Below are 144,179 nucleotides of genomic sequence, written 5' to 3' on the forward strand. Positions count from 1 at the left end.
GTTGTAGACAGTCTTCAGTTGAATGGTGGTGGGGACGTAGCAATGCTTGAACTTACAGGACAGAATTTCACGCCAAATTTATGAGTGTGGTTTGGGGATGTAGAAGCTGAAACTATGTACAGACGTGGAGAGAGTATACTCTGTGTTGTCCCAGACATTCCTCCATTCCGAGAAGGTTGGAGAGGGGTCTGGCAGCCAGTCCAGGTTCCAGTGACTTTGATCTGTAATGATGAAATCATTTATTCCACCAACACCCCAGAACCAGGGCCCTACACCCCAGAACTGGCACCATAGCCACATTGCAGTGTGGCGGGAGCAATCCTTCGAGCCAACTCCAGCCAAGTGCCCCCTAATGAGTCAAACACAAACAGCAGGGGGAATTGCACAAATGTCAGCACAAATTCGACCAATGTCACATCATCTACAGCAACAGTTGTGTCCTAACTACCGTCTTTTTGCTAGGACGTACACTGACTTGAGTGCGGGAAAATGTTGATATAAAAAAGAAAGAAAAAAATGAACAATCTTTTGTGGTTTCTTGGGAAAACTTTTCATACCCAGTGATACTGTTCAAAAAGCCCATTATCTGCAAGTGCTGTTTTGAAGTGCAGAAGCCACAGTAAAACAAACAAAAAAAACCATCAAAATGTACAAACTTTTGGAAATTGATATTTTTCAGCTGTTTGTTTGTTTGGTTTGTGTTTGGTTTTGTTTAAATGGGCAAGAAATAGAGATGTGGCTGGAGTAAAAGGTAATCAAACTAGAAGATGAAAATCTAACATAGTTTTTATGGACCAAGGAACTTGTATAAGCTTTAGTAAAAGGTACATTTTCACCATACCTTTTTTATATCACAGTATATATAATACACCTTTGTTACCAAATAGGTTGTTCTCCTCCCCACCCCCTTTGAGCGTTTGCTCTTAAGCACATTCAGGTGCCAAGCCTGACAATGATTGTTTAATCTAATTACCATACTCCTCCAGGTCTTTTTGGTCTAAGGCTGGAACTGTTCTTTTTATTTTATTATTTTCTTTACAAGCTGAAGTCTTATGACTTTTCATGAGTGGAAGGTGTTTTGATTTCAGCAAGTCAAATCTTGTAAAGGCCTGCATATTTCTTCTAAGATTATTTGAAGTCTGTGCAAAAGCTTAAAAAAAAAATGCCTCTGCCTTGCCTGCAATACATTGACTTAGTCTCTATTCTCAGACACTGTTGATAGTTATCTCTCTGTGTTCCTTTTTTTAAAAAAATGTATTTATAGTTGTAATCCAAGAGGTTCTAACATTTACCTGGAATTAAATGTGGCCATTTAGTCATTAATTAAAAAAATAGTAAATAGTACAGTAATACACAATCCACAGTTGGTTGAATCCACAGATGGGGAACTTCCAATATGGCAGGCCCTTGGATATGGAGGGCCAGCTATAAGTTATACTCAGATTTTTGACTGAGTGGAGGGTCAGTGCTCCTAACCCCCAAGTTGTTCAAGGGTCAACTGTATATATTGAAAAGCATAAATTGACACCAGTACCTCCAAAGTTAATCCCAAACCACAGGTGCGTTCTGTTTTCTCCCTTCCCAGCAAAGAGCTCCTATGCCGAAAAGAGTTAATAGCAGGTCTGAGACCACTGTCTGTAGAAAAGCCTGTTTCGAGGTCATGAACGACATCTGGGAACTTGGATTTTGGTAGGGTTGCCTCACCATTTCCTGTTAATGGGGATTCACTGTGCCTTGACTGTTTGTACAATAATGTGGCTTATGCTGAACACCTGCTTTCCTTCTGGGCGCCGGGAATTGGAGTTCGTGCTCAGCAGAGCGTGACTACGTGACCAGCCTGCAGTGGGAAACTTGGGCAATGTGTGTCTGATGGGCTTTCCTGGTAGACACACTTCACACGTGTTGTCACAGTTGTTGCTAGGGAATTAACTGTGTCAGACTGGTTTTCTCCAGACTTCACCCCAAGGAACAAAACTTTAGATAAACCAGAGAAAAAAAGAGGGCCTAGGAGGAAAATGCTTAGCTTCCTTGATAGCTTCACAAAATTGTCACAGCGCCCCTCCCTTCAACCCCCCAACTGTAATATTAACCTTGTAAGTGCTGAATTTATTGCTCAGGGGTTTGAGGGGGAAAGAGGGAAACTTTTAAAAGCGTGGGTTTGTATTTTGTGGCTATTACACCTAGATGTGGGATCATCTCAGTCAGGGAAAGCTGCAAAGAAAAAGTTCAGGGGCCACAGCGCCCTGGACTTCTGCTGCCAGTGGGCAGGTTGAAACTTAATCTCTGAGTTTGAAGAACAGAGATGTGTCTTGCCTATAGGAACCTCTGGGGAAAAAAGGAGACAACATGAAAAGGGAGGCAATCTCCAGATGGAGATATACTTTCGGAGATTTCAAAAGCCATTTTCAGTTGCTCCTGGGCTCTTGGGAAGTCAGATGTCTGACCCTGAGAGGCTGATGCTTCTCCAGCCTGGTGTGCATGTTTTCTAGAAGGTCAGTTTGGACTCTAAGAATGATGAAGAGGAAGGGGTTCAGGAAAGCCTTACTTGAACTTAGAACATAGCTGTCTGACCCTACTGAGTCTCGGCTTTGCTGCTGCCAAAGAAAAGCAGCTGGCTTTTTTGCGAATCCTGAAATCACAGATGCTATCTGCCTGGACCTGCCTCTGAGCTGAAACCTGAGACTGTCTACCTAAGTGTTTCAGCCCCAGCACATGCTGTGCTTAATTGAAATGGGGTGGAATTTCTTCACTCAAAAAACTGGCTCAGACTATGCAACTGTGGCAGACTTAGGACACCCCTCTAGGGGGACCCTAAACTGTGACAAAACAGCATGGATGCTCCCACTTCTGGGCATAGATCCAAAGGAAATGAAAACAGGTTACTGAAGAGATATGTGTACTTCCATGTTCACTGCAGCATTATTCACAATAGCCAAGATATGGAAACAACCTAAGTGTCTGTCAGTGAATGAATGGATAAAGATGATGTGGTGTTATGTATACAATGGAATATTATTCAGTCATGAGAAAAAAGGAAATTCTTCCATTTGGGACAACATGGATGGACTTGGGGGGCGTTATGCTAAGCGAGATAAGTCAGACAGAGAAAGACAAATACTGTATGTTGTCATGTATATGTGGACTCTAATAAATAAAACAAAGTAGTGAATATAACAAAAAAGAAACAGACTCACAGATACAGAGGACAAACTAGTGGTTACCAGTGGGGAGAGGGACGGGGGAGAGGGGAGTAGGGTATTAAGAGGTTCAAACGATTATGTATAAAATAAACATGCCACAGGGATATATTGTACAGCATAGGGAGTATAGCCAATATTTTATAATAGCTATAGATGGAGTATAATCTATAAAACTTTTGAATCACTATGTTGTACACCTGAAACTAATATACTATTGTAAATCAACTATACCACAATAAAAAAATTTTTAATTAAATTTAAAAAAGGAAAATGGAAAAAAGAATTGATTAGACAGGTCATTAAAAAGTTCAGATACATTTAAATAAGACCCTGACCCCCCACCTTAAAAAAATTAAAAAACCCTCAAATTATAAAAACAGAGTAAAATGGTGGTTACCACGGGCTGGGGGTGGAGGATATGTGAGACCCATTGTTTAAGAGTACATATAACTAGTAGATAAATAAGTCCTGCAGACCTAATACATGATATAGTGATTATAGACAACAAAACTGTATTATAAACATTAATTGTTCCCACCACTAGAAGAAATTATTCTGTGACGTGATAGAGGTATTAACTAACACCACAAGGGCAATCATTTTGCAATACAAGTGTATCATATCAATCTGTTGTACACCTTAAATCTACACAGTGTTGTAAGTCAAATATATCTCATTTTTTTAAAAAAAGAAAGTGAAAAAAAAATCATGGAAGCTGCTGGACCCACTGGGTCACACAGAAACACCCACAGGAAAGGCTTATTGCCAGATGAGACCATCTGAAACTAAGCTGCTTATCCACACTGTGACAGCATTCATCACTTTTGAGCCCTGCCTGTCAAATCAAAACACAACTGAACCTCAATAAGGACAGACTTTATTCAAAAGGACTTGTATATATGCACTACCAAACGTAAAATAGGTAGCTAGTGGGAAGCAGCTGCATAGCACAGGGAGATCAGCTCGGTGCTTTGTGACCACCTAGAGGGGTGGGATAGGGAGGGTGGGAGGGAGATGCAAGAGGGAAGAGATATGGGGATATATGTATACATAGAGCTGATTCACTTTGTTATACAGCAGAAACTAACACAACAATGTAAAGCAATTATACTGCAATAAAGATGTTAAAAAAAAAAAAAAAAGGACGTGTCGTAGGGAGAACACTCCAATTTCAGAAATCTGCAAGTGTCTCAAATTTAAACAGAAAAGGGCTTTTCTAAGGCGGAGTAAGAAAGGCTGGCAGGAACTTTGTGAGGGAGGAGCCGGTGGCCAAATCAGGGCTTCAACAAGAAATGTTTATTGTCTTCAAAGGCATCCCACAGATGTCCTCAATATGCTTGAGAAGAGTAGATACAGTAAGAAACCCAGAAAATAAAACTGCGGTTCTCCGAATCCTCTGACCAGGGAACCTCAACTCTCACCCGAGCCACAGCTCCCCTGTCCACTTGTGGGGTTCATTCACTGCTCCATTCATTGTGGATTCCACCCTTTTATCTGGGGGACTGGCTGAGTAAGAATTGATCGCTTGAGTAAGAATTGATCTGAGTAAGAATTGATCGCCTCTCAGGCAACCCAGGAAGTTAATTAAGCAAATAGCCCTGGATGGGACTTTCCCTGGAGGTCCAGTGGTTAAGAACCCATGCTTCCACTGCCGGGGACGAGGGTCGGATCCCTGGCTGGGGAACTAAAGATCCCACATGCCTCGGGGCACAGCCCAAAAAATAATAATGATAATAAATTTAAAAATAAATAAATAAAATAAAATATCCCTGGAGGGTGATGGAGGGCTTCCTGAAGGCAACAGCTGAGTAGGTTTTTAAGGGCACATGAAAGTTTTCCAGGAAAATAAAGGGAAAGAGCGTCTTCCAGGTGGAAGCAATGGCCCACAGAAAGCGGTGTGAGGACTTGAGGACTCAGAAAAGGCCAAGTCTGGAAAGTCGGGCCTAGAAAAGGGACCCTGCTGGACGTCATGGACAAAACCGAGCCAGGTGAACCAAACCCTTATTTGGTCCAGTGAGGTTTTCCCACTAAAACCCAAAATTGTCAGATCTGCGTGCAACTTCCCGTTACTGGGAGGAAAGCTTCTGATGATCGTTGAGGCACAGAGAAGAAGCTAGGAGTTGTGAGGGGGTGCTTCTCCCAGTAAGGGGAGACGCTAACGAGAATAGGGAACGTGTCTCAAATGCTCACAGTGTGTGCGGCCCGGTGCTGTGTTTTATGTGTATTCACAGCCTTATGCCTCCTGCTGACCCTGCGAGAAGGTTACGATCTTCCTTTCACACAGATGAGGCACAGAGAGGTAACGAGTCTGTGTTAAATCCTCAACGATGTGGCTCCAGAAACCACGCTCCTCCCTGCGTTATACTATCTGGCAAGCAGATCCTATGTCAGCAGGAGCTTTCCCCCTCTTCCGTGGGTCTGTCCTTCACTCCCTGGGGATGTCTGAGTAGCGGCCCCCACAAAGACACCCACGTCCTGATCCCCAGAACCTATGCATATGTTCCCTTATAGGGCAAGAGGGACTTTGCAGGTGTAATCAATGTCTTGAGATGGGGAGAGTATCTTGGATGATCCAGGTGGACCCAATGTAATCACAAGAGGCTTATAAGAGGAAGGCAGCCTCTCAGAGAGAACATTCCGTGCAGCTGGCTTTGAGGATGGTGGGAGAGGCCCCAAGCTGCCTCTAGAAGCTGGAAGAGGCAAGGAATGGATCCTTCCCTGGAGCCCCCAGAAAGAATCAGCCCTGCCCACACCTTGATTTTAGCCGTACTCACTTTGGATCTCTGACCTCCAGAACTGTAAGAGAATACGTTTGTGTTGTTTGAAGCTAAGTTTGTGTTAATTTTCTACAGCAGCCATAGAAAATGAAACCACTCCTTGACTGTCCTTTCTTGATTCCATGAGAATTCCCCCCTTCTTGTCTTGTATTTGTCTTTAGAGCAGCACGGAGACAGGGTGAAGAGCACAGGCTTTTGAGTCAGAGCTGGATTCAGGCCCAGCCACTGCCTATTGTCAACTCTGTGACCCGGGTGCCTTATTCTAATTGAACCTCAGCCTTCTTATCTATTAAATGGGAGCAAAAGTCATCCTGATCCTCGTTAGTTATTGAGAATTTATCTAATATGCCAGGCACTGAGCCTCACGTAGATAAGCTCACAAAATCTCCAAAACAACTATGGGGGTTGGGTTTTGTCATCACTACTCAAGTACCATTAAATGAAACAGAGACTTGCAATGTTTTTGCTCTAACAGGACAAATTAAGATATGTCAGAGGTCCATTAGTCCATGAACATAGGAGAGGGGTGTGTCATTGAGCTTTTTCTGGCTTCAGGAAGAAAATTCACCAGCAATGATTCTTTTTTTTCTTTGCACCGAGCAGGGGTCGAACCCAGGCCCTCGTCAGTGAAAGCTCAGAGTCCTAACCACTGGACGGCCAGAGAATTCCCACAATGATCCCTTTTTATAAAACAAATGTGAACGTAAAACATTTACTAAGCAACAAATAAGTAAAGCTGCCAGCCAGAATTTCACACTTTTCAAAGATTACAGTCTGATGTTCGGGTGTCTGACAAGCACATTGGCAAAGACGGCTTTACCATGCAGAATAGCATCTGCTTCTATGAAGCTACCAGGAAAGAGGGTCCCCCGAGTAGAGTTAGAACAGCTTTGCACCTGCCCACACTTTAATCCTCACAACTATCCTGAGAGGTAGGCTCTGTTGGAATCCTCAACTCGCAGATGCCTAACATAAACCAGTTACCTGACCAGTGAGTAGCACAGCCATGATTTGAACTCGGGCATTTTGGGGTTTTTTTGGTTTTTTGTTTTGTTTTTGTTTCTTAATTTGCTTTTTTTGAAGATGTGGACTATTTTTAAAGTCCTTATTGAATTTGTTACAATACTGCTTCTGTTTTATGTTTTGGTTTTTTGGCCATGAGGCATGTGGGATATTAGCTCTCTGACCAGGGATCGAACCCACACCCCCTGCACTGGAAGGCGAAGTTTTAACCACGGGACAGCCAGGGAAGTCCCCTGAACGTGGGCATTTTGGCCCCAGCCCCAAAATATATTCTGTTGCTTCCCCTGCCCCACATTTCCTGGGGTAGAACGGCTGGCCTGAGCGCTCTGAGGACCAGCTGTTGGCACTGATGGTGCTTGTCCAAGGTGAACTAGAGGCAGCAGGACCCCAGCCCACACTCTGCTCACCAGGGGTTGTGTCTGCTCAGTGGAAGGGGAACCTTCCTGTAACTTTCACAAAGATGCCAAGCAGGCTAGGGGATTCCTGCCTTTTTCTTATGACTTCATTTCCTTTCTCCAGCTCTGTCTTCTCGTGACTCTGCTCTTCCCCAGAGAAAGGAGAAAACAACCAAGTTCCAGGTGAGTTGCGTTTTCGTATCTTGTTTTGCAGTGAGTGGCCACGTCTTTTCTGATTTCTTGGAGGGTGAAAGACGATACCAAATACTTAGTATTTGTGATGTACCAGGCATTTGCCTTTTATGATGCAATTTCGTTTGTTCATGTTGTTTGTTCTCATTTTTGTTTCCAAAATAATAGTGTAGAAGTGAATTTAAAAATTTCTACATTTACTTCTTGCCTTACAAACCAGTTTTCTGACTTGAATTTTTATTTATTTATTATTGAAGTATAGTTGATATACAATATTGTGTTTCAGGTGTACAGCAAAATGACTCAGTTATACATATGTATATATCTATATTCTTTCAATTCTTTTTCGTTATAGTTTATGGCAAGATATTGAATATAGTTTCCTGTGCTATACAGTAAATCCTTGTTTAGCTATTTTATATATGATAGAGTGCATCTGTTAATCACATACTCCCAATTTATCCCTCTCCCAAACCAGGTGTTTTCAATGCTCTTCTTAAAATAGGCATTCATAACTATATTTGCAATAATAGAAAATGATTTTGAATAGTGCTTTCTTTACTTACTTTTTATAACTGCTTGATTGAGTTACAATTCACCTACTGTATAATATACCCACTTAAAGTGTAAAATTCAAAAGTTTTTAATATAAGCACAGATATGTGCAACTATCACCACAGTTAATCTTAGAACATTTTCATCACCTCAAATTAACACTGTACCTTTTAGCTACTACACCCCCTCCACCACTCGTAAAAATGGAATCATATAATATGTTGTCTTTTTATGACTGGCTATGATTTTTTATGACTATGATTTGGTGTAATGCTTTCAAGGTTTATCCATGTGTGGCGTGTATCACTACTCCATCCCTTTTTATGACTGAATAATATTCCATTTATGGATGTAGCACATTTTGCTTAATTCATTGGTTTGGATTGTTTACACCTTCTGGCTGCTATGTATAATGCTACTGTAAACCTCTGTATACAAGTTTTTGCATGCATGTGTTTTCGTTTGTCTTGGACATGTCTGCTGGGTAGAAGTAGAGTTGCTGTGTCATCTAGTAACTATGCTTATTTATTTGTTTTTGGATTTAGTGAAATGTATTTATGTGGTTTGCAATGACTTTTATATATAGTTAAGTTATTGCCGTTGTCTCAGTGTAGGAATGGTTTGCAGGAACTCTCCCTCTGCAAACTGTTAATGAATGTTGACAATGCAGAGTTTTTAAGGTTTGTCACTGAACGAGAGATCTTCAGATGCCTTGTAATCTTGCACCTCATACATGAAAGAAACTTGGTAGGGGACTTCCTGAATTTGACAACGATCTTAAAAGTTTATATTGACATTACTAAAACAAGTTGTGGAGCCAAAATAAACTTTTCATAAACTAGCAATAGGGAAAAAAAATTGAATAACTAGATTACAGAAAAGAAAAAGTACTTTTTCATTCTCTATATAGAAAATAATATAATAAAACCATTGTCATATGAAAAGGTGATCAAAGATAACCGAAGTTTTAGAAAATAAGAATATGGAAATATGGAGAGATTCATTCCTTTAGCTATTTCATCCACAGATATTTATTATTTGCCTACTTTATTGTCCAGAATGCTGCTAGGGGCTGAGAATAGAACAGCGAATAGACATAAATAGTCCCTGACATTGTAGTAACTATAAATGTTTGAGAAGCTGCCAGACTCTTTTCCAAAGTGGCTGCACCATTTTACAATCCTGCCAGCCATGTTTCCAATTTCTCCACATCTTTGCCAACACTGGTTATTACTTGATTTTTTTTTCATACTAGCTATCCTAGTGGGTGTGAAGTGGTATTTGTGGTTTTGATCTGCCTTTTACTAACAACTAATCTGCTCATTTTAAAATTGAGTTATTTGACTTTGTATTATTGAGTTGTAAGAGTACCTCATATGTTCTAGATACTAGTCCCTTATCAGATACATGATTTGCAAATATTTTCTCCCATTCTGTATGTTGTCTTTCCATTTTCTTCATAATGTCTTTTGCACAAAAATGTTTAATTTTGATGAAATCCAAGGTACCCTTTTTCGTTGTTGCTCATGTTCTAAGAATCCATTCCCAAATCCGAGGTCATGCATATTCACCTGTTTTCTTTGGAAATATTTCTAGCTTTAACTCTCACATGTAGGTCTTAGGTCAGTTTTGAGCTAATTTTGTATAAAATCGGAAATAAGTATCTAGTTTCATTCTTTTACACATGGCTATCTAGTTGGGCAGCACTCTTTGTTGAAAAGATTTTTCTTTCCCCATTGAATGATTGTGGCGCCCTTGTTTGAAAACCAGTTGACTACAGACACAAGGCTTTCTCTCTGGACTCTGAATTCCATCCCATTGATCTATATATCCATCCTTATGCCAGTACCACGTTATCCTGACTGCTGTTGCTTTGAAGTTTTGATCAGAAAGTGTGAGTCTTCTAACCTTCAAACATCTTATGTTGATGCATTTCAAAGTGAGTTGAAGATATTTCCTCCCAGGTATTTCAGTATCCATATCATTAACAAGAGTTCAATATTTGTGGATGAATATTTTTTCTTTTGAGGTAAAACTTACATCAAAATGCACATATCTTAAGTGAACTATTCAGTGAGTTCCAAAATCTGAATATGTGTGCAATTAATTGAGCCCCTAGCAGGATAAAGAATTATCCCAGGGAGTTTGTAATGCCCCTTTCCAGGCTCTTCCCTCATTCTCCTCTCCTGCATAACCGGACTAAACACTGTTCTGATGTATTATTCATCATACAGTAGATTTGCCTATTCTGGTTTTTTGCTGTTGTAGTTAGATGTGATATCTCTTTGATTTCGTTGTTATTTTCTGTCTCTTAGGTCTCCCTTTTTCATTTTACTACAGTTTGCGAACAGTAAAGTTGAAAAATCTGTTGGATTGACCCTTTTGTCACTATAAAATGTCCTTCTCTGTGTCTTGTAACAATTTTTGTCAAAGCCAGTGTTTTCTTTTTTTTTTTAATTAATTAATTTGGCTGCATTGGGTCCTTGCTGTGCACGGGCTTTCTCTAGTTGCGGCAAGCGGGGGCTACCCTTCGTTGAGGTGTGCGGGCTTGTCATTGTGGTGGCTTCTCTTATTGAAGAGCACAGGCTCTAGGCACATGGGCTTCAGTAGTTGTGGCACACGGGCTCAATAGTTGTGGCTCACGGGCTCTAGAGCACAGGCCCAGTAGTTGTGGTGCACGGGCTTAGTTGCTCAGTGGCATGTGGGATCTTCCCGGACCAGGGCTCGAACCCGAGTCCACTGCATTGACAGGCGGATTCTTAACCACTGCACCACGAGGGAAGTCCCCCAACTCAATTTTAATTTTCCTTTCACACTTCAAAAGACACAAGTAGGCTGAAGGTGAAAGGATGGGAAAAGACATTATGCAAACAGTAACTGAGAGCTGGAGTGTTCATTACTAATATCAGAAAACAGTGACTTTGGGACTTCCCTGGTGGTGTAGTGGTTAAGAATCCACCTGCCAATGCAGGGTACACGGGTTTGAGCCCTGGTCCGGGAAGACCCCACATGCCACAGAGCAACTAAGCCCGTGCACCACAACTACTGAGCCTGCGCTCTAGAGCCCGTGAGCCACAACTACTGAAGCCTGTGAGCCTAGAGCTCATGCTCCACAACAAGAGAAGCCACTGCAATGAGAAGCCCATGAACCGCAACAAGGAGTAGCCCCCACTCACCTCAACTAGAGAAAGCCTGCGTACAGCAACGAAGACCCAATGCAGCCAGGAAAAAAAAAAAAAATGAAGTTGGTATTGCTAAGAGCACTCGCTAAAATAGAGCCAGGAGGCCATTGAGGAAGTGACATAAGTCATAAGCACATCTCAGCCTGGTTGGAATCTGACCTTTTGATCTGATGCAGCTATCTAGAACCTCTGCCAGAAATTCATGCCTGTCGACTTACCAATGCTTACACTAAAAAAAAACCCTCATGATTGCTAGGAACAAATATTTTCCGGCTCACGTCAGAATCCACTGCAGTTCTCACCCAGCAACTTTTTTTCTCCATTTTTTTTTAAAACTGAAGTATAGTTGATTTACAAAGTTGTGTTAGTTTCTGCTGTACAGCAAAGTGAATCAGCTATGCATATATATATATACATTCTTTTTCATATTCTTTTCCATTATGGTTTATCATAGGATATTGAAAATAGTTCTCTGTGCTATCCAGTAGGACCTTGTTGCTTATACATTCTGTATATAATCGTTTGCATTTGCTAATCCCAAACTCCCAGTCTTTCCTTCCCTCAACCACGTCCCCCTTGGCAACCACAAGTCTGTTCTCTATGTCTTTGAGTCTGTTTCTGTTTTGTAGATTAGTTCATTTGTGTCATATTTTAGATTCCACATAGAAGTGATATCATATGGTATTTGTCTTTCTCTTTCTGACTTACTTCACTTAGTATGATCATCTCTACTTGCATCCATATTGCTGCAAGTCTCCCAGCAACTTTTAACAACCTTCGTAGCTTTTTGTCTTTATAAGCCCATGACTCTTTCTCTTCCTTGGAACACTCTTTTATGGTTGCCTGAATCTACGTCTCCCTCATTGCAGTTCTTAAAGACCCCAAATAAACTCTTTACTTATTTGCAGATTCCTGCATTATTATTATTATTATTATTTTTGCGAAATGCGGGCCTCTCACTGTTGTGGCCTCTCCCGCTGTGGAGCACAGGCTCCGGACGTGCAGGCTCAGCGGCCATGGCTCACGGGCTCAGTCGCTCCGCGGCATGTGGGATCTTCCTGGGGCACGAACCCACGTCCCCCGCATCAGCAGGCAGACTCTCAACCACTGCGCCACCAGGGAAGCCCCCTGCATTATTTTTTGGTTGACAGGAGCACCTAAGGGACATCTCACTCCTCAGCTTTTCCTTTTAAGCTTTGTGATTGGTTCATTATCTGCCCCAGCTGAACTGCCTCAGACCAGCATGATGTGAAAACATTGCACGGGGTGGGCCTTCCAGGGAATCAATCAATTGACCCAATAATAATTCTTTGGGAAGGAGGCTTTGAAAGAGCCCTAGGTCTACTCTGCTTCCTCCAGTAATGGCAATGCAGCCTCTCAGCTTCCAAGGCTACTGCTGAGCTGGGAAGTGGGAGATGGACCTAAGCTAAGTTAAAACCGCAGACCTTGCTCTTCTTACCGAGATTCGGCTGTTTTTTTCTTGACTAAAGACACCTGCGCTGCTGCAAGCCTTTGGTTAATTTCCAGAGTTCTGGGGAAAAAGTCAATTCTGTATCTGCCAATTTTTTCATTACTTTTACGTAGAGTGAACTTTCAGAGGTCCTTAACTCTAACATGATTGCCGAATGTTTCTGAATAAGTATTTTCGTGGATTTATCTTTTCATTTGTCCTAGGTCAACACCCAGGAGGGTAATCACTGGGCCACGGGAGAGATAGTATATTAAGGTTTTTTAAAAACGGCCAGGGCTTCCCTGGTGGCACAGTGGTGGAGAGTCCACCTGCCGATGCAGGGGACATGGGTTCGAGCCCCGGTCTGGGAAGAAGCGGCTGGGCCCGTGAGCCATGGCCGCTGAGCCTGTGCATCCTGAGCCTGTGCTCTGCAGCGGGAGAGGCCACAAGAGTGAGAGGCCCGAGTACCGGAAAAAAAAAAAAAAACAAAAACGGCCATACCTTTTCCCCCCCGAAGTTGTACCACTTACAATACAAACATTTGAGATTTCCAGATGATTCATATCTTTATAATGTCACATGAACTGAATCATACAATTGAAATGTCATAATTGAATTATACTTTCAAGTATGATTTACTACATTTAACATAAATGATATTCATCAATGTTTTATTAATATTCATTCCTCTTAAAATTCTATTCCATAGTATGGTATGGATTTATCTCAATTTGTTTATTAACCAGCTGATGGAGCTTTCAGTTGGCACTTATGAATAAAGCTGCTATAAACATTGCATACAGATTTTTGGATGTGTGTTTTTATTTCTTTTGGGTAACTACCTAGGAGTGAGATTGCTGGGGTTTAGGGTACTTTTTAGTCAACTTGATAATAAACTGTCCTCCCTCCCTCCCTCCCTCCCTCCCTTCCAATTTGATCCATTCTAACAGGTGTGTAGTAGTGTACTCCTGTGGTTTTAATTTGCATTTCCTTATTGACAAATGATGTTGAGCCCATTCATGTGCTTATTGGCCATTCCTGTGTCTTTTGAAAATGTTCAAATATTTTTTCCATTAAAAAAAATGGATTATTTGTCTTCCTTGAATTGCAAGAGTTCCCTGTATATTCTGGGCACAAGTCCTTCATCAGATTTATGTCTTATAAATATTTTCTCTCATTATGCATCTTAACTGTTAAACTTTGAAACAGTATCTTTCATGAAATAGAATTTATCAAGCTTATTGAGTGTCTTTTGATTTCATCCTTTCTGTGTCCAATATAAGAAATCTGACTAACCCGTGTTCATAAAGGTTTTCTTCTATGTTATAAGCTTTATAGCTCCCATTTTACATGTAGGTCTGTGATACATTCTGAGTAAATTTGTGAATATGGTACAAAGGATCAAGGCTCATATATTTTGACATAAGGTTGTTCAATTATTCCAGTGCCATTTGTTGAAAAACAACTTTCTCCATTGAATTATCTTGGTACTTTTGTCAAAAATTAACTGAGAGTATATGTGATACTAGTTATGGATTTTCTACTCTGTTTCATTGAGCTATATGTCTATTTCCATCCTAATATCAACCTATCTTGATTGCCATAGCTTTAGAGTAAGTCCTGAAATTAAGCAGTGTGTCTTCTAATTTTCTATTAAAAAATTGTTAGATGTTCTAAATCCTATGATTTTTCCATATAAATTTTCATTTATTTTAAAAATATTTTATTTTTATTTATTTTTGGCTGCGTTGGGTATTCGTGGCTGCATGGGGGCTTTTCTCTAGTTGCGGCAAGCGGGGGCTACTCTTTGTTGTGGTGCGCAGACTTCTGATTGCGGTGGCTTCTCTTGTTGCGGCGCACGGGCTCTAGGCGCGCGGGCTTCAGTAGTTGTGGCACACGGGCTCGGTAGTTGTGGCTCACAGGCTCTAGAGCACAGGCTCAATAGTTGTGGCACATGGGCTCAGTTGCTGTGTGGCATGTGGGATTTTCTTGGACCAGGGCTTGAACCCGTGTCCCCTGCATTGGCAGGTGGATTCTTATCCACTGTGCCACCATGGAAGCCCTATTTATTTAGTAAATGATGTGGTCTTTTCTATAAATGGGCCACCCAACATTGCCCCCTACATAGCTTGGGCTTGTGTGTTTATGAATCAACAATCAACGGCCCTTTTTTGCAGGGCCACACCTCACGGCATGTGAGATCTTAGTTCCCTGAACAGGGATGGAACTGGTGCCCCCTGCAGTAGAAGGGCAGGGTCTTAACCACTGGACCACCAGGGAGGTCCCAATTTTTCCATGTAAATTCTAGAATCCACTTGTCAATATCTACAGGAAAGCCTGAGGAGATTTTGAAGGTGACTGTGTCCCAGCTATAGATCAATCTAGGGAGAATTGACATTCTAACAATCTGTCTTATCCAAGAAAAATGACATCTCTCCATTTACGTAGGTCTAGTCTTCTTTAAGTTCTGTTAGTGTATTACATAGGATACAAAGCATAGTCTTCTGTCATATTCCACCTATAGGAGGGGGTGACCTCCCCTATCCTCCATCACCTGCCAGATCCCTTGGCTGCCTTGGGATAAACTGAGTGAACAGCAGTGGGAGATGGCGGACTACGTGAGGGTGCTGCCACCACCCATGTGATGGAGCTCAGGGGAATGCTGCTGCTTTCCATCCCTTAACCAGGAAGTCCCTGATGAAGGATGGGACCCAAGCATCAACTCCCTTGGTCAAACTTCAGGCAGTCTTCTCAGTGCTGGATGCCCTGGCCAACAAATGGAACCATCTTCACATTTATCAAACTGTTGGACCACTGCCTAAAAATTGTTTGCACTAGGGTAAAGGACTCTGTGAATCTCTTGCCTTACAGATGCCCAGGACATAACTAGAATCACACGTGTCTCTACATACAATAAAGCCATGATACAAGGCCTTGCCAGGGTACTCCTTCAGAATTATAAAACTTGCTGATAGTAATGAAGACACATATTTCACTTTCCAAAATACACATTGCTAGCTCTTGGAAAAGGCATTCAATGGAACTCATGTTCCTGATGGGTCCCAGATAGCCCATTTAATTAAAAGACAGAAAGGTCATCTCAGACAACTCCTTTTCAAATTCCAGTTCAGCAAATGGATTCATAAATGGGTCTCTGACTTGTCCCAGACCTTACTTTATCTTAATTCAGAGCTCCTTGGCTGATTCACAGCAACATTAAAAACCTTTCTCAGCGCCCTTTTCCATATTTAAAGTGGGTTATGGGGACTTCCCTGGCAGTCCAGTAGTTAAGACTCTACGCTCCCACTGCAGGGGGCATGGGTTCAATCTGTGGTCTGGGAACTAAGATCCTACATGCCGTGTGGTGTGGCAAAAAAAAAAAAAAGGGGGGGTTATGTCTGACCTCCATGTATATAAAGACTCATTATATATGAGGCCCTTTAATAATATCACCCCTGTCTTTATAAATGTTTTATCTTGTCCCCCCACCCAATAAGGGCTGGAAACCAGCTTGAGGGTGCATACTCTCCTGGGACCCATTTGAGCCTAAAATTCCACCACCCCAAAACTTTGCTAAATGTTCCGGTTATAAGGGGTTGATAATTTGTGTTCTCCCTTTGATCCTCTTCAGGAAGTTAAATTAGTATCCAGGGCCATCCCCACAGACAGAGTGGACTACCAAAAAAGGGAGATAGAAACTCCACTTAGTATATTTTAAAAAAAATCATGTTTGGACATCATTTACTCAACACTGTATTAATTTACTGTGGCTGTCATTAACAAAATACCATAAACCGGGTGGCTTAAACAACAGATTTATCTTACCCCAGTTCTGGGTGCTGGAAGTCCAAGGTCAAGGTATCGGCAGGCCTGTCTTCTTCTGGGATGTCTCCCTCTGCCTTGCAGATGGCCCCTTCTTGCTCTGTCCTCACATGACCTTTTCCTTGTGTGATGCATACCTGGTGTCTCTGTGTGTCTAAATTTCCTCCCCTTATAAGGATACCAGTCATATTGTATTCAGACCCCACCCCCCACCAAAGACCTCATTTAACATAGTCACCTCTTTAAGGACCTTCTCTCCAAAGAGGGTTACATTCTGAGGTACTGGATGTTAGGACTTCAACATACGAATTTGTTGGGAAGAGGGTGAACACAATTACACCCATAACAACACCATATCAGATAATGATGAAGCCAGACAAACATTCCTTGATCGTTATATGTGCCAAGGAAACTCAACATCATACGACAAAGCCTCTCAAGTGCAGCTGCACACCCTACTGTTGACTGTTGGTCTGGTTACTGTGGGTTTCGGGGCTTTCATTGGTATGCAGTCAAGAGACTCAAACCTTCCAAGGAAGCCATTGTTTCAACCACACATGACAAATGCTGAGGCCTGCATGCCATCACGTTTTGGTGATACAGGCCCTATGATCCAAAGACCTTGCCAGCTTGCCTACCACCAACAAACCCTTAGCCTTTGAGGCCAAGGGACCACAGTAACTCGTCAAATTAGAGGACCTGCCTACAGGCTAATGCTGGATACTTCAATTGGCAAATGACCTGACACCCTATTCACATATCTTTGACCAGAGATGTATTATGGCCACAGGCGTTAGTTTCTGCAAAAATCCCCCTGTCAATGATGTGTTAATGACATACACTCAAATCAGGCCATATGGTTTAAAACCTATTTGCAACAGAAATAGTTTGCACACAAACCTCCTCCTCAGTTACACACAAACATCACGAATCTTTACATATACTTTACCAAACTATCAGTTCATCTCCTCCAAGAGCACAACTGTCATACCTACCACCTTGACCCAAGAAACACACCAAGATGTTAATTGTCTATAGTTTTTCAATGGCAATTTTTTCCTGATCTGTTGGCCTTACTGTACTTCAACTTTTCTATTAACATGCTGTATTTTAAAACATGATCATGTCATCTGTAAGTAGTTTTCTTTCTTTCCAATTTGTACACCTATTAGTTTTTGCACTAACTTGGACCTTCAGTCCAATATTGAATACAAGTAGTGAGATTGGACATCGTAAAAGCCTTCATTCTTTCAGTATTAAATAAGATGCTAGCTGTAGCGTTCTTATAGATATCATTTATTTTTTTATGTGTTTATTTTATTTCATTAAAAGAATGTTTTTATTTTTTTAATAAAAAATATATAATGCTATATATTTAAGGTCTACTGCATGATGTTTTTTTTCAGTTTTTTTTTTATTAGTTTCTGCTTTATAACAAAGTGAATCAGTCATACATACACATCCGTTCCCACATCCCCTCTCTCATGCATCTCCCTCCCTCCCACCCTCCCCATCCCACCCCTCCAGGCGGTCACAAAGCACCGAGCTGATCTCCCCGTGCCCCGCGGCCGCCCCCCACTATCCATCTACCCCACGTCCGGTAGTGCATACACGTCCACGCCCCTCCCCCGCCCCGTCACAGCCCACCCCTCCCCCTCCCCATATCCCCAAGTCCATTTATCAGTTTGAGGACGTTGCCTTTCTATTTGTAGTTTATTGAGAGTGTTAATCATGAATGGTTGTTCAGTTTTGTCAAATACTTTTCGTATAGCTATTGAAATGGCCATGTGGTCATTTTTTTAAGTCTCTTATTAACATGGTGAATTACTTTAAACAGAGAAATGGTTACTAAATTTCTTTTTAATTAATTAATTTTATTTCTGGCTGTGTTGGTCTTTGTTGCTGCACACAGGCTTCTCTAGATGCAGCGAGCCGAGACTATTCTTCCTTGTGGTGCATGGGCTTCTCATTGCGGTGGCTTCTCTTGTTGCAGAGCACAGGCTCTAGGTGTGCAGGCTTCAGTAGTTGGAGCGTGTGGCCTCAGTAGTTGTGGCTCGTGAGCTCTAGAGCACAGGCTCAGTAGTTGTGGTGCACGGGCTTAGTTGCTCCACAGCATGTGGGATCTTCCTGGACCAGGGATTGAACCCGTGTCCCCTGCATTGGTAGACAGATTCTTAACCACGGTGCCACCAGGGAAGTCCCTGTATGATCTTTTTAATGTGTTGTTGGGTTCAGTTTGCTAGTATTTTGTTGAGGATTTTTTGTGTCTATGTTCATCAGTGATATTGGTCTGTAATTTTCTTTCTTTGTGATATTTTTGTCTGGTTTTTGTATCAGGGTGATGGTGGCCTCGTAGAATGAGTTTGGGAGTGTTCAACCCTCTACACTTTTTTGCAAGAGTTTGAGAAAGATAGGTGTTAACTCTTCTCTAAATGTTTGATAGAATTCACCTGTGAAGCCATCTGGTCCTGGACTTTTGTTTGTTGGAAGATTTTTAATTACAGTTTCAATTTCATTGGTCTGTTTATATTTTCTAATTCTTCCTGGTTCAGTCTTGGAAAATTGTACCTTTCCAAGAATTTGTCCATTTCTTCCAGGTTGTCCATTGTATTGGCATATAGTTGCTTCTAGTATTCTCTTATGATCCTTTGTATTTCTGCGGTGTCAGTTGTAATTTCTCCTTTGTCATTTCTAATTTTATTGATTTGAGTCTTCTTTTTTTTTTCTTAAGAGTCTGGCTAAAGGTTTATCAATTTTGTTTATCCCCTCAAAGAACCAACTTTTAGTTTTATTGATCTTTGTTATTGTTTTCTTCTTTTCTATTTCATTATTTCTGCTCTGATCTTCATGATTTCTTTCCTTCTACTAATTTTGGGTTTTCTTTGTTCTTTTTCTAGTTGTTTTAGTGTAAGGTTAGATTGAGATTTTTCTTGTTTCTTAGGGTGAGATTGAATTGCTGTAAACTTCCCTCTTAGAACTGCTTTTGCTGTGTCCCATAGGTTTTGGATCATCATGTTTTCATTGTCATTTGTTTCTAGGTATTTTCTTTTAATTTTCTTCTTTGATTTCCTCACTGATCTCTTGGTTATTTAGCAGAGCACTGTTTAGCCTCCATGTGTTTGCGCTTTTTACAGTTTTTTGCTTGTGATTGATTTCTAATCTCATAGTGTTGTGGTTGGAAAAGATGTTAGATATGATTTCAATTTTCTTAAATTTTCCGAGGCTTGATTTGTGACCCAAGATGCGATCTATCCTGGAGGATGTTCCATATGCACTTGAAAAGAAAATGTATTCTTCCACTTTCAGGTGGAATGTCCTATAAATATCAATTAAGTCTCTCTGGTCTATTGTGTCATTTAAAGCTTGTGTTTCCTTATTTATTTTCATTTTGGATGATCTGTCCATTGGTGAAAGTGGGGTGTTAAAGTCCCCTACTATGATTGTGATACTGTCGATTTCCCCTTTATGGCTGTTAGCATTTGCCTTATGTATTGAGGTGCTCCTATGTTGGGTGCATAAATATTTATAATGTTTATGTTTTCTTCTTGGATTGATCCCTTGATCATTATGTAGTTTCCTTCCTTATCTCTTGTAACAGTCTCTATTTTATTTTATTTTTATTATTATTTTTTGCAGTATGTGGGCCTCTCACTGTTGTAGCCTCTCCCGTTGCGGAGCACAGCCTCCGGACGCACAGGCTCAGCGGCCATGGCTCACTGGCCCAGCTGCTCCACGTCATGTGGGATCTTCCCAGACCAGGTCACGAACCCGTGTCCCCTGCATTGACAGGGGGTCTCTCAAACACTGCACCACCAGGGAAGCCCTAACAGTCTTTATTTTTAAGTCCATTTTATCTGATACAAGTATTGCTACTCCAGTTTTCTTGTGACTTTCATTTGCATAGAATATATTTTTCCATCCCCTCACTTTCAGTCTGTATGTGTCCCTAGGTCTGAAGTGGGTCTCTTGTAGACAGCATATATACAGGTCTTGTTTTTGTATCCATTCAGCCATACTGTGTCATTTGGGTGAAGCATTTAATCCATTTACATTCAAGAAGATTATTGATAATGTATGTTCTTGTTACCATTTTCTTAATTGATTTGGGTTTGTTTTTGTGGGTCTTTTTCTTCTCTTGTGTTTCCCACCTAGAGAAGTTCCTTTAGCGTTTGTTGTATAGCTGGTTTGGTGGTGCTGAATTCTCTTAGCTTTTGCTTGTCTGTAAAGCTTTTGATTTCTCTGTCAAATCTGAATGAGATCCTTGCTGGGTAGAGAAATCTTGGTTGTAGGTTTTTCCCTTTCATCACTTTAAGTATATCCTGCCACTCCCTTCTGGCCTGCAGAGTTTCTGCTGAAAAATCAGCTGATAACCTTGTGGGGATTCCCTTGTATGTTATTTGTTGATTTTTCCCTTGCTGCTTTGAATATTTTTTTCTTTGAATTTAATTTTTGTTAGTTTGATTGATATGTGTCTTGGTGTGTTTCTCCTAGGGTTTATCCTGTATGGGACTCTCTGTGCTTCCTGGACTTGGGTGGTTATTTCCTTTCCCATGTTAGGGAAGTTTTTGACTATAATTTCTTCAAATATTTTCTCAGTCCCTTTCTTTTTCTCTTCTTCTGGGACCCCTATAATTCGAATGTTGGTGCATTTATTGTTGTCCCAGATGTCTCTGAGATGGTCCTCAATTCTTTTCATTCTTTTTTTTTTATTCTACTCCTTGGCAGTAATTTCCACCATTCTATCTTTCAGCTCATTTATTTGTTCTTCTGCCTCAGGTATTCTACTATTGATTCCTTCTAGTGTATTTTTCATTTCAATTATTGTGTTGTTTATCACTGTTTCTTTGCTCTTTAGTTCTTCTAGGTCTTTGTTAAACATGTCTTGAGTTTCTCGATCGGTGCCTCCATTCTATTTCCGAGATTTTGGATCATCTTTACTATCATTACTCTGAATTCTTTTTCAGGTAGGTTGCCTATTTCCTCTTCATTTATTTGGTCTTGTAGGTTTTTACCTTGCTCCTTCATCTGTAACATATATATATATTTTTTGATATGTGGGCCTCTCACTGTTTTGGCCTCTCCCATTGTGGAGCACAGGTTCCAGACGTGCAGGCTCAGCGGCCATGGCTCAAGGGCCCAGCCACTCCACGGCATGTGGGATCTTCCCGGACCAGGGCACGAACCCGTGTCCCCTGCATTGGCAGGCAGACTCTCAACCACTGCACCACCAGGGAAGCCCTGTAACATATTTTTTTTGTCTCATTTTTTTGATGGGTGGGGCTGTATTCCTGTCTTACTTGTTGTATGGCCTGAGGCGTCCAGCACTGGAATTTGCAGGCAGTTGTGTAGAGTCAAGTCTTGGTGCCGAGATGAGGACCTCAGGGAGACCTCACTCCAATTAACATTCCCTGGGGTCTGAGGTTCTCTGTTGGTCCAGCGGCTTGGACTTGGTGCTCCCACCACAGGAGCTCAGGCCTGACCCCCCAGCCTGGGAACCAAGATCCTGCCAGCCGTGTGGCACAGCAAAAGAAAAGAAAGAAAAAGGAGCAGTCCAATAACAAAGAATAAGAAATAAAATTAGAAAATTAAAAATGTATTAGGAAAAATAAAAATACAAGTGAAACAACTACAACAAGGTAAAACAGAGCCATAACAGAAAAAAGAAAGAAAAAAACGGGGGGATGGAATGAGCCAAAAGGAGCAGAAAAATAACAAAGTATAAAGAATGAAATAAAATTAGAAAAATAAAAATTTATTAGAAAAAATAAATGAAACAACAACAAGGTAAAACAACCACAACGTAAAAGAAAAAATGGCTGGAAAAGGCCTTGGCTGTGGGGTGGGGTGGAGTTTACACAGGGCTTAGGAGGGGGCGTGGCTTAGGGCAGGGGCGGGGCTTAGGCTCAGGACCTCTGTGGCCAGGAAAGGCAGCACGGCCATGGGGGGCATCAGGAGTGTGGAGTTTAGAGGTAAGGCCCTGGGTGGGGTGTGGGGGCAGGGCTTAGGTTCATCACAGCCAGTGGGAGCCTCAGAGGGCAGAGGATTTGCCTGGGACCTCAGCAGGCTCCCGGGGCCCAAGTGGGCAGGGTAAACACTGGCCATGTTCCCTTCCCATCCTCTGCTCTCCCGAGGGTCTCCCCTGTCCCAGTTGATCCCCTAACCATGGGTGGACCCCTCTAGGCGTGGGAACCCCTCCACTCCCCCAGCCATCCCTCAGGGGCGCCACTCCTGTCCTGCCTCCACTCCTCTCCCTTCCTCCCTGTCATGTCCTACGTGGCTCCTCGGGGGTTCCTCCCATCCCCTTAGGTGTACATGGTCCCCCACCAGTGCCAAGTAGGTGCCCTAGTTGTGCAGGGATGAAAACTCCACGTCCTCCTAGTCTGCCGTCTTGACTCCGTCCCCTCTGTAGACTTTTTAGTGATGGCCGTTCTGACCCATGTGAGGTGGTACCTCATTGTAGTTTTGATTTGCATTTCTCTAATAATTACTGATGTTGAGCATATTTTCATGTGCCTACTGTCCATCTGTATGTCTTCTTTGGAGAAATGTCTATTAAGGTCTTCTGCTCATTTTTCAATTGGGTTGTTTGTTTTTTTTGTTGTTGACTTGTGTGAGCTGTTTATATATTTTGGAGAGTAAGCCCTTGTCAGTCACATCATTTGCAAATATTTTCTCCCATTCCATAGGTAGTCTTTTTTTTTTATGGTTTCCTTTGCTATGTAAAAGCTTGTAAGTTTGATTAGGTCCCATTTGTTTATTTTTGTTTTTATTTCTATTGCCTTGGAAGACTGACCTAAGAAAACATTGGTACAATTTATGTCAGAGAAAGTTTTCCCTACGTTCTCTTCTAGGAATTTTATGGTGTCATGTCTTATGTTTAAGTCCTTATTGCTGCATGTATTTTGAAGCACTCTTATTAGATGTATACAAATTTGCAATTGTCATGTCTTCTTGATAAAGTTACCCCTTTATCATTGTGTAATACCTTTATTTATACCTGTTAATATTTCTTGCTCTAAAGTCTACTCTGATAATAATATGGACACACTAGCTTTTTTGGACTAACATTTGCATGACATGTCTCTTTCTATTCTTTTATTTTTCTTATCTGTATCTTTATATTAAAAAATAGGTTTTTGTATACAACATACAGTTGGGGCTTGCTTTGTTTTTAAATACAGTATTAGAATCTTTGCCTTTTAATTGGGTGTTTAGATCTTTTACACTTAATATGACTATTTACATGTTTGGATTTAAATCTAGCATCTTCCTACCTGCTTTATATTTCATGTGTTCTTCTTTCCTTTTTTCCTGTTTTCTGTTGGCTTGAGTATTTTTATGTTTCCATTTTATCGCTATTATTGACTTATTAGTTATACCCCCCCTTGTTTTGCTTTTATACTTTTTTTTTTACAATACACAGTTTGCAACATTATAATATACCTTAAAGCAATACTGTACTGCTTAAAATACAATGTCAGATCATTACAACTGTACACTTCTAGTTTCTGCCTTGTCTTTTGTGTTATCATTATACATTTTACCCTACATATGTAGTAAATTTCAAAAAATATTATGCTTCAAATAGTCAATTTGTTTCTTCAAAGTTTACTTAAAAATTATCATACAATAAAAATGGTGTTTAATTCTGTGAATTTTAACACATGTATAGATTTGTGTAGCCATCATTGTACTTCAGGATACAAAATGGTTCCTTCACACCAAAAACTTCGTTATGATATCTCCTTATTGCCACTCCTTACCACACTGATAACCCCTCAAAACCAATGATATGCTATCACCAAGGTATTATTTTTTTATTATATTTATTTATTTTTGGATGTGTTGGGTCTTCATTGCTGCGTGCAGGCTTTCTCTAGTTGAGGCAAGTGTGGGCTACTCTTCATTGTGGTGCATGGGCTTCTCATTGCAGTGGCTTCTCTTGTTGTGGAGCAAGGGCTCTAGGCGTGTGGACTTCAGTAGTTGTGGCATATGGGCTCAGCAGTTGTGGCTTGTGGGCTCTAGAGAGCAGGCTCAGTAGTTGTGGCGCACGGGCTTAGTTGGTCTGCGGCATGTGGGATCTTCCCAGACCAGGGCTCGAACCCGTGTCCCGTGCATTGGCAGGTGGATTCTTAGCCACTGCACCACCAGAGAAGCCTGGTATTGCTTTTTAGAGAATGCCATGTAAATGAAATCATATAGTACTTAGCACTATGTGACTGGGTTCTTTCATTTAATATACTGTCTTTAAGATTCATCAGAGTTGTTGTATATATTAATGGTTGGTTCCTTTTTATTGCTGAGTGGTATTCCATTGTGTGGATGTACTGCAGTTTATTAATCCATCCTCCCATTGAAGGGCATTTGGGTTATTTCCACGTATTGAAAATTATGAATAACGCTGGTATAAACATTCATGTACAGGTTTTAGTATGAGCATAAGTTCTCACTTCTCTAGGGAAGACTGCTGAGAAGAGTATTCGAGTATTTTTAATTTTGTTATGAATTTTCAAATTGTTTTCCACCAAAGTGTCTGTACCATTTTGCATTCCCCCGTCACCCACCATCAATATATGAGAGTTCCAGTTGCTCTGGGACCTCATGACAACTTGATATTGTTCCTATTGTTTATTTAAGGTATTCTAATAGGTGTGTAGTAGAATCTAATTGTAGTTTAACTTGTAATTTCCTTAATTGCTAATGATGTTGTATATATTTTCTTGTGCTTATTTGTCATCATTATATCTGCCTTGGAGAAGTGTATGTTGATGTCTTTTTGTTTTTTATTGGAGTGTAATTTCTTTACAATGTTGTTAGTTTCTCCTGTAAAATGAAGTGAATCAGCTATATGTATACCTATATCCCATCCCTCTTAGACCTCCCTTCCTGCTGCCATCCCACACATCTAGGTCATCACAGAGCACTGAGCTGAGCTTCCTGTGCTTTATAGCATGTTCCACTAGCTATCTACTTTACACATGGTAGTGTATATATGTCAATCCTAATCTCCCAATTCGTCCCACCCTCCCTTCCACCCTCCAATTTTCAGTTGGGTTGTTTGTTACTGTTGAGTTTTAAAGTTCTTATTGTTGAGTTTTGAAAGATCTTTATATATTATGGAGAGAAGATTTTTTTTGAATATGTGATTTGCAAATATTCCTGTCTATATCTCATTTTTTAATTCTCTTAATATTGTCTTTTACATAAGTTTTAAAATTGGATAAGGTTGAATTTATTAATGTGTTTTTGTAAGGATTGCACTTTTGGTGTCAAGTCTGAGAACTCTTTGCTTAACCTCAGGTTCCAAAGATTTTCTCTTATGTTTTCTTTTTATACTTCATTAAAAAAAATTTATTGGAGTATAGTTGATTTACAATGTTGTGTTGGTTTCAGCAAAGTGAATCAGTTATACATATATCCTCTTATGTCTTTTTAAATTTTTATAGTTTTGCATTTTGTACTCAGATCTGTAAATAACTGCTAATTTTTGCGTAAGGTGTATGTTTAGGTTAAGGCTCATTTCATTTTGCACACAGAGGGTCAATTGTTCAAACACCACTTGTTGAAAGAATGTCCTTCCTTTTGCATCTTTGTCAAAGTCAATTTGCCATGTTTATATGCATACGTTTCTGGACTTTCTGTTTTCCACTCATCCATGTATCTGTCCCTTCACTATCTTGATTACTGTAGCTTTAGAGTATCTCTCAACATCAAGGATTATGATTCTTCCAGTTTATTCTACTTTTAAAATAAAATTTGTATCTATTTAAGTTCCTTTGCTTTTCCATATAAATTTTAGAATGAGCTAGTCTATATCTACAAAAATGCTGCTAGAACTTTGACTAACATTGCATTAAATCTGTAAATCAATTGGGTTAACTGACACATTTACTGTGTTTCATATTCTAATTCATGAACACTGTATATCTCTTCAATTATTTAGGTGTTCTTTGGTTTCATTCTGTCAGTACTTTGTAATGTTTGACACACAAATTCTATACCTGTTGTTAGATTTATACCTAAGCATTTCATTCTTTAAAGAGATTGTTGTTGTGGTCCGTGGGTGGGTGGGAAGAATTTCCAGACACAAAGTATTTTAGATGAGAGTGAGTTTATTGAGAACAAACAGCAGAGTTAGTGAGGGGCGCTGCAAATACAGTGGGCCCACATCCTGATAGACCAGGGAGAGCCGGCCCCCTTTGTGGGCTGGTAGCCAACTTTTATAGCCTCAAGACAAAACTCCTGCTGGCAGGATGGCATCTGGTGATTGGTCAGGATGCTACATGGTGAATATTGTACCTAATATGGAGTTGGGGGCTGTCCGGTTTAGGTCAGGAGAGCCCATGGCAACGGTTGCTATGGGGGCTCAGTTAATTCCGGAGGTTTTTGTCCTGTGCCCTCGATATAGGGCTCCACACTTGTAAGTGGCATTGTTTTTAAATTTTTACATTGCTAGGGCATAGAAATATTGTACATTACTAGGGTTGTTAAAAATTGTACATTGGTAGGATATTGAAAAATGATTTGTGTGTGTACTGCCTTCATATGGAATGACCTTGATAAACTACTTAAAATTCTAGGTTTTTGTAGATTCCTTAGAATTTTCTTGGGTAGAAAATTATTTCTTCCTTTCCAATCTGTATACCTTTTTTTTTTTTCTTGCTTTGGTGCACTGGCTAAGACTTTTAGTACAATTTTGAATAGAAGTGGTGAGAGTGGACATCCTTGCTTTGTTCCCAGTCACATGGGGAAAGCATTCAGTCTTGTTTTTTTATATTCTTTTAATTTTTTTTAATTTTTTAAATTTTTTTGCCGTACGTGGGCCTCTCACTGCTGTGGCCTCTCCCATTGCAGAGCACAGGCTCCAGACACGCAGGCTCAGCGGCCATGGTGCACGGGCCCCACCGCTCTGCGGCACGTGGGATCTTCCCAGACCAGGGCACTCACCTGTGTCCCCTGCATCGGCAGGCAGTCTCTCAACCACTGCGCCACCAGCATTCAGTCGTTATTAAGCATGATGTCACCTGCTGGTTTTTGCTAGGTGCCTTTTATCAAGTTGAGGAAGTTCTCTTCTTTCCCTAGTTTGCTGAGATATTTTATCATTACTGGATGTTTTATCTTGTCAAATGCCTTTTCTGTGTCAATTGAAATGATATGATAGTGACTTCTCTGGTGGCGCAGTGGTTAAGAATCCACCTGCCAATGCAAGGGACATGGGTTTGAGCCCCGGTCCGGGAAGATCCCACATGCCGCAGAGCAACTAAGCCCATGCACCACAACTATTGAGCCTGTAGTCTAGAGCCCGTGAGCCACAGCTACTGAGCCCGCGTGCCACAAGTATGGAAGCCCACACGCCTAGAGCCCGTGCTCCACAAACAAGAGAAGCCACCGCAATGAAAAGCCTGTGCACCGCAATGAAGAGTAGCCCCCGCTCGACACAACTAGAGAAAGCCCACGCGAGCAGCAAAGACCCAATGCAGCCAAAAATAAAGAAATAAATAAGTAAATTTAGTTTAAAAAAAAAGATAAAGTGTTTTCTTCCTAAGACCAATATTGGAAAACTTTTTCTGTAAAGGATCAGATAGTAAACATTTTAGGCTTTGTGGGCCAAGAGGCAAAATTTAAGATATGTATGCACTTAAAAAACAAAATTCTTGCCCTAACACTATTTGCCTAGGTGGACTTCCCAGGGGGTGGGCACACTTTGTGTCTAGTTGTTGGAGACATTCTTAGGATATAGAGCATCTGGCCTGAGTAGGAGGGCCTGGACAGGCTGAGTCTTTTTGACATAAACAGTTTCACAGAAAATCAACGTCAGACAAGGCCACTTTGTTACCATGATACATCAAGGCAAAAACAAGATCATTCTGCAATCATGTCTCAACAGAGACAATACATGATTATCCAAACAAAAATGACCAACCCTCCCCCTCTCCTGGCTGATCTGAGTGACTGCTGCTTTTTTTTAACCAATAATACCTTTAGCCTTGGTCTTGTTTTCTCTCTTTCTACTGGTACATAAGATTAATTATACCCAAGCATAGACCCACTCAAAGGACATAATTCTATGTACATAGACCCACCCAAAGGACATAATTCTATGTTCAAATCTTTTTCTACATCTAAACTTTCTTCCCTCTTCTTGAAGAGAGAACATTATTAACTTTTTACAGTATAATTGCATAATTGTCTGAAGTTGGATCCCTGTTTTGTTTTGTTTTTTTCCTGTTCCGGTTCCTTTTTATCCACCCCACCCCTTGTGAAACTTTTTAGATTTATTATTTTAAAAATCAGATTTTTTGGGGGGGGTGGTGTGCCACACAGCATGCAGGATCTTAGTTCCCCGACCAGGAATCGAACCCGTGTCCCCTGAAGTGGGAGCACAGAATCCTAACCGTTGGACCCCCAGCGAAGTCCCAAAAATCATTCAGTTGCTATTCACACACTTCAGTCAAGATAAACTGTCAAAATGATTTAAAAGAAAGAAATGTTATTAAACTGCAAGTTATTACATATTTATCAAAAGAATATGATTTGGGTCTTCTTATATGAAGTGACTAAGTTAATTCATGCCCAGATTAATATAGGTTCTTTTTCTGTCACCAGATTATTCTCTTAAACTCTCAGTTAACAGTCAACAGTATTCTGCTGTTCTTGGGTGAAGGGTTCTGTAAATATCAATTAGATCAAGGTGGCTGATATTGTTAATATCTGTCTTCACTGATTTTGTGTAGTTGTACTAACAGTTTCTGGGAGAGAGGCTAAAAATCTTTACCTCTGGTGGGTTTTCCTATTTTTTTCCCTTTAGTTTTATAAGTTTTGCTTCATGTGTTTTAAAACTTTGTGATTTCTCCGATAAACATTTAAAAATTATGTTATCGGGACTTCCCTAGTGGTCCAGTGGTAAAGAGTTCACCTTCCAATGCAGGGGGTGCAGGTTCATTCCCTGGTCAGGGAGCTAAAATCCCACATGCCTCGTGGCCAAAATAACCAAAACATAAAACAGAAGCAATATTGTAACAAATTCAATAAAGACTTAAAAAATGGTCCACATAATTTTTGTTAAGATTTTTTTTTACTGATGTATTGACCTTTTTATCACTGAAAACAATTCCCTGTTTTAGCTCTGTAGGAGTCTTTGTAAAGAAATCTACTTTATCTAATATTAATATAATTGCTCCAGCCTTCTCATCCTTATGGGAAAAGCCATATGGACTCTTCCATCTGTGTACTTTCAACCCATCTGGCTCTTGATGTTTAAGGTACATTTCTCGAAGAGAGCACATAGTTACTTTTTAATCCATTCAATCCTTGCCTTTGTATAGTTAAGATTTAATGTAATTATTTATGTGGTTATACTTAGGGCTACTGTTTTACTATTTACGTTTTACCCTCTTGTTTTTTGTTCCTCTGTCTTCCCCTTCCTTCTCTCTTTGGGACTAATTAAGGATCTTTTCTTTAAAAAATATATTTATTTATTTATTTGTTTGTTTTTGGCTGCATTGGGTCTTCATTGCTGCGTGCAGGCTTTCTCTAGTTGAGGCGAGCGGGGGCTGCTCTTTGTTGCGGTGCATGAGCTTCTCATTGCAGTGGCTTCTCTTGTGGAGCACAGGCTCTAGGCTCACAGGCTTCAGTAGTTGTGGCACATGGGCTCCGTAGTTGTGGCTCGTGGGCTCTAGAGCACAGGCTCAGTAGTTGTGGCACACGGGCTTAGTTGCTCCACAGCATGTGGGATCTTCCCAGACCAGGGCTCGAACCCGTGTCCCCTGCATTGGCAGGCGGATTCTTAACCACTGAGCCACCAGGGAAGTCCTAATTAAGTATCTTTATGTGCTCCATTTTAATTATCTGTTGGCTTTTTGGCTGTACTGCTGCATCATTTAACTAACAGCTGTTTTAGTGATTACATTGTTCTTCATAATTTTTCACAGTTAATAGTGTCATTTCATGTAAAGTGAATAATGTATATGTATTGCATCAACATACATTATATGTTTTGCATCATCGGTCATATGTATATTAGTAAGTGAAGAAGAAGTATATTATGTTTACATATTTACCATTTCTGTCTTTCTCCCTTACTTCCTGGAGATCCATGTTTCCAGTGACATTTCTGATCATACTGAAAAACTCCCTGAGCATTTATTATGGTGCAGTTCTGCTGGCAGTGAATTCTCTGTTTGCCTTTATTTGAAGATATCTTTACTTTGCCTTTATTTTGAAAGAACATTTCCTTTGAAAATAGGATTGGTTTGATTTTTTTTTCTTGCAACACTTTAAAGACTTTGCTCCTCTTTTTCCTGCCCTAGATTTTTTTTCTGGTGAAGCATTTTTTTTTCAAATATCAGCTGTCATTTGAATCATTGTTTCCCTCTGCAATATCATTTTTCTTTAGCTGCTTTCATGCTTTGACTTTTATCCTTGATTTTCATCAGTGTGACTACAGTTGTATATAGGTCTGTTTTTCCTATTTGGAGTACACTGAGCTCTTTTAAAAATTCATTTTATTGAAGTATAGTTGATTTACAATGTTGTGTTCATTTCTGCTATACAGCAAAGTGATTCAGTTATATGTATATATATTATATATATATACATTCTTTTTCATATTCTTTTCCATTATGGTTTATCATAGGATATTGAATATACTTCCCTGTGCTATACAGTTAAGACCTTGTTGTTTATCCATTCTATGTATGAGTTTGTATCTGCTAATCCCAAACTCCCAATCCATCCCTTCCCCCAACCTTTGGTAACCACAAGTCTGTTCTCTGTCTGTTTCTGTTTTATAGATAAGTTCATTTTATACTGAGCTTCTTGAATCTGTAAAGTTACATCTTTCCCCAAATAGGGCAAATTTTTGGTCTTTATGTTTTCAAATTCTTTTCTGCCTCACTCCCCTCACCTCTCCTTCTGGGACTATAAATACACACACATTGGGGCTTCCCTGGTGGCGCAGTGGTTGAGAGTCTGCCTGTCAATGCAGGGGACATGGGTTTGTGCCCTGGTCCGGGAAGATCTCACATGCTACAGAGCAACTAAGCCTGTGCGCCACAACTACTGAGCCTGCACTCTAGAGCCCGTGAGCCACAACTACTGAAGCCTGTGAGCCTAGAGCCCGTGCTGCACAACAAGAGAAGCCACTGCAATGAGAAGCCCATGCACCGCAACAAAGCCCATGCACCGCTTGCCTCAACTAGAGAAAGCCTGCCTACAGCAACGAAGACCCAATGCAGCCAGGAAAAAAAAAATGGAGTTGGTATTGCTAAGAGCACTCGCTAAAATAGAGCCAGGAGGCCATTGAAGAAGTGACATAAGTCATAAGCACGTCTCAGCCTGGTTGGAATCTGACTTTTGATCTGATGCAGCTATCTAGAACCTCTGCCAGAAATTCATGCCTGTCGACTTACCAACGCTTACACTAAAAACAAAAGCCCTCATGATTGCTAAGAACAAATATTTTCTGGCTCACGTCAGAATTCACTGCAGTTCTCACCCAGCAACATTTTTTTCTCCATTTTTTTTAAAACTGAAGTATAGTTGATTTACAAAGTTGCATTAGTTTCTGCTGTACAGCAAGGTGAATCAGCTATACATATATATATATACACATTCTTTTTCATATTCTTTTCCATTATGGTTTATCATAGGATATTGAATATACTTCCCTCTGCTATCCAGTAGGACCTTGTTGCTTATACATTCTGTATATAATCGTTTGCATCTGCTAATCCCAAACTCCCAATCTTTCCTTCCCTCAGCCACGTCCCCCTTGGCAACCACAAGTCTGTTCTCTATGTTACTGCTGAGCTGGGAAGTGGGAGATGGACCTAAGCTAAGTTAAAACCGCAGACCTTGCTCTTCTTACTGAGATTCCGCTGTTTTTTTTTCTTGACTAAAGACACCTAGGCTGCTGCAAGCCTTTGGTTAATTTCCAGAGTTCTGGGAAAAAAGTCAATTCTGTATCTGCCAGTTTTTTCATTACTTTTACGTAGAGTGAACTTTCAGAGGTCCTTAACTCTACCATGTTTGCCGAATGTTTCTGAATAAGTATTTTTGTGGATTTATCTTTTCATTTGTCCTAGGTCAACACCCAGGAGGGTAATCACTGGGCCACGGGAGAGATAGTATATTAAGGTTTTTTAAAAATGGCCAGGGCTTCCCTGGTGGCGCAGTGGTTGAGAGTCCACCTGCCGATGCAGGGGACACGGGTTCGTGCCCTGGTCCGGGAGGATCCCACATACCGCGGAGCGGCTGGGCCCGTGAGCCATGGCCGCTGAGCCTGCACGTCTGGAGCCTGTGCTCCACAACGGGAGAGGCCACAACAGTGAGAGGCCTGAGTACCGAAAAGAAAAAAAAACAAAACGGCCAGACCTTTTCCCTCCGAAGTTGTACCACTTACAATACAAACATATGAGGTTTCCAGATGATTCATATCTTTATAATATCACATGAACTGAATCATGCAACTGAAACCTCGTAATTGAATTATATTTCAAGTATGACTTACTACATTTAACGTAAATGATATTCATCAATATTTCATTAATATTCATTCCTCTTAAAATTCTATTCCATAGTATGGTATGGATTTATCTCAGTTTGTTTATTAACCAGCTGATAGAGCTTTCAGTTCGCACTTATGAATAAAGCTGCTATAAACATTGCATACAGATTTTTGGATGTGTGTTTTCATTTCTTTTGGGTAACTACCTAGGAGTGAGACTGCTGGGGTTTAGGGTACTTTTTAGTCAACTTGATAATAAACTGTCCTCCCTCCCTCCCTCCCTCCCTTCCAATTTGATCCATTCTAATAGGTGTGTAGTAGTATACACCTGTGGTTTTAATTTGCATTTCCTTATTGACAAATGATGTTGAGCCCATTCATGTGCTTATTGGCCATTCCTGTGTCTTTTGAAAATGTTTGAATATTTTTTCCATTAAAAAAATTGGATTATTTGTCTTCCTTGAACTGCAAGAGTTCCCTGTATATTCTGGGCACAAGTCCTTCATTAGCTTTATGTATTATAAATATCTTCTCTCATGCATCTTAACTTTTAAACTTTGAAACAGTATCTTTCATGAAATAGAATTTATCAAGCTTATTGAGTGTCTTTTGATTTCATCCTTTCTGTGTCCAATATAAGAAATCTGACTAACCCATGTTCATAAAGGTTTTCTTCTATGTTATAAGCTTTATAGCTCCTGTTTTACATGTAGGTCTATGATACATTCTGAGTAAATTTGTGAATATGGTACAAAGGATCAAGGCTCATATATTTTGACATAAGGTTGTTCAATTATTCCAGTGACATTTGTTGAAAAACAACTTTCTCCATTGAATTATCTTGGTACTTTTGTCAAAAATTAACTGACAGTATATATGTGATACTAGTTATGGATTGTCTACTGTTTCATTGAGCTATATGTCTATTTCTATCCTAATATCAACCTATCTTGATTGCCATAGCTTTAGAGTAAGTCCTGAAATTAAGCAGTGTGTCTTCTAATTTTCTATTAAAAAATTGTTAGATGTTCTAAATCCTATGATTTTTCCATATAAAATTTTATTTATTTAAAATTTTTTATTTATTTTTGGCTGCGTTGGGTCTTTGTGGCTGCATGGGGGCTTTTCTCTAGTTGCGGCAAACGGGGGCTACTCTTTGTTGTGGTGCACGGGCTTCTCATTGCGGTGGCTTCTCTTGTTGCAGAGCACGGGCTCTAGGCACGCAGGCTTCAGTAATTGTGGCACACGGGCTCGGTAGTTGTGGCTCTCAGGCTCTGGAGCGCAGGCTCAGTAGTTGTGGCACATGGGCTCAGTTGCTCTGCGGCATGTGGGATCTTCCTGGACCAGGGCTTGAACCCGTGTCCCCTGCATTGGCAGGTGGATTCTTATCCACTGTGCCACCATGGAAGCCCTATTTATTTAGTAAATGATGTGGTCTTTTCTATAAATGGGCCACCCAACATTGCCCCCTACATAGCTTGGGCTTGTGTGTTTATGAATCAACAATCAACGGCCCTTTTTTGCAGGGCCACACCTCACGGCATGTGAGATCTTAGTTCCCTGAACAGGGATGGAACTGGTGCCCCCTGCAGTAGAAGGGCAGGGTCTTAACCACTGGACCACCAGGGAGGTCCCAATTTTTCCATGTAAATTCTAGAATCCACTTGTCAATATCTACAGGAAAGCCTGAGGAGATTTTGAAGGTGACTGTGTCCCAGCTATAGATCAATCTAGGGAGAATTGACATTCTAACAATCTGTCTTATCCAAGAAAAATGACATCTCTCCATTTACGTAGGTCTAGTCTTCTTTAAGTTCTGTTAGTGTATTACATAGGATACAAAGCATAGTCTTCTGTCATATTCCACCTATAGGAGGGGGTGACCTCCCCTATCCTCCATCACCTGCCAGATCCCTTGGCTGCCTTGGGATAAACTGAGTGAACAGCAGTGGGAGATGGCGGACTACGTGAGGGTGCTGCCACCACCCATGTGATGGAGCTCAGGGGAATGCTGCTGCTTTCCATCCCTTAACCAGGAAGTCCCTGATGAAGGATGGGACCCAAGCATCAACTCCCTTGGTCAAACTTCAGGCAGTCTTCTCAGTGCTGGATGCCCTGGCCAACAAATGGAACCATCTTCACATTTATCAAACTGTTGGACCACTGCCTAAAAATTGTTTGCACTAGGGTAAAGGACTCTGTGAATCTCTTGCCTTACAGATGCCCAGGACATAACTAGAATCACACGTGTCTCTACATACAATAAAGCCATGATACAAGGCCTTGCCAGGGTACTCCTTCAGAATTATAAAACTTGCTGATAGTAATGAAGACACATATTTCACTTTCCAAAATACACATTGCTAGCTCTTGGAAAAGGCATTCAATGGAACTCATGTTCCTGATGGGTCCCAGATAGCCCATTTAATTAAAAGACAGAAAGGTCATCTCAGACAACTCCTTTTCAAATTCCAGTTCAGCAAATGGATTCATAAATGGGTCTCTGACTTGTCCCAGACCTTACTTTATCTTAATTCAGAGCTCCTTGGCTGATTCACAGCAACATTAAAAACCTTTCTCAGCGCCCTTTTCCATATTTAAAGTGGGTTATGGGGACTTCCCTGGCAGTCCAGTAGTTAAGACTCTACGCTCCCACTGCAGGGGGCATGGGTTCAATCTGTGGTCTGGGAACTAAGATCCTACATGCCGTGTGGTGTGGCAAAAAAAAAAAAAAGGGGGGGTTATGTCTGACCTCCATGTATATAAAGACTCATTATATATGAGGCCCTTTAATAATATCACCCCTGTCTTTATAAATGTTTTATCTTGTCCCCCCACCCAATAAGGGCTGGAAACCAGCTTGAGGGTGCATACTCTCCTGGGACCCATTTGAGCCTAAAATTCCACCACCCCAAAACTTTGCTAAATGTTCCGGTTATAAGGGGTTGATAATTTGTGTTCTCCCTTTGATCCTCTTCAGGAAGTTAAATTAGTATCCAGGGCCATCCCCACAGACAGAGTGGACTACCAAAAAAGGGAGATAGAAACTCCACTTAGTATATTTTAAAAAAAATCATGTTTGGACATCATTTACTCAACACTGTATTAATTTACTGTGGCTGTCATTAACAAAATACCATAAACCGGGTGGCTTAAACAACAGATTTATCTTACCCCAGTTCTGGGTGCTGGAAGTCCAAGGTCAAGGTATCGGCAGGCCTGTCTTCTTCTGGGATGTCTCCCTCTGCCTTGCAGATGGCCCCTTCTTGCTCTGTCCTCACATGACCTTTTCCTTGTGTGATGCATACCTGGTGTCTCTGTGTGTCTAAATTTCCTCCCCTTATAAGGATACCAGTCATATTGTATTCAGACCCCACCCCCCACCAAAGACCTCATTTAACATAGTCACCTCTTTAAGGACCTTCTCTCCAAAGAGGGTTACATTCTGAGGTACTGGATGTTAGGACTTCAACATACGAATTTGTTGGGAAGAGGGTGAACACAATTACACCCATAACAACACCATATCAGATAATGATGAAGCCAGACAAACATTCCTTGATCGTTATATGTGCCAAGGAAACTCAACATCATACGACAAAGCCTCTCAAGTGCAGCTGCACACCCTACTGTTGACTGTTGGTCTGGTTACTGTGGGTTTCGGGGCTTTCATTGGTATGCAGTCAAGAGACTCAAACCTTCCAAGGAAGCCATTGTTTCAACCACACATGACAAATGCTGAGGCCTGCATGCCATCACGTTTTGGTGATACAGGCCCTATGATCCAAAGACCTTGCCAGCTTGCCTACCACCAACAAACCCTTAGCCTTTGAGGCCAAGGGACCACAGTAACTCGTCAAATTAGAGGACCTGCCTACAGGCTAATGCTGGATACTTCAATTGGCAAATGACCTGACACCCTATTCACATATCTTTGACCAGAGATGTATTATGGCCACAGGCGTTAGTTTCTGCAAAAATCCCCCTGTCAATGATGTGTTAATGACATACACTCAAATCAGGCCATATGGTTTAAAACCTATTTGCAACAGAAATAGTTTGCACACAAACCTCCTCCTCAGTTACACACAAACATCACGAATCTTTACATATACTTTACCAAACTATCAGTTCATCTCCTCCAAGAGCACAACTGTCATACCTACCACCTTGACCCAAGAAACACACCAAGATGTTAATTGTCTATAGTTTTTCAATGGCAATTTTTTCCTGATCTGTTGGCCTTACTGTACTTCAACTTTTCTATTAACATGCTGTATTTTAAAACATGATCATGTCATCTGTAAGTAGTTTTCTTTCTTTCCAATTTGTACACCTATTAGTTTTTGCACTAACTTGGACCTTCAGTCCAATATTGAATACAAGTAGTGAGATTGGACATCGTAAAAGCCTTCATTCTTTCAGTATTAAATAAGATGCTAGCTGTAGCGTTCTTATAGATATCATTTATTTTTTTATGTGTTTATTTTATTTCATTAAAAGAATGTTTTTATTTTTTTAATAAAAAATATATAATGCTATATATTTAAGGTCTACTGCATGATGTTTTTTTTCAGTTTTTTTTTTATTAGTTTCTGCTTTATAACAAAGTGAATCAGTCATACATACACATCCGTTCCCACATCCCCTCTCTCATGCATCTCCCTCCCTCCCACCCTCCCCATCCCACCCCTCCAGGCGGTCACAAAGCACCGAGCTGATCTCCCCGTGCCCCGCGGCCGCCCCCCACTATCCATCTACCCCACGTCCGGTAGTGCATACACGTCCACGCCCCTCCCCCGCCCCGTCACAGCCCACCCCTCCCCCTCCCCATATCCCCAAGTCCATTTATCAGTTTGAGGACGTTGCCTTTCTATTTGTAGTTTATTGAGAGTGTTAATCATGAATGGTTGTTCAGTTTTGTCAAATACTTTTCGTATAGCTATTGAAATGGCCATGTGGTCATTTTTTTAAGTCTCTTATTAACATGGTGAATTACTTTAAACAGAGAAATGGTTACTAAATTTCTTTTTAATTAATTAATTTTATTTCTGGCTGTGTTGGTCTTTGTTGCTGCACACAGGCTTCTCTAGATGCAGCGAGCCGAGACTATTCTTCCTTGTGGTGCATGGGCTTCTCATTGCGGTGGCTTCTCTTGTTGCAGAGCACAGGCTCTAGGTGTGCAGGCTTCAGTAGTTGGAGCGTGTGGCCTCAGTAGTTGTGGCTCGTGAGCTCTAGAGCACAGGCTCAGTAGTTGTGGTGCACGGGCTTAGTTGCTCCACAGCATGTGGGATCTTCCTGGACCAGGGATTGAACCCGTGTCCCCTGCATTGGTAGACAGATTCTTAACCACGGTGCCACCAGGGAAGTCCCTGTATGATCTTTTTAATGTGTTGTTGGGTTCAGTTTGCTAGTATTTTGTTGAGGATTTTTTGTGTCTATGTTCATCAGTGATATTGGTCTGTAATTTTCTTTCTTTGTGATATTTTTGTCTGGTTTTTGTATCAGGGTGATGGTGGCCTCGTAGAATGAGTTTGGGAGTGTTCAACCCTCTACACTTTTTTGCAAGAGTTTGAGAAAGATAGGTGTTAACTCTTCTCTAAATGTTTGATAGAATTCACCTGTGAAGCCATCTGGTCCTGGACTTTTGTTTGTTGGAAGATTTTTAATTACAGTTTCAATTTCATTGGTCTGTTTATATTTTCTAATTCTTCCTGGTTCAGTCTTGGAAAATTGTACCTTTCCAAGAATTTGTCCATTTCTTCCAGGTTGTCCATTGTATTGGCATATAGTTGCTTCTAGTATTCTCTTATGATCCTTTGTATTTCTGCGGTGTCAGTTGTAATTTCTCCTTTGTCATTTCTAATTTTATTGATTTGAGTCTTCTTTTTTTTTTCTTAAGAGTCTGGCTAAAGGTTTATCAATTTTGTTTATCCCCTCAAAGAACCAACTTTTAGTTTTATTGATCTTTGTTATTGTTTTCTTCTTTTCTATTTCATTATTTCTGCTCTGATCTTCATGATTTCTTTCCTTCTACTAATTTTGGGTTTTCTTTGTTCTTTTTCTAGTTGTTTTAGTGTAAGGTTAGATTGAGATTTTTCTTGTTTCTTAGGGTGAGATTGAATTGCTGTAAACTTCCCTCTTAGAACTGCTTTTGCTGTGTCCCATAGGTTTTGGATCATCATGTTTTCATTGTCATTTGTTTCTAGGTATTTTCTTTTAATTTTCTTCTTTGATTTCCTCACTGATCTCTTGGTTATTTAGCAGAGCACTGTTTAGCCTCCATGTGTTTGCGCTTTTTACAGTTTTTTGCTTGTGATTGATTTCTAATCTCATAGTGTTGTGGTTGGAAAAGATGTTAGATATGATTTCAATTTTCTTAAATTTTCCGAGGCTTGATTTGTGACCCAAGATGCGATCTATCCTGGAGGATGTTCCATATGCACTTGAAAAGAAAATGTATTCTTCCACTTTCAGGTGGAATGTCCTATAAATATCAATTAAGTCTCTCTGGTCTATTGTGTCATTTAAAGCTTGTGTTTCCTTATTTATTTTCATTTTGGATGATCTGTCCATTGGTGAAAGTGGGGTGTTAAAGTCCCCTACTATGATTGTGATACTGTCGATTTCCCCTTTATGGCTGTTAGCATTTGCCTTATGTATTGAGGTGCTCCTATGTTGGGTGCATAAATATTTATAATGTTTATGTTTTCTTCTTGGATTGATCCCTTGATCATTATGTAGTTTCCTTCCTTATCTCTTGTAACAGTCTCTATTTTATTTTATTTTTATTATTATTTTTTGCAGTATGTGGGCCTCTCACTGTTGTAGCCTCTCCCGTTGCGGAGCACAGCCTCCGGACGCACAGGCTCAGCGGCCATGGCTCACTGGCCCAGCTGCTCCACGTCATGTGGGATCTTCCCAGACCAGGTCACGAACCCGTGTCCCCTGCATTGACAGGGGGTCTCTCAAACACTGCACCACCAGGGAAGCCCTAACAGTCTTTATTTTTAAGTCCATTTTATCTGATACAAGTATTGCTACTCCAGTTTTCTTGTGACTTTCATTTGCATAGAATATATTTTTCCATCCCCTCACTTTCAGTCTGTATGTGTCCCTAGGTCTGAAGTGGGTCTCTTGTAGACAGCATATATACAGGTCTTGTTTTTGTATCCATTCAGCCATACTGTGTCATTTGGGTGAAGCATTTAATCCATTTACATTCAAGAAGATTATTGATAATGTATGTTCTTGTTACCATTTTCTTAATTGATTTGGGTTTGTTTTTGTGGGTCTTTTTCTTCTCTTGTGTTTCCCACCTAGAGAAGTTCCTTTAGCGTTTGTTGTATAGCTGGTTTGGTGGTGCTGAATTCTCTTAGCTTTTGCTTGTCTGTAAAGCTTTTGATTTCTCTGTCAAATCTGAATGAGATCCTTGCTGGGTAGAGAAATCTTGGTTGTAGGTTTTTCCCTTTCATCACTTTAAGTATATCCTGCCACTCCCTTCTGGCCTGCAGAGTTTCTGCTGAAAAATCAGCTGATAACCTTGTGGGGATTCCCTTGTATGTTATTTGTTGATTTTTCCCTTGCTGCTTTGAATATTTTTTTCTTTGAATTTAATTTTTGTTAGTTTGATTGATATGTGTCTTGGTGTGTTTCTCCTAGGGTTTATCCTGTATGGGACTCTCTGTGCTTCCTGGACTTGGGTGGTTATTTCCTTTCCCATGTTAGGGAAGTTTTTGACTATAATTTCTTCAAATATTTTCTCAGTCCCTTTCTTTTTCTCTTCTTCTGGGACCCCTATAATTCGAATGTTGGTGCATTTATTGTTGTCCCAGATGTCTCTGAGATGGTCCTCAATTCTTTTCATTCTTTTTTTTTTATTCTACTCCTTGGCAGTAATTTCCACCATTCTATCTTTCAGCTCATTTATTTGTTCTTCTGCCTCAGGTATTCTACTATTGATTCCTTCTAGTGTATTTTTCATTTCAATTATTGTGTTGTTTATCACTGTTTCTTTGCTCTTTAGTTCTTCTAGGTCTTTGTTAAACATGTCTTGAGTTTCTCGATCGGTGCCTCCATTCTATTTCCGAGATTTTGGATCATCTTTACTATCATTACTCTGAATTCTTTTTCAGGTAGGTTGCCTATTTCCTCTTCATTTATTTGGTCTTGTAGGTTTTTACCTTGCTCCTTCATCTGTAACATATATATATATTTTTTGATATGTGGGCCTCTCACTGTTTTGGCCTCTCCCATTGTGGAGCACAGGTTCCAGACGTGCAGGCTCAGCGGCCATGGCTCAAGGGCCCAGCCACTCCACGGCATGTGGGATCTTCCCGGACCAGGGCACGAACCCGTGTCCCCTGCATTGGCAGGCAGACTCTCAACCACTGCACCACCAGGGAAGCCCTGTAACATATTTTTTTTGTCTCATTTTTTTGATGGGTGGGGCTGTATTCCTGTCTTACTTGTTGTATGGCCTGAGGCGTCCAGCACTGGAATTTGCAGGCAGTTGTGTAGAGTCAAGTCTTGGTGCCGAGATGAGGACCTCAGGGAGACCTCACTCCAATTAACATTCCCTGGGGTCTGAGGTTCTCTGTTGGTCCAGCGGCTTGGACTTGGTGCTCCCACCACAGGAGCTCAGGCCTGACCCCCCAGCCTGGGAACCAAGATCCTGCCAGCCGTGTGGCACAGCAAAAGAAAAGAAAGAAAAAGGAGCAGTCCAATAACAAAGAATAAGAAATAAAATTAGAAAATTAAAAATGTATTAGGAAAAATAAAAATACAAGTGAAACAACTACAACAAGGTAAAACAGAGCCATAACAGAAAAAAGAAAGAAAAAAACGGGGGGATGGAATGAGCCAAAAGGAGCAGAAAAATAACAAAGTATAAAGAATGAAATAAAATTAGAAAAATAAAAATTTATTAGAAAAAATAAATGAAACAACAACAAGGTAAAACAACCACAACGTAAAAGAAAAAATGGCTGGAAAAGGCCTTGGCTGTGGGGTGGGGTGGAGTTTACACAGGGCTTAGGAGGGGGCGTGGCTTAGGGCAGGGGCGGGGCTTAGGCTCAGGACCTCTGTGGCCAGGAAAGGCAGCACGGCCATGGGGGGCATCAGGAGTGTGGAGTTTAGAGGTAAGGCCCTGGGTGGGGTGTGGGGGCAGGGCTTAGGTTCATCACAGCCAGTGGGAGCCTCAGAGGGCAGAGGATTTGCCTGGGACCTCAGCAGGCTCCCGGGGCCCAAGTGGGCAGGGTAAACACTGGCCATGTTCCCTTCCCATCCTCTGCTCTCCCGAGGGTCTCCCCTGTCCCAGTTGATCCCCTAACCATGGGTGGACCCCTCTAGGCGTGGGAACCCCTCCACTCCCCCAGCCATCCCTCAGGGGCGCCACTCCTGTCCTGCCTCCACTCCTCTCCCTTCCTCCCTGTCATGTCCTACGTGGCTCCTCGGGGGTTCCTCCCATCCCCTTAGGTGTACATGGTCCCCCACCAGTGCCAAGTAGGTGCCCTAGTTGTGCAGGGATGAAAACTCCACGTCCTCCTAGTCTGCCGTCTTGACTCCGTCCCCTCTGTAGACTTTTTAGTGATGGCCGTTCTGACCCATGTGAGGTGGTACCTCATTGTAGTTTTGATTTGCATTTCTCTAATAATTACTGATGTTGAGCATATTTTCATGTGCCTACTGTCCATCTGTATGTCTTCTTTGGAGAAATGTCTATTAAGGTCTTCTGCTCATTTTTCAATTGGGTTGTTTGTTTTTTTTGTTGTTGACTTGTGTGAGCTGTTTATATATTTTGGAGAGTAAGCCCTTGTCAGTCACATCATTTGCAAATATTTTCTCCCATTCCATAGGTAGTCTTTTTTTTTTATGGTTTCCTTTGCTATGTAAAAGCTTGTAAGTTTGATTAGGTCCCATTTGTTTATTTTTGTTTTTATTTCTATTGCCTTGGAAGACTGACCTAAGAAAACATTGGTACAATTTATGTCAGAGAAAGTTTTCCCTACGTTCTCTTCTAGGAATTTTATGGTGTCATGTCTTATGTTTAAGTCCTTATTGCTGCATGTATTTTGAAGCACTCTTATTAGATGTATACAAATTTGCAATTGTCATGTCTTCTTGATAAAGTTACCCCTTTATCATTGTGTAATACCTTTATTTATACCTGTTAATATTTCTTGCTCTAAAGTCTACTCTGATAATAATATGGACACACTAGCTTTTTTGGACTAACATTTGCATGACATGTCTCTTTCTATTCTTTTATTTTTCTTATCTGTATCTTTATATTAAAAAATAGGTTTTTGTATACAACATACAGTTGGGGCTTGCTTTGTTTTTAAATACAGTATTAGAATCTTTGCCTTTTAATTGGGTGTTTAGATCTTTTACACTTAATATGACTATTTACATGTTTGGATTTAAATCTAGCATCTTCCTACCTGCTTTATATTTCATGTGTTCTTCTTTCCTTTTTTCCTGTTTTCTGTTGGCTTGAGTATTTTTATGTTTCCATTTTATCGCTATTATTGACTTATTAGTTATACCCCCCCTTGTTTTGCTTTTATACTTTTTTTTTTACAATACACAGTTTGCAACATTATAATATACCTTAAAGCAATACTGTACTGCTTAAAATACAATGTCAGATCATTACAACTGTACACTTCTAGTTTCTGCCTTGTCTTTTGTGTTATCATTATACATTTTACCCTACATATGTAGTAAATTTCAAAAAATATTATGCTTCAAATAGTCAATTTGTTTCTTCAAAGTTTACTTAAAAATTATCATACAATAAAAATGGTGTTTAATTCTGTGAATTTTAACACATGTATAGATTTGTGTAGCCATCATTGTACTTCAGGATACAAAATGGTTCCTTCACACCAAAAACTTCGTTATGATATCTCCTTATTGCCACTCCTTACCACACTGATAACCCCTCAAAACCAATGATATGCTATCACCAAGGTATTATTTTTTTATTATATTTATTTATTTTTGGATGTGTTGGGTCTTCATTGCTGCGTGCAGGCTTTCTCTAGTTGAGGCAAGTGTGGGCTACTCTTCATTGTGGTGCATGGGCTTCTCATTGCAGTGGCTTCTCTTGTTGTGGAGCAAGGGCTCTAGGCGTGTGGACTTCAGTAGTTGTGGCATATGGGCTCAGCAGTTGTGGCTTGTGGGCTCTAGAGAGCAGGCTCAGTAGTTGTGGCGCACGGGCTTAGTTGGTCTGCGGCATGTGGGATCTTCCCAGACCAGGGCTCGAACCCGTGTCCCGTGCATTGGCAGGTGGATTCTTAGCCACTGCACCACCAGAGAAGCCTGGTATTGCTTTTTAGAGAATGCCATGTAAATGAAATCATATAGTACTTAGCACTATGTGACTGGGTTCTTTCATTTAATATACTGTCTTTAAGATTCATCAGAGTTGTTGTATATATTAATGGTTGGTTCCTTTTTATTGCTGAGTGGTATTCCATTGTGTGGATGTACTGCAGTTTATTAATCCATCCTCCCATTGAAGGGCATTTGGGTTATTTCCACGTATTGAAAATTATGAATAACGCTGGTATAAACATTCATGTACAGGTTTTAGTATGAGCATAAGTTCTCACTTCTCTAGGGAAGACTGCTGAGAAGAGTATTCGAGTATTTTTAATTTTGTTATGAATTTTCAAATTGTTTTCCACCAAAGTGTCTGTACCATTTTGCATTCCCCCGTCACCCACCATCAATATATGAGAGTTCCAGTTGCTCTGGGACCTCATGACAACTTGATATTGTTCCTATTGTTTATTTAAGGTATTCTAATAGGTGTGTAGTAGAATCTAATTGTAGTTTAACTTGTAATTTCCTTAATTGCTAATGATGTTGTATATATTTTCTTGTGCTTATTTGTCATCATTATATCTGCCTTGGAGAAGTGTATGTTGATGTCTTTTTGTTTTTTATTGGAGTGTAATTTCTTTACAATGTTGTTAGTTTCTCCTGTAAAATGAAGTGAATCAGCTATATGTATACCTATATCCCATCCCTCTTAGACCTCCCTTCCTGCTGCCATCCCACACATCTAGGTCATCACAGAGCACTGAGCTGAGCTTCCTGTGCTTTATAGCATGTTCCACTAGCTATCTACTTTACACATGGTAGTGTATATATGTCAATCCTAATCTCCCAATTCGTCCCACCCTCCCTTCCACCCTCCAATTTTCAGTTGGGTTGTTTGTTACTGTTGAGTTTTAAAGTTCTTATTGTTGAGTTTTGAAAGATCTTTATATATTATGGAGAGAAGATTTTTTTTGAATATGTGATTTGCAAATATTCCTGTCTATATCTCATTTTTTAATTCTCTTAATATTGTCTTTTACATAAGTTTTAAAATTGGATAAGGTTGAATTTATTAATGTGTTTTTGTAAGGATTGCACTTTTGGTGTCAAGTCTGAGAACTCTTTGCTTAACCTCAGGTTCCAAAGATTTTCTCTTATGTTTTCTTTTTATACTTCATTAAAAAAAATTTATTGGAGTATAGTTGATTTACAATGTTGTGTTGGTTTCAGCAAAGTGAATCAGTTATACATATATCCTCTTATGTCTTTTTAAATTTTTATAGTTTTGCATTTTGTACTCAGATCTGTAAATAACTGCTAATTTTTGCGTAAGGTGTATGTTTAGGTTAAGGCTCATTTCATTTTGCACACAGAGGGTCAATTGTTCAAACACCACTTGTTGAAAGAATGTCCTTCCTTTTGCATCTTTGTCAAAGTCAATTTGCCATGTTTATATGCATACGTTTCTGGACTTTCTGTTTTCCACTCATCCATGTATCTGTCCCTTCACTATCTTGATTACTGTAGCTTTAGAGTATCTCTCAACATCAAGGATTATGATTCTTCCAGTTTATTCTACTTTTAAAATAAAATTTGTATCTATTTAAGTTCCTTTGCTTTTCCATATAAATTTTAGAATGAGCTAGTCTATATCTACAAAAATGCTGCTAGAACTTTGACTAACATTGCATTAAATCTGTAAATCAATTGGGTTAACTGACACATTTACTGTGTTTCATATTCTAATTCATGAACACTGTATATCTCTTCAATTATTTAGGTGTTCTTTGGTTTCATTCTGTCAGTACTTTGTAATGTTTGACACACAAATTCTATACCTGTTGTTAGATTTATACCTAAGCATTTCATTCTTTAAAGAGATTGTTGTTGTGGTCCGTGGGTGGGTGGGAAGAATTTCCAGACACAAAGTATTTTAGATGAGAGTGAGTTTATTGAGAACAAACAGCAGAGTTAGTGAGGGGCGCTGCAAATACAGTGGGCCCACATCCTGATAGACCAGGGAGAGCCGGCCCCCTTTGTGGGCTGGTAGCCAACTTTTATAGCCTCAAGACAAAACTCCTGCTGGCAGGATGGCATCTGGTGATTGGTCAGGATGCTACATGGTGAATATTGTACCTAATATGGAGTTGGGGGCTGTCCGGTTTAGGTCAGGAGAGCCCATGGCAACGGTTGCTATGGGGGCTCAGTTAATTCCGGAGGTTTTTGTCCTGTGCCCTCGATATAGGGCTCCACACTTGTAAGTGGCATTGTTTTTAAATTTTTACATTGCTAGGGCATAGAAATATTGTACATTACTAGGGTTGTTAAAAATTGTACATTGGTAGGATATTGAAAAATGATTTGTGTGTGTACTGCCTTCATATGGAATGACCTTGATAAACTACTTAAAATTCTAGGTTTTTGTAGATTCCTTAGAATTTTCTTGGGTAGAAAATTATTTCTTCCTTTCCAATCTGTATACCTTTTTTTTTTTTCTTGCTTTGGTGCACTGGCTAAGACTTTTAGTACAATTTTGAATAGAAGTGGTGAGAGTGGACATCCTTGCTTTGTTCCCAGTCACATGGGGAAAGCATTCAGTCTTGTTTTTTTATATTCTTTTAATTTTTTTTAATTTTTTAAATTTTTTTGCCGTACGTGGGCCTCTCACTGCTGTGGCCTCTCCCATTGCAGAGCACAGGCTCCAGACACGCAGGCTCAGCGGCCATGGTGCACGGGCCCCACCGCTCTGCGGCACGTGGGATCTTCCCAGACCAGGGCACTCACCTGTGTCCCCTGCATCGGCAGGCAGTCTCTCAACCACTGCGCCACCAGCATTCAGTCGTTATTAAGCATGATGTCACCTGCTGGTTTTTGCTAGGTGCCTTTTATCAAGTTGAGGAAGTTCTCTTCTTTCCCTAGTTTGCTGAGATATTTTATCATTACTGGATGTTTTATCTTGTCAAATGCCTTTTCTGTGTCAATTGAAATGATATGATAGTGACTTCTCTGGTGGCGCAGTGGTTAAGAATCCACCTGCCAATGCAAGGGACATGGGTTTGAGCCCCGGTCCGGGAAGATCCCACATGCCGCAGAGCAACTAAGCCCATGCACCACAACTATTGAGCCTGTAGTCTAGAGCCCGTGAGCCACAGCTACTGAGCCCGCGTGCCACAAGTATGGAAGCCCACACGCCTAGAGCCCGTGCTCCACAAACAAGAGAAGCCACCGCAATGAAAAGCCTGTGCACCGCAATGAAGAGTAGCCCCCGCTCGACACAACTAGAGAAAGCCCACGCGAGCAGCAAAGACCCAATGCAGCCAAAAATAAAGAAATAAATAAGTAAATTTAGTTTAAAAAAAAAGATAAAGTGTTTTCTTCCTAAGACCAATATTGGAAAACTTTTTCTGTAAAGGATCAGATAGTAAACATTTTAGGCTTTGTGGGCCAAGAGGCAAAATTTAAGATATGTATGCACTTAAAAAACAAAATTCTTGCCCTAACACTATTTGCCTAGGTGGACTTCCCAGGGGGTGGGCACACTTTGTGTCTAGTTGTTGGAGACATTCTTAGGATATAGAGCATCTGGCCTGAGTAGGAGGGCCTGGACAGGCTGAGTCTTTTTGACATAAACAGTTTCACAGAAAATCAACGTCAGACAAGGCCACTTTGTTACCATGATACATCAAGGCAAAAACAAGATCATTCTGCAATCATGTCTCAACAGAGACAATACATGATTATCCAAACAAAAATGACCAACCCTCCCCCTCTCCTGGCTGATCTGAGTGACTGCTGCTTTTTTTTAACCAATAATACCTTTAGCCTTGGTCTTGTTTTCTCTCTTTCTACTGGTACATAAGATTAATTATACCCAAGCATAGACCCACTCAAAGGACATAATTCTATGTACATAGACCCACCCAAAGGACATAATTCTATGTTCAAATCTTTTTCTACATCTAAACTTTCTTCCCTCTTCTTGAAGAGAGAACATTATTAACTTTTTACAGTATAATTGCATAATTGTCTGAAGTTGGATCCCTGTTTTGTTTTGTTTTTTTCCTGTTCCGGTTCCTTTTTATCCACCCCACCCCTTGTGAAACTTTTTAGATTTATTATTTTAAAAATCAGATTTTTTGGGGGGGGTGGTGTGCCACACAGCATGCAGGATCTTAGTTCCCCGACCAGGAATCGAACCCGTGTCCCCTGAAGTGGGAGCACAGAATCCTAACCGTTGGACCCCCAGCGAAGTCCCAAAAATCATTCAGTTGCTATTCACACACTTCAGTCAAGATAAACTGTCAAAATGATTTAAAAGAAAGAAATGTTATTAAACTGCAAGTTATTACATATTTATCAAAAGAATATGATTTGGGTCTTCTTATATGAAGTGACTAAGTTAATTCATGCCCAGATTAATATAGGTTCTTTTTCTGTCACCAGATTATTCTCTTAAACTCTCAGTTAACAGTCAACAGTATTCTGCTGTTCTTGGGTGAAGGGTTCTGTAAATATCAATTAGATCAAGGTGGCTGATATTGTTAATATCTGTCTTCACTGATTTTGTGTAGTTGTACTAACAGTTTCTGGGAGAGAGGCTAAAAATCTTTACCTCTGGTGGGTTTTCCTATTTTTTTCCCTTTAGTTTTATAAGTTTTGCTTCATGTGTTTTAAAACTTTGTGATTTCTCCGATAAACATTTAAAAATTATGTTATCGGGACTTCCCTAGTGGTCCAGTGGTAAAGAGTTCACCTTCCAATGCAGGGGGTGCAGGTTCATTCCCTGGTCAGGGAGCTAAAATCCCACATGCCTCGTGGCCAAAATAACCAAAACATAAAACAGAAGCAATATTGTAACAAATTCAATAAAGACTTAAAAAATGGTCCACATAATTTTTGTTAAGATTTTTTTTTACTGATGTATTGACCTTTTTATCACTGAAAACAATTCCCTGTTTTAGCTCTGTAGGAGTCTTTGTAAAGAAATCTACTTTATCTAATATTAATATAATTGCTCCAGCCTTCTCATCCTTATGGGAAAAGCCATATGGACTCTTCCATCTGTGTACTTTCAACCCATCTGGCTCTTGATGTTTAAGGTACATTTCTCGAAGAGAGCACATAGTTACTTTTTAATCCATTCAATCCTTGCCTTTGTATAGTTAAGATTTAATGTAATTATTTATGTGGTTATACTTAGGGCTACTGTTTTACTATTTACGTTTTACCCTCTTGTTTTTTGTTCCTCTGTCTTCCCCTTCCTTCTCTCTTTGGGACTAATTAAGGATCTTTTCTTTAAAAAATATATTTATTTATTTATTTGTTTGTTTTTGGCTGCATTGGGTCTTCATTGCTGCGTGCAGGCTTTCTCTAGTTGAGGCGAGCGGGGGCTGCTCTTTGTTGCGGTGCATGAGCTTCTCATTGCAGTGGCTTCTCTTGTGGAGCACAGGCTCTAGGCTCACAGGCTTCAGTAGTTGTGGCACATGGGCTCCGTAGTTGTGGCTCGTGGGCTCTAGAGCACAGGCTCAGTAGTTGTGGCACACGGGCTTAGTTGCTCCACAGCATGTGGGATCTTCCCAGACCAGGGCTCGAACCCGTGTCCCCTGCATTGGCAGGCGGATTCTTAACCACTGAGCCACCAGGGAAGTCCTAATTAAGTATCTTTATGTGCTCCATTTTAATTATCTGTTGGCTTTTTGGCTGTACTGCTGCATCATTTAACTAACAGCTGTTTTAGTGATTACATTGTTCTTCATAATTTTTCACAGTTAATAGTGTCATTTCATGTAAAGTGAATAATGTATATGTATTGCATCAACATACATTATATGTTTTGCATCATCGGTCATATGTATATTAGTAAGTGAAGAAGAAGTATATTATGTTTACATATTTACCATTTCTGTCTTTCTCCCTTACTTCCTGGAGATCCATGTTTCCAGTGACATTTCTGATCATACTGAAAAACTCCCTGAGCATTTATTATGGTGCAGTTCTGCTGGCAGTGAATTCTCTGTTTGCCTTTATTTGAAGATATCTTTACTTTGCCTTTATTTTGAAAGAACATTTCCTTTGAAAATAGGATTGGTTTGATTTTTTTTTCTTGCAACACTTTAAAGACTTTGCTCCTCTTTTTCCTGCCCTAGATTTTTTTTCTGGTGAAGCATTTTTTTTTCAAATATCAGCTGTCATTTGAATCATTGTTTCCCTCTGCAATATCATTTTTCTTTAGCTGCTTTCATGCTTTGACTTTTATCCTTGATTTTCATCAGTGTGACTACAGTTGTATATAGGTCTGTTTTTCCTATTTGGAGTACACTGAGCTCTTTTAAAAATTCATTTTATTGAAGTATAGTTGATTTACAATGTTGTGTTCATTTCTGCTATACAGCAAAGTGATTCAGTTATATGTATATATATTATATATATATACATTCTTTTTCATATTCTTTTCCATTATGGTTTATCATAGGATATTGAATATACTTCCCTGTGCTATACAGTTAAGACCTTGTTGTTTATCCATTCTATGTATGAGTTTGTATCTGCTAATCCCAAACTCCCAATCCATCCCTTCCCCCAACCTTTGGTAACCACAAGTCTGTTCTCTGTCTGTTTCTGTTTTATAGATAAGTTCATTTTATACTGAGCTTCTTGAATCTGTAAAGTTACATCTTTCCCCAAATAGGGCAAATTTTTGGTCTTTATGTTTTCAAATTCTTTTCTGCCTCACTCCCCTCACCTCTCCTTCTGGGACTATAAATACACACACATTGGGGCTTCCCTGGTGGCGCAGTGGTTGAGAGTCTGCCTGTCAATGCAGGGGACATGGGTTTGTGCCCTGGTCCGGGAAGATCTCACATGCTACAGAGCAACTAAGCCTGTGCGCCACAACTACTGAGCCTGCACTCTAGAGCCCGTGAGCCACAACTACTGAAGCCTGTGAGCCTAGAGCCCGTGCTGCACAACAAGAGAAGCCACTGCAATGAGAAGCCCATGCACCGCAACAAAGCCCATGCACCGCTTGCCTCAACTAGAGAAAGCCTGCCTACAGCAACGAAGACCCAATGCAGCCAGGAAAAAAAAAATGGAGTTGGTATTGCTAAGAGCACTCGCTAAAATAGAGCCAGGAGGCCATTGAAGAAGTGACATAAGTCATAAGCACGTCTCAGCCTGGTTGGAATCTGACTTTTGATCTGATGCAGCTATCTAGAACCTCTGCCAGAAATTCATGCCTGTCGACTTACCAACGCTTACACTAAAAACAAAAGCCCTCATGATTGCTAAGAACAAATATTTTCTGGCTCACGTCAGAATTCACTGCAGTTCTCACCCAGCAACATTTTTTTCTCCATTTTTTTTAAAACTGAAGTATAGTTGATTTACAAAGTTGCATTAGTTTCTGCTGTACAGCAAGGTGAATCAGCTATACATATATATATATACACATTCTTTTTCATATTCTTTTCCATTATGGTTTATCATAGGATATTGAATATACTTCCCTCTGCTATCCAGTAGGACCTTGTTGCTTATACATTCTGTATATAATCGTTTGCATCTGCTAATCCCAAACTCCCAATCTTTCCTTCCCTCAGCCACGTCCCCCTTGGCAACCACAAGTCTGTTCTCTATGTTACTGCTGAGCTGGGAAGTGGGAGATGGACCTAAGCTAAGTTAAAACCGCAGACCTTGCTCTTCTTACTGAGATTCCGCTGTTTTTTTTTCTTGACTAAAGACACCTAGGCTGCTGCAAGCCTTTGGTTAATTTCCAGAGTTCTGGGAAAAAAGTCAATTCTGTATCTGCCAGTTTTTTCATTACTTTTACGTAGAGTGAACTTTCAGAGGTCCTTAACTCTACCATGTTTGCCGAATGTTTCTGAATAAGTATTTTTGTGGATTTATCTTTTCATTTGTCCTAGGTCAACACCCAGGAGGGTAATCACTGGGCCACGGGAGAGATAGTATATTAAGGTTTTTTAAAAATGGCCAGGGCTTCCCTGGTGGCGCAGTGGTTGAGAGTCCACCTGCCGATGCAGGGGACACGGGTTCGTGCCCTGGTCCGGGAGGATCCCACATACCGCGGAGCGGCTGGGCCCGTGAGCCATGGCCGCTGAGCCTGCACGTCTGGAGCCTGTGCTCCACAACGGGAGAGGCCACAACAGTGAGAGGCCTGAGTACCGAAAAGAAAAAAAAACAAAACGGCCAGACCTTTTCCCTCCGAAGTTGTACCACTTACAATACAAACATATGAGGTTTCCAGATGATTCATATCTTTATAATATCACATGAACTGAATCATGCAACTGAAACCTCGTAATTGAATTATATTTCAAGTATGACTTACTACATTTAACGTAAATGATATTCATCAATATTTCATTAATATTCATTCCTCTTAAAATTCTATTCCATAGTATGGTATGGATTTATCTCAGTTTGTTTATTAACCAGCTGATAGAGCTTTCAGTTCGCACTTATGAATAAAGCTGCTATAAACATTGCATACAGATTTTTGGATGTGTGTTTTCATTTCTTTTGGGTAACTACCTAGGAGTGAGACTGCTGGGGTTTAGGGTACTTTTTAGTCAACTTGATAATAAACTGTCCTCCCTCCCTCCCTCCCTCCCTTCCAATTTGATCCATTCTAATAGGTGTGTAGTAGTATACACCTGTGGTTTTAATTTGCATTTCCTTATTGACAAATGATGTTGAGCCCATTCATGTGCTTATTGGCCATTCCTGTGTCTTTTGAAAATGTTTGAATATTTTTTCCATTAAAAAAATTGGATTATTTGTCTTCCTTGAACTGCAAGAGTTCCCTGTATATTCTGGGCACAAGTCCTTCATTAGCTTTATGTATTATAAATATCTTCTCTCATGCATCTTAACTTTTAAACTTTGAAACAGTATCTTTCATGAAATAGAATTTATCAAGCTTATTGAGTGTCTTTTGATTTCATCCTTTCTGTGTCCAATATAAGAAATCTGACTAACCCATGTTCATAAAGGTTTTCTTCTATGTTATAAGCTTTATAGCTCCTGTTTTACATGTAGGTCTATGATACATTCTGAGTAAATTTGTGAATATGGTACAAAGGATCAAGGCTCATATATTTTGACATAAGGTTGTTCAATTATTCCAGTGACATTTGTTGAAAAACAACTTTCTCCATTGAATTATCTTGGTACTTTTGTCAAAAATTAACTGACAGTATATATGTGATACTAGTTATGGATTGTCTACTGTTTCATTGAGCTATATGTCTATTTCTATCCTAATATCAACCTATCTTGATTGCCATAGCTTTAGAGTAAGTCCTGAAATTAAGCAGTGTGTCTTCTAATTTTCTATTAAAAAATTGTTAGATGTTCTAAATCCTATGATTTTTCCATATAAAATTTTATTTATTTAAAATTTTTTATTTATTTTTGGCTGCGTTGGGTCTTTGTGGCTGCATGGGGGCTTTTCTCTAGTTGCGGCAAACGGGGGCTACTCTTTGTTGTGGTGCACGGGCTTCTCATTGCGGTGGCTTCTCTTGTTGCAGAGCACGGGCTCTAGGCACGCAGGCTTCAGTAATTGTGGCACACGGGCTCGGTAGTTGTGGCTCTCAGGCTCTGGAGCGCAGGCTCAGTAGTTGTGGCACATGGGCTCAGTTGCTCTGCGGCATGTGGGATCTTCCTGGACCAGGGCTTGAACCCGTGTCCCCTGCATTGGCAGGTGGATTCTTATCCACTGTGCCACCATGGAAGCCCTATTTATTTAGTAAATGATGTGGTCTTTTCTATAAATGGGCCACCCAACATTGCCCCCTACATAGCTTGGGCTTGTGTGTTTATGAATCAACAATCAACGGCCCTTTTTTGCAGGGCCACACCTCACGGCATGTGAGATCTTAGTTCCCTGAACAGGGATGGAACTGGTGCCCCCTGCAGTAGAAGGGCAGGGTCTTAACCACTGGACCACCAGGGAGGTCCCAATTTTTCCATGTAAATTCTAGAATCCACTTGTCAATATCTACAGGAAAGCCTGAGGAGATTTTGAAGGTGACTGTGTCCCAGCTATAGATCAATCTAGGGAGAATTGACATTCTAACAATCTGTCTTATCCAAGAAAAATGACATCTCTCCATTTACGTAGGTCTAGTCTTCTTTAAGTTCTGTTAGTGTATTACATAGGATACAAAGCATAGTCTTCTGTCATATTCCACCTATAGGAGGGGGTGACCTCCCCTATCCTCCATCACCTGCCAGATCCCTTGGCTGCCTTGGGATAAACTGAGTGAACAGCAGTGGGAGATGGCGGACTACGTGAGGGTGCTGCCACCACCCATGTGATGGAGCTCAGGGGAATGCTGCTGCTTTCCATCCCTTAACCAGGAAGTCCCTGATGAAGGATGGGACCCAAGCATCAACTCCCTTGGTCAAACTTCAGGCAGTCTTCTCAGTGCTGGATGCCCTGGCCAACAAATGGAACCATCTTCACATTTATCAAACTGCTGGACCACTGCCTAAAATTTGTTTGCACTAGGGTTAAGAGAATCTCTTGCCTTACAGATGCCCAGGACATAAATCAAATCACACGTGTCTCTACATACACTAAAGCCACTTTACAAGGCCTTATCTTCAAACTTATAAAACTTACTGATAGTAACCAAGACACATATCTCACTTTCCAAAATACACATTGCTAGCTCTGGAAAAGGTTTTCAATGGAACTCATGTCCCTGATGGGTCCCAGATAGCCCATTTAATTAAAAGACAGAAAGGTCACCTCAGACAACTCCTTTTCAAATTCCAGTTCAGCAAATGGATTCATAAATGGGTCTCTGACTTGTCCCAGACCTTACTTTATCTTAATTCAGAGCTCCTTGGCTGATTCACAGCAACATTAAAACCTTTCTCAGCGCCCTTTCCCATGTTTAAAGTGGGTTATGGGGACTTCCCTGGCAGTCCAGTAGTTTAGACTCTACGCTTCCACTGCAGGGGTCATGGGTTCAAATCTGTGGTCCGGGAACTAAGATCCTACACGCTGTGTGGTGTGGCAAAAAAAACAAAAAACGGGTTATGTCTGACCTCCATGTATATAAAGACTCATTATATATGAGGCCCTTTAATAATATCACCCTCATCTTTATAAATGTTTTATCTTGCCCCCCCACCCAATAAGGGCTGGAAACCAGACTGAGGGTGCATACTCTCTTGGGACCCATTTGAGCCTAAAATTCCACCACCCCAAAACTTTGCTAAATGTTCCGGTTATAAGGGGTTGATAATTTGTGTTCTCCCTCTGATCCTCTTCAGGAAATTAAATTGGTACTCCAGGTCCATCCCCACAGACAGAGTGGACTACCAAAAAAGGGAGATGGAAAACTCCACTTAGTATATTTAAAAAAAAAATCATGGGGCTTCCCTGGTGGCTCAGTGGTTGGGGGTCCGGTGCCGGTGCGGGGGACACGGGTTCGTGCCCCGGTCTGGGGGATCTCGTATGTCACGGAGCGGTTGGGCCCGTGGGCCGTGGCCGCTGAGCCTGTGTGTCCGGGGCCTGTGCTCCGCGGCGGGGGAGGCCACGGCAGTGAGGGGCCCACATGCTGCAGAAAAGAAGAAATCATGTTTGGACATAATTAATTCAACACTGTATTAATTTACTGTGGCTGTCATTAACAAAATAGCATAAACCGGGTGGCTTAAACAACAGATTTATCTTATCCCAGTTCCGGGTGCTGGAAGTCCAAGATCAAGGTATCGGCAGGCCTCTCTTCTTCTGGGATGTCTCCCTCTGCCTTGCAGATGGCCCCTTCTTGCTGTGTCCTCACATGGCTTTTTCCTTGTGTGATGCATACCTGGTGTCTCTGTGTGTGTCTAAATTTCCTCCCCTTATAAGGATACCAGTCATATTGTATTCAGACCCCACCCCCCACCAAAGACCTCATTTAACATAATCACCTCTTTAAAGACTTTCTCTCCAAAGAGGGTTACATTCTGAGGTACTGGATGTTAGGACTTCAACATATGAATTTGTTGGGAAGAGGGTGAACACAATTACACCCATAACAACACCATATCAGATAATGATGAAGCCAGACAAACATTCCTTGATCGTTATATGTGCCAAGGAAACTCAACATCATACGACAAAGCCTCTCAAGTGCAGCTGCACACCCTACTGTTGACTGTTGGTCTGGTTACTGTGGGTTTGGGTGCTTTCATTGGTTTGCAGTCAAGAGACTCAAACCTTCCAAGGAAGCCATTGTTTCAGCCACACATGACAAGTGCTGAGGCCTGCATGCCATCAAGTTTTGTTGATACAGGCCCTATGATCCAAAGACCTTGCCAGCTTGCCTACCACCAACAAATCCTTTGCCCTTGAGGTCAAGGGACAACAGTAACTCGTCAAATTAGAGGACCTGCCTACAGGCTAATGCTGGATACTTCAATTGGCAAATGACCTGACACCCTATTAACACATTTTTGACCAGAGATGTATTATGGCCAAAGGCGTTAGTTTCTGCAAAAATCCCCTGGTCAATAATGTGTTAACGACATACACTCAAATCAGGCCATATGGTTTAAAACCTATTTGCAACAGAAATAGTTTGCACACAAACCTCCTCCTCAGTTACACACAAACATCACGAATCTTTACATATACTTTACCAAACTATCAGTTCATCTCCTCCAAGAGCACAGCTCTTACCTACCACCTTGACCCAAGAAACACACCAAGATGTTAATTGTCTATAGTTTTTCAATGGCAATTTTCTCCTGATCTGTTGGCCTTACTGTACTTCAACTTTTCTATTAACATACTGTATTTTAAAACATGATCATGTCATCTGTAAGTAGTTTTCTTTCTTTCCAATTTGTACACCTATTAGTTTTTGCACTAACTTGGACCTTCAGTCCAACATTGAATAGAAGTAGTGAGATTGGACATCATAAAAACATTCATTCTTTCAATATTAAATAGGATGCTAGCTGTAGCGTTCTTATAGATATCATTTATCAGTTTGAGGATGTCGCCTTTCTATTCGTAGTTTATTGAGAGTGTTAATCATGAATGGTTGTTCAGTTTTGTCAAATACTTTTCGTATAGCTATTGAAATGGCCATATGGTCGTTTTTTTAAGTCTCTTATTAACATGGTGAATTACTTTACACAGAGAAATGGTTACTGAATTTCTTTTTAATTAATTAATTTTATTTTTGGCTGTGTTGGTCTTTGTTGCTGCGCACAGGCTTCTCTAGATGCAGCGAGCTGAGACTATTCTTCCTTGTGGTGTATGGGCTTCGTATTGCGGTGGCTTCTCCTGTTGCAGAGCACAGGCTCTAGGTGTGCAGGCTTCAGTAGTTGGAGCACGTGGGCTCAGTAGTTGTGGCACATGGGCTTAGTTGCTCCACAGCATGTGGGATCTTCCTGGACCAGGGATTGAACCCGTGTCCCCTGCATTGGTAGACAGATTCTTAACCACGGTGCCACCAGGGAAGTCCCTGTATGATCTTTTTAATGTGTTGTTGGGTTCAGTTTGCTAGTATTTTGTTGAGGATTTTTTGTGTCTATGTTCATCAGTGATAATGGTCTGTAATTTTCTTTCTTTGTGATATTTTTGTCTGGTTTTTGTATCAGGGTGACGGTGGCCTCATAGAACGAGTTTGGGAGTGTTCCACCCTCTGCACTTTTTTGCAAGAGTTTGAGAAAGATAGGTGTTAACTCTTCTCTAAATGTTTGATAGAATTCACCTGTGAAGCCATCTGGTCCTGGACTTTTGTTTGTTGGAAGATTTTTAATTACAGTTTCAATTTCATTGGTCTGTTTATATTTTCTAATTCTTCCTGGTTCAGTCTTGGAAAATTGTACCTTTCCAAGAATTTGTCCATTTCTTCCAGGTTGTCCATTGTATTGGCATATAGTTGCTTCTAGTAGTCTCTTATGATCCTTTGTATTTCTGCGGTGTCAGTTGTAATTTCTCCTTTGTCACTTCTAATTTTATTGATTGAGTCTTCTTTTTTTTTTATGAGTCTGGCTAAAGGTTTATCAATTTTGTTTATCTTCTCAAAGAACCAACTTTTAGTTTTATTGATCTTTGTTATTGTTTTCTTCTTTTCTATTTCATTTATTTCTGCTCTGATCTACATGATTTCTTTCCTTCTACTGACTTTGAGTTTTCTTTGTTCTTCTTTTTCTAGTTGTTTTAAGTGTAGGGTTAGAGTGTTTATTTCAGACTTTTCTTGTTTCTTGAGGTGAGATTGAATTGCTATAAACTTCCCTTTTAGAACTGCTTTTGCTGCATCCCATGGGTTTTGGGTCGTCGTGTTTTTGTTGTCATTTGTTTCTATGTATTTTTAAATTTTCTTCCTTGATTTCTTCAGTGAACTCTTGGTTATTTAGTAGTGCACTGTTTAGCCTCCATGTATTGTGTTTTCTACAGTTTATTTTCTTTAATTGATTTCCAATCTCATAATACTGTGATAAGAAAAGATGCTTGATACAATTTCAATTTTCTTAAGTTTTCCGAGACTTGATTTGTGACCCAAGATGTAACCTATCCTGGAGAATATTCCATGTTCACTTGAGAAAAAAGTGTATTTTGCCACTTTTGGGTGGAATGTTCTATAAATATCAATTAGATCTATCTGGTCTATTGTGTCATTTAAGGCTTCTGTTTCCTTATTTATTTTCTGTTTGGATGATCTGTCCATTGGTGTAAGTGGGGGTGTTAAAGTCCCCTACTATTATTGTGTAACTGTTGATTTCTCCTTTCATGGTTGTTAGCATTTGCCTTATGTATTCAGGTGCTCCTATGTTAGGTGCATAAACATTTCCAATTTTTATATCTTCTTCTTGGATTGATCCTTTGATCATTATGTAGTGTCTCTCTTTATCTCTTGTAACAGTCTTTACTTTAAAGTCATTTTATGTGATATAAGTATTGCTACTCCTGCTTTCTTTCTTTCTTTCTTTCTTTTTTTTTTGCGTTACACAGGCCTCTCACTGTTGTGGCCTCTCCCATTGTGGAGCACAGGCTCCGGATGCACAGGGTCATCTTCCATGGCTCATGGGCCCAGTCACTCTGTGGCATGCGGGATCCTCCCGGACCGGGGCATGAACCCGCGTCCCCTGCATCAGCAGGAGGACTCTCAACCACTGTGCCACCAGGGAAGCCCTCCAGCTTTCTTTTGATTTCCGTTTGCATGGAATATTTTTTTTCCATCCCTTCACTTTCAGTTTGTATGTGTCCCTAGGTCTGAAGTGGGTCTCTCATAGACAGCATATATATGGGTCTTGTTTTTGTATCCATTCAACCAGTCTGTGTCTTTTGGTTGGGGCATTTAATCCATTTACGTTCATAATGGTAATGTTCCTATTACCATTTTCTTAATTGTTTTGGGTTTGTTTTTGTGGGTCTTTTTCTTCTCTTGTGTTTCCCACTTAGAGAGGTTTCTTTAGCATTTGTTGTAAAGCTGGTTTGGTGGTGCTGAATTCTCTTAGCTTTTGCTTGTCTGTAAAGCTTTTGACTTCTCCATGGAATCTGAATGAGATCCTTGCTGGGTAGAGTAATCTTGGTTGTAGGTGTTTCTCTTTCATCACTTTAAGTATATCCAGCCACTCCCTTCTGGCCTGCAGAGTTTCTGCTGAAAAATCAGCTGATAACATACAAAGGAATCCCCATAAGGTTATTTTTTGTTTTTCCCTTGCTGCTTTGAATATTTTTTCTTTGCATTTAATTTTTGTTAGTTTGATTAATATGTGTCTTGGTGTGTTTTTCCTAGAGTTTATCCTGTATGGGACTCTCTGTGCTTCCTGGACTTGGGTGACTATTTCCTCTCCCATGTTAGGGAAGTTTTCCACTATATCTCTTCAAATATTTTCTCAGACCCTTTCTTTTTCTTCTCTTCTTCTGAGACCCCTATAATTTGAATGTTGGTGCATTTAGTGCTGTCCCAGAGGTCTCTGAGGTTGTCTTCAATACTTTTCTTTTTTCTTTATTCTGCTTCTTGGCAGTTATTTCCACCATTTTTTCTTCCAGCTCACTTATTCATTCTTCTGCCTCAGTTATTCTGTTATTGATTCCTTCTAGTTTATTTTTCATTTCACTTATTGGGTTGTTCATCTCTGTTTGTTCTTTAGTTCTTCTAGGTCTTTGTTAAACATTTTTTGTATTTTCTCAATCCGTGCTTCCATTCTATTTCTGAGATTCTGGATCATCTTTACTATCATTACTCTGAATTCTTTTTCAGGTAGATTGCCTGTTTCCTCTTCATATATTTGGTCTTGTAGGTTTTTACCTTGCTCCTTCATCTGTGACATATATTTTTTGCCACCTCTCTCTTTCTTTTTTTTTTTTAATGAGTGGGATTGTGTTCCTGTTTCACTGGTTGTTTGGCCTGAGGCTCGCAACACTGGAGTTTGTAGGCTATTGGGTAGAGGAGCTGGGTCTTGGTGCTGAGATGAGGACCTCTGTGAGACCTCACTCCAATGAATATTACCTGGGGTCTGAAGTTCTTTGTTAGTCCAGCGGTCGGACTCGGAGCTCCCACCACAGGAGCTTCCGCCTAACCCCAGGCTCGCAAACCAAGATCCCACAAGCCGAGTGGGGTGGCAAAAAAAAAAAAAGTAAAAAATAATATTAGACTAGGAAACTAACAGACATGTTAGAAAGAATGTAAAAATAAAAATATACATGAATTAACCATAAGAAGGTACATCATCAGTACCACAATAGTAAAGAAAAGGAGGAGGGAAAAGAAAAAAAAGAAAAAACAAAGTGGGGAGGAGGCCTTGGCTGTGGAGGGCGGGGCCTAAGCAAAGGCAAGGTTTGGTGGTGGGTGGGGCCAATGCTTAGTACCCACAGGGCTGGGAAAGGCCCTGAGGGTTGTAGGGGGTGGGGCTTAGGCTCAAGGAACAGAAGGGGCCCAGGCGTGCCCCCCACCCCTGGTCTCAGAGGGCGGGTGACCTCACCTGTGAGCCCAGCAGGCTTCCTGGGCCCGAGTGGGCGGGGCAAATGCCCTCCTCTCCTCTCCTGCTCCTCCAGTCTGGGGTCTGGGAGAGCCCTTCCCACCTGCCTCTCCTGATCACCCTGGCCTCCCTCCTATGCCCCCAGGACCAGTGCGGCTGGGGGCAGGGGGGAGGGTGGCACTTTGGAGGGCAGAGAGCCAGCCTGGGAGCTCAGCAGGCTCCCCATTCCCAAGTGGGCTGGGCGATCACCCTCCGCTCTTCTCCTGCTCCTCCTGGAGGGCTCCTCCCACCTGCCTCTCCTGTCCTCCCCTTGGCCTCCTTCCTATGCCCCTGAGGACCCACGTGACCTGGAGCGGGCCTTGGAAGGCAGGGGATTGGCCTGGGAGCTCAGCAGATTCCGAGTGGGCCAGGAGATTGCCCTCCTCTCCTCTCCTGGTCTTCCTGGAGAGTCCCTCCCACCTGCCTCTCCTGATCTCCCCAGCCTCAGGGGCACCAATCCTGTCTGGCCTTCACTTCTCCTCCCCCCTCGGCCCACCTATGTCCTACCAGTTCACTCTGGGGTTCCTCCTGTCTCCTTGGGCATCAGAGTTCCCCACCAGCGGCTGGCAGACGCCCTAGTTGTGGGGAGATGCTAACTCCGCATCTTCCCACACCGCCATCTTGACTCCGCCTCCCCATATATTTTTGAGAGTTAATCCTAACACTGGGAGGTGTTGAGCCAGGTAGTGAGTTTCTGGATTGACCAGGAGATCCGTGTTTAAAAAGGGCCTCCCATATAGGATTTCATATGGGCTCAGAGGGGTCTTAGACTTTGGGGTTATTTAAGGCTCTCAAGAGGGCGATGGGGAGAAGTGTAACCCATGTTTGAGGGGTCTCCATAGCCAGTTTAGTTAAATACCTTTTGAGGGTTTGATTAGCTCTCTCTACTTTTCTGAACGCTTGGGGTTGCCAGGCTGAATGGAGAAAGTATTTAATCTGTAATGCTTTGCTTTCGCCCTGAGTTAAGCTGGAAATAAAAGTGGGCCCATTATTCGATTGTAGAGACCTTGGGAGTCCGAATCTAGGTATGATATGTCCCACTAAGGCCGTGGTGACTTCTGAGGCTCTTTCTGTCTTAGTCAGGAATGCCTCTCTCCACCCTGTGAAAGTGTCTGCCATAACCAAGAGACATTTGTAACCCTTGCAGGTGTGCATGTGAGTGAAATCTACCTGCCAGTCTTCCCCTGGTTGGTTCCCCCACCTTTGGACTGGCTTGAGCAGCACTGGGGGGTCTTATGGCTCCCTCTGAGTTAACCTGGTAACATACTGGGTGAGCCTGTGATATGGACTGAAGTGCCGAGAGAATTCCTTTTCCAGAGAAGACAGTCTCAGCTAATTTAAAGAGAGATTTGGCCCCTAGGTGGGTGGCCTGGTGGAGAATGGTTTAAGACCCTCCATTGAGATGCTTCTGGTAGAAGGAGCTTATTTTCTGGGCCTTGTAACCATCCTTCAGGAGTTAAGGTGAATCCCTGACTCTTCCCTTCCTTTAGCTCTAGATCAAAATACTGGGGTAGGGAGGCTTTAAATTTGGGATCAAGGGAGCTTGTAATGTTCTTTGAGCGGCTTTCTTTGCTTCCCTGTCTGCTTTCTTGTTACCCTTGGTTATCTCCGAGGAGTCCCTTTGGTGTGCCATTCAATGGGTGATGGTCACTTCCTTAGGGAGTTTTATTGCCTCTAGCAAGTCTAGAATGTCTGGCCCATGTTTAATTGGGGTGTTATTAACAGTCCCCTTTCCCGATGGAGGCATGAGCACGGACTACATGGAAGGCATAAGCTGAGTGTGTGTAAATATCTATTCAGAGCCCCTCTCCTAGTTTTTTTTGTTTGTTTGTTTTGTTTTTTTTGTGGTACCCAGGCCTCTCACTGTTGTGGCCTCTCCCGTTGCGGAGCACAGGCTCCGGACGCGCAGGATCAGCGGTCATGGCTCACTGGCCCAGCCGCTCTGCGGCATGTGGGATCCTCCCGTACCGGGGCACAAACCCGCGTCCCCTGCATCGGCAGGCGGACTCTCAAACACTGCGCCACCAGGGAAGCCCCCTCTCCTAGTTTTAAGGCTCTAATTAAGGCAATGAGTTTCGCTCTTTGGTCAGAAGTGGTGGCCCCATAGAGTGGGCCCGACGCTATGACATTTTCTTGACAGACAGTGGCATAGCCTGAGACCCTGTGTCCCCTCCTTCATGAAACTACTGCCGTCTGTGAACCATTCTGCATCTGGGTTGGGCAAAGGTGCATCCCAGAGATCTGCCCCAGTGCTGTCATTCTGGTCTAGTGTTTCTAGACAAGAGTGTAATAGGAGGGTGTCAGGATTTGGGTTAGGCAGAAAGGTAGCAGGATTTAATATATTACAAGGTTTAATTGATGTCTCAGATCTTTCCAGAAATAAAGCTTGGTATTTTTGAATTCTGTTGTCTGAAACCCAGTGGTAAGCTTTGGAGTTGAGAACACCTAGGACCTGATGTGGAGTACAAACTGTAAGGGGTTGTCCCGTAGTGAGTTGGGAAGCCTCTTCTGTTAGTAATGCTGTGGCGGCCAGTGCCCTAAGACAGGGAGGCCACCCCTGGGATGTCACATCTAATGTTTTAGATAAATATGCCACAGGGCGCTGGGATGGCCCCAGAAATTGAGTTAGTACTCCAAGGGCTATTCCTCTCCTCTTGTGAGTGAAAACAGAAAACGGCTTGGTTAAGTCTGGTAGGCCTAAGGCTGGGACCATAAAAAGAGCCTCCTTCATCTGTCTAAAGGCTGTCTCCATCTCAGTGGTCCACTCAAGAGGGAGATTTTCTGGTCCTTTTAGGGCCTCATAGAGTGGCTTTGCCAACAGGCCGTAGGTGGGGATCCAGATCCGGCCAAAGCCAGCCATACCCAGGAAGGTTCTGAGCTGTTGTTTAGTGGCTGGCAGGGCCATATCTAGGATTAGAGGCCTTCGGCGTGGAGAAATACTTCTCCTCCCGGGGTTAATATTAACCCTAGGAAGGTAACCTGCTGGGAAGTCATCTGAGCTTTGGTTGGGGATACTTGGTATCCCCTTTCTGCTAAATGTTTAAGGACTAAAACAGTGTTGTTGTCTGAGGTTTGTCTGTCGGGGCTACAGATCAAGAGATTATACATTTTGGAGCAGGCAGCCTTCACCTTCCAATCGTAGAGGTAAGAGGTCTTTTGCTAATGCTTGGCCAAATAGGTGGCAGCTGTCTCTGAACCCCTGGGGTAACGCTGTCCATGTGAGTTGTTGAGTATGTTTAGTGTCTGGCTCACTCCATTCGAAGGCAAATAAGAATGGGGAGTCAGAATGGATTGAGATGCAGAATAAGGCATCTTTTAGATCCAGGACTGAATACCATTGGGTCCCCGGTGGAACGTGACTCAGGAGGATGTAAAGGTTTGGGACTATAGGGTGGATGGGGACCACAGCCCGGTTGATTGCCCTTAGATCTTGGACCAAACGGTATGTGCCATCAGATATTTTTTACTGTGAGAATCGGAGTATTGCATGGGGAGTTGCAGGGAATTAAAAGGCCATTTTTGAGAAACTTAGAAATTAGGGGCTGTGGTCCCTTTAAAGCTTCCTCTTTAAGAGGGTATTGTAGGACCCTGGGAAAGGAGTTCAGGTCTTTTATTTTTTTATTTTTATTTATTTATTTTTTTCTGTAGTACGCAGGCCTCTCACTGCTGTGGCCTCTCCCGTTGCGGAGCACAGGCTCCGGACGCGCAGGCTCAGCGGCCATGGCTCACGGGCCCAGCCGCTCTGCGGCATGTGGGATCTTCCTGGACTGGGGCACGAACCCGTGTCCCCTGCATCGGCAGGCGGACTCTCAACCACTGCGCCACCGGGGAAGCCTGAGTTCAGGTCTTTTAATAACTACCGGGGTGGGGGGCGGTAGGAGATCTGCCAGCAGTAGAAGTGTCCCATATTATTGGAGGTACCTGTTGGTAAATACGGGGTGGAATATTGTCCGGAATGGATTCAATGTTTAAAGCCATAGTGGTTGCGGTGAGAGATAGGGTGGCTCTGAGTCTTGCCAGGAGGTCTCTGCCTAGCAGAGGAACAGGGCAGGCCGGAAGAACCAACAAAGAGTGTGAGAGTAGGGTATTTTCAAGGGAACATGGCAGTGGAGGTGTAAATCAGCCAAGGCTAAGGTGTTGTCCATCTATTCCTGTTAGAAGGATTGAGGAACAGAGGGTAGGACCAGAGAAGGAAGTTAGGGCTGAATAAGTGGCCCCAGTGTCAGTCAGAAAGGTTATGGCAGCCCCTGCCACATCCAGAGTTACCTGGGGCTCCTCCAGTCTTACGGGAACCACAGGGGCCTGTATGTTAAGCCCCGGGCACCGTCGATCGTCTGCCTCTAGGATGTCGAGACCCAGGAGACTGCCTGGCTCCTGTTCTTGGTAATCAGTGATCACCAATAATGGCAGTTGGGTCTGAACTTTGCCTGGGGCACTGAGCCCCATCACACCCTTGTTACTGGGAGCCTTGGGTGCTGGCCCACTGGCTTCAGGGCGGGAGGGACAGCTCCTTCTCCAGTGGCCCATCTGCTGGCAAATAGGACAAGGGGAATAAAGCGGTGGGGTGTGACAGTTTCTGACGGTGTGCCCTGGCTGACCGCATTGGTAGCAGGTCATCAGTGGCTTTTGACCGGTAGGAAGAGCTCCCGTTTTACCCTGCCATGAGTGGGACTGGGGGAGAATAAGAGCCACGTACTGAGCATGTTTTCTTAATTTCTCTTTCTCTCTCTGTTCCCTCCTGTTCCTGGAGGCTTCCTCCCTGTTGTTAAAAAACCTTCAAAGCCATATCAAGTAGCACAGGAAATGGGTTTTGGGGCCCCTGGTCTAGTTTTTGGAGCTTTTGCCTAAGGTCTGGGGTTGACTGGCTTACGAAGTGGACTGCAAGTATTGCTCTTCCTTTATTAGTATCCAGATCTAAGTTGGTATATTTTCTCATGGCTTCTGCTAGCTGGGCCTGAAAAAGGGCTGGGTTCTCAGAAGGGTCCTGAGTGTCTTCCCTAAGCTTAATGTAATTGACAGGTTTAATGACTGCTTTCCTCATGCCCTCTAGCAGGCAGGTGATCATGTAGTCTCTCCTGGTTCATCCCCCTGCTGGCCCTTTATCATTTGCCTGGTATCCCCATCTGGGATCAGGTCTCAGGACCCCATCTGCTCCCATTCGATTTTCATGGGGATTTTCGAGCACGTGCCTCGCCTGCCCAAGCTTGGGCTGATGCCCATATCCTGTTTTTCTCTTCATGAGTGCAACAAGGGGTCAGGACTACGTGAATGTCTTGCCAGGTCAGGTCAAAAGCTATGGTGAGGGCCTGAAATTCCTTAATAAAGGTGGTGGGATCCTGACTGAGGGAACCTAACTTGTTTTGAATTCGGGAAATGTCAGACATGGGAGAGGGAACATGGACTCTAATAGTGCCCATGTCTCCATTTGCTACTTCCCTTAAGGGAAGCATATTAGAATCTGTTTCCTGGCGTTGGGCAGTCCTTGATCTTGTGTGGGGAGGGGAGAGGGGACTTTCACCCTGATAAAGGGGGTGGCTGATGGGGAGCTGTGGGTTGAGGCAGGGGCGGGGGCTGAAGCGAAGGGGGTTGATTGGGTGGGGACAGGAAAGGTCGTGTAGAGGGTCGCCTAGGAGATCTGATGGAGAGGGAGACAGAGGGGGCAGGGGGAGAATTGGCAACTGAAAGACACGTGCGGCATGAGTCCCTCAGAGCTGCATTCTGACTAAGGGCCATAAAGGTCTGGACATAAGGGACCTCTGAGTTCTCTCCTTGTTTCCAGCAAAAGAGATCAAGTTGGAGGATCGTGTTATAACTTCGTGTGCCATTAACAGGCCATTGTCCTCGGTCCCCCAGTTTATACTGGGGCCACGCTGTGTTACAAAAGAAAATGAGCCTCTTCTTTTTGAGATTTTCACAGTCAAATGTTTTCCAGTTCCTGAGGATACAGCTGAGGGGTGAGTCTGAGGGAGGCTCCTGAGACATATCAGAACCCATTCTTAGCCTGTGTGGCATAGAAAGGGGGGTACTGAGAGTCAGCGGCTGACAGAAAGGCGTCCCCTTTGTCCCAGTGATCTCTCCATGCGACTAAGGCACAAAATGGGCCGACCATCCAAACAGTCGCATCTGACCATGAGAGGTGACCCCTGAGTGTGAGACTGAGGCACAAACCATGCGAGGAAGGCATCGCGTGGCTCAGGCAGAGAAAGAAAGAAAAGAGAGAGAGATTCCCAGGACCCACCGGGTGACTCCCTGTTTGGCGATTCCCTGAAATGTGAAAAGCACTCCTGGGACGGCTCAGAGGCAACACCGGGGCTCCTGTAAATCAATCTGGCCCGAGAAAAAGGTGAAAGTAACAGAGAAGACAGGCTGAGGAATCGGCCTTGTAGTCCTGCCGGGAAGGCAGCGGCCAAGGGGAGGGGGCTCAGGGTTCTGCTTGAACCAATACATGCCTCACGGTGCACGGAAGTTGTCTTGCTGGGGGCAGATGCTCTAACAGCCTGGTCTGTTCTGTGACCCCCTTTTCCTTTCACGGGAGTCTTCAAGCGGCAGGCGCCCTAATGGCTTTTAAGTGCCTGACCTGTGCCCGCACGATATTAATTGGCCTGGTCCTGAGCCCAAGAGAGAAAGAGGAAAGGAGAGGCCTCACCTGCTTGGGTGGCAGCTACTGGGGCGTAATGGGTTGTGAGGCCTTCAGAACACAGCAGAGGGTGCCTCTCGCCTGTTCACAGAGGGTTCGAAAAAAGAAACGGGAGTGTGGGCGGGGCCCCCGAGCGTTCCCGTGTGGGCGGGGCCCCCGAGCGTTCCCGTGTGGGCGGGGCCCCCGAGCGTTCCCGTGTGGGCCACCAACATACTGTGGTCCATGTGTGGGTTGGAAGAAGAATTTCCAGACACAAAGTGTTTTAGATGAGAGTGAGTTTATTGAGAACAAACAGCAGAGTTAGTGAGGGGCGCTGCAAATACAGCGGGCCCACGTCCTGATAGACCAGGGAGAGCTGACACCCTTTGTGGGCTGGTAGCCAACTTTTATAGCCTCAAGACAAAGAAAACTCCTGCTGGCAGGATGGCACTAGGTGATTGGTCAGGATGCTACATGGTGAATATTGTACCTAATATGGAGTTGGGGGCTGTCCGGTTTAGGTCAGGAGAGCCCATGGCAACGGTTGCTATGGGGGCTCAGTTAATTCCGGAGATTTTTGTCCTGTGCCCTCGATATAGGGCTCCACACTTGTAAATGGCATTGTTTTTAAATTTTCTACATTGCTAGGGCATAGAAATATTATACATTACTAGGGTTATTAAAAATTGTACATTGGTAGGATATTGAAAAATGATTTTTGTGTGTGTACTGCCTTCATATCAAATGACCTTGATAAACTACTTAAAATTCTAGGTTTTTGTAGATTCCTTAGAATTTTCTTGGGTAGAAAATTATTTCTTCCTTTCCCATCTGTATACCTTTTTTTTTTCTCACTTTGGTGCACTGGCTAAGACTTCTAGTACTATTTTGAATAGAAGTGGTGAGAGTGGACATCCTTGCTTTGTTCCCAGTCACATGGGGAAAGCATTCAGTCTTTTTTTTTTTTTTTTTCCATTCTTCTTTTTTTTTTTTTTGCAGTACGTAGGCCTCTCACTGTTGTGGCCTCTCCCATTGCGGAGCACAGGCTCTGGACGCGCAGGCTCAGCGGCCATGGCTCATGGGCCCAGCCGCTCCGCGGTATGTGGGATCCTCCCGGACCGGGGCACAAACCCGTGTCCCCTGCATCGGCAGGTGGACTCTCAACCACTGTGCCACCAGGGAAGCCCCAGCATTCAGTCTTTATTAAGTATGATGTCACCTGCTGGTTTTTTCTATGTGCCTTTTATCAAGTTGAGGAAGTTCTCTTCTTTCCCTAGTTTGCTGAGATATTTTATCATTGCTGGATGTTTTATTTTGTCAAATGCCTTTTCTGTGTCAATTGAAATGATATGATAGGGACTTCCCTGGTGGTGCAGTGGTTAAGAATCCGCCTGCCAGTGCAAGGGACATGGGTTTGAGCCCTGGTCCGGGAAGATCCCACATGCTGCAGAGCAACTAAGCCCATGCACCACAACTATTGAGCCTGCGGTCTAGAGCCCATGAGCCACAGCTACTGAGCCCGTGTGCCACAACTACTGAAGCCTACACGCCTAGAGCCCGTGCTCCGCAAAAAAGAGAAGCCACCGCAATGAGAAGCCTGTGCACCGCAATGAAGAGTAGCCCCTGCTCGACAGAACTAGAGAAAGCCCACGTGAGCAGCAAAGAACGATGCAGCCAAAAATAAATAAATAAATAAGTAAATTTACTTTAAAAAAAAAAAAGATAGTGTTTTCTTCCTGCGACCAATATTGGAAAACTTTTTCTGAAAAGGATCAGATAGTAAACATTTTAGGCTTTGTGGGCCAAGAGGCAAAATTTAAGATATTATGTATGCACTTAAAAAACAAAATTCTTGCCCTAACACTATTTGCCTAGGTGGACTCCCCAGGGGGTGGGCACACTTTGTGTCTAGTTGTTGGAGACATTCTTAGGATATAGAGCATCTGGCCTGAGGAGGAGTGGCTGGATGGGCTGAGTCTTTTTGACATAAACAGTTTCACAGAAAATCAAGGTCAGACAAGGCCACTTTGTTACCATGATACATCAAGGCAAAAACAAGACCATTCTGCAATCACGTCTCAACAGAGACAATATATGATTATCCAAACAAAAATGATCAACCCTCCCCCTCTCCTGACTGATCTGAGTGACAGCTGCTTTTTTTTTTTAAACCAGTAATACCTTTAGCCTTGGTCTTGTTTTCTCTCTTTCTACTGGTACATAAGATTAATTGTACCCAAACATAGACCCACTCAAAGGACATAATTCTATGTACATAGACCCGCCCAAAGGACATAGTTCTATGTCCTAATCATTTTCTACATCTAAACTTTCTTCCCTCTTCTTGAAGAGAGAACACTATTAGCCTTTTACAATATAATTGCATAATTGTCTGAAGTTGGATCCCCCCTTTTTTTTTATTCTTGTTCCAGTTCCTTTTTATCCACCCCACCCCTTGTGAAACTTTTTAGATTTATTATTTAAAAAATCAGCATTTTTTGGGGGGGGGTGCCACACAGCATGCAGGATCTTAGTTCCCCGACCAGGAATTGAACCTGTGTCCCCTGCAATGGGAGCACAGAATCCTAACCATTGGACCACCAGCAAAGTCCCCAAAATCATTCAGTTGTTATTCACACACTTCAGTCAAGATAAACTGTCAAAATGATTTAAAAGAAATGTTATTAAACTGCAAGTTATTACATATTTATCAAAAGAATATGATTTGGGTCTTCTTATATGAAGTGACTAAGTTAATTCATGCCCAGATTAATATAGGTTCCTTTTCTGTCACCAAATTTTTCTCTTAAACTCTCAGTTAACAGTCAACAGTATTCTGCTGTTCTTGGGTGAAGGGTTCTGTAAATATCAATTAGATCAAGGTGGCTGATATTGTTAATATCTGTCTTCACTGATTTTGTGTAGTTGTACTAACAGTTTCTGGGAGAGAGGCTAAAAATCTTTACCTCTGGTGGGTTTTCCTATTTTTTTCCCTTTAGTTTTATAAGTTTTGCTTCATGTGTTTTAAAACTTTGTGATTTGTCCCATAAACATTTAAAAATTATGTTATTGGGACTTCCCTGGTGGTCCAGTGGTAAAGAGTTCACCTTCCAATGCAGGGGGTGCAGGTTCATTCCCTGGTCAGGGAGCTAAAATCCCACATGCCTCGTGGCCAAAATAACCAAAACATAAAACAGAAGCAATATTGTAATAAATTCAATAAAAACTTTAAAAATGGTCCACATAATTGTTTTAAAGTTTTTTTTATGTTACTGATGTATTGACCTTTTTATCACTGAAAACAATTCCCTGTTTTAGCTCTGTAGGAGTCTTTGTAAAGAAATCTACTTTATCTAATATTAATATAACTGCTCCAGCCTTCTCATGCTTATGGGAAAAGTCATATGGACTCTTCCATCTGTGTACTTTCAACCCATCTGGCTCTTGATGTTTAAGGTACATTTCTCGAAGCGAGCATATAGTTACTTTTTAATCCATTCAATCCTTGCCTTTGTATAGTTAAGACTTAATGTAATTATTTATGTGGTTATATTTAGGGCTACTGTTTTACTATTTACATTTTAACCTCTTGTTTTTTGTTCCTCTGTCTTCCCCTTCCTTCTCTTTGGGACTAATTAAGTATCTTTTTTTAAAAAAAAATAAATATATTTATTTGTTTTTGGTTGCATTGGGTCTTCGTTGCTGCGTGCGGGCTTTCTCTAGTTGTGGAGAGTGGGGGCTACTCTTCGTTGTGGTGCATGGGCTTCTCATTGCAGTGGCTTCTCTTGTTGCAGAGCATAGGCTCTAGGCGCGTGGGCTTCAGTAGTTGTGGCACGCAGGCTCAGTAGTTGTGGCACACGGGCTTAGTTGCTCTGCAGCATGTGGGATCTTACCAGACCAGGGCTTGAACCCATGTCCCCTGCATTGGCACGTGGATTCTTAACCACTGTGCCACCAGGGAAGTCCTAATTAAGTATCTTTATGTGCTCCATTTTAATTATCTATTGGCTTTTTGGCTGTACTGCTGCATCATTTAACTAACAGTTGTTTTAGTGATTACAATGTTCTTCATAATTTTTCACAGTTAATAATGTCATTTCATGTAAAGCGAATAATGTATATGTGTTGCATCAACATACGTTATATATTTTGCATCATCAGTCATATGTATATTAGTAAGTGAAGAAGAAATACAGTATATTATGTTTACATATTTGCCATTTCTATCTTTCTCCCTTACTTCCTGGAGATCCATGTTTCCAGTGTCATTTCTGATCATACTGAAAAACTCCCCGAGCATTTATTATGGTGCAGTTCTGCTGGCAGTGAATTCTCTGTTTGCCTTTATTTGAAGATATCTTTACTTTGCCTTTATTTTGAAAGAACATTTCCTTTGAAAATAGGATTGGTTTGATTTTTTTTTCTTGCAAGACTTTAAAGACATTGCTCCTCTTTTATCTGCCCTAGATTTTTTTTCTGGTGAAGCATTTTTTTTTTCAAATATCAGCTGTCATTTGAATCATTTTTCCCTCTGCAATATCATTTTTCTTTAGCTGCTTTCATGCTTTGACGTTTATCCTTGATTTTCATCAGTTTGACTACAGTTGTATATAGGTCTGCTTTTCCTATTTGGAGTACACTGAGCTTTCTTTAAAATTTATTTTATTGAAGTATAGTTGATTTACAATGTTGTGTTCATTTCTGCTGTACAGCAAAGTGATTCAGTCATATATATATATATTATATATATATATTCTTTTTCATATTCTTTTCCATTATGGTTTATCATAGGATATTGAATATACTTCCCTGTGCTATACAGTTAAGACCTTGTTGTTTATCCATTCTATGTATGAGTTTGTATCTGCTAATCCCAAACTCCCAATCCATCCCTTCCCCCAACCTTTGGTAAGCACAAGTCTGTTCTCTCTCTGTCTGTTTCTGTTTTGTAGATAAGTTCATTTTATACTGAGCTTCTTGAATCTGTAAAGTTACGTCTTTCACCAAATGGGGCAAATTTTTGGTCTTTATGTTTTCAAATTCTTTTCTGCCTCACTCCCCTCACCTCTCCTTCTGGGACTATAAATACACACACATTGGGGCTTCCCTGGTGGCGCAGTGGTTGAGAGTCCGCCTGTCAATGCAGGGGACGTGGGTTTGTGCCCTGGTCCGGGAAGATCCCACATGCTGCAGAGCGGCTGGGCCTGTGAGCCATGGCCGCTGAGCCTGCGCGTCCGGAGCCTGTGCTCCGCAACGGGAGAGGCCACAACAGTGAGAGGCCTGCGTACATCAAAAAAAACCCAAAAAACAAAAAACAAGATACACACACATTATACCTTTTTATTATCCTTCAGATTTCAGAGGTTCTCTCCAATTATTTTGTGATTTTTTTCCTCTGTGTTGTTCAGATTTGATAATTACTATTAATGTATCTTCAAGGCCACTGACAATTTTGTTTTTTTCCATTCTATTTTAGTAACCTAGTGAACTTACTTCAGTTATTGTATTTTTTTATTTTTTTACAACTTTATTGGAGTATAATTGCTTCACAATGGTTAGTTTCTGCTTTATAACAAAGTGAATCAGTTATACATATACATCTGTTCCCATATCCCTTCCCTCTTGCATCTCCTTCCCTCCCACCCTCCCTATCCCACCCCTCCAGGCGGTCACATAGCACCAATCTGATCTCCCTGTGCTACGCAGCTGCCTCCCACTAGCTATCTACCTTACATTTGGTACTGTATATATGTCCTTGCCTCTCTCTAGCTTTGTCACAGCTTACCCTTCCCCCTCCCCATACCTCAAATCCATTCTCAAGTAGGTCTGTGTCTTTATTTCTGTTTTACCCCTAGGTCCTTCATGAAATTTTTTCCCCTTAAATTCCATATATATGTGTTAGCATACGGTATTTGTCTTTCTCTTTCTGACTTACTTCACTCTGTATGACAGACTCTAGGTCTATCCACCTCATTACAAATAGCTCAGTTTCGTTTCTTTTTTTGGCTGAGTAATATTCCATTGTACATATGTGCCACATCTTCTTTATCCATTCATCCGATGATGGACACTTAGGTTGTTTCCATCTCCGGGCTATTGTAAATAGAGCTGCAATGAACATTTTGGTACATGACTCTTTTTGAATTATGGTTTTCTCAGGGTATATGCCCAGTAGTGGGATTGCTGGGTCATATGGTAGTTGTATTTTTAGTTTTTAAAGGAACCTCCATACTGTTCTCCATAGAGGCTGTACCAATTCACATTCCCACCAGCAGTGCAAGAGTGTTCCCTTTTCTCCACACCCTCTCCAGCATTTATTGTTTCTAGATTTCTTGATGATGGCCATTCTGACTGGTGTGAGATGATATCTCATTGTAGTTTTGATTTGCATTTCTCTAATGATTAATGATGTTGAGCATTCTTTCATGTGTTTGTTGGCAGTCTGTATATCTTCTTTCGAGAAATGTCTGTTTAGGTCTTCTGCCCATTTGTGGATTGGGTTGTTTGTTTTTTTGCTATTGAGCTGCATGAGCTGCTTATAAATTTGGAGATTAATCCTTTGTCAGTTGCTTCATTTACAAAAATTTTCTCCCATTCTGAGGGTTGTCTTTTAGTCTTGTTTATGGTTCCCTTTGCTGTGCAAAAGCTTTGACGTTTCATAAGGTCCCATTTGTTTCTTTTTGTCTTTATTTCCATTTCTCTGGGAGGTGGGTCCAAAAGGATCTTGCTGTGATTTATGTCATAGAGTGTTCTGCCTATGTTTTCCTCGAAGAGTTTGCTAGTTTCTAGCCTTACATTTAGGTCTTTAATCCATTTTGAGCTTATTTTTGTGTATGGTGTTAGGGAGTGATCGAATCTCATACCTTTATATGTCCCTGTCCAGTTTTCCCAGCACCACTTATTGTAGAGGCTGTCCTTTCTCCACTGTACATTCCTGCCTCCTTAATCAAAGATAAGGTGACCATATGTGCGTGGATTTATCTCTGGGCTTTCTATCCTGTTCCATTGATCTATCTTTCTGTTTTTGTGCCGGTACCACACTGTCTTGATTACTGTAGCTACGTAGTAGAGCCTGAAGTCAGGGAGCCTGATTCTTCCAGCTCCATTTTTCATTCTCAAGATTGCTTTGGCTATTCGGGGTCTTTTGTGTTTCCATAAAAATTGTGAAATTTTTTGTTCTAGTTCTGTGAAAAATGCCAGTGGTAGTTTGATAGGGATTGCATTGAATCTGTAGATTGCTTTGGGTAGTAGAGTCATTTTCACAATGTTGATTCTTCCAATCCAAGAACATGGTATATCTCTCCATCTATTTGTATCATCTTTAATTTCTTTCATCAGTGTCTTATAATTTTCTGCATACAGGTCTTTTGTCTCTTTAGGTAGGTTTATTCCTAGATATTCTTTTTGTTGCAATGGTAAATGGGAGTGTTTTCTTGATTTCACTTTCAGATTTTTCATCATTAGTGTACAGGAATGCCAGAGATTTCTGTGCATTAATTTTGTATCCTGCTACTTTACCAAATTCATTGATTAGCTCTAGTAGTTTTCTGGTAGCATCTTTAGGATTCTCTATGTATAGAATCATGTCATCTGCAAACAGTGACAGCTTTACTTCTTCTTTTCCAATTTGGATTCCTTTTATTTCCTTTACTTCTCTGATTGCTGTGGCTAAAACTTCCAAAACTATGTTGAATAAGAGTGGTGAGAGTGGGCAACCTTGTCTTGTTCCTGATCTTAGTGGAAATGCTTTCAGTTTTTCACCATTGAGGATGATGTTGGCTGTGGGTTTGTCATATATGGCCTTCATTATGTTGAGGAAAGTTCCCTCTATGCTTACTTTCTGCAGGGTTTTTTATCATAAATGGGTGTTGAATTTTGTCAAAAGCTTTCTCTGCATATATTGAGATGATCATATGGTTTTTCTCCTTCAATTTGTTAATATGGTGTATCACGTTGGTTGATTTGTGTATATTGAAGAATCCTTGCATTCCTGGAATAAACCCCACTTGATCATGGTGTATGATCCTTTTAATGTGCTGTTGGATTCTGTTTACTAGTATTTTGTTGAGGATTTTTGCATCTATGTTCATCCATCAGTGATATTGGCCTGTAGTTTTCTTTCTTTGTGACATCCTTGTCTGGTTTTGGTATCAAGGTGATGGTGGCCTCGTAGAATGAGTTTGGGAGTGTTCCTCCCTCTGCTATATTTTTGGAAGAGTTTGAGAAGGATAGGTGTTAGCTCTTCTCTAAATGTTTGATAGAATTCGCCTGTGAAGCCATCTGGTCCTGGGCTTTTGCTTGTTGGAAGATTTTTAATCACAGTTTCAATTACAGTGCTTGTGATTGGTCTGTTCATATTCTCTATTTCTTCCTGATTCAGTCTTGGCTGGCTGTGCATTTCTAAGAATTTGTCCATTTCTTCCAGGTTGTCTGTTTTATTGGCATAGAGTTGCTTGTAGTAATCTCTCATGATCTTTTGTATTTCTGCAGTGTCAGTTGTTACTTCTCCTTTTTCATTTCTAATTCTATTGATTTGAGTCTTCTCCCTTTTTTTCTTGATGAGTCTGGCTAATGGTTTCTCAATTTTGTTTATCTTCTCAAAGAACCAGCTTTTAGTTTTATTGATCTTTGCTATTGCTTCCTTCATTTCTTTTTCATTTATTTCTGATCTGATTTTTATGATTTCTTTCCTTCTGCTAACTTTGGAGGTTTTTTTTGTTCTTTCTCTAATTGCTTTAGGTGCAAGGTTAGGTTGTTTATTCGAGATGTTTCCTGTTTCTTAAGGTGGGATTGTATTGCTATAAACTTCTCTCTCAGAACTGCTTTTGCTGCATCCCATAGGTTTTGGGTCGTCATGTCTCAATTGTCATTTGTTTCTAGGTATTTTTTTAATTTCCTCTTTGATTTCTTCAGTGATCACTTTGTTATTAAGTAGTGTATTGTTTAGCCTCCATGTGTTTGTATTATTTACAGATTTTTCCTGTAATTGATATCTAGTCTCATAGCGTTGTGGTCGGAAAAGGTACTTGATACAATTTCAATTTTCTTAAATTTACCAAGGCTTGATTTGTGACCCAAGATATGATCTGTCCTGGAGAATGTTCCATGAGCACTTGAGAAGAAAGTGTATTCTGTTGTTTTTGGGTGGAATGTCCTATAAATATCAATTAAGTCCATCTTGTTTAATGTTTCATTTAAAGCTTGTGTTTCCTTATTTATTTTCATTTTGGATGATCTGTCCATTGGTGAAAGTGGGGTGTTAAAGTCCCCTACTATGAGTGTGTTACTGTCAATTTCCCCTTTTATGGCTGTTAGTATTTGCTTTATGTATTGAGGTGCTCCTATGTTGGGTGCATAAATATTTACAATTGTTATATCTTCTTCTTGGATCGATCCCTTGATCATTATGTAGTGTCCTTCTTTGTCTCTCCTAATAGTCTTTATTTTAAAGTCTATTTTGTCTGATATGAGAATTGCTACTCCATCTTTCTTTTGGTTTCCATTTGCATGGAATATCTTTTTCCATCCCCTTACTTTCAGTCTGTATGTGTCTCTAGGTCTGAAGTGGGTCTCTTGTAGACAGCATATATATGGGTCTTGTTTTTGTATTCATTCAGCCAATCTGTGTCTTTTGGTGGGAGCATTTAGTCCATTTACTTTAAGGTAATTATCGATATGTATGTTCCTATTCCCATTTTCTTAATTGTTTTGGGTTCATTATTGTAGAACTTTTCCTTCAGTTATGTTTCTTGCCTAGAGAAGTTCCTTTAGCATTTGTTGTAAAGCTGGTTGGGTGGTGCTGAACTCTCTCAGCTTTTGCTTGTCTGTAAACATTTTAATTTCTCCATCAAATCTGAATGAGATCCTTGCTGGGTAGAGTACTCTTGGTTGCAGGTTTTTCTCCTTCATCACTTTAAATATGTACTGCCAGTCCCTTCTGGCTTGCAGAGTTTCTGCTGAAAGATCAGCTGTTAACCTTATGGGGATTCCCTTGTGTTTTATTTGTTGTTTTTCCCTTGCTGCTTTTAATATGTTTTCTTTGTATTTAATTTTTGACAGTTTGATTAATACGTGTCTTGGCCTATTTCTCCTTGGATTTATTCTGTATGGGACTCTCTGTGCCTCCTGGACTTGATTAACTATTGCCTTTCCCATATTAGGGAAGTTTTCAACTACAGTCTCTTCAGATATTTTCTTTGTCCCTTTCTTTTTCTCTTCTTCTTCTGGAACCCCTATAATTTGAATGTTGGTGTGTTTAATGTTGTCCCAGAGGTCTCTGAGACTGTCCTCAGTTCTTTTCATTCCTTTTTCTTTATTCTGCTCTGCAGTAGTTATTTCCCCTATTTTATCTTCCAGGCCACTTACCCGTTCTTCTGCCTCAGTTATTCTGCTATTGATCCCATCTAGAGTATTTTTAATTTCATTTATTGTGTTGTTCATCGTTGCTTGTTTCATCTTTAGTTCTTCTACGCCCTTGTTAAATGTTTCTTGCATTTTCTCTATTCTATTTCCAAGATTTTGGATCATCTTTACTATCATTATTCTGAATTGCTTTTCAGGTAAACTGCCTATTTCCTCTTCATTTGTTAGGTCTGGTGGGTTTTTACCTTGCTCCTTCATCTGCTGTTTTTATGTCTTCTCATTTTGCTTACCTTACTGTGTTTGTGGTCTCCTTTTTGCAGGCTGCAGGTTCGTAGTTCCCGTTGTTTTTGGTGTCTGTCCCCAGTGGCTAAGGTTGGTTCAGTGGGTTGTGTAGGCTTTCTGGTGGAGGGGACTAGTGCCTGTGTTCTGGTGGATGAGGCTGTATCTTGTCTTTCTGGTGGGCAGGTCCATGTCTGGTGCTGTGTTTTGGGGTGTCTGTGGACTTATTATGGTTTTAGCCAGCCTCTCTGCTAATGGGTGGCATTGTGTTCCTGTCTTGCTAGTTGTTTGGCATAGGGTGTCCAGCACTGTAGCTTGCTGGTCGTTGAGTGAAGCTGGGTGCTGGTGTTGAGATGGAAGTCTCTGGAAGATTTTTGCTGTTTGATATTATGTGGAGCTGGGAAATGTCTTTTGCACCAGTGTCCTGAAGTTGGCTCTCCCACCTCAGAGGCACAGCACTAACTCTTGGCTGCAGGGTCAAGAGCCTTTCATCCACACAGCTCCTCAATTAGGGATGATTTGTTGTCTATTCATGTGTTCCACAGATGCAGGGTACATCAAGTTGATTGTGAGCTTTAATCTGCTGCTTCTGAGGCTTCTGGGAGAGATTCCCCTTTCTCTTCTTTGTTCTCACAGCTCCCATGTCTCAGCTTTGGATTTGGCCCTGCCTCTGTGTGTAGGTTGCTGGAGGGCGTCTGTTCTTCGCTCAGACAGGACAGGGTTAAAGGAGCAGCCACTTCGGGGACTCTGGCTCACTCAGGCTGGGGGGTAGGGAGGGGCACGGAGTGCGGGGCGAGCCTGTGGCGGCAGAGGCCGGAGTGACGTTGCACCAGCCTGAGGCGTGCTGTGCGCTCTCCTAGGGAAGTTGTCCCTGGATCCTGGGACCCCAGCAGTGGCGGGCTGCACAGGCTCCCCAGAAGCGGGGTGTGGATAGTGACCTGCGCTTGCACACAGGCCTCTTGGCGGCGGCAGCAGCAGCCCCAGCATCCCACACTCGTCTCTGGGGTCTGTGCTTTCAGCCGCGGCTCGCGCCGGTCTCTGGAGCTCCCTTAAGCAGCGCTCTTAATCCCCTCTCCTTGCACACCAGGAAAGAAAGAGGGAAGAAAAAGTCTCTTGCCTCTTCGGCAGGTCCAGACTTTTCCCCAGACTCCCTCCCGGCTAGCCGTGGCACACTAACCCCCTGCAGGCTGTGTTCACGCCGCCAACCCCAGTTCTCTCTCTGCGCTCTGACTGAAGCCGGAGCCTCAGCTCCCAGCCCCGCCCACCCCGGCGGGCGAGCAGACAAGCCTCTTGGGCTGGTGAGTGCCGGTCGGCACCGATCCTCTGTGCAGGAATCTCTCCGCTTTGCCCTCCGCACCCCTGTTGCTGTGCTCTCCTCCACTACTCCGAAGCTTTCCCCCTCCGCCACCCGCAGTCTCCGCCCACGAAGGGGCTTCCTAGTGTGTGGAAACCTTTCCTCCTTCACGGCTCCCTCCCGCTGGTGCAGGTCCCGTCCCTATCCTTTTGTCTGTGTGTTTTCTTTTTTCTTTTGCCCTACCCAGGTACATGGGGAGTTTCTTGCCGTTTGGGAGGTCTGAGGTCTTCTGCCAGCGTTCAGTAAGTGTTCTGTAGGAGTTGTTCCACGTGTAGATGTATTTCTGGTGTATCTGTGGGGAGGAAGGTGATCTCCGCGTCTTACTCTTCTGCCATCTTCCCCGGAAGCATTGTATTTTTTTTTACATTAATTAACTTATACAACCATAGATTGTATATCCATTCGCTTGTTGAAGGAACATCTTAGTTGCTTCCAGTTTTTGGCAATTACGATGAAAGTTGCTATAAATATTTGTGTAGGTTTTGAGTATACATAAGTTTTCCACCCAGTTGGGTAGGATCCTAGAAGCATGATTGCAGTACGTATGGAAAGACTCTGTCTAGCTTCATAAGAAACTGCCAAGCTGTCTTTCCACATGGCTGCACCATTTTGCTTTCCCACCAGAAATGAAAAAATCGTCCCTGTTGCCATCATGTTCTTAACACCATTTGGTGTTGTCGGGGTTTTTTTGGTTTGTTTTTAATTTAATTAATTAATTAATTAATTTTTGGCCGTGTTGGGTCTTCATTGCTGTGTGCAGGCTTCCTCTAGTTGTGGTGAGTGGGGGCTACTCTTCGCTGCGGTGCACAGCCTTCTTACTGCTGTGGCTCCTCCTGCTGTGGAGCACAGGCTCCAGGCACACAGGATTCAGTAGTTGTGGCTCCTGGACTCTAGAATGCAGGCTCAGTAGTTGTGGTGCATGGGTTTAGTTGTTCCACGGCATGTGGGATCTTCCCGGACCAGGGCTTAAACCTGTGTCCTCTACCTTGGCAGGCGGATTCTTAACCACTGTGCCACCACGAAAGTCCTGTGTTGTCAGTTTTTTGATAGCCATTCTGATAGGTAGTATCTCATTTTAATTTGCAATTCCCTGATGACATGATGTAGAACGTATATTTATATGCTTACTTTCCATCTGTATATCTTCTTTGGTGAGATGTCTATTGAGATCCTTTGTCCATTTTTAAGTTGGTTTGTTCTTGTTGACTTTTAAGAGTTCTTTGTATATTTTGGACACATCCTTTATTAGATACGTTTTGTATGAATTTTCTTAGTCTGTGGTCTGTCTTTTTTTCAATAGTGTCTTATGCAGAATGTAAGTGTTTAATTTTATAGAGGTCTAACATTAATTTTTTCTTCATGGACATATGGTAAGTGCTCTATCTCTCTACAACTTATCGCCAACCCCAAGGTCATCTAGATTTTCTCTTATGTTATCTTCTAGAAGTCTTACAGTTTTGCATTTTACGTTGAAGTTTGTGATCTGTGAAGTATGTAAAGCCTGTCTCTAGATTGTTTTTTTAATTTGTTTTTGCATGTGGATGTCCAGTTCCGTGTCACTTGTTGAAAAGACTCTTTGCTCCTTTGTCAAAGATCAGTTGATTCGTATTTGTGTGGGGGGGTCTATTTCTGGGCTCTCTATTCTGTTCCACTGATCTACTTGTATATTCTTTTGCCAGTACCACACCATCTTGATTACACCTTTATAGTAAGTCTATACCTTTATATACAGTCAGGTCTTTTGACCTTCTTTTGTTGGCTATTCTGGATCTTTTGCCTCTTCATATACAATTTAGAATCCATTTGTCAATATTAACAAAATAACATGCTGGGATTTTGGCTGGGACTGCATTAAGTCTATAGATCAAATTAGGAGAACTGACATCTTGACAGTATTGAGTCTTCCTGTCCATGAACATGGAATATCTCTCCATTTATTTAGATATTTCTCTCATCAAGGTTTTAGTTTCCCTCATATGGATCATGTGCATATTTTGTTAGATTTGTACCTAAATATTGCTCATTTTTGGAGCTAATGTCAATGGTATTTTGTTTTTTATTCAAATTCCAGTTGTTCACTGCTGGTATATAGGGAAGCAGTTGAATTTTGTATATTGTATTCTATACCTAGCTATAATCACTTTGACTTGCAGGAGTTATTATTTTCTCGTCAATGCTTTGGGATTTTCTACAGACTATTACATCATCTGTGAACAAAGTTCCATTTCTTTCTTCCCAAGCTTCCCTTATTTTATTACATTAGCTAGGACTTCCAGTACAATGTTGACTAGGAATGGTGTAAGTGAACATTTTTGCCTTGTCTTTGATCTTTGGGTAAAAGCATCCAGTTTCCCACCATTAAGTATTATGTTGCTGCAGGGTTTTTGGTAGATGTTCTTTATCAAGTTTGGCAAGTTCTATTCCTAGTTTACTGAGTTTTTGTTGCAAATGTGAGTTAGGTTTTGTCAAATGCTTTTTCTGCATCTATTGATATCACATGATTTTTCTTAATTAGCCTATTGGTGTGATGGATTACTTTAATGTTCAAATAGTAAACCAGGCTTGTATACCTGAAATAAATCCCACTTGATTGTGGTATAAGTTCTTTTCATACATTGTTGGATTTGATTTGCTAATATTTTGTTGAGGATTTTTACACCTTTGTCCATGAGAGATATTTGTCTGTAGTTTTCTTGCTTCTAATATCTTTATCTGGTTTTGATATTAGGGTAATACTGGCCTCATAGAATATTCCCTCTGCTTCTATTTTCTGGAAGAAATAATACCAATTTTCTATAATTTCTTCCTTAAACATTTGGGAATTTCACCAATGAAACTCTCTGGGCCTGGTGCATTCTTTTTTGTAATTACTCACTGGTTCAATTTCTTTAATAGATATAGGCCTATTCAGATTATCTATTTTTTTCTTGATTGTGTCTTTCAAAGAATAGCTCCATTTCATCTAAGTTATTTTAAAGTTCACTGAAACACTTTTCTCTGTCATTTTCACTTTTGTTACAGTGATCTAATAAATTTGTTAACTTAGGATATTTTTTAGTTCTAGAATTTTTTTAAACCTATTTATTTTTGGCTGCATTGGGTCTTCATTGCTGCGCATGGGGTTACTCTTTGCGGTGAATGGGCTTCTCATTGGGTGGCTTCTCTTGTTGTGGAGCACAGGCTCCAGGCGTGTCAGTTTCAGTAGTTGTGGCACACGGACTCAGTAGTTGTGGCTCACAGGCTTAGTTGCTCTGCAGCTTGTGGGATCTTCCCAGACCAGGGCTCGAACCTGTGACCCTGCACTGGCAGGTGGATTCTTAACCACTGCACCACCAGGGAAGCCCCTAGAATTTTTATTTGTTTGTTTGTTTGCCGTATATGGGCCTCTCACCATTGTGGCCTCTCCCGTTGTGGAGCACAGGCTCCAGACGCACAGGTTCAGTGGCCATGGCTCACTGGCCAGCTGCTCTGTGGCACGTGGGATCCTCCCAGACCAGGGCATGAACCCGTGTCCCCTGCATCGGCAGGCGGTCTCTCAACCACTGCGCCGCCAGGGAAGCCCTATTTTGTTCTGTGAGTTCCAATTTCTCAGCAGAGAATTGTTATCTTTTCCTTCACAGTGAGTATACATTCCTTTACATTTAAGCATAGTTATAGTAGCTTTTTTTTAATAGAGTGGGTTTTTTTAAATTTTATTTATTTTTTGGCTGTGTTGGGTCTTTGTTGTTGCGTGTGGGCTTTCTCTAGTTGCAGCAAGTGGGGGCTACTCTTTGTTGTGGTGTGAGGGCTTCTCATTGTGGTGGCTTCTCTTGTGGAGCACAGGCTCTAGGCATGTAGGCTCAGTAGTTGTGGCACATAGGCTTAGTTGCTCCATGGCATGTGGGATCTTCCCAGACCAGGGATCGAACCTGTGTCCCTTGCATTGGCAGGAGGATTCTTAAACACTGTACCGCCAGATAAGTCCTTATAATAGCTTTCAAAAACCATTATCGGGCTTCCCTGGTGGCGCAGTGGTTAAGCATCTGCCTGCCAATGCAGGGGACATGGGTTCAAGCCCTGGCCCAGGAAGATCCAACATGCCACAGAGCAACTAAGCCTGTGTGCCACAACTACTGAGCCTGTGTTCTAGAGTCTGCACACCACAACTACTGAAGCCCGTGTGCCTAGAGCCCGTGCTCCGCAACAAGAGAAGCCACTGCAATGAGAAGCCTGTGCACCACAATGAAGAGTAGCCCCCACTTGCCGTAACCAGAGAAAGCCTGCGCACAGCAATGAAGACCCAACACAGCCAAAAATTAAAAAAAAAAAAAATCATTATCCAGTTGCAACATCTGAATCATTTCAAGGCTGATTTCCATTGATCTCTTGTCTCTTGAGAATGGGTCATATTTTCCTGTTTCTTTCATCTGTCTAGTAACTTTGAATTATATCCTGGATATTGTCATTAATATACTGAGGAACCTGGATTCCATTATGTTCCTCCAAAGGGTACTGATTTTCTTTTTTTAAGAAGTATTTTTATTAGTCACTTAATTTAGCTGGATTCAGACTGAAAATTGTTTCTTTCCTGTGGGTGACAGCTCAAATTTCAATTCAGTTCTATTGGCTTGGTAGCTTTAAGTCCCCTTTGCCTTATATAGTTAAAGAATCAGCCAGACTTTTGGGAAATGCTTATACACAGAATTTGGGGCTTTCCCTCTCTGGCTTGCTTCTTTCCAAGGCTATCCTACACACCTCATCTTCCAGCAGCAGTTGTATCGGCCTTGAACTCTTTTGTGGTTTTCCAGATGGTACTGCCCAAGATACAATCCAAAATTTTAGCTGCCCTAAACAGAGTTGACTGGGACTTGCTCTCAGGATAAAAGCCATAAAAAGCAGAAAACCGACCCTGTCGTTTCCTTCTTCTAAGCGTTGACCTATCTCCAGGATCTGCCCACTTTTGTTCACTCACCAGTACTTTTGGATAGTGTGTTTTTATTTTTATTTTTTAAAATTTATTTATTTGGCTGCACTGGGTCTTTAGTTGTGGCTCGCAGGATCTTTGTTGCGGTATATGGGATCTTCTTAGTTGTGGCATGCAGGATCTTTTTAGGTGCTGCATGCGGGATCTTTACTTGTGGTATGCAGGCTCTTAGTTGCGGCATGTGGGATCTAGTTCCCTGACCAGGGATCAAACCCGGGCCCCCTGCATTGGGAGTGTGGAGTCTTAACTGCTAGATCACCAGGGAAGTCGCCAGTTTTGGATGGTTTTTAAATTAAATTTTTAAATATTTGGTGTAGAATTAATACTTTCTATGTGTTGGAGTTCTGGTACAGTAGGAACTTACTTGGTCAACACATTTAAAATACAGAAATGAACAGACTGGTAGGTGACTGTATGGAGAAGGAACAGTGGGTAGTTTGATGACATGAAAATTAATGCTGGGGGGGGTGGGGGCTGGAATTTAGGGAGAAGAGGGAGATAATAGTTTGGAAGGGGAATTAACAAGACACCCACCCCATGTCCAAGCCTAGTGGTACAAGGAGTGTGAGAGAGAACACAGGAGACCATTTGAAAGACAGTCCTTGAGGGGGGAAGCAACTTTCTTCATTGAAATTTCAGAGTATTTATTAAGAATGCCTCACAGGCAGGAATATATAATATATAGTATGAATAACATATAAGTACATACTGTTAATATATACTAACATAAGTAAATATTTATAAATATGTATATTAGTAAATTGTCGAAGTCTCAAAGCAAGCACATCAACTACAGAGCTCTGCTGTAAATTTTCTGACCCTAAATGTCTACACTCACTAGATCTTTCTCTTTATTTTATATATTTAAAATTCCTGGCGTATTTCAAATATAAAGAAATATATAAGAATAAAACAAATATCCTTTTATAAGCCACCCAGCTTTTGTAAATCCACCCAGTTTCCACCATGCTTTACAATCTCTCCATTCCTGTGGTGTATCTACTCAAAGGAACACAATGCAGTCATTAAAGATTAATTTCATGAAGGATGTGGAACAGTGAAAAGCACTTACTGTGTATTTCCAAGGAGGTAAATAGAATATTTTAAATATCTAAGGAATCAATGCAAATGAAATATATTAGGGAATTCTAGTTTCACCTTAATTTAATCCACTTCCCAATTTTTGTAAATCAAAAGATGGGAGGGATGGGAACCTGAAAGAGACTATAAACATAAAAAAGAATCTAACTTTATTTCAAATGAATCATATAATTGGGTTGAATGGGGATAAAAAGAACTAGGTGATGTAACTTTTAAACAGAGTACTTCATCTCTACATATGATCTAAAAAGACCTGTAAAAAAAAAAAAATCCTGAACACAACCAGGTGTGTGTTTTGCAGTGACATTATTTAGCAACTCTAAAGCTACTTGCTGCGTATTGGAGGACTGAACAAATGAGTAAGCAGATTGATGACTGGGAGCCTACTTCCAACTACTGAAGACCTAAATATGGAATAGGGAAAGACCAGAATGCAATAGTTACTTGAAATGGAAGGTACCAGTATTTTACACACACACATATACAGGAAGGATTGCTATCCCAGTAACAAGGAGAACATACAGCCCCTAGATCTTGGTTTCCCCAAAGGATTCAGGGCTCTATAGAATCTGTGGTTGCAGCAGACAATATACAAGATAAACCCAATATCTTATTGTATCAGAAAACAAGAGTTCATACTGATGACAGAGAAAGAGACGTGGGGGAGAAGGCAAAGCTCTTCTAACAGTAGAAAGCCAATTGCTAAATATAGAAGGGATGATGGAGCAAGAAAGTCATCCTTTTGCAATCATGACAGTAATAATTGTTTCACAGAATATCCACGAATGCTAAGACTAGTAGGTGAAGGTTATAATGAAGCAGTTATTACACAGTCTCCAAGATTTCCCCACAAATTAGTTATTAATTTCAAAGGCAAACAGCAATTTTACTGTGGAGAAATCTAGTAACTCTCAGTGTATCCAAGTGATCAAAGCCACCATCACCAATGAAACAAATACATCTTTCCTGTTCTAATGCACTGAGAAGCATGCATCATTCATGGAACACTCATGCCACAGTTAACTTGAATCTAATCATGATGAGTCAAACCCCCCATTTAGGGACACCCTACACAATAATTAGCTTGTGTTCCTCAAAATTACCAGTTTCATGGAAGACAAAGAAAGGCTGTGGAACTGATCCAGAATTAAAGACTAAAGAAACATGACAATCAAATGCAGGTTATGACACACCTTAAGAGTAGATCCTGATATAGGGAAAAAAATGCTACAAATATATATATTGGGATAACTGTGGAATTTGAATAAACTGTAGATTAGAAAATATCATAGCAATGTATGACGGTCTTAAAATATGTTTGCAAATTCTTTGACACTCCTCTCATGAAGTAGGGTCCACGTCCCCTCCCCTTGCTCCTGGATAGGCTTTTGTGACTGTCTCAATAGACTGAATGGCAGATTGACTGTTACTTCCAAGGTTAGATTAGCAAAGGCCACGGTACTTTCGCTGGTATTTCTTGGCAGACTTTTGAGACATCATGTAGTGTCCAGTTAGTATGAAGTTATCATGCTGGAGGCCACACAGGTTTGTAAAGACAGGCCAAAGCCGTCTGGGTTCTCAGTTCAGGTACTGGATAAACAGGTCTGCTTGTAATCACATTAGATACCCAAAGGATATAAAGGAATTCTATTATTCTTACATCTTTTCTGAGTGTTTAGAATGAACTAAAACACTCTAATAAAAGCATTTCAAAAAATTAAAAATTTACTGTAATGGGGAATTCCCTGGTGGTCCAGTGGTTAGGACTCCACACTTTTACTGCCAGTGGCCCAGGTTCCATCCCTGGTCAGGGAACTAAGATGCAAGCCACGAGGTGCAGCCAAAAAAAAAATTACTATAATGCCCTTAGGTATCTGATACACACACACACACACACACATACATAATGACATACATGTATGATATCGTATGTATGGCTATGATCTGGTTAAAGGGAGGGCATCACAGTAAATTTAGATATCATTTCATAAAAAATTCTATGTCTCTGACCACTTTCCTCAGCATATTCTGGATATCTACTAATGTCGGTAACTATGAACTTACCTTTTCTCATTTGATTCTGCATAGTATTCCACTGAATGGCTAAGCCACAAATTATTTTTGTCAGATCCAGCTGATGAATGCAAAGTGTGCTATTACCAATAATGCAATGGTGAACATGCTTTATGTACATCCGTAACACAAGTTTACAGGCCATGAGATAAAGCAGTTAAGATTTAGCTGTAAGGGATTTTCATTAATTTTATTATCCCAGTTTTACTGCTTTGGTAAAACGGATAATGGCCACTGTAAATAATTTTTCAAAAAGGTAAAGAAAAGTCATCCGAACCCTCTCTGCCAGAGTAAACCAGGTAGCATATTAATATATTTCCACCTGGGACTTCCCTCCTGGCACAGTGATTGAGAATCTGCCTGCCAATGCACGGGACATGGGTTTGACTCCTGGTCCGGGAAGATCCCACATGCCGCAGAGCAACTAAGCCTGTGTGCCACAGCTACTGAGCCTGTGCTCTAGAGGCTGAGAGCCACAACTACTGAGCCTGCATGCCTAGAGCCCATGCTCCGCAACAACAAAAGCCACCACGATGAGAAGCCCATGCACCGCAATGAAGAGTAGCCCCTGCTCACCACAACTAGAGAAAGCCCACACACAGCAACGAAGACCCAACGCAGATAAAAAAATAAAATATATCTTTCCACCTATTAGTGCTATGCACATAATCACATCTTCAGGTACACATCCCCTTATTACTTGAATTATACCGGGAAGTCTCTAACCTAGTTTTCTTGTGGATGACAAAGTTTTTCCTGTCATTATACATCTGTATCATATTTTTTCATGGCTATATATTAGAATACATTTATGTAAATATTTTGCTGATAATTATTTTCTTTTTTAAAAATTCAGTATAAACATCTTTGTGTATAATCTTCCTTACTGTTGCTATAATCTCCTAAGCAAAACCTCTAATGCTAGGATTTGCCAGGGCAGACTATTTTGATACATATTGACCAGCAAATGTTCACTCCTACTAATAGGTGTTGAACACAGAATGCTGTGTATATGACAGTCTAAACTGATAACTTTAATGAAATCTCAATCAAAATCCAACAGGTTTTTTGTCTATCCCACTGCATTTTTAGAGGGGGAACAATGGGGGTGGAATGTGACAAAATTAATATCCTTGGTTTCTCCCAAAGCTCCTGCTTAAAGAGGTCTGGATGAAGGACCATGCATAGAAAAGGCAATGTGACCTGAGCCTGAATGGAAATAATGCAAGGAAACCGATTATTAACAATTCAAGTTTACTAAGAAACTTTTTGTTACTAGTAACTACTTGTAACACTTTCAGAGTTACAGTAAAACCCTAAGGAATTAAGGAATTAATTAGTGTTCAAAATTTCCAATCATATAAGTTGCAGTATGTTATTAGATTAATAAAAAAGTCTTTCAGTCTATAAAATACAAACTAATGATGCTAAATATTACACTGCACACAATGGGTGATTCTGTACATATAACTGAAGCTGGATGGAGGGTGGCAGCCATTCATAAGCCTTGTCCAAATCTGTACTATTGTGGATGGCTATTACATGATTCTGATTTTAGGAAATATTAATTGAAGTACAATCTTATTAAGGCGATTTGCAGGATTCCTCTTGAGTATGTTATGAATTTAGGATAGGAAGCCAACCAGAATTTTCAAATATTTGTCCTAATTAGAGGGATTTTCCTCCCCTTGGTTCAGTAATTGCCAGGCACCTATTAGGAGCCAAGCACAGTTCTACACGGTAGAGATAGAATGGTAAAAAACAGCCCTCCCTACGTGGAGGGTACACTGCAGTTGACACCAATTGTTTGTCCATCATTATACTTTTGTTCAAGTCCTGCCCATAACCTTCATGTATAAGCCTTCTCTCCTGGGTAGATGCCAATGATTCTTCTCTTGTGTCACATCTTGAGAATCGGGGCATTCAGAGCTCTGGTATAACCACTGACCATATTTATAGAATATGTTTTCTCTGCTCTGTGAAACCGGATGTTAGTATAAAGAGTTCACCTCCCAACTGGATCTTTAAAAACACAGCATTTTATAGAATTTCTTTCCCATGAAGATTCCTTGATGTTTCCAAGTTCTGCAGGAACTTCCCACAACTACCAGCACAGACTTTCCAATAGAGATGAAGATGTGGATTATCTGGAGGCCATTCCTCACCTTCCAATTCTACAGGTTCCCTCCAGTGTGGACCCTCTGATGGTAAACAAGATGTGACCTCTGGCTGAAGCCCTTGCAACATATATCACATATGTAAGGCCTCTCTCCAGTGTGGACCCTCTGATGGGTGTGGAAATGTGAGGCCTGGCTGAAGCCCTTACCACACTGCTGACATGTATAGGGTTTCTCTCCTGTATGGACCCTCTGATGAGCACTGAGCCCGGCACTCCAGCTGAATTCTTTCCCACACTCCTCGCATTTGAATGGTTTCTCTCCAGTGTGAATTATCTGATGGACTTGGAGATTCGACCTCTGGCTGAAGGCCTTACCACACGTATCACATTTATATGGTTTCTCTCCCGTGTGGACTCTCTGATGGGCTTGAAGATGGGAGGCCTGACTGAATCGCTTTTGACACGCATCACATTTGAAGGGCTTTTCCCCCGTGTGGACACTCTGATGAGCTTGAAGATTCGAGGCCTGACTGAAGCCCTTCCCGCACTCCTCGCATTTATAGGGTTTCTCTCCTGTGTGGACCCTCTGATGGTTATGAAGATTCAGGCTCCAATTGAAGCGCTTCCCACACACCTCACACTTGTAGGGTTTTTCTCCAGTGTGGACTCTCTGATGGGCTTGGAAATAGGAACTCTGGCTGAAGCCCTTCCCACACACACTGCATCGAAATGGCTTCTCTCCTGTGTGAACCCTCTGGTGGCTCTGGAAGCTTGAGGCCGAACTAAAACCCTTCCCACACTCCTCACACTTGTAGGGTTTCTCTCCTGTGTGGACGCGCTGGTGACTGTGAAGGTTGAAGCTCAGGCTGAAGCACTTGCCACACTCCTCACATCTGTAGGGTTTCTCCTCAGTGTGGACGCGCTGGTGCGTATGAAGATTTGAGCTACAGCTGAAGCGTTTCCCACAATCTGCACACTTGTATGGTTTCTCTCCAGTGTGGATTCTTTCGTGGGCCTGAAGGTGGGACCTCTGAGTGAAGCCCTTCCCGCACACCTCACACTTATACGGTTTCTCTCCCGTGTGGACTCTGCAGTGGATGTTGAGGTCTGTGCTACGACTGAAGCCCTTCCCACAGCTCTCGCATCTGTACGGCTTCTCTCCAGTGTGAATGGGCAGGTGGGCGTACAGGTGTGAGGTCTGATTAAAGCTCTTCCCGCACTCGTGGCATGAATAGGGCTTCTCCCCTGTGTGGACTCTCTGATGAGTTTGCAGGTTTGAGCTCTGACTGAAGCCCTTCCCGCACTCGTGACACCAATAGCGTTTCTTCCCAGGGAGGACACCCTGTTGAATGGGACTAGCTGAGCTATAACCACTGTCCTTCTCAGGTGTCCTGTATGTAGGGGACTTCCTGCCCACGTGTACCTGCTGATGAAGTTCAAGGCTGGTGTGGTCACTGAATCTTTTCTCACGTTCGTTACACTGGTAGGTTTTTGGTCCAGTTTGAATGATACTGTACGGGGCCAGAGGTGATGCCTTTAAGAGATCTTTACCACACTCTCTGTTGCCTTGAGCTTTCTCTCTTTTGTGCACCATGTCATCATCGAGGTGGGGGGAGATACAACTGAAAATATCAGCACATGGAACGAACATACAGAACTTGGTTTTCACTGGAGTCAGCTTACAACTTCTCTGATAATTCTGAGTCCCATTCAGATACAGTGTCTTCCAGGAATTCTGAGCTCTCCCAGTTGGAAATTCTTGATTTTCAATAACATTAGAATGATCCTCTAGAAGAGTCATTAAACAGGTGTCTTCCACAGAAGCCTGAATGGACACTCCTGCAGGGGAATTATGTTGTTTGGGGGACTGAGTATTCTTTCTGTGAATACTTATCACGGAGTCCTGACTTTTGGTTAATTTGCTCACAACGTGTCTCTTGATGTGCCAGCATGAAAGCTCTCCCAATGAAAGGAATCTTACTCCTGTTTCATGAAGAGTCTCCATCTCATTGTGATTCCTGGCTCCTGAAAGGAAAACAGTAAGGAATTAAGGACGGAGAGTGAGGGCAGCAACATGGTGGACGAGGAAGCTCCAAGCCTTTGCTCCTGCCCCGAAAACATTACATAAACAACTAGAGAGCAGTGAAAATGACTTCATAGGAACTCTGAAAAACAAAGGTCTACAGCAACCAAGAGAACGTCCAATCAAGAAAAAAGCCAAATTTGAAAAGGTAGGATATTCGGGATCAGTCCAGAGTGAGGTTGCCCATATCCCTGGCAGATCTCTTAAGGATACAGACACGGGAAAGACCAAGGGCCTGGACGGAAAAGCAGCAGCTAAAAGCCAGCAGAGGCATGGAAGTGTAATACCAAAACATATTTGATCTACCCAAAAGAACGCAGAAAAGGACAAAGAGATGAACAAAATAGATGAGACCTCCCCCAACAAAAGCAATTGCAAATATATCCGGTTTCAGTAAGTATATTATGTGGAAGTGGACTCCCCTAAAATCAAAAGGCAGAGATTGGCAGAGAATATAAAAAGCAAGGTTCAACCACATGCTGTCAACAAGGGATATATTTTAAATACAAGTAAGCAAAAGAAAAAGGGTAGGAAAAGATGTATCATACAAATATCATGCAAAGCCTAAGAAACTGGAATGGCTAAACAAATATCAGACAGAAAGACTTTACAAAATAGAGCACTATTAGATACAAAGACATTTTATGACAAAAGGATTAGCAGATGTAACAATTACAAATGTGTATGTATCTAATAAAGGCTCCAAAATACATGAAACAACAGGGAACTAAAATGAGAAATGGACAAATCTACAGACGTGAAGATTTTTTTTTTTTTTTTTTTTTTTTTTTTTTTTTTTTTTTTTTTTGCGGTACATGGGCCTCTCACTGTTGTGGCCTCTCCCATTGCGGAGCACAGGCTCCGGACGCGCAGGCTCAGCAGCCATGGCCCACGGGCCCAGCCGCTCCGCGGCATGTGGGATCTTCCCAGACCGGGGCACGAACCCGTGTCCCCTGCATCGGCAGGCGGACTCTTAACCACTGCGCCACCAGGGAAGCCCCAGACGTGAAGATTTTTTACACACTTATTAGACCATTAAAAAAAATCAGCAAAGCCATACAAGATCTGAACCACTATAACCAAAATGAAACTTATAGGTCACTGCACCTAACTGCAGTACATACATTTTTTTCAAGTACATATGCCAACATCCATCAAGATAAACCATACCCAGGGCTATAAAACAAATTTCAAAAGATTGGAAAATTAAAGACCACAGCAGAATTAAATTCAAAACCAACACCCAGAAAACGCCTATAAGAAATCACATGGGAAATTAGAATATATTTTGAAATAATAATGAAAGAAAATACTATCACAATTTCTGGCATGCAGTTAAACAGCACTCAGATTATTTATAGCTTTAAATATTTATATAGAAAGCAAGAAAGGCCTAAAGTCAATAACATAAGGTTCCATTTTAAGAAGCCATAAAAAGAAGAGAAAATTAAGAAGGAAGGAAATAGTGAAAAGCAATTAAACAAACAAGGGGGGAAAGTCAAGGAAAACAAAAACTGAATCAAGGGAAAAAAAATAGAAAAGACAAAACACCATTGTAAAGCAATTATACTCCAATAAAGATGTTAAAAAAAAAGACAAAAACTACCAACATCAGGCATAAAAGATGGGATATTACTAAAGATCATAAAAGGCATTAGAATAAGGGGGTATGTTCAACAACTTAGATAAAATATACCAATTCCCTGAAACATACAAATCTGTTACAAGAAAAGCAAAATATATAAGTAGTTCATGAACTGAAATCATAAATAAAAACATTCTCACAAAAGGACCAGACAACTTCACTGGTGAATTCCATTTAGCACATAGGAAAGGAATAATACCAGTCCTACACTGAGGTATTGTGTATAATAAGGCCTGTATTACCTTGGTATCAAAATAGACAAAGACATTAAGTACAAAGAAAATTACAGATCAAAATCCCTACTTAATGTAGGTGCAAAAATCCTAAACAAAGAGAAAATCTTGTTTTTTATAGTACACAATAAAAGGGTACTACGTAATAGATAAGTGGGGTTAATCCCAGGAATGTGAGGTGGTTTTAACATGTGAAATCATCAGTGCTTCACGCTCCTTTAACAGCATAAAGCAGAAGGAGGACAAGATGGTAGAGTAGGAGGACTTGAGCTCACCTCCTCTCATGAAAACACCAAAAATCAATTACTTCTCAACAACCATTAACAAAAAAGACTGAGACCTATGAAAAAAGATATTCTACATCCAGAGACAAAGAAGAAGCCATAACAAGATGGTAGGAGGGGCGTTTTTGTGATATAACCAAATCCATACCTGACGATTGGGTGACCCACAAACTGGAAACTAGTTATATCACAGAGGTTCTCCCACAGGAGTGAGAGTTCTGATCCCCATGGCAGGCTCCTCAGCCTGGGGGTCTGGCATCAAGAGGAAGAGCCCCCAGAGCATTGGGCTTTGAAGGCCAGTGGGGCTTGATTTCAGGAGCTCCACAGGACTGGGGGAAACAGAGACTCCACCCTTGGAGTACGCACACAAGGTCGCATGTGCACTGGGACCCAGGGCAAAGCAGTGACTCCATAGGAGCCTGGGCAAGACCTACCTGTGGGTCTTGGAGGGTCTCCTGAGTAGGCAGGGGTCAGCTGTGATTCACTGCAGGGGCAAGGACACAGGCTTGTGTCCTGGGGGGGGAAACCCCCAGGGAATATTCCTCAGTGTGAGCTCTCCTGGAGGTCACCATTTTGGCACCAAGACCTGCCCCCACCCAACAGCCTTCAGGCTCCAGTGCTGGGATGCCTCAGGCTAAACAACCAACAGGGTGGGAACACAGCCCCACCCATCAACAGACAGGCTTCCTAAAGTCATCCTGAGCCCACAGTCACCTTTTGACATGTCCCTGCCCACCAGAAAGGCCTGCACAAGCCCCTGCACCAACCCCACCCACCAGGAGGCAGAAACCAGATGCAAGAAGAACTACAATCTGCAGCCTGTGGAATGGAGACCACAAACACAGAAAGTTAGACAAAATGAGATGGAAGAGAAATACGTAGCAGATGAAGGAAGAAGATAAAACTCCAGAAGAACAACTAAGTGAAGTGGAGATAGGCAATCTGCCTGAAAAAGAATTCAGAATGATAGTAAAGATGATCCAAGATCTTGGAAAAAGAATGGAGGCACAGACCAAGAAGATATAAGTAATTTTAAAGAACAAACAGATGAACAATAACTGAAATGAAAAATATACTATCAGGGATCAACAGCAGAATAATAGAGGCAGAAGAACCAATAAGTGAGCTGGAAGACAGAATGGTGGAAATCACTGCTGCAGAACAGAATAAAGAAAAAAGAATGAGTTAGTGTTGTGTGCCGTGCTTCTGCATGGGGCCGTGGACCTGAGGTGTCGGGCGCAGCTGTATGGCTCTAGGAACTCTGGTCCAAAGGGCTGGGAACAGGGCCTCTGCGTGTGGCAGCCTATGGGCAGGTGAAACTAGAATAAGCACAAAGGAAAAGAAAAAGATACACCAGAAATTCATCTACACATGGAACAACTCCTACAGAACACCTACTGAATGCTGGCAGAAGACCTCAGACCTCCCAAAAGGCAAGAAACTCCCCACGTACCTGGGTAGGGCAAAAGAAAAAAGAATAAACAGAGACAAAAGGATAGGGACGGGACCTGCACCAGTGGGAGGGAGCCGTGAAGGAGGAAAGGTTTCCACACACTAGAAGCCCCTTCGCGGGCGGAGACTGCGGGTGGCGGAGGGGGAAGCTTCGGAGCCGTGGAGGAGAGCACAGCAACAGGGGTGCGGAGGGCAAAGCGGAGAGATTCCCACACAGCAGATCGGTGCCAACCAGCACTCACCAGCCTGAGAAGCTTGTCTGCTCATCCGCCAGGACAGGCGGGGCTGGGAGCTGAGGCTCGGGCTTCGGATGGAGCGCAGGGAGAGGACTGGGGCTGGCGGCGCCTGCAGGGGGTTACTGCACCATGGCTAGCCGGGAGGGAGTACGGGAAAAAGTCTGGACCTGCCGAAGAGGCAAGAGACTTTTTCTTCCCTCTTTGTTTCCTGGTGCGCGAGGAGAGGGGATTAAGAGCGCTGCTTAAGGGAGCTCCAGAGACGGGCGCGAGCCGCGGCTAAAAGCGCGGACCCCAGAGACAGGCATGAGACGCTAAGGCTGCTGCTGCCGCCACCAAGAAGCCTGGTTGCGAGCACAGGTCACTATCCACAGCCTCCTTCCAGGGAGCCTGTGCAGCCCGCCACTGCCAGGGTCCCGGGATCCAGGAACAACTTCCCTGGGAGTACGCACAGTGTGCCGCAGGCTGGTGCAACGTCACACTGGCCTCTGCTGCCGCAGGCTCGCCCCACACTCCGTACCCCTCCCTCCCCCCGGCCTGAGTGAGCCAGAGTCCCCAAAGCAGCGGCTCCTTTAACCCTGTCCGGTCTGAGCGAACAGACGCCCTCTGGCGACCTACACGCAGAGGCGGGGCCAAATCCAAAGCTGAGCCCCAGGAGCTGTGAGAACAAAGAAGAGAAAGGGAAATCTCTCCCAGCAGCCTCAGAAGCAGCAGATTAAAGCTCCACAATCCACTTGATGTACCCTGCATCTGTGGAATACATGAATAGACAACGAACCATCCCAAATTGAGGAGGTGGACTTTGAGAGCAAGATTTATTATTTTTTCCCCTTTTCCTCTTTTTGTGAGTGTGTATGTGTATGCTTCTGTGTGAGATTTTGTCTGTATAGCTTTGCTTCCACCATTTGTCCTAGGGTTCTATCTTTCAGTTTTTTTGTTTATTCTTAAAAAAATTTTTTTCTTTTTATTAACTTTATCTTCTTTTTCTTTCCCTCCGTCCCTTTCTCTCTCTCTCTCTCTTTCTTTCTACTTTTTCTCCCTTTTATTATGAGGTGTGTGGATGAAAGGCTCTTGATGCTGCAGCCAGGAGTCAGTGCTGTGCCTTTGAGGTGGGAAAGCCAACTTCAGGACACTGATCCACAAGAGACCTCCCAGCTCCACATAATATCAAACGGCAAAAATCTCCCAGAGATCTCCATCTCAACACCAGCACCCAGCTTCACTCAACGACCAGCAAGCTACAGTGCTGGACACGCTATGCCAAACAACTAGCAAGACAGGAACACAACTCCACCTGTTAGCAGAGAGGCTGCCTAAAATCATAAGTCCACAGACACCCCAAAACACACCACCAGATGTGGACCTGCCCACGACAAAGACAACATCCAGCCTCATCCACCAGAACACAGGCACTAGTCCCCTCCACCAGGAAGTTTACACAACCCACTGAACCAACCTTAGCCACTGGGAGCAGACACCAAAAACAACGGGAACTACGAACCTGCAGCCTGCAAAAAGGAGACCCCAAACACAGTAAGATAAGCAAAAAGAGAAGACAGAAAAACACACTGCAGATGAAGGAGCAATATAAAAATCCATCAGACCTAAGAAATGAAGAGGAAATAGACAGTCTACCTGAAAAAGAATTCAGAATGATAGTACAGATGATCCAAAAATCTTGGAAATAGAATTGACAAAATGCAAGAAACATTTAACAAGGACCTAGAAGAACTAAAGATGAAACAAGCAACGATGAACAACACAATAAATGAAATTCAAAATGCTCTAGATGGGATCAATAGCAGAATAACTGAGGCAGAAGAACAGATAAGTGACCTGGAAGATAAAATAGGGGAAATAACTACTGCAGAGCAGAATAAAGAAAAAAGAATGAAAAGAACTAAGGACAGTCTCAGAGACCTCTGGGACAACATTAAACACACCAACATTCAAATTATAGGGGTTCCAGAAGAAGAAGAGAAAAAAAAGGGACTGAGAAAATATTTGAAGAGATTATAGTTGAAAACCTCCCTAATATGGGAAAGGCAATAGTTAATCAAGTCCAGGAGGCACAGAGAGTCCCATACAGAATAAATCCAAGGAGAAATATGCCAAGACACATATTAATCAAACTGTCAAAAATTAAACACAAAAAAAACATACTAAAAGCAGCAAGGGAAAAACAACAAATAATACACAAGGGAATCCCCATAAGGTTAACAGCTGATCTTTCAGCAGAAACTCTACAAGCCAGAAAGGTCTAGCAGAACATTTGAAGTGATGAAGGAGAAAAACCTGCAACCAAGATCACTCTACCCAGCAAGGATCTCATTCACATTTGATGGAGAAATTAAAACCTTTACAGACAAGCAAAGGCTGAGAGAGTTCAGCACCACCCAACCAGCTTTACAACAAATGCTAAAGAAACTTCTCTAGGCAAGAAACACAACAGAAGGAAAATACCTACAAAACAAACCCAAACCAGTTAAGAAAATGGGAATAGGAACATACATATCGATAATTACCTTAAATGTAAATGGACTAAATGCTCCCACCAAAAGACACACATTGGCTTAATGGATACGAAACAAGACCCATATACTGTCTACAAGAGACCCACTTCAGACCAAGAGACACATACAGACTGAAAGTAAGGGGATGGAAAAGATATTCCATGCAAATGGAAGCCAAAAGAAAGCTGGGATAGCAATTTTCATATCAGACAAAATAGACTTTAAAATAAAGACTATTAGAAGAGACAAAGAAGGACACTACATAATGATCAAGGTATCAATACAAGAAGAAGGTATAACAATTGTAAATATTTATGCAGGATCCAACATAGGAGCACCTCAATACATAAGGTAAATGCTAACAGCCATAAAGGGGGAAATCGACAGTAACACATTCATAGTAGGGGACCTTAACACCCCACTTTCACCAATGGACAGATCATCCAAAATGAAAATAAATAAGGAAACACAAGCTTTAAGTGACACATTAAACAACATGGACTTAATTGATATGTATAGGACATTCCACCCAAAAACAACAGAATACACTTTCTTCTCAAGTGCTCATGGAACATTCTCCAGGATAGGTCATATCTTGGGTCACAAATCAAGCCTTGGTAAATTTAAGAAAATTGAAACTGTATCAAGTATCTCTTCTGACCACAACACTATGAGACTAGATATCAATTACAGGAAAAGATCTGTAAATAATACAAACACATGGAGGCTAAACAATACACTACTTAATAACAAAGTGATCACTGAAGAAATCAACAAGTAAATAAAAAAATACCTAGAAACAAATGACAATGGAGACACGATGACCCAAAACCTATGGGATGCAGCAAAAGCAGTTCTAAGAGGGAAGTTTGTAGAAATACAATCCCCCCTTAAGAAACAGGAAACATCTCGAGTAAACAGCCTGACCTTGCCCCTAAAGCAATTAGAGAAAGAAGAACAAAAAACCCGAAAGTTAGCAGAAGGAAAGAAATCATAAAAATCAGATCAAAAATAAATGAAAAAGAAATGAAGGAAATGATAGCAAAGATCAATAAAACTAAAAGCTGGTTCTTTGAGAAGATAAACAAAATTGATAAACCATTAGCCAGACTCATCAAGAAAAAAAGGGAGAAGACTCAAATCAATAGAATTAGAAATGAAAAAGGAGAAGGAACAACTGACACTGCAGAAATACAAAGGATCATGAGAGATTACTACAAGCAACTCTATGCCAATAAAACAGACAACCTGGAAGAAATGGACACATTCTTAGAAATGCACAACCTGCCAGGACTGAATCAGGAAGAAATAGAAAATATGAATAGACCAATCACAAGCACTGAAATTGAAACTGATTAAAAATCTTCCAACAAACAAAAGCCCAGGACCTGATGGCTTCACAGGCAAATTCTATCAAACATTTAGAGAAGAGCTAACACCTATCCTTCTCAAACTCTTCCAAAATATAGCAGAGGGAGGAACACCCCCAAACTCATTCTACGAGGCCACCATCACCCTGATACCAAAACCAGACAAGGATGTCACAAAGAAAGAAAACTACAGGCCAATATCACTGATGGATGAACATAGATGCAAAAATCCTCAACGAAATACTAGCAAACAGAATCCAACAGCACATTAAAAGGATCATACACCATGATCAAGTGGGGTTTATTCCAGGAATGCAAGGATACCTCAATATAGGCAAATCAATCAATGTGATACACCATATTAACAAATTGAAGGAGAAAAACCATATGATCATCTCAATAGATGCAGAGAAAGCATTCGACAAAATTCAACACCCATTTATGATAAAAACCCTGCAGGAAGTAGGCATAGAGGGAACTTTCCTCAACATAATAAAGGCCAGATATGACAAACCCACAGCCAACATTGTCCTCAATGGTGAAAAACTGAAAGCATTTCCATTAAGATCAGGAACAAGACAAGGTTGCCCACTCTCACCACTCTTATTCAACATAGTTTTGGAAGTTTTAGCTACAGCAATCAGAAGAAAAGGAAATAAAAGGAATCCAAACTGGAAAAGAAGAAGTAAAGCTGTCACTGTTTGCAGATGACATGATACTATACATAGAGAATCCTAAAGATGCTACCAGAAAACTACTAGAGCTAATCAATGAATTTGGTAAAGTAGCTGGATACAAAATTAATGCACAGAAATCTCTGGCATTCCTATACACTAACGATGAAAAATCTGAAAGTGAAATCAAGAAAACACTCCCATTTACCATTGCAACAGAAAGAATAAAATACTTAGGCATAAACCTACCTGAGGAGACAAAAGACCTGTATGCAGAAAATTATAAGACACTGATGAAAGAAATTAAAGATGATACAAATAGATGGAGAGATATACCATGTTCTTGGATTGGAAGAATCAACATTGTGAAAATGACTCTACTACCCAAAGCAGTCTACAGATTCAATGCAATCCCTATCAAACTACCACTGGCATTTTTCACAGAACTAGAACCAAAAATTTCAAAATTTGTAAGGAAACACAAAAGACCCCGAATAGCCAAAGCAATCTTGAGAACGGAAAATGGAGCTGGAGCAATCAGGCTCCCTGACTTGAGACTATACTATAAAGCTACAGTAATCAAGACAGTATGGTACTGGCACAAAAACAGAAAGATAGATCAATGGAACAGGATAGAAAGCCCAGAAATAAACCCACGCACATATGGTCACCTTATCTTTGAAAGAGGAGGACCCAGAGGAAGATGGCGGAAGAGTAAGACGCGGAGATCACCTTCCTCCCCACAGATACATCAGAAATTCATCTACACGTGGAACAACTCCTACAGAACACCTACTGAACACTGACAGAAAACCTCAGACCCCCCAAAAGGCAAGAAACTCCCCACATACCTGGGTAGGGCAAAAGAAAAAAAGAATAAACAGAGACAATAGGATAGGGACGGGACCTGCACCAGTGGGACGGAGCCGTGAAGGAGGGAAGGTTTCTACACACTACAAGCCCCTTCGCGGGCGGAGACTGCAGGTGGCGGAGGGGGAAGCTTCGGAGTAGTGGAGGAGAGCACAGCAACAGGGGTGCGGAGGGCAAAGCAGAGAGATTCTGGCACAGAGGATCGGTGCCCTCAGGCACACACCAGCCCGAGAGGCTTGTCTGCTCGGCCACCGGGGCGGGCGGGGCTGGGAGCTGAGGCTCTGGTATCGGCTTTCAGTCGGAGCGCAGGGAGAGGACTGGGGCTGGCAGCAGGAAGAGAGCCTGAAGGGGTTAGTGCACCACGGCTAGGCCGGAGACTTTTTTCCCTTTTGTTTCCTGGTGCGCGAGGAGAGGGCATTAAGAGGGCTGCTTGGGGAAGCGCCGGAGACAGGCTCGAGCCGCGGGTAAGGCGTGGACCTCGGAGACGGGCGTGGGACGCTGGGGCCGCTGCTGCCGCCGCCGCCACCGACGGGCCTGTGTGCGAGCTCGGGTCACTGTCCGCCCCGCCTTCCAGGGGGCCTGTGCACCCCGCCACTGCCGGGGTCCCGGGACCCGGGGACAGCTTTCCCGGGAAAGCGCAAGGAGCGCCACGGGCTGCTGCAACGTCACGCCGGCCTCTGCCGCCGCAGGCCTGCCCCACACTGCGCGCCCCTCCCTCCCCTCTGCCTGAGTGAGCCAGAGCCCCCGAATCAGCAGCTCCTTTAAACCCGTCCTGTCTGAGCGAAGAACGGACGCCCTCCGGCGACCTACGCGCAGAGGCGGGGCCAGGTCCAAGGCTGAGACCCGGGAGTTGTGAGAGCAGAGACAGGGAACTCTCTCTGTGCAGCCTCGGAGGCAGCGGATTAAAGCTCCACGGTCCATTTGATGTGCCCTGCGTCTGTGGAGTGCATGAATGGACAGCGAATCATCCCAAATTGAGGAAGTGGACTTTGAGGACAAGATTTCAGACTTCTCGCCCTTTTCCTCTTTTTACAACGAATTATCCCAAATTGAGGAAGTGGACTTGGAGAGCAAGATTTTTGATTTTTCCCCCTGCTCTCTTTTTGTGAATGTGTGTGTGTAATCTTCTGTGTAAGATTCTCTCTGTATAGCTTTGCTTCCACCATATGTCCCAGGGTTCTATCGGTCCATGTTTTTTTTCAATAATTACTTTTTAATTTTAATAACGCTACTATATTTCATACTTTATTCTATTTTACTTTACCTGCTCTTTCTTTTTTTCCTACCTTCCCTTCCTCCCTCCCTCCGCTCCTCCTTTCCTTCTTTCTTTTTCTTTCCTCCCTCCCTCCCTCCCACCCTTCTTCTTTCCACTTTCTTTTTCTTTCCTTCCTCCCTCCCTCCCTTCTTCCATTCACTCTTCCTTTTGCTTTCATTCCTCCCTCCCTCCTTTCTTTCCTTCCTTTCCATCCTTCCTCCCTCCCTCCTTTCTTTCTTTCTTCCTTCCTTTCTTCCCTTCTTCCTTTCTTTCCCTCTTTCTTTCTTCTACTAATTCTTTCTTTCTACTTTTTCTCCCTGTTATTCTGAGCCGGGTGGATGAAAGGCTCTTGGTGCTGCAGCCAGGAGTCAGTGCTGTGCCTCTGAAGTGGGAGAGCCAACTTCAGGACACGGGTCCACAAGAGACCTCCCAGCTCCACATAATATCAAGCAGCGAAAATCTCCCAGAGATCTCCATCTCAACACCAGCACCCAGCTTCAGCCAACGACCAGCAAGCTACAGTGCTGGTCACCCTATGCCAAGCAACTAGCAAGGCAGGAACACAACCCCACCCATTAGCAGAGAGGCTACCTAAAAACATAATAAGGCCATAGGCACCCCAAAACACACCACCAGACGTGGACCTGTCCACCAGAAAGACAAGATCAAGCCTCAACCACCAGAACACAGGCATTAGTCCCCCCCACCAGGAAGCCTACACAACCTACTGAAACAACCTTAGCCACTGGGGACACACACCAAAAACAACGGAAACTACAAATCTGCAGCCTGCAAAAAGGAGACCCCAAACACAGTAACATAAGCAAAATGAGAAGACAGAAAAACACACAGCAGGTGAAGGAGCAAGATAAAAACCTACCAGACCTAACAAATGAAGAGGTAATAGGCAGTCTACCTGAAAAAGAATTCAGAACAATGATAGTAAAGCTGATCCGAGATTCTATTTCCAAGATCCATAATCTTGGAAATAGAATAGACAAAATGCAAGAAACAGTTAACAAGGACCTAGAAGAACTAAAGATGAATCAAGCATCGATTAAAAACACAATAAATGAAATGAAAAATACTCTACATGAGATCAATAGCAGAATAACTGACGCAGAAGAACGGATAAGTAAGGTGGAAGATAAAATAGTGGAAATAACTGATGCAGAGCAAAATAAAGAAAACGGAATGAAAAGAACAGAGGACAGTCTCAGAGACCTCTGGGACAACATTAAACACACCAACATTCGAATTATAGGGGTTCCAGAAGAAGAAGAGAAAAAGAAAGGGACTGAGAAAATATTTGAAGAGATTATAGTTGAAAACCTCCCTAATATGGGAAAGGAAATAGTTAATCAAGTCCAGGAGGCACAGAGAGTCCCATACAGAATAAATCCAAGGAGAAATATGCCAAGACACATATTAATCAAACTGTCAAAAATTAAACACAAAGAAATCATATTAAAAGCAGCAAGGGAAAAACAACAAATAACACACAAGGGAATCCCCATCAGGTTAACAGCTGATCTCTCAGTAGAAACTCTACAAGCCAGAAGGGAGTGGCAGGACATAATTAAAGTGATGAAGGAGAGAAACCTGCAACCAGGATTACTCTACCCAGCAAGGATCTCATTCAGATTTGATGGAGAAATTAAAACCTTTACAGACAAGGAAAAGCTGAGAGAGTTCAGCACCACCAAACCAGCTTTACAACAAATGCTAAAGGAACTTCTCTAGGCAAGAAACACAACAGAAGGAATATACCTACAATAACGAACCCAAAGCAATTAAGGAAATGGGAATAGGAACATACATATCAATAATTACCTTAAGTGTAAATGGACTAAATGCTCCCACCAAAAGACACAGAGTGGCTGAATGGATACAAAAACAAGACCCATATATATGCTGTCTACAAGAGACCCACTTCAGACCGAGAGACACATACAGATTGAAAGTAAGGGGATGGAAAAGATATTCCATGCAAATGGAAATCAAAAGAAAGCTGGAGTAGCAATTCTTATATAAGACAAAATAGACTTTAAAATAAAGAGTATTAGAAGAGACAAAGAAGGACACTACATAACGATAAAGGGATCGATCCAAGAAGAAGATATAACAATTGTAAACATTTATGCACCCAACATAGGAGCACCTCAATACATAAGGCAAATACTAACAGCCATATAAGGGGAAATCGACAGTAACACAATCATAGTAGGGGACTTTAAAACCCCACTTTCACCAATGGACAGATCATCCAAAATGAAAATAAATAAGGAAACACAAGCTTTAAATGATACATTAAACAAGATGGACTTAGTTGATATTTATAGGACATTCCATCCAAAAACAACAGAATACACATTTTTCTCAAGTGCTCATGGAACATTCTCCAGGATAGATCATATCTTGGGTCACAAATCAAGCCTTGGTAAATTTAAGAAAATTGAAATTGTATCAAGTATCTTTTCCGACCACAATGCTATGAGACTAGACATCAATTACAGGAAAAGATCTGTAAAAAATACAAACACATGGAGGCTAAACAATACACTACTTAGTAACGAAGTGATCACTGAAGAAATCAAAGAGGAAATTAAAAAATACCTAGAAACAAATGACAATGGAGACACGACGACCCAAAACCTATGGGACGCAGCAAAAGCAGCTCTAAGGGGGAAGTTTATAGCAATACAATCCCACCTTAAAAAACAGGAAACATTTCGAGTAAACAACCTGACCCTGCACCTAAAGCAATTAGAGAAAGAAGAACAAAAAACCCCCAAAGTTAGCAGAAGGAAAGAAATCATAAAGATCAGATCAGAAATAAATAAAAAGAAATGAAGGAAACGATAGCAAAGATCAACCAAACTAAAAGCTGGTTCTTTGAGAAGATAAACAAAATTGATAAACCATTAGCCAGACTCATCAAGAAAAGAAGGGAGAAGACTCAAATCAATAGAATTAGAAATGAAAAAGAAGAAGTAACAACTGACACTGCAGAAATACAAAAGATCATGAGAGATTACTATAAGCAACTCTATGCCAATAAAATGGACAACCTGGAAGAAATGGACAAATTCTTAGAAATGCACAACCTGCCAAGACTAACTGAGGAAGAAATAGAAAATATGAATAGACCAATCACAAGCACTGAAATTGAAACTGTGATTAAAAATTTTCCATCAAACAAAAGCCCAGGACCAGATGGCTTCACAGGCGAATTCTATCAAACATTTAGAGAAGAGCTAACACCTATCCTTCTCAAACTCTTCCAAACAATAGCAGAGGAAGGAACACTTCCAAACTCATTCTATGAGGCCACCATCACCCTCATACCAAAACCAGGCAAGGATGTCACAAAGAAAGAAAACTACAGGCCAATATCACTGATGGATGAACATAGATGCAAAAATCCTCAACAAAATACTAGCAAACAGAATCCAACAGCACATTAAAAGGATCATACACCATGATCAAGTGGGGTTTATTCCAGGAATGCAAGGATTCTTCAATATATGCAAATCAATCAATGTGATACACCATATTAACAAGTTGAAGGAGAAAAACCATATGATCATCTCAATAGATGCAGAGAAAGCTTTCGACAAAATTCAACACCCATTTATGATAAAAAACCCTGCAGAAAGTAGGCATAGAGGGAACTTTCCTCAACATAATAAAGGCCATACATGACAAACCCACAGCCAACATTGTCCTCAATGGTGAAAAACTGAAACCATTTCCACTAAGATCAGGAACAAGACAAGGCTGCCCACTCTCACCACTCTTATTCAACATAGTTTTGGAAGTTTTAGTCACAGCAATCAGAGAAGAAAAGGAAATAAAAGGAATCCAAATTGGAAAAGAAGAAGTAAAGCTGTCACTGTTTGCAGATGACATGATACTATACATAGAGAATCCTAAAGATGCTACCGAAAAACTACTAGAGCTAATCAATGAATTTGGTAAAGTAGCAGGATACAAAATTAACGTACAGAAATCTCTGGCATTCCTGTACACTAATGATGAAAAATCTGAAAATGAAATCAAGAAAACACTCCCATTTACCATTGCAAAAAAAAGAATAAAATATCTAGGAATAAACTTACCTAAGGAGACAAAAGACCTGTATGCAGAGAATTATAAGACACTGATGAAAGAAATTAAAGATGATACAAATAGATGGAGAGATATACCATGCTCCTGGATTGGAAGAATCAATATTGTGAAAATGACTCTACTACCCAAAGCAATCTACAGATTCAATGCAATCCCTATCAAACTACCACTGGCATTTTTCACAGAACTACAACCAAAAATTTCAAAATTTGTTTGGAGAAACAAAAGACCCCGAATAGCCAAAGCAATCTTGAGAATGAAAAACGGAGCTGGAGGAATCAGGCTCCCTGACTTCAGACTATACTACAAAGCTACGGTAATTAAGACAGTATGGTACTGGCATAAAAACAGAAAGATAGATCAGTGGATCAGGATAGAAAGCCCAGAGATAAACCCACGCACATATGGCCAACTTATCTTTGATAAAGGAGGCAGGAATGTACAGTGGAGAAAGGACAGCCTCTTCAATAAGTGGTGCTGGGAAAACTGGACAGGGACATGTAAAAGTTTGAGACTAGATCATTCCCTAACACCATACACAAAAATAAGCTCAAAATGGATCAAAGACCTAAATGTAAGGCCAGAAACTATCAAACTCTTAGAGGAAAACATAGGTAGAACACTCTATGACATAAATCACAGCAAGATCCTTTTGGACCCACCTCCTAGAGAAATGGAACTAAAAACAAAGATAAACAAATGGGACCTAATGAAACTTCAAAGCTTTTGCACAGCAAAGGAAACCATAAACAAGACCAAAAGACAACCCTCAGAATGGGAGAAAATATTTGCAAATGAAGCAACTGACAAAGGATTAATCTCCAAAATTTATAAACAGCTCATGCAGCTCAATAACAAAAAAACAAACAACCCAATCCAAAAATGGGCAGAAGACTTAAATAGGCATTTCTCCAAAGAAGATATACAGACTGCCAACAAACACATGAAAGAATGCTCAACATCATTAATCATTAGAGAAATGCAAATCAAAACTACAATGAGATATCATCTCACACCAGTCAGAATGGCCATCATCAAGAAATCTAGAAACAATAAATACTGGAGAGGGTGTGGAGAAAAGGGAACACTCTTGCACTGCTGGTGGGAATGTGAATTGGTACAGCCACTATGGAGAACAGTATGGAGGTTCCTTAAAAAACTAAAAATAGAACTACCATATGATCCAGCAATCCCACTACTAGGCATATACCCTGAGAAAACCATAATTCATAAAGAGACATGTACCAAAATGTTCATTGCAGCTCTATTTACAATAGCCTGGAGCTGGAAACAACCTAAGTGTCCATCATCGGATGAATGGATAAAGAAGATGTGGCACATATATACAATGGAATATTACTCAGCCATAAAAAGAAACGAAACTGAGCTATTTGTAATGAGGTGGATAGACCTAGAGTCTGTCATACAGAGTGAAGTAAGTCAGAAAGAGAAAGACAAATACCGTATGCTAACACATATATATGGAATTTAGGGGGGAAAATGTCATGAAGAACCTAGGGGTAAAACGGGAATAAAGACACAGACCTACTTGAGAACGGACTTGAGGATATGGGGAGGGGGAAGGGTAAGCTGTGACAAAACGAAAGAGAGGCATGGACATATATACACTACCAAACGTAAGGTAGATAGATAGTGGGAAGCAGCCGCAGAGCACAGGGAGATCAGCTCGGTGCTTTGTGACCGCCTGGAGGGGTGGGATGGGGAGGGTGGGAGGGAGGGAGATGCATGAGGGAAGGGATGTGGGAACAGATGTATATGTATGACTGGTTCACTTTGTTATAAAGCAGAAACTAATAAAAAAAAAAAAAAGAAAAAGGAGGCAGGAATGTACAGTGGAGAAAGGACAGCCTCTTCAATAAGTGGTGCTGGGAAAACTGGACAGGGACATGTAAAAGTATGAGATTAGATCACTCCCTAACACCATACACAAAAATGAGCTCAAAATGGATTAAAGACCTAAATGTAAGGCCAGAAACTAGCAAACTCTTAGAGGAAAACATAGGCAGAACACTCTATGACATAAATCACAGCAAGATCCTTTTTGACCCACCTCCTAGAGAAATGGAAATAAAAACAAAAATAAAGAAATGGGACCTAATGAAACTTCAAAGCTTTTGCACAGCAAAGGAAACCATAAACAAGACCAAAAGACAACCCTCAGAGTGGGAGAAAATATTTGCAAATGAAGCAACTGACAAAGGATTAATCTCCAAAATTTATAAGCAGCTCATGCAGCTCAATAACAAAAAAAACCAAACAACCCAATCCACAAATGGGCAGAAGACCTAAACAGACATTTCTCGAAAGAAGATATACAGACTGCCAACAAACGCATGAAAGAATGCTCAACATCATTAATCATTAGAGAAATGCAAATCAAAACTACAATGAGATATCATCTCACACCAGTCAGAATGGCCATCATCAAAAACTCTAGAAACAATAAATGCTGGAGAGGGTGTGGAGAAAAGGGAACACTCTTGCACTGCTGGTGGGAATGTGAATTGGTACAGCCACTGTGGCCAACAGCACGGAGGTTCCTTAAAAGACGACAAATAGAACTACCATATGACCCAGCAATCCCACTACTGGGCATATACCCTGAGAAAACCATAATTCAAAATGAGTCACGTACCAAAATGTTCACTGAAGCTCTATTTACAATAGCCCGGAGATGGAAACAACCTAAGTGTCCATCATCGGATGAATGGATAAAGAAGATGTGGCACATATATACAGTGGAATATTACTCAGCCAAAAAAAGAAAAGAAATGGAGCTATTTGTAATGAGGTGGATAGACCTAGAGTCTGTCATACAGAGTGAAGTCAGAAAGAGAAAGACAAATACCGTATGCTAACACATATATATGTAATTTAGGGGGGAAAATGTCATGAAGAACCTAGGAGTAAAACAGGAATAAAGATACAGACCTACTTGAGAATGGACTTGAGGATATGGGGAAGGGGAAAGGTAAGCTGTGACAAAGCGAGAGAGAGGCATGGGCATATATACACTACCAAATGTAAGGTAGATAGCTAGTGGGAAGCAGCCGCATAGCAGAGGGAGATCAGCTCTGTGCTTTGTGACCGACTGGAGGGGTGGGATAGGGAGGGTGGGAGGGAGGGAGACGCAAGGGGGAAGGAATATGGGAACAGTTGTATATGTATAACTGATTCAATTTGTTATAAAGCAGAAATTAATAAAAAAAATTACTCGGATGTAAACAATTTAAATACATGAATCAAAAAGCAGGAAAAAAAGTAGAGATAAAGAAGGACACTACATAATGATCAAGGGATCGATCCAAGAAGATATAACAATTGTAAATATTTATGCACCCAACATAGGAGCACCTCAATACATAAGGCAAATACTAACAGCCATAAAAGGGGAAATCGACAGTAACACATTCATAGTAGGGGACTTTAACACCCCACTTTCACCAATGGACAGATCATCCAAAATGAAATTAAGTAAGGAAACACAAGCTTTAAGTGACACATTAAACAACATGGACTTAATTGATATGTATAGGACATTCCATCCAAAAACAACAGAATACACATTTTTCTCAAGTGCTCATGGAACATTCTCCAGGATAGGTCATATCTTGGGTCACAAATCAAGCCTTGGTAAATTTAAGAAAATTGAAACTGTATCAAGTATCTTTTCTGACCACAACGCTATGAGACTAGATATCAATTACAGGAAAAGATCTGTAAAAAATACAAACACATGGAGGCTAAACAATATACTACTTAGTAACGAAGTGATCACTGAAGAAATCAAAGAGGAAATTTAAAAATACCTAGAAACAAATGACAATGGAGACACGACGACCCAAAACCCATGGGATGCAGCAAAAGCAGTTCTAAGAGGGAAGTTTGTAGCAATACGATCCCCCCTTAAGAAACAGGAAACATCTCGAGTAAACAACCTGACCTTGCACCTAAAGCAATTAGAGGAAGAAGAACAAAAAACCCCAAAGTTAGCAGAAGGAAAGAAATCATAAAGATCAGATCAGAAATAAATGAAAAAGAAATGAAGGAAACGATAGCAAACGATAGCAAAGATCAATAAAACTAAAAGCTGGTTCTTTGAGAAGATAAACAAAATTGATAAACCATTAGCCAGACTCATCAAGAAAAAAAGGGAGAAGACTCAAATCAATAGAATTAGAAATGAAAAAGGAGAAGTAACAACTGACACTGCAGAAATACAAAAGATCATGAGAGATTAATACAAGCAACTCATGCCAATAAAATGGACAACCTGGAAGAAATGGACAAATTCTTAGAAATGCACAACCTGCCAAGACTGAATCAGGAAGAAATAGAAAATATGAACAGACCAAACACAAGCACTGAAATTGAAACTGATTAAAAATTTTCCATCAAACAAAAGCCCAGGACCAGATGTCTTCACAGGCGAATTCTATCAAACATTTAGAGAAGAGCTAACACCTATCCTTCTCAAACTCTTCCAAAATATAGCAGAGAGAGGAACACTCCCAAACTCATTCTATGAGGCCACCATCACCCTCATACCAAAACCAGACAAGGATGTCACAAAGAAAGAAAACTACAGGCCAATATCACTGATGGATGAACATAGATGCAAAGATCCCCAAGAAAATACTAGCAAACAGAATCCAACAGCACATTAAAAGGATCATACACCATGATCAAGTGGGGTTTATTCCAGGAATGCAAGGATTCTTCAATATACGCAAATCAATCAATGTGATACACCATATTAACAAATTGAAGGAGAAAAACCATATGATCATCTCAATAGATGCAGAGAAAGCTTTCGACAAAATTCAACACCCATTTATGATAAAAACCCTGCAGGAAGTAGGCATAGAGTGAACTTTCCTCAACATAATGAAGGCCATATATGACAAAGCCACAGCCAACATTGTCCTCAATGGTGAAAAACTGAAACCATTTCCATTAAGATCAGGAACAAGACAAGGTTGCCCACTCTCACCACTCTTATTCAACATAGTTTTGGAAGTTTTAGTCACAGCAATCAGAGAAGAAAAGGAAATAAAAGGAATCCAAATTGGAAAAGAAGAAGTAAAGCTGTCACTGTTTGCAGATGACATGATACTATACATAGAGAATCCTAAAGATGCTACCAGAAAACTACTAGAGCTAATCAATGAATCTGGTAAAGTAGCAGGATACAAAATTAATGCACAGAAATCTCTGGCATTCCTATACACTAACGATGAAAAATCTGAAAGTGAAATCAAGAAAACACTCCCATTTACCACTGCAACAAAAAGAATAAAATATCTAGGAATAAACCTACCTAAGGAGACAAAAGACCTGTATGCAGAAAATTATAAGACACTGATGAAAGAAATTAAAGATGATACAAATAGATGGAGAGGTATACCATGTTCTTGGATTGGAAGAATCAACATTGTGAAAATGACTCTATTACCCAAAGCAATCTACAGATTCAATGCAATCCCTATCAAACTACCACTGGCATTTTTCACAGAACTAGAACCAAAAATTTCAAAATTTGTTTGGAGAAACAAAAGACCCCGAATAGCCAAAGCAATCTTGAGAACGAAAAACGGAGCTGGAGGAATCAGGCTCCCTGACTTCAGACTATACTACACAGCTACAGTAATCAAGACAGTATGGTACTGGCACAAAAACAGAATGACAGATCAATGGAACAGGACAGAAAGCCCAGAGATAAACCCACGCACATACGGTCACCTTATCTTTGACAAAGGAGGCAGCAATGTACAGTGGAGAAAGGACAGCCTCTTAAATAAGTGGTGCTGGGAAAACTGGACAGGGACATGTAAAAGTATTAGATTAGATCACTCCCTAACACCATACACAAAAATGAGCTCAAAATGGATTAAAGACCTAAATGTAAGGCCAGAAACTAGCAAACTCTTAGAGGAAAACATAGGTAGAACACTCTATGACATAAATCACAGCAAGATCCTTTTTGATCCACCTCGTAGAGAAATGGAAATAAAGACAAAAATGAACACATGTGACCTAATGAAACTTCAAAGCTTTTGTACAGCAAAGGAAACCATAAACAAGACCAAAAGACAACCCTCAGAATGGGAGAAAATATTTGCAAATGAAGCAACTGACAAAGGATTAATCTCCAAAATTTATAAGCAGCTCATGCAGCTCAATTAGAAAAAAAAACAAACAACCCAATCCAAAAATGGGCAGAAGACCTAAATAGACATTTCTCGAAAGAAGATATACAGACTGCCAACAAACACATGAAAGAATGCTCAACATCATTAATCATTAGAGAAATGCAAATCAAAACTACAATGAGATATCATCTCACACCAGTCAGAACGGCCATCATCAAGAAATCTAGAAACAATAAATGCTGGAGAGGGTGTGGAGAAAAGGGAACACTCTTGCACTCCTGGTGGGAATGTGAATTGGTACAGCCACTATGGAGAACATTAAGGAGGCTCCTTAAAAAACTACAAATAGAACTACCATATGACCCAGGAATCCCACTACTGGGCATATACCCTGAGAAAACCATAATTCAAAGAGTCATGTACCAAAATGTTCATTGCAGCTCTATTTACAATAGCCAGGAGATGGAAACAACCTAAGTGTCCATCATCGGATGAATGGATAAAGAAGATGTGGCACATATATACAATGGAATATTACTCAGCCATAAAAAGAAACGAAACTGAGCTATTTGTAATGAGGTGGATAGACCTAGAGTCTGTCATACAGAGTGAAGTAAGTCAGAAAGAGAAAGACAAATACCGTATGCTAACACATATATATGGAATTAAAAAAAAATGTCATGAAGAACCTAGGGGTAAAACGGGAATAAAGACACAGACCTACTTGAGAACGGACTTGAGGATATGGGGAGGGGGAAGGGTAAGCTGTGACAAAGCAAAAGAGAGGCATGGACATATATACACTACCAAACGTAAGGTAGATAGATAGTGGGAAGCAGCCGCAGAGCACAGGGAGATCAGCTCGGTGCTTTGTGACCGCCTGGAGGGGTGGGATGGGGAGGGTGGGAGGGAGGGAGATGCATGAGGGAAGGGATGTGGGAACAGATGTATATGTATAACTGATTCACTTTGTTATAAAGCAGAAACTAATAAAAAAAATTATCTTTGAAGAAAAAAAAAAGAAAAAAGAATGAAAAGAAATGAGGACAGTCTGAGACCTGTGGGATAACATTAAATGCACCAACATTTGCATTATAGGAGTCCCAGAAGTAGAAGAGAGAGACAAAGGGCCTGAGAAAATATGTGAAGATATAAGGGACGTCCCTGGTGGCCCAGTGGTTAAGAATCTGCCTGCCAATGCAGGGCACATGGGTTCGAGCCCTGGTCCAGGAAGATCCCACATGCTGTGGAGCAACTAAGCCTATGTGCCACAACTACTGAGCTGCATGCCACAACTACTGAAGCCCACGTGCCTAGAACCCATGCTCTGCAACAAGAGAAGCCACCGCAGTGAGAAGCCTGCGCACTGTGACGAAGAGTAGCTGCTGCTTACCACAACTAGAGAAAGTCCAGGCTCAGCAATGAAGACCCAATGCAGCCAAAAATAAATAAATTAAATAAATTAAATTAAAAAAAAAAAGAGAGAAGAGCCAAAAACTTCCCTAAAATGGGAAAGGAAACACTCAAGTCCAGGAAGCGCAGAGAGTCCCGTATTGGATAAACACAAGGAGGAAGAAGCCGAGACACATTAATCAAACTGACAAAAATTAAAGACAAAGACAAAATATTAAAAGGAACAAAGGAAACACAACAAATAACATACAAGGGAATTCCCATAAGGTTATCAGTTGATTTTCAGCAGAAACTCTGCAGGCCCGAAGGGAGTGCCAGGATATATTTAAAGTGATGAAAGGAAAAAACTTACAACCAAGAATACTCTACCCAGCAAGGCTCTTGTTCAGATTCGATGGAGAAATCAAAAGCTTTACAGACAAGCAAAAGCTAAGAGAATTCAGCACCACCAGACCAGCTTTACAACAAATGTTAAAGGAACTTGTCTAGGTGAAAAAGAAAAGCCCACAACTAGAAACAAGAAAACTACGAATGGAAAAGCTCACTGGTAAAGGCAAACATACAGTAAACATCCACACACAAATATGATACCAAAACCAGCAATTGTGAAAAGAGGAGAGTACAAATGGAGAATATTGGAAAAGCATTTGAAATTAATAGACCAGCGACTTATAGCAGTCTGTGTATATATACAAGATTGTTTTATCAAAACCTCATGGTAACCGCAAACCAAAAATCTACAATAGATACACAAAAAAAGAAAAAGGAATCCAAACACAACACTAAAGATAGTCATCAAATTACAAGAAAAGAGAACAAAAGAGGAAGGGAAGCAAAAAGACCTGTGAAAACAGTCCCAAACGAATTAACAAAATGGCAGTAAGAACATACATATCAGTAATTACCTTAAACCTAAATGGATTGAATACTGCAACCAAAAGACACAGACTGGCTGAATGGATACAAAAACAAGACCTGGATATCAATGTATGTTGTCTCCAAGAGACCCAATTCACATCTAGGGACACATGAAGACTGAAAGTGAGGGGATGGAAAAAGATACTCCATGCAAATGGAAATCAAAAGAAAGCTGGAGCAGCAATACTCATATCAGACAAAATAGACTTTAAAGTAAAGACTGTTACAAGAGATAAGGAAGGGGGCTTCCCTGGTGGCACAGTGGTTGGGAATCCGCCTGCTGATGCAGGGGACACGGGTTCGTGACCCGGTCCAGGAGGATCCCACGTGCCGCGGAGTGGCTGGGCCCGTGGGCCATGGCCGCTGGGCCTGCATGTCCGGAGCCTGTGCTCCGCGACGGGAGGGGTCGCAGCAGTGGGAGGCCCGCGTACCTCAAAAAAAAAAAAAAAAAAAAGAGATAAGGAAGGACACTACATAATGATTCAAGGGATCAATCCAAGAAGAAGATATAACGATTGTAAATATATATATGCACCCAACATAGAAGCACCTCAATATATAAGGCAAATGCTAAAAGCCATAAAAGGAGAAACTGACAGTAACACAATAATAGTGAGGGACTTTAACACCCCACTTACATCAATGGACAGATCATCCAGCCAGAAAATCAATAAGGAAACACAGGCCTTAAATGACCCATTAGACCAGATGGACTTAACTGATATTTATAGGGCATTCCATCCCAAAGCAACAGAATACATATTCTTCTCAAGTGCACATGAAACATTCTCTGGGACAGATCACATGCTGGGCCACAAAGCAAGTCTCAGTAAATTTAAGACAACTGAAATCATATCAAGTATCTTTTCTGACAACAATGCTATGAGATTAGAAATCAACTACAAGAAAAAACTATAAAAAACACAAATACATAGAGGCTAAACAGTACGTTACTAAACAACCAATGGATCACTGAACAAATCAAAGAAGAAATTTTTAAAAAACCCTAGAGACAAATGAAAGTGAAAGCACAATGATCCCAAACCTATGGGACACAGCAAAAGCAGTTCTACGAGGAAGTTTATAGCAATACAATCTTACCTCAGGAAACAAGAAAAATCTCAAACAACCCAACTTTGCACCTAAAGCATCTATAGAAAGAACAAACAAAACCCAAAGTTTGTAAAAGCAAAGAAATCATGAAGATCAGAAATAAATAGAGACGAAGAAAACAAAAGATCAATGAAACTAAAATCTGGTTCTTTGAAAAGATACACAAAATTGATAAGCCTTTAGCCCGACTCATCAAGGAAAAAAGGGAGAGGGTTCAAATCAATAAAAATATTTACACAGAAAAAAACAGCATAAAGGAGAAACTCTTACAATTGTCTGAAAAAATGTGAAGAAGCATTCGACAAATTACCATACACATTCATGATAAAAATGCGCATTAAATTAGGAAGAGAAAGGAACTCAGTCCATTAAGGACACTAAAAAATCACCTCCAGTTAACACCATGCTCAGTGAGGAAAGACTGAATGCTGTCTACCTGCATTCAGGCAGAAGGAAACAAGAGGAATACAGACTGGGAAGGGAAGTAAAATAATGTATTTGCAGAAGTTATAAATCTATATATAGAAAAATCTTTAGGAATGTACAAAAACGCTTCTAGAACAAGTGAATATAGGAAGATTGCAGGCTACAAGATTGATGTACAAAAGTCAACTGTATTCTGACATAGAAGCAAATAATTGAAAAACAGAATTAATTCCATTTATATAGCATCAAAAAATAAAACACTTCTGAAAAATTAGAGATACAATTCCTATAAGCTACATGCTATAAAAGGTGACATTGTGATTTATAATAAATATTTCATCTTCTTCCATGGCTCCTGGCTCACAGCTCCCAAAACCCTTGGAATTTCCTGAGAGATAAGAGCAATCGGAGCATCTTTTGTTCTAATATTTAGTCGTTTATCCTCTGTTCCTGAAATGGCTTCAGAGCCCTAAGGGTGAAATGGGTGTCTTCTTATTCATGGTGAGCCCTGGGAGGCTGAACCTATGATTAAGGCCAACCAGATCTTCAAATTTACTCAGTTGAATTTTGTTTTTTTATCAGATTGGTGGCAGTGACAAGATCCCAAGTGGAACTACTGAGCACATTCAGAAGAAATACAGGCATGGCACCCTGGAGAACCATTCTGAGTTCAGTCTTTTTTGCCGTTTCTGAGGGCTGCTGGTACATGTCATAAGTGTTTCAGAAATTGTGTGATATCTCCTGCTATAAAATGTCTCACCGAAACTGAAGCTCACACCAAAAGGACTGAACCCTAGCATCAGGGAACTGCCCTCGCTTCTCAAGCAAAGGTAGCAGCAGTAGAATGTACAGATTGTGAGGCATGTGGATGAAGTCCATTCTGCCTCTGCAAAGAAAGACCCCTCAGTGCCAAACTTTTGCCACGCCGATGTCCTTGTCATGTGGCAACAGTCTGCTCCTGTATCAGATAAACTGAGACAGGTAAACAATGGCTGTAAATTTAACAAACAGTCGGGGCTCTGGGAAAACCAAGATATTTGGCCACTTGGTTCTTCCCAGCTCCCTGGCAAACCCCATTTTTTGGTATTTGCATTCTTTCACCCACCACAGTGCATTAAAAAAAAACTTTTTTTAAAGTCAAAACTTTCTGTACAGCCTGGCAACTATAGTTAATACTACTGTACTGCATATTTGGAAGCTGCTAAGAGTAGATTTTAAAAGTTCTCGTCACAAGAAAAAATATTATAACTATGTGTGGCGACGGATGTTAACTAGACTCATGGTGGTGATAGTTTTGCGACACACACACATGTTGATTCATTATGTTGGACATCTGAAATTAAGGTTATATGTTAATTATATCTCAATTTTAAAAATTAAAGAAGAACTATCTTTGTCCCTGAAGGCGTCCTCTTTCTGGACCCTTTGAATACTCTGCAGCTGGACTTCATTCAAGTGCCACTCACTATGGGTCATCAGTCTGGATGTTTTCCAGATAGTAAAGCCTTTCCCTGCTGCAAGACCAATGCCCTCATGGTGGCAAGGAAACTATTAAAGAAGGTGTTTCCTGCTTGGGGTACACCTTCCACAATCTCCAGTGATTGAGGTACCCGCTTCACCGGATATATCACACAGAAACCTTGTAAACTTCTTGGAATGATCACTGCCCTATTGGCTTCAATCATCAGGCAAGGTCAAGAGAACTAATGGAAAAAAACAGATTCAAGCAAAATGAGTGTTAATTACGTGGGACGACATGAACTGGGGAGGATGCTCTGATATTTTTGTTTTCCCATTTTAAGGAGACCTATTCTCTTAAGTTATATATGACTTACAGAAATGTGGTAAAATATACCTTTGTGAGCAAAGATGAAACATCTACTTTTTCTCCCTACCTGATCCTTCCAGAATTCAGAAAGTCTCAGTGAGTACCCTTATTTTCCTGATAGTATATTTGTTCACATAAGTTCAGTAAGAATCTGTTATTCTTGTGACAGGACACAATTAGAAACACTGGCTGTATTACCAAGGTTTTGACTGAAATGTCATAGTTGAGATATGCGTAGACTCATATATGACCACACAGCTTCAAGGAACTGCTTGGAAAAATCGAACTGGTACCTTGCATACATGGTTCCAGGAAACCAATCTTAAAAAAGAGTTTTTAAATAATTAGGCCAAATTTAATACAAACCTTTTTTTTAAAAAAAAAAAAAGGGAGGTGGAGTAATTGTAGAGAAAAAAAATTATGTTTCCACCTTTGTAGATATTAGATTCTAGTCCTGCTAACTGTCTTGGAGGTAATGTTATCTGTAAACTGGACTGGATCCTGAATTTTTTCTAGTTTCCTCAAATATCTGGCTCTGACTCACCAAACTAACACTTCCAATTTTCTCCTACCCTTCTGACTTGGAATCAGGAAGAAGGAAGGCAGCCCTCGAGCTCCACCAGAAGGGACCTCACCAAGTGCTCCTGCCCACTGACACTGCAGGGAAACTAGAAAGTACTGAACCCTGGATGTACATCCCACAGCTAAAAAGACACCCCACCCGACACCAGGTCCTATACAGATGCTGGGGACCTCCAAATCAAGGTGACGGGCGAGAAGTAGTTGACACCAAGGTAGCCTGCTTCTGCCTAAGAAGCCAGATCCAGACTTTAACTAATCGTGAAACCCTTTCTTTCCTTTACTCTGGCATTGGCCTGGAGAGATTATGCCCTCATCTGCATCCCCCAGGCCACTGCTAAGGGGGTTAACCTCTGGAATTTAGAATAAATTTTCTCCCAGCCTGAAATATAACTTAACTGACCCCTGGCTTGAATAGGCACAGGCAACAATTCTTACAAATGAATCCATTAACAGTGCCACCTTCATGGAAGTAGTTTGTGCCCTGACAAGACTTATCTTTGTCTGTGGTGGTTATGTTTCTCCTTGGGGCTACGGATGCGTAGATGGATGGTGCACAGCTGGGCAATGCCTCTTGGTTATCTAACCGTGCCCCTACCTGTTCTAGAAAGGACCTCCCAGGAGGCTTTTCCTGATTCAGGGTTCGCTTCCTTTGGTAGGGCCCTACTTCCCCGATTAGGAGTAGACATAAATGAGACTGTCATCAGAAACCGCTCCTTAACTCTTGAAGAGACTGCAGATTCCATTGCTAAGACATTAGCTGCCCAGCAGAAATATGTGGACCCTCTGGCCAAGGCCATTCCTGATAACAGGACAGCCCCTGTTTATCTTTTAGCTGAAGGAGGAGGTGTCTGTGCTGTGGCCAACACCACCTGTGGTACCTGGGTTAACACTTCTGAGGAAGCTGAAACTCAGGTACAGAAGTTCACTGAGGAGGCACTTTGCTTGAGAAGATGACTCTTTTGATACTATACACAGAAAACCCTAAAGATGCTACCAGAAAACTACTAGAGCGCATCACTGAATTCGGTAAAGTTGCAGGATACAAAATTAATACACAGAAATCTCTTGCATTCCTATATACTAACAATGAAAGATCAGAAAGAGAAATTAAGGAAATAATCCAATTTACCATCACATCAAAAAGAATAAAATACCAAGGAATAAACCTACCTAAGGAGGCAAAGGACCTGTACTCTGAAAACTATATTTAAGGCACTAATGAAAGAAATCGAAGATGACACAAACAGGCGGAAAGATATACCATGTTCTTGGATTGGAAGAATCAATATTGTCAAAATGACTGTACTACCCAAGGCAATCCACAGATTCAATGCAATCCCTATCAAGTTACCAATGGCATTTTTCACAGAACTAGAACAAAAAATTTTTTAATTTGTATGGAAACACAAAAGACTCTGAATAGCCAAAGCAATCCTGACAAAGAAAAATGGAGGACTTCCCTGGTGTGCAGTGGTTAAGAATCTGCCTGCGAATGCAGGAGACATGGGTTCGAGCCCTGGTCCAGGAAGATCCTACATGCCAAAGAGCAGCTAAGCCTGTAGGCCACAACTACTGAAGCCCGTGTGCCTAGTCCTGTGCTCCGCAACAAGAGAAGCCACTGCAATGAGAAGCCCGAGCACCGCAACAAAGAGTAGCCCCCACTCGCCACAACTAGAGAAAGCCTGCGCGCAGCAATGAAGACCCAATGCAGACAAAAATAAATAAATAAATTAAAATCCAACAAACCTATGGTTACCAAAGGGGAAACGTGGGGGATAAGAGGGATAAAGTAGGAGCTTGGGATTAACATACACATACTACTATATATAAAATAGATAACCAACAAGGACCTACCGTATAGCACAGGGAACTCTACTCAGTATTTTGTAGTAACCTATATGGGTAAAGAATCTGAAAAAGAATGAATATATGTATATGTATAACTGAATCACTTTGCTGTACACCTGAAGCTAACAACATTGTAAATCAATACTCCAAAATAATTTTTAAAAGAGGAGCGGGGGAGCTTCAAGATGGTGGAGGAGTAAGACGTGGAGATCACCTTCCTCCCCACAAATACATCAGAAATCATCTACATGTAGAAAAACTCCTACAGAACACCTACTGAACGCTGGCAGAAGACCTCAGACTTCCCAAAAGGGTCTTGGTGCTCCGGCCAGGTGTCACGCCTGTGCCTCTGAGGTGGTAGAGCTGAGTTGAGGACATTGGTCCACCAAAGACCTCCTGGCTCCATGAAATATCAAATGGTGAAAGCTCTCCCAGAGATCTCCATCTCAACACTAAGACCCAGCTCCACTCAACAACCAGCAAGGTACAGTGCTGGACACCCTATGCCAAACAACTAGCAAGACAGGAACACAACCCCACCCATTAGCAGAGAGGCTGCCTAAAATCATAATAAGTTCACAGACACCCCAAAACACACCACTGGACACGGTCCTGACCACCGGAAAGACAAGATCCAGCCTCATCCACCAGAACACAGGAACTAGTCCTCTCCACCAGGAAGCCTACACAACCCAGTGAATCAACCTTACCCACTGGGGGCAGACAACAAAAACAACAGGAACTATGAATCTGCAGCCTGCAAAAAGGAGACCCCAAACACAGTAAGTTAAGCAAAATGAGAAGACAGAGAAACACACAGCAGATGAAGGAGCAAGGTAAAAGCCCACCAGACCAAACAAATGAAGAGGAAACAGGCAGTCTATGTGAAAAAGAATTCAGAGTAATAATAAACATGATCCAAAATCTTGGAAATAAATGGAGAAAATACAAGAAACATTTAACAGGGACCTAGAAGAACTAAAGAGCAAACAAACAATGATGAACAACACAATAAATGAAATTAAAAATTCTCTAGAAGGAATCAATAGCAGAATAACTGAGGCAGAACAGATAAGTGACCTGGAAGATAAAATAGTGGAAATAACTACTGCAGAGCAGAATAAAGAAAAAATAATGAAAAGAATTGAAGACAGTCTTAGAGACCTCTGGGACAACATTAAACACACCAACATTCAAATTATAGGGGTCCCAGAAGAAGAAGAGAAAAAGAAAGGGACTGAGAAAATATTAGAAGAGATTATAGTTGAAAACTTCCCTAATATGGGAAAGGAAATAGTCAAGTCCAGGAAGTGCAAAGAGTCCCATACAGGATAAATCCAAGGAGAAACATGCCAAGACACATATTAATCAAACTATCAAAAATTAAATACAAAGAAAAAATATTAAAAGCAGCAAGGGAAAAACAACAAATAACATACAAGGGAATCCCCATGAGGTTAACAGCTGATCTTTCAGCAGAAACCCTGCAAGCCAGAAGGAAGTGGCAAGACGTATTTAAAGTGATGAAAGAGAAAAACCTGCAACCAAGATTACTCCACCCAGCAAAGATCTCATTCAGATTAGACAGAGAAATTAAAACCTTTACAGACAAGCAAAAGCTAAGATAATTCAGCACCACCAAACCAGCTTTACAACAAATGCTAAAGGAACTTCTCTAGGCAGGAAACACAAGAGAAGGAAAAGGCCTATAATAATAAACCAAAAACAATTAATAAAATGTTAATAGGAACATACATATCAATAATTACCTTAAATGAAAATGGATTAAATGCTCCCACCAAAAGACACAGATTGGCTGAATGGATACAAAAACAAGACCCATATATATACTGTCTACAAGAAACCCACTTCAGACCCAGGGACACATACAGACTGAAAGTGAGGAGATGGAAAAAAGACATTCCATGCAAATGGAAATCAAAAGAAAGGTGGAGTACCAATTCTCGTATCAGACAAAACAGACTTTAAAGACTATTACAAGAGACAAAGGACACTATGAAATGATCAAGGGATCTATCCAAGAAGATATAACAACTGTAAATATTTATGCACCCAACATAGGAGCACCTCAATACATAAGGCAAATGCTAACAGCCATAAAACGGGAAATCGACAGTATCACAATCATAGTAGGGGACTTTAACACCCCACTTTCACCAATGGACAGATCATCCAAAATGAAAATAAACAAGGAAACACAAGCTTTAAATGATACATTAAACAAGATGGACTTAATTGATATTTATAGGACATTCTATCCAAAAACAACAGAATACACATTTTTCTCAAGTGCTCATGGAACATTCTCCAGGATAGATCATATCTTGGGTCACAAATCAAGCCTTGGTAAATTTAAGAAAATTGAAATCATATCAAGTATCTTTTCTGACAACAATGTTATGAGACTAGATATCAATTACAGGAAAAAATCTGTAAAAAATACAAACACGTGAAGGCTAAACAATACACTACTAAATAACCAAGAGATCACTGAAGAAATCAAAGAGGAAATCAAAAAATACCTAGAAACAAATGACAATGAAAACACGACAACCCAAAACCGATGGGATGCAGCACAAGCAATTCTAAGAGGGAAGTTTATAGCAATACAGCCCTATCTCAAGAAACAAGAAACAGCTCAAACAACCTAAACTTACACCTGAAGCAATTAGAGAAAGAAGAACAAAAAAACTCCAAAGTTAGCAGAAGGAAAGAAATCATAAAGTTCAGATCAGAAATAAATGAAAAAGAAATGAAGGAAATGATAGTAAAGATCAACAAATCTAAAAGCTGGTTCTTTGAGAAGATAAAATTGATTAGCCAGACTCAACAAGAAAAAAAGGGAGAAGACTCAAATCAATAGAATTAGAAATGAAAAAGGAGAAGTAACAACTGACACTGCAGAAATAGAAAGGATCATGAAAGATTACTACAAGCAACTCTATGGCAATAAAATGGACAGCCTGTAAAAAATGAACAAATTCTTAGAAAAGCACAACCTTCTGAGACTGAACCCAGAATAAACAGAAAATATAAACATACCAATCACAAGCAGTGAAATTGAGACTGTAATTAAAAATCTTCCAACAAACAAAAGCCCAGGACCAGATGTCTTCACAGGCGAATTCTATCAAACACTTAGAGAAGAGCTAACACCTATCCTTCTCAAACTCTTCCAAAATATAGCAGAGAGAGGAACACTCCCAAACTCATTCTACGAGGCCACCATCACCCTGACACCAAAACCAGACAAAGATGTCTCAAAGAAAGAAAAGTACAGGCCAATATCACTGAGGAACATAGATGCAAAAATCCTCAACAAAATACTAGCAAACAGAATCCAACAGCACATTAAAAGGATCATACACCATGATCAAGTGGGGTTTATCCCAGGAATGCAAGGATTCTTCAATATATGCAAATCAATCAATGTGATAAACCATATTAACAAATTGAAGGAGAAAGACCATATGATCGTCTCAATAGATGCAGAAAAAGCTTCTGACAAAACTCAACACCCATTTATGATAAAAACCCTCCAGAAAGTAGGCATAGAGGGAACGTACCTCAACATAATAAAGGCCATATATGACAAACTCACAGCCAACATCATTCTCAATGGTGAAAAACTGAAACCATTTCCTCTAAGGTCAAGAACAAGACAAGGCTGTGCACTCTCACCACTATTATTCAACACAGTTTTGAAAGTCCTAGCCACAGCAATCAGAGAAGAAAAAGAAACAGAAGGAATCCAAATCGGAAAAGAAGAAGCTGTCACTGTTTGCAGATGACATGATACTATACATAGAGAATCCTAAAGATGCTACCAGGAAACTACTAGAGCTAATCAATGAATTTGGTAAAGTAGCAGGATACAAAATTAATCACAGAAATCTCTGGCATTCCTATACACTAACAAGCAAAGATCAGAAAAAGAAATTAAGGAAACACTCCCATTTACCACTGCAATAAAAAGAATAAAATACCTAGGAATAAATCTACCTAAGGAGACAAAAGATCTGTATGCAGAAAACTGTAAGACACTGATGAAAGGAATTAAAGATGATACAAATAGATGGAGAGATATACCATGTTCTTGGATTGGAGGAATCAACATTGTGAAAACGACTATACTACCCAAAGCAATCTACAGATCAATGCAATCCCTATCAAACTACCACTGGCATTTTTCACAGAACTAGAACAAAAAATTTCACAATTTGTATGGAAACACAAAAGACCCTGAATAGCCAAAGCAATCTTGAGAACGAAAAACAGAGCTGGAGGAATCAGGCTCCCAGACCTCAGACTATACTACAAAGCTACAGTAATCAAGACAGTATCGTACTGGCACAAAAACAGAAAGATAGATCAATGGAACAGGATAGAAAGCCCAGAGATAAGCCCACGCTCATATGGTACCTTATTTTTGATAAAGGAGGGAAGAATATACAATGGAGAAAAGACAGCCTCTTCAAAAGTGGTGCTGGGAAAACTGGACAGCTACATGTAAAAGAATGAAATTAGGGGCTTCCTTGGTAGCACAGTAGTTAGAATCTGCCTGCCAATGCAGGGGACATGGGTTCAAGCCCTGGTCTGGGAAGATACCACATGCCACGGAGCAACTAAGCCCGTGTGCCACAACTACTGAAGCCTGTGCACCTAGAGCCTGTGCTCCACAACCAGAGAAGCCACCGCAATGAGAAGCCTGTGCACCGCAACAAACAGTAGCCCCCATTCACCACAACTAGAGAAAGCCCACGCACAGTAATAAAGACCCAATACAGCCAAAAATAAAATAAATAATTTTAAAAAAGAATTAAATTAGAACACTCCCTAACACCATACACAAAAATAAACTCAAAATGGATTAAAGACCCAAATGTAAGGCCAGACGCTATCAAACTCTTAGAGGAAAACATAGGCAGAACACTCTATGACATAAATCACAGCAAGATCCTTTTTAACCCACCTCTTAGAGAAATGTAAATAAAAACAATAATAAACAAGTGGGACCTAATGAAACTTAAAAGCTTTTGCACAGCAAAGGAAACCATAAACAAGACAAAAAGACAACCCTCAGAATGGGAGAAAATATTTGCAAATGAAGCAACTGACAAAGGATTAATCTCCAAAATTTATAAGCAGCTCATGCAGCTCAACAGCAAAAAAACAAACAACCCAATCCAAAAATGGGCAGAAGACCTAAATAGACATTTCTCCAAAGAAGATATACAGACTGCCAACAAACACATGAAAGAATGCTCAACATCATTAATCATTAGAGAAATGCAAATCAAAACTGCAATGAGATATCATCTCACACCAGTCAGAATGGCCATCATCAAAATATCTAGAAACAATAAATGCTGGAGAGGGTGTGGAGAAAAGGGAACACTCTTGCACTGCTGGTGGGAATGTGAATTGGTACAGCCACTATGGAGAACAGTATGGAGGTTCCTTAAAAAACTACAAATAGAACTACCATATGACCCAGCAATCCCACTATGGGGCATATACCCTGAGAAAACCATAATTCAAAAAGAGTCACGTACCAAAATGTTCATTGCAGCTCTATTTACAATAGCCCGGAGATGGAAACAACCTAAGTGTCCATCATCTGATGAATGGATAAAGAAGATGTGGCACATATATACAATGGAATATTACTCAGCCATAAAAAGAAACCAAATTGAGTTATTTGTAGTGAGGTGGATGGACCTAGAGACTGTCATACAGAGTGAAGTCAGAAAGAGAAAAATAAATACCGTATGCTGACACATATATATGGAATCTAAAAAAAAATAAAAAAGGTTCTGAAGAACCTAGGGGCAGGACAGGAATAAAGACACAGACGTAGAGAATGGACTTGAGGACACAGGGAAGGGGAAGCTGGGACAAAGTGAGAGAGTGTCTTGGACTTATATACACTACCAAATGTAAAACAGATAGCTAGTGGGAAGCAGCCACATAGCACAGGGAGATCAGCTCAGTGCTTTGTCACCACCTAAAGGGGTGGGATACGGAGGGTGGGAGGGAGATGCAAAAGGGAGGAGATATGGGGACATATGTATATGTATAGCTGTTTCACTTTGTTATAAAGCAGAAACTAACACACCATTGTAAAGCAATTATACTCCAATAAAGATGTTAAAAAATAAATAATTTTAAAAATTTTTTAAAAAGAAAATAGACTCTTTCAATGGCATTTCTTTGACTTACTTGATTTTGACTGGTTTGGGTCTTGGGGACCATGGTTCCAAACATATCCAAACAGAGGGAATTATCCTGCATATAGTTATAAAAAAAAAAAAATCACTCTGGCTCATGGGATTCTCTCAAAAGCTTTAAATGCGTGTTCACAGCTGCTGACTGCCAAGCATATGATTTCCCTAAGATGAGAACATCAGAAAAGAAAGAAGAGAGGCTTCCCTGGTGGTGCAGTGGTTAAGAATCTGCCTGCCGATGCAGGGGACACGGGTTCAAGCCCTGGTCCGAGAAGATCCCACGTGCCGCGGAGCAACTAAGCCTGTGCACCACAACTACTGAGCCTGCGCTCTAGAGCCCGTGAGTCACAACCACTGAGCCCACATGCTACAACTACTGAAGCCCACATGCCTAGAGCCTGTGCTCCGCAACAAGAGAAGCCACCAAAATGAGAAGCCCGCGCACTGCAACGAAGATCCAATGCAGCCAAAAATTTTTTTTTTTTTTTTTTTTTTTTTTTTGCGGTACGCCGGCCTCTCACTGTTGTGGCCTCTCCCGTTGCGGAGCACAGGCTCCAGATGCACAGGCTCCGGATGCGCAGGCTCAGCAGCCATGGCTCATGGGCCCAGTCGCTCTGTGGCATGTGGGATCCTCCCGGACTGGGGCACGAGCCTGCGTCCCCTGCATTGGCAGGTGGACTCTCAACCACTGTGCCACCAGGGAAGCCCAATAAATACATTTATTTTTTAATTTACAAGGAAAAGGAAGAAGAGTGACTGACTTAAGGATTATGTATCTGGAACCCATGACCTGTGAATGTCACAGGGATTAAATAAAACCACGACCTATGGACCCCACGTCAGGGATCAACAAAGCTGCAAGAATCACAGGGCAGTAGCAGAGAATGGCATTAATGCCTTACATTTTGATGACATCTCTCAGATAAGTTGAGACTTTGATTAAAAGGGGGATAGTTTAAGAAATAACAAGCCCCAAATGGAGTCATCTGCTCCCATGACAGCAAACCAAAACATAACTGCAGTTTCAACCCCTCTCAGGAAGGTGACCTTTAAACAGACACTCTGAAATCTCCACATCAGCACCAGTGAGGTAACCTGCATAAGACGCATGCCTCCCTAAAAAGATGAGCTGGCCTAAAACATTTCTTTTCTTTTGCTAACAACTTCCTTCCCCCACCCCCTTTCTGCCTATAAAAAAACCTTCCATTTTGTACAGCTCCTTGGGGTGCCCTTGTAAGCTAGGTAGAATGCTTCTCTATTCAAGAACTGCTTTGCAAACTATTATACATAGGATGGATTAACAAATTCCTACTGTATAGCACAGGGAACTATATTCAGTAACCTGTGATAGACCATAATGAAAAAGGATGTATACATATAACTGAATCACTTTGCTGTACAGCAGAAATGAACACAACACTGTAAATCAACTCTACTTCAATAAATTTAAAAAATTAAAAAAGAATTGCTTGATAGGGCCAATTAAATAAAAAAAAGTACTATACCAATGTGAAATTTGTAGTTTTGACAAATTTACCTTGGTCAGGTAGGATGTTAACAATGGGCAAACCAGGTGAGGCATTTGCAGGAACTTCCTACACTATGTACGTACCATTTCTGTAACTCTCAAATTATAAATTTTCAAAAAGGGTGAATTTTACTTTATGTAAGCTGTTTCTCAGGTTGATTAAGAAGCATTTTGACTAAAAAGCATTTTGATTAGTGCACAAATATTATATACCATTCTCCAGTAAAAGGAACCAGGAGTCCTTGGGCAGATGGCTGATTCTAAGGCTGGGTAAGAAAAATACAAGATGACAGGGAGGACTTCGTAGAGTCAGAAGGAAAGGAAACGCTCCAAAAACAAAAGGATGGGGCAAGGCACAGGGGTATAGGAGCCAGCCTGAAAGAGCTCCCAATGGTCAAAGCAGGAACAATTTGACAGCAAAATAGACAATGCCATGTTGGATATAACCCAAAGTAAAAATAAATATACATGCATCCATACTGATCATAGGATAGGCATGAGGTGAGTTCTTGCTGTGGAGAGACACTGATGTATCTGTGGGTGATGTGACATACTCCAGCAAAAACAGGAGTGGGAGGATACATAAAACGGGAATGGCAGAAAGTGATGACTGTTGAGACGGTATGAATATACAGACTATGCTATACTATTTTCATTACTTTTGCATTTTAATATTTCCAAAATAAAACGTTTAAAGCCATGGAAAGGAGAAAAACCAGATCATCCAGATGGTGTGTGTATGTGGGGAAGGCGGAGAAGCAGAGAATTAACTTTTTAAATCGTCAGTTCAATTTTCAATAAAAAACATGAAGATGAATGTTAAAACTGAACTCAACTGTGGGGTTACACATGGGATCCCATTAGATCATTTTCTTTTTATCACGTATGCCCCCAGGTTGGTGGTTTATTACATGATTATCTTAATGAAGCACAAACACAATTTTAGGATTAACTAACTTTCTACGTTTTATACGTTTCTGAAATTCTTCCACTTCTGTAGTAGATGCTGCACTTGCAGGAAAATGGCAAATTGGTAGTTTGGGGGTCCACAAAAACATTAACAGGTTTAAATCAGCGCCTCTACTAAGAGCAAACAGGCTTTAAGGCCTGACTCACCCACTTACAAGCTATATGACATTTTCAAAGGCATAAGTTTCATCCCATAAGAAACAGATAATCACCCAGGTGGTCAGGACTACTGCAAGGATTAAATGTATAAGGTGCTTCGTGGTGTTTTTTTTTTTTTTGGCTGTGCTGGGCAGCTTGCAGGATCTTAGTTCCCCAACCAGGGACTGAACCTGGGCCCTCAGCAGTGAAAGTGCAGAGTCCTAACCCTGGACTGCCAGGGAATTCCCAAGGTGTTTCTTCTAATACTTATGATAAATGAGTTAAGAGTAATACCAAATTACACAAACTAAACTTACTCAGAATTGCAAAAGGTTCATTTCAGTAATTTCTTCTCTCTTCCTACACAGATTCTCCTTGTCTACACAGCTACATCTGTGATGTCTATAAAATCACATTTGAAATGTCTATCAGAAAACTTCACCTAGGTCATGTGACTGTTTAAGTATCAGGGGAGAGGGGCAGAGAGGATAAGATAAATGGCAGAGAAGATGACTGCCTGGCTGGGAATACGGATTCCACACACAAAAAACTGTTAAAACCAGCAAATGAATTAAAAGTAGCAAGATACAATGTCAACATACAAAAATTAGTTGCATTTCTAGCCACTGTGGAAAACAGTATGGAAGTTCCTCAGAAAACTAAAAACAGAGTTGCCATATGATCCAGCAATCCCACTCCTACACATATATCCAGACAAAACTACAATTCAAAAAGATGCATGCACCCCTATGTTCACAGCAGCACTATTCACAACAGCCAAGACATGGAAACAACCTAAATGTCCATCAACAGATGACTGGATAAAGAAGATGTGGTATATGTATACAATGGAATAGTACTCAGCCATAAAAAAAGAACGAAATAATGCCATTTGCAGCAACGTGGATGGAACTAGAGATTATCATACTAAGCAAAGTAAGTCAGAAAGAGAAAGACAAATACCATATGATACCACTTATATGTGGAACCTAAAAAATGACACAAATGAACCTATAAAAAAAATGAACCTATCTATGAAACAAAATGACAGACGCAGAGAACAGATTGGTGGTTGCCAAGGTGGAGGGGTGGGGAAGGGATGGAGTGGGAGGTTGGGATTAGCAGATGCAAACTATTATATATAGAACGGATAAACAGCAAGGTCCTACTATATAGCACAGAGAACTACTGATATATTCAGTACCCTGTGATAAACCATCATGGAAAAGAATATTTAAGAAAAAGAATGTATATACATGTATAACTGAATCACTTTGCTCTACAGCAGTAAATTAACATTGTAAATCAACTATACTTCAATTTAAAAAAATTGCATTTCTATACACAATGAACAATTTGAAAATGAAATAAAACAATTCCATTTACAATAGCGTCAAAAAGAATAAAATACTTAGGAATGAACCAAGGAGGTGAAAGGCTTGTACACTGAAAGCTACAAAACACTGGTAAAAGAAATTAAAGACATTAAAAAAATGGAGTGACATCTCATTTTCACAGACAGGGAGATCTAACATTACTTTGCCAATGCTACCCAAAGGGATCTACAGATTCAACTCAATCCCTGTCAAAATCCCAACACAGAAATAGGAAAATTCATCCTAAAGTTCATATGGAATCTCGAGGGAACCCAAATAGCCAAAACAATCCTGAAAAATTAGAAAAAAGTTGGTGGACTCACACCCTGATTTTAAAACTTATAAAGCTAATCAAAACAGTGTGGTATTGGCATCAAGAGAGACATACAAACAGACCAAGGCAACAGACCAGAGAGCCCAGAAATAAACCACTGAATAGATGGTTAAATGATTTTGGACAAGGGGGCCAAGACCATTCAATGGGGAAAGGACCATCTTTTCAACAAATGGTTCTGGGAAAGCTGGATATTCACATGCAGAAGAATGAGGTAGGACCCCTCCTTACACCATACACAAAAATCAACTCAAAATGCATCAGACCTAAACTTAAGAGCTAAAACTATAAACCCCCTAGAAGAAAACAGTAAAAGCTGCATGATGTTGGAGTTGGCAATGGTTTCTTAGATATGACACCAAAGGCACAGGCGGCAACAAAAAAAACTGACAAATTTCACATCATGAAAATTAAAAACTTTTGTGCATTAAAAGACCTTCTCTGGGCTTCCCTGGTGGCGCAGTAGTTGAGAGTCCGCCTGCCGATGCAGGGGACGCGGGTTCGTGCCCCAGTCTGGGAAGATCCCACATGTTGCGGAGCGGCTGGGCCCGTGAGCCATGGCTGCTGAGCCTGCGTGTCCGGAGCCTGTGCTCCACAACGGAAGAGGTCACAACAGTGAGAGGCCCGTGTACCGCCAAAAAAAAAAAAAAAAAAAAAAAAGATCTTCTCCATAAAGTAAAAAGGCCACACACAGAGAATGAGAGAAAATACTTGTAAATCATATACCTGATGAGGGATATTCGAAATACACAAAGAACTCCTAAAAACAACAAACACCCTGATTCAAAAATGAGCAAGAGGGCCTCCCTGGTGGCGCAGTGGTTGAGAGTCCGCCTGCCGATGCAGGGGATACGGGTTCGTGCCCCGGTCTGGGAGGATCCCATATGCCGCGGAGCGGCTGGGCCCGTGAGCCATGGCTGCTGAGCCTGCGCATCCGGAGCCTGTGCTCCGCAACGGGAGAGGCCACAACAGTGAGAGGCCCGCATACCACAAAAAAAAAAAAAAAAAAAAATGAGCAAGAGACTTGCATAGACATTTCTCCAAAGAAGATAAACACGTGGCCAATAAGAATATAAAAAGATGCTAAACATCACGAATCATTAGAAAAATGCAAATCAAAAACAATGGGATACCACTTCATACCCACTAGGATGGCTACTATAAAAAACAAACAAAAAACAAGTATTGGTGAGGATGCTACAAATTGGAACCCTTCTGCATTCCTGGTGGGAATGTAAAATGCTGCAGCTACTATGGAAAAAAGTATGGCAGTGTCTCAAAAAATTAGAGAATTACCACATGATCCAGCATTTCTACCCGGGGTATATACACAAAAGAATGAAAAGCAGAGACTTAAACAGATATCTGTACACCCATGTTCACAGCAGCATTATTCACAATAACCAAAGGTTGCGAACAACCCAAACGTCCATCGATAGATGAAGAAAATGTGCTCTATACATACAATGCGGTATTATTCAGCCTTAAAAAAGGAAATTCTGACACACTGTAACATGGACAAACCTCGAAGATCCCATGCTAAGTGAAATAAGCCAGACACAAAAGGACAAATACTGTATGACAGAGACAGAAGGTAGAACAGCGGTTACTAGGGCCTGGGGGTAAGGAGAGAACAAGCACTTGTTTACTGGGGAGAGTTTCTGTTTGGGAAGATGAGAAAGTTCTGGAGATGAAGAGTGTTGATGGTTGCACAACAATGTGAATGTACTTAACGCCACTGAACTGTATACTTAAAAATGATTAAAATGATAAATTTTGTTATGTTTTTCTACAATTAAAAAATATATATATGCTAGGAAGTCTGGAGATGCACTACTTAGACACAAATGAAGGTTATGGAGTGAAGATGGTATTTTAAAAGGGTGGTCAAGGAAGGCCGTGGGTGAGATGAACTTCCGAGCAGAGACATGAATGAATAAGAGAGAGGGGCTGGAGTTCTCTGGGGTAGCAGCCTCCCAGCCAGAGAAAAGAGAGGAAAAGGTCCTCACACAGAAGCGCAATCCTCATATTTGAGGAACCAGTGGGGCTGGCAGAGGGCAAGGCAGGGGGAAATGACAGGAGAAAAATGTGGACCGTTAAGGCAGGGTGAACGGACACCACTACAGGCCCTCAGGGGCCCCTTAAATATGTTGGATTTTATTCCGAGTGAAATGGGGAGCCAGGGGAGGGCCTGAAGTACAGGAGTGTGATGTGACTGAGGTTTTCAAAGGGCCTCTTTGCCTGCCGTACAAAGAAGAGACAGATCATCCAGAACACAGGCAGGATAATGGGACTCTGGTGGCAAGGTCCTCACCTGAATGCCCACCTCTCTGGGTCTGGACCTCCGTCATCCAAAGTTTTTCCTCTCTCTCCAACTGGGATATCATATCTGGCTTGGAGGACTGGTGCCCTGAGGAAACATTAAAGGGAAAAAAAGTACTGAACAATTTTGGTTCCAATCCCATGACGGAAGGCTCCGCCCCTCCCCCAAGGTTTACTGAACATTTTTGATCAGACCTGTTGTGAGAAATACATTCTCATTAGAAACACGTGACTACCCCCACGAATCACTGAAACAAAAGACTAAATGACCTGTGTCATCACGTCCTTTGCAGAGTCTCACTATATTTACTGCAAGCGCTGCAGTTATTGCTACGATGTGCACCATTCTTGCTAAGGGGCTCTGACACTGCTACTTTATTCTACATTATTACAAGACTTATTACTAAATTAATTTCATGCCCCACCAATGGATCATGACCCACCAATTTAAAAAAGATGTAATATGTAAAGCAACTATACTCCAATAAAAATTAATTTTAAAAAATTTAAAAAGGTATGAAAGTGGGGGAGAGAGGGATAAATCAGGAGATTGGGATGAAAAAAAAAGATATAATATGAAATAAGGAGCCAGGTGCAGCCAAGCTCAACTGTTCACTTATAGCGCAGTTACAAAAGACAAACGTTCGCCTTGGAACAAAGACTAGAAACATCTTGTCTCTATGCTCCAAAGGGATTGGAAAACTCTGGTCTCTAAGGAGTCCCAAAGCCTGGAAGTCACGGGCAGAGGCCAGGGATGCTACTAAACATCCTATAATGCACAGGAGAGTCCCCATGACAAAGAAACCATCTGGCCCCAAAAGGCAGTAGTACCGAGGCTGGGAAACCCTGCCCATGGGGGATGATGCCAAGTCACAGGGAGGGCGCCCGTCCTCACCCACTGACAGCAGGTTCCGGAAGTTCTCCAGCATCACCTCTCGGTACAGCTTCCTCTGGGTGGAGTCCAGCAGCCCCAGCTCTTCCTCCGTGAAGGTCACGGCCACATCCTTGAAGGTCACCGCCTCCTACGACACCAAACACAGGTAGCCTTAATCTTACAACCAACCTCCCCTGGGAGAAGGGAAGCACTGGGAAGGTGGAGGAGGCACGTGGGAGGCTGTTCCAGATCCTAAGCGGCCTGAACCACTCTTCTTAGGACACCGTCTCCTCTTCCCCTTCCACAGTCACACCAAAGATGCTGGCGTGGTGGGGTCGGTGGAGGAAGGAACGACAAGAAAAAATTTTAACACCTTATATACGTGCAACACGGTGCCCTTTATATAGCGGTGTCTCTAGAACTGTCACGGTTACATCAAGGCATACACGCATTTTACAATTTCACTGAAAGTGCCAAATTCTGTAAGAAATGCTGAGTTAATGTAGTCCCAATGGTATTTACAATAATAGTGCCTATCTCCTTCTCTCACTGGGCAGTACCACTATTTTGTCAATGACTGCCAATCTAACCAGCCTTCAGTACCTCCGTGGGGGGAGGTAGGTAGTTCATTCTGTCTCAGGTACATGCTGTACCTGTCAACTGTGGCAGCATTCAGTGTCAAGGTTAAGAGCACAGGCTTCGGAGACTGACTGCCTCAGTTCACACTCTAAGGCTCTGTCCATTACTACCTTTGTGACCTTGGACAAGTCACCTAACTTCTCAATACCTCAATTTCCCCATCTATACAAGGGCACACCATCATAGGGTACTTGATGGGATTAAATGAGAATATGCGAAGGGTTTAGGATATATTTGACACTTTTTTTCCCCCCGCCTCGCTGCACGGCATGTGGGATCTTAGTTCCCCGACCAGGGATCGAACCTGTGCCCCATTCAGTGGAAACGTGGAGTCTTAACCGCTTGGACCTCCAGCGAGTATCATGTTAGATACTCAAAAAATGTCAGCCATCACTATTACTATTATCATTATTCACGGCTGCATGGTATTTCATAAAAGTGAAAAAATATACATTTAAGCATTCCAAATAATTAAACAACAGTACAATAATTTAAGATTTTAAATTGACTAATAATGATGCAAAAAATGCACTTTCACATAGATCTTAGCCAACTTGTCTGGTTATTTCCTTAGGCTAAGTTCCAAGAAGTGGCAACTGCACTGTCAAAAAAAATATGCACCTTTGCTAGTAAAATGGCAATTCTCCCAATTAACTCCTCCTGTCACAGATCAAAAGTGTTCCTGATTCTCCATACTCTGGCCCAAACTGGACATTATCTTACTTCTTTTTTTTTTTTTTTTTTTTTTTTTGCGGTACGCGGGCGTCTCACTGTTGTGGCCTCTCCCATTGCGGAGCACAGGCTCTGGACGCGCAGGCTCAGCGGCCATGGCTCACGGGCCCAGCCACTCCGTGGCATGTGGGATCCTCCCGGACCGGGGCACGAACCCGTGTTCCCTGCATCGGCAGGCAGACCCTCAACCACTGCGCCACCAGGGAAGCCCTATCTTACTTCTTAAATCTTGGGTAATTTGGTAAGTGATAAAATCAGCTCTTTTAAAAAATTTCCATTTATTTAACTTCATCAAAACAACTCTTTCAATATTTTCCCCCCACATATCACTTGTTCATGTGCCTTGCTTGTAATCCTACTGAGGTAGCTGATGCATCAGTAAGATTCCTATGAAGACTATTAAGCCTTTTCTAGCATGTACAAATTCCCACCTGCACCCCTCACTCCTGTTTCCTGTGTCTCATGCCTTAGTATATGGTGTTTTCCTTTATGACAATTAAAATTATTTCTCTAGGGAATTCCCTGGCAGGCCAGTGGTTAGGACTCGGTGCTTCCACTGCCAGGGTCCCGGGTTCGATCCCTGGCCAGAGAACTAAGATCCCACAAGCTGCTCAGCCAAAAAAAAAAAAAAAAAAAAGTTAGTTCTCTAAAGACTTAGCCCATCTCGACATTTGTTCTGACTGGAGTCCTGAGCATATGTGTATTAAACAACTAGTTGACCCATCTGGCAAAGAAGAGACAGGCACTAAGAAAAGGAACACACTGAGGGCAGTGTTATTTTTGGAGTCCTCCAGCCACGCCAGGCACACATACAGCGTGGCCTCAGGGCCCCACGTGGAGCAGACTCTTCTTCTGGTCTCTCCAATCATCCTCACTGGACACCTGGAAGTCCTGGCTCGGGCAATGGAAACTTTAGCGTCAGCTGGGGACTGAGTGGATTTTCACAGGTATCTGAAAGTTCACAGATCTGTTTCTGTTAAAATGCAGATAAGACCATCTATATCCTTACACAGCTGCTCCATGAAGTAGATGCCTGGCCAGTCCCTGCTGCTACTAGACTTTTCAAAATCAGTGTGTACCTCTTTAAAATATACTAACATAGCAGTGAACAAAACAGATACTTAACTATAATACGTATGTGGTGTAACTTAGAATTAAAGAATCTAGTTCTTGTTTGAAAACAAAATTATTTTCTCTTAGTTCAGTATCAGCTGGACTCTGCTGCATGAAACCATGCTTTAGACATTCCAGCCACAAAACATGAGGCTCCCCATGAGAAAACAACTGAGTTCCCAAACTTTTAGGAAGAAAATGGCAGAACTCTCAGAATTCCTGTTTGGGAAGAAAGGTTATATGTAGGAAAACGGTCACTGCAAACATCTTAAAATGGGAAAATTCATAAACCACATAAATATGGACAATAGAAAAAAATACTAGGTAAACTATGGAAAATGATGTGACCTTTTAAGTTGTGGGAGCTATACAATTTTAAAAGTCCAAAACGTGGGGCTTCCCTGGTGGCGCAGTGGTTAAGAATCCGCCTGCCAAGGCAGGGGACACCGGTTCAAGCCCTGGTCCAGGAAGATCCCACAAGCCGTGGAGCAACTAAGCCCGTGAGCCACAACTACTGAGCCTGCACTCTAGAGCCCGTAAGCCACAACTACTGAGCCCGTGCGCCGCAACTACTGAGCCTGCGTTCTAGAGCCCGCGAGCCACAACTACTGAAGCCTGCATGCCTAGAGCCCGTGCTCCACAACAAGAGAAGCCACCAAAATGAGAAGCCCACGCACCACCATGAAGAGTAGCCCTTGCTCACCACAACCAGAGAGAGCCCACGCGCAGCAACGAAGACCCAACACGGCCAAAAAGCAAAATTAAATAAATTAAAAAAATAAAAATCCAAAATGGTATTGAAAACTGTGATTACAAATCAACACACGTAAACACTAATGTAAAGGAATGTCAGAAAATGAAAACTGATTTGTAAACATGTTTAGAACGTGGGAACTGGTTTTTTTTGGGTAATGAATTTATTTTTTATTTTTTTAACTTCTTGTTTTATATTGGAGTATAATTGATTATGGGAACATTTTTATTTTTAAAAATTATCTATTAATTTTCACATCATTATGTGGAAATAAACAAAAAGCAAGGGGCCGCCATACAATTCCTCAAGTGCCTTTGGTTCCCTTTATCCTTCCCAAGCAGGAGAAAAATGTGTTCAGTCTTTGTGAAATGAGATGTCACTTTAAGAAACAGAAAAGCAAACCTGACTTACCTGGAATTTGGTCATTTTTTTCCTCTTCCTGCTGGGGAAAGGCGCCGAGTTCTGCGAAGGCAAAACTGGGGAAGGGAAAGAAAGCCATCATGAGAGAGATGCTGGGAACAGTGCTAGTCCACGTGGTACTTCACGTGATCTGGAAGAGGGGCCCCTTTCTCTAGGCAAATGCAGTGACAACATAACCCAGTGAGAACAGGGGCTGGATTCCAGCTTCCCCTGGGCCTCCTCGGCCAGCTGCCTCAGTTCCTTAACAATCCATAAACAGCCCTCACCCACATGTTTCTTGTAGCTCCCAGAGTATTCCTGAGGCTGGCTATTAGAGGAAACGAGACGCAGACGGGAGGTACCAACAACTTAATGGGGCTGATACCGAGCAGGGCCCTGTGGGGCTCCTGGGCACAAAGCCTTTCTGTGTCCCCCATTTCTTTGACTACAGGAAATAGCCTTCATTCAGCCTCCATGACCCTGAGTTCCAACGGGCAGATTCAAGCAGCTGTTCATTCGGGAAGGGAGGGGATGCGAGACAAGGGAGAAACAAACAGTCGAGAGAAACAATAGTGCAGCCTTGGGGCAAGGTCCTGGTTCCCCACCAATGGATACACACAACATCTTAGAGCGGTTTTGCAGATACTGAAACCCCCTCCGGTGGGAGAAGTTAATGATGGTATGGTGCCCACAAGCATGTAGACCCCAGACCAGTTGGAACCTGAAGGTTGATGATGCCGACTCCCACTTACCTCACCGCCAACCCATCAGGACAATGTCCACGAGCTGATCACGCCCTTCTTGAACAATTACTATAAAACTTCCCACTATCCTCTCCAAGTGGGGACACAGTTTTTCGAGGCAGGAGCCCACCGTGTCCCCCTTTGCCTGGCAAAGTAATAAAGCTATCCTTTTCTACTTCACCCAAAACTCTCTCTCCGAGATTCAATTCCACACCCGTGTACAGAGAAGCTGAGCTTTTGACATCAGGGCCAAAATGCCTGGGTTCAAATTCTAGTATTTCTACTTATCACTTTCTACTTACCAGTCGCATAAACCTTGAGCAAGTTATTAATCTCTCTGTGCCGCAATCCAGTCTACCTGTAAATGGGTATAATAATGCCAGAATTCCCTCCTGCAGCTTCAGACAAGTAGGTGCTCTTAAGATTCATAAAACTGCCTTTGCGAATCTGCTTTACAGAAGATGAATCTTAAGAAACACAGACTTCAGAGATGATGACTCTGTCCCTTTACTTACCCTAACTCTCCAAAAAAAGCCTAATTCTGACTGGTGGTCTCACAGATGATTTGTGCTGTTGTTAATGAACGTTAAATTGCCACGGGTTTTTTTTTCCCTTAATAGGTGTAACTACTTGCACGTGTTATTAAGCTGAAAGAACGAAGTTTCTCCTCGCATATGCATGAAGGTAAACAATGACTAATAAAAACCTAAGACTGAGAAATCGTGTTGCATTTAAATTAACAATACGGGGTTGTTACACAATACTGAACATTTTTAACTGAAGCCTGGCTACATCGCAGGCACTGTACAAAGCCGTAACCACCATCATTTCTCTGGGATAAACCACAGAGGACTTTTCCCAGGATCCAGCTGAAGATAACTCTCCTTCCTAAACAAGCGTCCAGAAAGAATCCAGGAATCCAAGAACAAACCCACCTCAGTGATCAGGTAAGGGACAATGGGTCTGCAGCTGGAGCTCCTACCCCATCCCAGGCTCGCAGGAGCGTCCCAACAACAGGGCACCTAAGTATTATCACTGAATTTATAGTAACATCCAACATTTTACCGTACACTTGGCACTGTTTTAAAGCTTTTTAAATATAATCTCACTTAATCCTCAAAAGAACATCAATGGGAAGGAACTAACCGGAGGAAACTGAGGCAGAGAGAGATTAAGCAACCCGCTCAATAGTTTACCGCAAGAAACAGACATAGCTGGCCCGTAGTTGCGGTAGGAGGGCTGGGGGAGCAGAGAGCGCGGGAGACCGTCAAACTCAATGTAGGACGCGAGCCCGCCCCCGACGCGGGAGGTTCGCCGAGGGGATGCACACCGCCGCCGCTGCCCCCTCCCGCCCTCCGCCGCTCGCCGCTCGCCGCGGCTTCCTTGCCCCAGGAGCGAGGACCGGGTGGCCCCACGCAGAGGCCGAGAAGGCTCGGAGGGATCACAGGGACGCTAGGTTAACTCACCTCCCTGCGAGTAATCTCGGCCCCGACCTCGCCTTCCCGGAGCGGAAGTGCCCCGGGCTACACAGTTCCCGGACTACACTTCCCAGAATCCCCAGACGGAAGCGCCTCAGATTTCACGAAGCTCCTGGACTACATTTCCCAGAATGAAGTTCGCAGAACCGCTCTTCCCACCAGCTGTCTCGGGTTTTGACTGTGGAGCGGGCTCGGATTTAGTCACTGTTGGTGGAACTGTCAGATTCCTTTTGTTTTACTCATTTCTTAAAGCTCATGAGAAAATAACGTAAGCAGGTAGTTTTTCGGGTAACAATAATTGCGAATTTTTAAAAAATGCGGCCGTATAAGAGAGAAAGAGAGGCTTATATTACGAAAATAAGTTAAAACCCAACATTTTTAGCGGAGGCAAAGGGTAGACTAAAAAGTGAGAAACGTAAAAGTGACCTAGGCTGAACTGCCTAACACAGAACTTAAGGAACATTGGATTTCAAACTTGTTTCCAATGCTGACTCCCCAAATATCAGCAATAAAACCTGTTAATGAGACAAAAACGTAGTTTATTGCTACGTGATGACACCACCTCCACAGAGCTTCCGCATCTTGACAGTGTCCGCGGAGCCAGGAAGACAAGGCTGGAATTCACTGAGAATTGGAAGTGTGGTTTAAGGCAGGATCTTTCAGTGCAAAAGACGAATGGGATTCCATGACGGTCATGATGCTGCAGTCCAGGATTGGTGGGAAGAGCAAGGATTTTTGTAGGCGAGGAACCTACAGGTGCAAACTATTGATGTTCTTTAAAGAGAAGAGTTGACAGGTGCTTGTGGAAGTTCCTTTAATGAACAATCAAGCAACTTGGGCAGGAATCTTCTGGAATAGTAAAGGCATGCTAGTAAAACTGAATAGTTATGTTAATGTACACAGTAAATTGTGGGAGGGAAGGTAGGTAGGTAGGAAGTCTCAGTCTTCAGTTTCCAAGCTGTCTGTCTTGGGGGGAGGGGGGAGGCTGGAATAAAGTGTTTTGACTCCTTTGCTTCCTTTATTCAGCAAGGCACCTAAGGGCTCTTGAGAGGGTTCTGTGGAATGAGCAGTTCATTCCAATATGCTAAGAATTTGCAAAAAGGCTAAACCCACATCGATTAGGCTGTAAAAGCGAAATATCTTGAACTTCATTTTAAAAAAACATAGTGGTTGTTATGGCAAACAAAAGCAGCTCCATTGCAGGGAATTTAATAGTGTGATGTGTGCATATATAAAATCCTGAATTGTTTTCTAATTCATTTGGCTTCAGACATTTTAGTACATATTTCTATTCTGCTCCTGACATAGTGTCTGGTGAGTGAATAAGCCAAGTGAACCAGGAAACCATGGTTTTTCTCCTAGGCAGGGAATATATTTTGTAGCTTTTTATTATGAACGTTTTCAAAAATTGACAAAAGTAGGGGGGGATGGGGATGACAGAAAGGCATTTGTGCCCAGGAGGACCCCAGAGGGTCCTGCTCAGTTTCACTCCATTGTTCATTTTTTGTGTCATTAAATAATTTCTTCTTCTAGCCTATGTGTTTCCTATCAAGTAAAATTTAAATCTAAAGGCCTGATTAGACTTTTTTTTTTGCAGTTCACATTTTGAAAAATATTTATTAAACGGCCTGATATGAAATGTCCTAATTTTTTTTAACATCTTTATTGGAGTATAATTGCTTTACAATGTTGTGTTCATTTCTGCTGTATTACAAAGTGGATCAGCTATACGTATATATATATCCCCATATGTCCTCCCTCTTGTGTCTCCCTCCCACTTTCCCTATTCCACCCCTCTAGGTGGACACAAAGCACCGAGCTGATCTCCCTGTGCTATACGGCTGCTTCCCACTAGCTATCTATTTTACATTTGGTAGTGTATATATGTCCATGCCACTCTCTCACTTCATCCCAGCTTACTGATTAGATTTAAGTTCATCTCTTTTGACAAAGAGACCACTTCATAGGTAGAACTGGAAACATCTGAACAAAGACCAAATGAAGCCAATACAAATCCTGGGCAAAACACCTTTGAAGAGGAAAAAAAAATAACGGCAAATATGTGAAAAACAGTGGTCTTATTTTTATTTTTTTGGCCACGCGGCTTGCAGGATCTTAGTTACTGGCAGTGAAAGTGCTGAGTCCTAACCACTGGACGGCCAGGGAATTCCCTAAATTGGGACATTTTTGAGGGTGAAAACGGGTACAGTTCCTAATTACACTAAGGCAATAGATATAATTTGGCACTATTATAGACAACTGGGAGATAGGGTCACCGCACTCATGGGGATTGATATAATTCTATTTTCTAGTACCTAGATGTCCACTGTCATCTAGGATGTCCAAATAACCAAGACAGAAGACTAGCTGGAACAAAAAACACACACCTGCAGAAACTGAGCTCCAAGAGGAGAGGGATGAAACTTGAATTTAAAAAAAATGATAATAGGATTATTTAAGGAAACTTAAGTTCGGTATGTATGTGTGCACAAGTGCATGAGCAAGGGCACACACACTCATCTAAGTCCCATCTCCAATTTACCAATTAAAAGTCTCAGTAGATGAATTTAAGGGGAGGATTACCAATGATGAGGGCAAAGATAGTCATCTCAAAGACTAAGTGAAAGAAATTTCTCAAAATACAGCACAGAAATACAATCAGTTGGAAATCAATGATGGGAAGAGAGGAGATGTGAAACGTATATCCTGGAAATCTATCATGTGAGTAAAAGGAATTCTGAGAATTGGAGAAGGAAACAACAGAGGCAAGAAAATAATGAACTAGATAATGAACGAACATTTTCTTGATCTGAAGAAACAACGCTGCAGACTGATAAGGCTACCAAAGGTCATGCCTGGATTGATGAGAAAACAAAAAATTCCCATCTTGGCAGAATTCTGGAAGTCTAAGGTTAAAGTGAAAATCTTAGAACCCTCCAAGCAGAAAGAACAAGCTACTCATAAAAGCAAAAGAATCCATTGATATTGAACTTTTCCTCTACAAAACAGGAACACAGAAGTAAGTAGAAGCACTTTCTACTTACTAATAGCAAGCCAACAGTTCTGTACTGAAGCTAGACATCACTTACTTGTCAGGGCAAAAGGAAGGATGAGCATGAATTCAGACAGTATTGCCCCACAGGAGAAAAATACTCAAAATGAAACAGAATTGCTAAGCAGCAAATGCTG

The 144,179-nt window shown here is 41.4% G+C and overlaps 1 long non-coding RNA gene and 1 pseudogene across 2 annotated transcripts in view; both read left to right on the forward strand.

Annotated features, from left to right (window-relative positions):
* LOC307066503 (recombining binding protein suppressor of hairless-like) overlaps positions 1 to 675 on the forward strand; it is a 1,699-nt pseudogene extending 1,024 nt beyond the window's left edge. The window contains exon 1 of the transcript in view: positions 1 to 675. This exon is cut by the window's left edge and continues 1,024 nt beyond it. The product of the transcript in view is annotated as a recombining binding protein suppressor of hairless-like (transcript).
* A 6,853-nt stretch (positions 676 to 7,528) lies between these two features.
* LOC307067067 lies at positions 7,529 to 98,242 on the forward strand. Its single transcript, XR_013811406.1, has 2 exons — positions 7,529 to 7,578; positions 97,282 to 98,242. It is a non-coding gene; the product is annotated as an uncharacterized lncRNA (long non-coding RNA).
* The last annotated feature ends 45,937 nt before the right edge of the window (positions 98,243 to 144,179 follow it).

Source organism: Hyperoodon ampullatus (genome assembly GCF_949752795.1).
Source record: "Hyperoodon ampullatus genome assembly, chromosome: 18".
NCBI lineage: Eukaryota > Metazoa > Chordata > Mammalia > Artiodactyla > Ziphiidae > Hyperoodon > Hyperoodon ampullatus.